At 39.7% G+C, this 144,179-nt stretch overlaps 3 protein-coding genes across 3 annotated transcripts; 2 read left to right on the top strand and 1 right to left on the bottom strand.

The window, feature by feature from the left end:
• The first annotated feature begins 15,299 nt into the window (after window positions 1–15,299).
• Window positions 15,300–32,182, top strand: LOC128744187 (probable cytochrome P450 303a1). The gene is made up of 3 exons (XM_053841013.1): window positions 15,300–16,363; window positions 16,451–16,568; window positions 31,868–32,182. The coding sequence occupies exons 1-3, from the start codon at window positions 15,300–15,302 to the stop codon at window positions 32,180–32,182; spliced, it is 1,497 nt and encodes a 498-aa protein (XP_053696988.1).
• Window positions 32,183–51,682: 19,500 nt separating this feature from the next.
• On the bottom strand, window positions 51,683–75,545 carry LOC128742244 (small subunit processome component 20 homolog). The gene is made up of 10 exons (XM_053838540.1): window positions 75,451–75,545; window positions 75,094–75,377; window positions 73,930–75,035; window positions 67,527–68,860; window positions 57,214–58,345; window positions 56,099–57,035; window positions 53,823–55,409; window positions 53,164–53,329; window positions 52,210–53,103; window positions 51,683–52,149 (listed from the first exon to the last, which is right to left on the bottom strand). The coding sequence occupies exons 1-10, from the start codon at window positions 75,493–75,495 to the stop codon at window positions 51,721–51,723; spliced, it is 7,914 nt and encodes a 2,637-aa protein (XP_053694515.1). The 5' UTR covers window positions 75,496–75,545; the 3' UTR covers window positions 51,683–51,720.
• A 3,112-nt stretch (window positions 75,546–78,657) lies between these two features.
• On the top strand, window positions 78,658–111,124 carry LOC128741320 (ubiquitin carboxyl-terminal hydrolase 38). Its single transcript, XM_053837052.1, has 8 exons — window positions 78,658–78,906; window positions 92,193–92,316; window positions 92,372–92,701; window positions 92,764–92,963; window positions 93,028–93,183; window positions 93,252–93,410; window positions 93,471–93,652; window positions 109,656–111,124. The coding sequence occupies exons 3-8, from the start codon at window positions 92,380–92,382 to the stop codon at window positions 110,980–110,982; spliced, it is 2,346 nt and encodes a 781-aa protein (XP_053693027.1). The 5' UTR covers window positions 78,658–78,906; window positions 92,193–92,316; window positions 92,372–92,379; the 3' UTR covers window positions 110,983–111,124.
• The last annotated feature ends 33,055 nt before the right edge of the window (window positions 111,125–144,179 follow it).

Raw genomic sequence — 144,179 nt, 5'->3', positions numbered from 1 at the left:
AGAAATTTGTGTTTCATTTGTATGGGAGCCCCCCTCTTAGTGGGGGGAGGGGTCTCTAACCATCACTAAAACCTTTCCTGGCCCTAAAAACCTCTACATGCAAATTTTCACGCCGATTGGTTCAGTAGTTTTTGATTCTATAAGGAACACAAAACAGACAGACAGACAGACAGACAGACAGACAGACAGACAGACAGACAGACAGACAGACAGACAGACAGACAGACAGAAATCCTTCTTTATAGGTATAGATAATGTGGACTACCGCTAACTTCATGCGCTGTTGTTTTTTTCCATCATTAGGGAATTGGTGAAACTTTCCATAATTGAGCGCTGGATCGTACTTTCATTTAACCGCAACCCAATAAACTGACTGGGGGCAGATATTCGGCAACTTCTCGGTAGTAAACATAATCACGAAGTAGTAAACATTAGCACGAAAATATTCTAAATGAAAATAACTGCTGCTTTAGCGACCTATTTCGGCGTGATAGCCGGTAACTCTGCGGGCGGCACAGGCTGTACTTATTCCAACACCAGCAGCTGCTCCCGGCACTCTCAGCAATTTCGAACTAGATAGAAATTAAATTTAAGCGCCTGTCGAGTGTTTGATAAAAGGAATCCGTTTATACGATTTACACTATTCCGCAAACACCGACATGCGACACCGAACAGCTGTTTTTGGTAAACGTAAACATACTTTTGACACTTGTAACTCAGAAAGTGCTGGCTGCTTGCTGAATATGATTTCCCAGGAATACAATGGGCACACTAGGGCCTCTACTTGTCTAGAGGTATGAGGTCTGTTGAAACCACCCCTCTTCTTCACCCGGTGTTAGCGTTTAAAATTAAACCTTGTCCAATTTGCTGTCCTGAAAGTAAACAATTTTGTTGAAATGTAAGACCACCCCTTCCCTTCTTCAACTGATATCACATTTACACATTAAATCTAGTCCAATTTGATGTCCTGAAGGTGAAACTTCATAGCAAAGTGAGCGGTTACCCTTTCCTTTTGCCAGATTGTATCCATATGCTGCAAGAGTTTGTTCGGAACTATTGTCTTGCTCGGAAACAAGGCTAATGGGATATATGTGCATTTGACGTGACGCAGCAATTCTCAAAGCGAGGAAAATCTGCAACTCTCTTATCCGAGAATAGTTTTGAACGTTTCATCTGCTGCCTTGCGTCAGTTAGTTGCCTGCAATTCCTTACATAGTTTCAGTGGCCAAGCATTTAAGATTAATTTCGTTCAAAAATGATGGACAAGATATAACAGGAGAGATCAGTAGTGTTGTCAATGTTTATTTGACCGTCAACTCAGTATAAGGTAGAAATCATGAAAATGAGTAAAAACATGTCACAAAATTATCTAGATCTAGGAAAATAAATAAACCTAGATAGAGGTGAACTCTACGGGGGACTGCCTCCCCGCAGTGGCCGACGCTTCCGACGACAGGTCGCCGGCAACACTCGCGGCCAGTGTACATCTCTCCCTGAATCATCTAATGTTACTATTGATAGTTTCTGGTGGTCTTGTTATTGACTAATGTTTTATGAAAGAGTCTAAAATTTCTCGAGTTCGATTAGTTTTTGAGGTACGCAAAAATTTCTGTTTTATTTGTATGAGAGTCTTTACCCCCTACCACAGGGCTTAGGGGTCTCAAACCATCATTAAAAAAATTCTTGCCTCCAAAACCCCCCACATGCAAAATTTGGTTCCATTTAGGATTGGGCAAAATTCCCAAAAGTATCGATAATTGAATATCAATATCAAATCCGCCGCTTTATCGATACCGTCGATATATCGCTCGTGAAGCATCGATATTAGATTTATCGATACTATTTAAGGCGGCATTCTGGGATTAGGAAATGCTACTCAAAAAAAGGGATTCATAAAAATTAATCAATAAAAAACATGTTGAGCAAAGAGAGGGCCCCCAAAACACGCACGCAACACATCACTCGCTCCAGTACAACTCTATTTCGGACACGTCGCTTTGTACGGAAAACCGCACCACAGCTGTTCACACCCGACTGAATCGTATGCTGCCCCGGAATCCACAAAAATATGATGGGTTGTACTCCCGACACATCTAGATGACATGCCGAAGAGTAAAAATTTGATCCGTATTAGCACGGGCCTTCAAAAGCCAACCTGGTACTACCCTACGAACACTCCAGCCACCGGGGATAGACGACGTAACAAAATCTGTTGGTGACTTTGACCAGCGTTATGCTGCGGTAATTGCAGCAATCTATCCGATCCCCCTTTCTGTAGATGGGACAAACCACACCCTCAATCCACTCATCCGGCAGCTTTCTCCCAAACCCCTGAAACCATCCAGTGATGTGTCGTTGCTGGCGGTTCTTGGCCATTCCTGCAGAGTTCCGGCGGGAGTTGCTCCTTTCCGGTTCTAGCTCTGCTCGATCTTTGTCCCACCTCTGCCACTTTCACCGCTATTATGGCGCGTAAAAAACTGGAAAATCTTTATGCCTTCAACGCCCAATACTACTCTATGTGCTCTCTGGTCAGTTTTGAATTGCTGAAAATCGCATATCGTACGCACTTACTGTTCAATAAGCGTTAAACACGTAAGTGACATTGTTCAAGGTTTTGCATAAGAGTCAATTCCAAGGGGTCGGGCACTCAGCACATTGCACAGCACGGTTGCCAGATCGATAAGATTATAACGAATTTAACAAATCTTGCAGTTCGGCACTTGTACCGAAATCGACACAGTTCGGCTCGTTTCAAGTCGTCTAACATAAAAACGGCTGTGTCGAGGTCATTTCTAATATAGTAAATTTGAGAATTAAGCTTAGAAGCTACCCGAAAAGAAAACAGTGCGAGAAAAATCCTAAAAATTTTGTTTTTTTGAGCATTTCCTGACCTAGTTTTAGTCTATATTTTTTCAGCTGCATATCCCGCTTTATCAGAACAGTATCGGGATGAAATTATCGATTTAGCATAATATCGACGTCGTAAGTATCGATGAAATATATCGAAATATCGGCCTTCGAGTATCGATATCGCGGGTATCGATACGGTGTCGCCCAATCCTAGTTCCATTTGCTTGACTAGTTCTGAAGTTATGAAAAAATTTGTATTTCATTTGTATAGGAGCCCCCTCCTCCTAAAGTGGCGAGGGGTCCTAATTCACCATAGAAAAAATCCTTGCCTCGAAAAACCATCACATGCCGAATTTGGTTCCATTTGTTTGATTAGTTCTCGAGTTATGAAGAAATTTGTATTTTTTGTATGGAAGCCCCCCCTCTTAATGGGGGCAGGGATCTCTAACCATCATAAGAACCTTCCTTGACCCCAAAAACCTCTACATGCAAATTTTCACACCGATTGGATCGGCAGTTTTCTAATCTATAAGGAACATCTCAACAAACAGACAGAAATCCATTTTTATATATAAGATACCTATAAAAATGGATTCTGTTTGTCTGTCTGTCTGTCTGTCTGTCTGTCTGTCTGTCTGTCTGTCTGTCTGTCTGTCTGTCTGTCTGTCTGTCTGTCTGTCTGTCTGTCTGTCTGTCTGTCTGTCTGTCTGTCTGTCTGTCTGTCTGTCTGTCTGTCTGTCTGTCTGTCTGTCTGTCTGTCTGTCTGTCTGTCTGTCTGTCTGTCTGTCTGTCTGTCTGTCTGTCTGTCTGTCTGTCTGTCTGTCTGTCTGTCTGTCTGTCTGTCTGTCTGTCTGTCTGTCTGTCTGTCTGTCTGTCTGTCTGTCTGTCTGTCTGTCTGTCTGTCTGTCTGTCTGTCTGTCTGTCTGTCTGTCTGTCTGTCTGTCTGTCTGTCTGTCTGTCTGTCTGTCTGTCTGTCTGTCTGTCTGTCTGTCTGTCTGTCTGTCTGTCTGTCTGTCTGTCTGTCTGTCTGTCTGTCTGTCTGTCTGTCTGTCTGTCTGTCTGTCTGTCTGTCTGTCTGTCTGTCTGTCTGTCTGTCTGTCTGTCTGTCTGTCTGTCTGTCTGTCTGTCTGTCTGTCTGTCTGTCTGTCTGTCTGTCTGTCTGTCTGTCTGTCTGTCTGTCTGTCTGTCTGTCTGTCTGTCTGTCTGTCTGTCTGTCTGTCTGTCTGTCTGTCTGTCTGTCTGTCTGTCTGTCTGTCTGTCTGTCTGTCTGTCTGTCTGTCTGTCTGTCTGTCTGTCTGTCTGTCTGTCTGTCTGTCTGTCTGTCTGTCTGTCTGTCTGTCTGTCTGTCTGTCTGTCTGTCTGTCTGTCTGTCTGTCTGTCTGTCTGTCTGTCTGTCTGTCTGTCTGTCTGTCTGTCTGTCTGTCTGTCTGTCTGTCTGTCTGTCTGTCTGTCTGTCTGTCTGTCTGTCTGTCTGTCTGTCTGTCTGTCTGTCTGTCTGTCTGTCTGTCTGTCTGTCTGTCTGTCTGTCTGTCTGTCTGTCTGTCTGTCTGTCTGTCTGTCTGTCTGTCTGTCTGTCTGTCTGTCTGTCTGTCTGTCTGTCTGTCTGTCTGTCTGTCTGTCTGTCTGTCTGTCTGTCTGTCTGTCTGTCTGTCTGTCTGTCTGTCTGTCTGTCTGTCTGTCTGTCTGTCTGTCTGTCTGTCTGTCTGTCTGTCTGTCTGTCTGTCTGTCTGTCTGTCTGTCTGTCTGTCTGTCTGTCTGTCTGTCTGTCTGTCTGTCTGTCTGTCTGTCTGTCTGTCTGTCTGTCTGTCTGTCTGTCTGTCTGTCTGTCTGTCTGTCTGTCTGTCTGTCTGTCTGTCTGTCTGTCTGTCTGTCTGTCTGTCTGTCTGTCTGTCTGTCTGTCTGTCTGTCTGTCTGTCTGTCTGTCTGTCTGTCTGTCTGTCTGTCTGTCTGTCTGTCTGTCTGTCTGTCTGTCTGTCTGTCTGTCTGTCTGTCTGTCTGTCTGTCTGTCTGTCTGTCTGTCTGTCTGTCTGTCTGTCTGTCTGTCTGTCTGTCTGTCTGTCTGTCTGTCTGTCTGTCTGTCTGTCTGTCTGTCTGTCTGTCTGTCTGTCTGTCTGTCTGTCTGTCTGTCTGTCTGTCTGTCTGTCTGTCTGTCTGTCTGTCTGTCTGTCTGTCTGTCTGTCTGTCTGTCTGTCTGTCTGTCTGTCTGTCTGTCTGTCTGTCTGTCTGTCTGTCTGTCTGTCTGTCTGTCTGTCTGTCTGTCTGTCTGTCTGTCTGTCTGTCTGTCTGTCTGTCTGTCTGTCTGTCTGTCTGTCTGTCTGTCTGTCTGTCTGTCTGTCTGTCTGTCTGTCTGTCTGTCTGTCTGTCTGTCTGTCTGTCTGTCTGTCTGTCTGTCTGTCTGTCTGTCTGTCTGTCTGTCTGTCTGTCTGTCTGTCTGTCTGTCTGTCTGTCTGTCTGTCTGTCTGTCTGTCCGATCGGCGTGAAAATTTGCATGTAGAAGTTTTTGGGGCCAAGGAAGGTTCTTATGATGGTTAGAGACCCCCCCCCACTAAGAGGGGGAGCCCCCATACAAATGAAACAAATTTCTGCATAACTCGAGAACTAATCAAGCAAATGGAACAAAATTTGACAAGTGGGTGTTTTTGAAGACAAGAATTTTTTCTATTGTGAATTGAGACCCCTCCCATCTTTAGAAGGGGAATTACGACCCCTCTCTCCTTTAACAGGGGGGGGAGGGCTTCCACACAAATGAAATACAAATTTCCTCATAACTCGAGAACCAATCAAGCAAATGGAACCAAATTTGACATGCGAAGGTTTTTGGATGCAAGAATTTTTTCTATGATGAATTAGGACCCCTCCCCACTTTAGGAGAGGGGCTTCTATACAAATGAACTACAAATTTCCTCGTAACTCCAGAACTAATCAAGGAAACGGAACCAAATTTAGCATGTGGGTGTTTTTGAAGGCAATTTTTTTTATATGGTGAATTGAGACCCCTGCCCTCTTTAGAAGGGGAATTATGACCACTCTCCCCTTTAAGAGGGAGGGCTTCCATACAAATGAAACACAAATTTCTGCACTCGATGACTAATCATGCAAATGGAACAAAATTTTACATGTGGGTGTTTTTGGAGACATGAATTTATTCCTCACTTTAGGAGGGGGGGCTCCCATACAAATTAAATACAAATTTCACCAGAACTAATCAAGCAAATGGAACCAAATTTAGCATGTGGGTGTTTTTGTAGGCAATTTTTTTTTCTATGGTGAATTAGGACACCTCCCCACTTTAGGAGGGGGGGCGCCTATACAAATGAAATACAAATTCCCTCATAGCTTGAGAACTAATCAAGCAAGGGGCCGTGCAATAATTACGTAAGGGCTTTATCCTCATTTTTGAACCCCCCCTCCCCCCTATATAAGATTTTGGAAGATTCTGGCCAATCCCCCTTCCCCCCCCGTAAAAAATCTTAGTAAGATTTTTTGAAACATCGAAATGCAAGTTTTATTTAATAAGTTAGACATTGAAAGAATATTGAAACAGTCAACAAAGTTCAAACAAGTTCATAAAAACCAAATTTCAAACAAATTAATAAAAAAGTACAAGGGTCCATGCCTAGTGGCACGGGCGCAGGCTTGAAGTAGGACTACGAATGTAGTGCAATTCGTCTCCCAATGCTAAAGCCGGCGATATTTGTATGAATTTCATGTATAGATACTCAAGTTGCGCATTAAAGAATTGTGTTCTTACATGTGATACATAGATCATTACACGGGAGCTCCTAACCACACTTTTTTGACAGCACTTGGTGGTTTGTTTACATGGTATTTAAATTTTGAATTGAGTTTTCTATCTTTGTCCGGCGGATAATGATAGAAATTTGTAGTTTTTAATTTAAGAGAAAGTGCCTTACATGCATTTTACAGAAACTGATGCAGTAATCCTTCACGAAATTTCAAATCGAAACTGCTGGATGTGACAAAAAACATGTAAACAAACCACCAAGTGGTGTCATTTGACGGCAAAATGACGTCATCGCAAAATGATCTATATTGGTGCAGATTTGGGGAATTATTTCGAACAGTTTCGGGTAGATGCAGATTATTTTTTGCAAAAATCTGGCATCCCAGGTTCCGCTAGGCAGCTTTAAACACATGTGTATGTGATACGATTTGTTTCGACCAGGGATACCAGACTTGCAGATTTGTCTGCAAATTCCAGATTTTTGGAAAAGTCTTGCAGATCATTATAAATTTGCAGATATTTGCAGTTTTCATGACTTTTTTTGTTTTGGTGCAGATTTTTGTTCGAAGCTCTTTAAACTTTCACAGACTTCCTAAAAAAGTGTGCAGATTTTCGCAGATTATTTTCAAACCAGAAAATTCGAATAGCCGGAAAACTGATCGATTTTTTCGGTTTTCAAACAGTTTCAGACACTTTTTTTAGAAAATATGGCATCTCTGGTTTCGACCATGGACACCTAGGGGTTTCCAGTAAGGCGTATAAGTGCGTAGTAATCAAAGATTACTTTTGTAATCATTTACGAATTAATTAGGTAATCAATGGTAATCAGTAGAGTAATCAATGATAATCTTAAGTAATCATTGGTAATCATGATTAATTTATAGTAATCACAAGAGATTGATTACTGGTAATCAGAGGTAATCAGTAAAGTAACTTTTTTCGAAGGTGCGTAGTAATCATTGCTGTTGGAAACCCCTTGATGGACACGCTGCTGTTTTGTTAAAGAAGGTTGGGAACACGATTACGATTCTGCCTGGACTGGCACTGGACCGCTGGCATCTGTATTTTGTTTCGTGATGCCGTAATTTACAGCAATTCGCCATTACGCTATGAAGGTCGTCTGTGGTGTGCTGGAAATGGCAAGGTCGCAGAAGTTTTACTATTTTCGCAGCTAAATAATAAACAAGCAAAGTAAAGAATGCAAGTTTCAATTTAATCATTCGTAAGCAAAATACTGCACCAGTCTGGCAGCTTTGTTTTAAATACATCGATGTTTTGAATCCAACACGGTCGGCGTAATTTCCACTCCACATCAAACAATAATCGGCTGCTGCCGAGTTTTACCACCTTTGCCGCGTCCGGACAGGGAGATAAAATCGTAACTCTCATTATTATTTGTAACCCAAACAACGCGAAAATGATGCCGTTCGCAAAATCAATTCAATTGCTTCATATACTTATTCAGTAGTTCTTAAAAGAACTGATTGTTTTCTACCAGCTGTTAATAATACAAATCGAAGAAATTTACTGCTTGGCAGCAGCTTTTTTCGGTTTTCGATGCCTTTGCTATGATCTTCATTGACTTAGTAATCTTGCTTCTCGCTAGCAAGTTTGGTAGGCGAACGAACCGGAAGCGCCAGTTCTTTGTTTAGACCAGCTTTCTCTTGTTGAAAACTAACTTCACAGCCTTTTTCACGAATGTGTCCAAGCTTGAAACGTCACAATTGTAGCTGGCAGCCATATACTTCTAGACGGCTTGCAACGAGGATCCGTTGACTCTTCGGTTTATTGGCGTCTCGCTTAGTGAATTTGGATGTCTTCGTTGCCTTATTCCGGGGAGGAACAGCTGAAGCTCAACAATTTTCGAGCGGATTCTATAGAGCGTAAATTAAATACAATCAAACTTTGATCCCTTTGATTCAAAGGGAATTTAATCCATAGCTCTTCTCCTATATATTTCTGTCATCCGTGTTAGGGAAGTATTGGCGTGGGAAGGCAAAAATTTTTAGCAAAAATAAAATTAAAGCAACGTCATGAGTTAGAAGACCACATGGTGAGTCACCACATATTTAACGTTTTATAGATCAAATCAGAAGAAATTCTTCATGATTTAAAGAATGAGCGACATTTGGAAATCTAATTAAAGAAATTTAGTATACAGAAAATTTTCATCTCTTCGTTAACAAATTCGTTCGTCCTAAAAAGGACGGGTTGTGGTAATTTATGAGGTTGAAAATCCGGCCAGCAGAATGGCTTGAATGTTTGAAACAACACCTCCCAGGGCAATGGTGACAATGGTTACCGGACAGAGCATTTTCCATTAATTCAAGCTCTTCCGTTCCCGCAACCAAATATTCTAATATAGCAGATAATAGATCGATGCTCCGGTACCAACGCGTTCTGCGCACTCTACACCAAACAATGATCGGCTGCTGCTGCTGCCGCTGCGCTGCGTTTTGCCAGTTTGCCGAGTCCAGTGAGGGAGATATAATCGCAACTCTCTGCTGTCTGCTCTGTACCGTACCGATGTCAATGCGAAAATGATGCCGTTCGCCGGCTTACTTCTGATTATATACCAGAGCAAACGGCACCAAGTTATAACAAAGGCGGATCAACGTAGAGCAGAGAATCATAGACACGAAAGAAAGGCGGTACAACGTACAACGAAACCGTACATTGTTTGAACAAAACCGGTGTCCGGTGCTTCCTTAATGAAGAGCTACCAGTTTCTGCAGAGCAACCTAATATGAAGCATCGACATCGTCTTCATGCCGCCGAAAATCAGCGGAAAGGCCGCAAAGCGCGATAGGAAAAAGAAGACAGAAATATTCTTCGGAAGGTTTGTCTTAATACAGTTTAAACATGTAATTTCTGACGGGCTCGTACATCGAACGCTCATACTAAACTGCCAACATCACTTTAAAATGTGAGAAAAATCAATTTTACTGCTTCGTATACTTTTATTCAGTAGTTCTTAAAAGAACTGACTGTTTTCTACCAGATATTAGTAATGCAAATCAACGAAATTTACATCTAGGCAGCAGTTTTTTTTGGGCACCTTCTCCGCTGGAACGATTTCCTTTGACTCTGGGGCTTTCGGTGCCTTTGCTACGGTTTTCATTGGCTTAGTAGATTTTTGTTCGGGGGCACCATCGCATATTTACTAGTACAGCTTTAATCGGAGCCGCCTTTGCAGCAGTTAGCAAAGATAAATTGTTTTCGTTCGTTTTATCAACCTTGAACGAATCGGAATCGCCTGTTCTTTTTGTTTGGACCAGCTTTTCGACAGTTAATTTCAAAACCTTTTTCACGAATGTGTCCAACCTTGGAACGTCACAATTGTGGCTAGCGGCGATTTACTTCTAACGGCTTGCAGCGAGGATCCATTGATTTTACTGGGTATTGATAGCAGCAAAAACCATATCGTTCGCGGACGAGTCGGTGGCTTCTTCGGTTTGTTGGCGTCTTGCTTGGTGAATTTGAATGTCTTCGATGCCTTATTCCGAGCAAGCAGCAACCGCCAACCGCTGAAGCTCAATAATTTTCGAGCGGATTCTATAGAGCGTAAATTAAATACAATCAAACGTCTGCTTAACCCATAGCTCATTTCGTATATATTTCTGTCATCTGTGCTAGGGAAGCATTGGCGTGGGAAAGCAAAAACATGAAAATAATGAAATAATGAATATCCGTCTAAAATTTTCTCAATTATTAAACGTTTGTTTGTAAAACATGGAATCTATTGTATTGTTATGGATTTTTTGAAAAATTTCCAATCGATTGATACCAATATCTCTAGAATCTGTTGACGGATGACTGAGTTATAAGCGTGCAAACCATAACCACTTTTCGTTACATGTTCCCTTTTCGTTTTTCTAAAGTGCACCCCAATATAGAAATCAAAGAAGTAGTCCTACTTCAAAACAAACAAAATCTATTATCTGTTGTAAATCCCTTCATAGCCCATTCACGAACCGAACGTATTTTAGCATTGAGGTTGGCAATAGATGTTGGTATATGCTCAGAAACTCACTAGCGTTCACAAAATTCCACGGTTTGCCTTTAAGCAAAATACTGAACCCACTCTGGTCACACGCGGCAGGCAAGATCTTTGGAAACATTTTTATTGTATAGTAGCTTATCAAGCGCTTGTTTCATTGATAGAGCTATACATTAGCTACTTTTAAACAAAAATGTTTCTAGTGATATCATGAGGGATTTTACGGCTGCCTTGCGGGATTGGGATAGGCAATTGCAACCAAATATGTTAGAATAATAGCATAAAACGATAACATCAGATGGCTCTGGAACAAGTAGGCCGCCTGCTGTCTCCCTGAGTGGGCAAGGCCAAAATACTCAGCTGGTAGCTACGCATTGCCTTGTAGCATGAAGGATTTTGACACTTCACAACTTAACTTATCAATTAAAAAAAATTGTAACAAGTAACATGAGTTACTATTAAAAAATTTGAATTTATCATAATTTTTTCGTGTATGAAAATCTTACGTAAGAAATGATTAAGCCCCCCTCCCCCCCAAATAAGGTTTTGTAAGATTTTGCGTAACCCCCCCTCCCGCATTATACCTTACGTAATTAGTGCACGGCCCCCAAATGGAACCAAATTTGGCATGTGGGACTTTTAGGGGGCAGACATTTTTTCTATGGTGAATTCTGGTGGTGAATTTAAGGCGACTTAAATGCTTATTGGCTTGACTTTCAAAAGCATTGGTGATGCTTATTGGTTACCTGAGATGCTTTCATAGTTACACGAGGTAACACGAGACAAATTGTTTGCAAGCTGGAACGAGCTGGAATTGCTCTATAAAAATATTATAACAAGTTTTGATATAAGATCAAAACTTGTTATATTTCTGATAGTCTCGTTATTTTGTCTGATCAAAAATATAACTAATTCTGCTATTTCATTCTAATTGAGATATTTTTTTGTTATTTGTTTGCTATAATCATCAAAATTTACTCGGGAAGTTTTTGAGGTGCTAAATTCGATAGTTTAATCAATTACAATTCTTTTATATTTTTTAGATTAACACAGTTACTTCATTGAATGTCCAAAGTTACTAATATGATGCTAAGCGTATCCGGTCAAATTTATTCTTTACTTTTGTTCTAATTCAACTTGTCAAGCGACTAAAACTTCTTTTATACAATTTGAAATTTCCTGATATTTGCTGATTAACCTAATTCAAAAGCAATTTCCGTAAAAATTCCCGATTTTCCGGTTTTTTGTTAAACTTTTTTCGTTTGTAGCATAAACAAAGGATTGTAACCGTTAAACAAAGCGAGTACTTTCAGATCTGGGAGAAAAGAATATACTCATTAATAATGGTGAAAAAAAAAGGATACCGGCATAGCAACATATGAGTTTTATTACTTCGTAAATCCATCACACCAACCGCAATTCTTCGGCGCGCCAATCGAACGATTGCCGTAAAGAACATGCCCGTGCATGTGCTTAAGATCATGTGTACTGCATTAAAAGTGGGGAAAACCTTATATTAAACGTAACGGACTATCGACTTGGTTTAGTCTATATTAGAAAATTGTTGATACGTGTGCATAACGCTGCCTAACCTACCGGTGCGCGAGAAGTAAGTTACGCAAAACTGCAGTGAAGAAAAAAGCATGGTGATTGAACAAGTGAAAGCTAGTACTGCCGTTTCCAAATCATCAGAGAATCATCAAGAATAAAATTCGTAGCTGGTGTTTACTATTAATGTGCATTGAGAGTAAAATCTTAACTAGGTCTGTTTTTTTGGTATCTAGAAACGTATTATTACAGGTGCATTTCAATTAATATACATTTTACGCCTCCCAACACATTTGCTTCAAGAACAATTTGTTTATCGTAATGTCAAATGCAAGAACTAATCATTGACATTTAATATATGGAAAATCATAGGCAAAAATTTATTAAAAGAAGTGATTTGGGAACGCGTTTCGTATCTATTTGTTACGAAAAGCTGTTATTACTTTTCAAAATATACTTGGGTAAGAACTAATCACACAATCTTTCTTTTTGTTTGCAATTCATATTCAATATATTATTGAGTGTATCTGAGTATTTGACATTCGCAACTTATTTCAAACCTTACTATTAATCACGTTGTATTGCAGTTTAAATCAATTTTTTTTCTGTTGGAACCTTGACCCACTGCGCCCATTATTTAGTTTTATTGGATCTAATGTGGCATGCAACAAATTTAATTAGATGTAAACAATGATTGTTGCTGCTAGCATGTTTTTGGGTGTTAACAAATCCTCTAAGAATGACAATCTTGGACGGTTAGAATGTTTACTAAGATGATTGCTTTTGGTTTAAAGTAATATAGTTTGTATTGAATCAAACCGTCAAACTATACAGTGCATATAGCCCGGAATGACGCCCACAATTAGAGTAAGGAGAGAAAATTGAAGGTACTAAATATGTTCGAGACTATCATTTTTCTGCTGAACAAAAAACTGATACACTGAATTTAAAAATAAGGCCGGTGGAAAAATCAGTTTGTAACTATTTTAACTGAAGAGCAGGATTTGATTCAGTTTTCTGGTTTGAAAAACTTTTTTACTTTATGCGAAAACTAAAATAAAAATGTAAATACTTTCAAATTCAAAATAGTTACGCTAATATGTGTGAATGGACGAACAATAAGTTGTAACTTTGTCTTTCTAAGAGAGTAGGAAATTTTGAATCACTGAACCACTTTTATTTAACGCTAAGGTGAAATTAGTCGTCATTGATTCTGCTGATTCCAAAAGCAGTTTTTTTGTTTGAAACAAAAATTCTGTTCATGAAAATATATTCGCTGTGTTCAGATTGGCTAGAAGAATGCAGTGAATACATTTTTATAAACAGAACCCAGCTTTTGGGCCCAAAAACTGCTTCCGAAATTGGGCTCTCCGACGAAAAGTTAATGACTGCTAATTTCCCGTTAACACGCGCATATTTATATATATTCATACATACATATGAAACAATACATACATACATAAACAAAGCCAGATGCACAGCCATAAATTCATACATACATACAGTAAAATTTATTTAAAATATACAACAATAGAACAATGTCATCAATACATACATACATACATACATGCATACATACTTACATTCATACATGCATACGTACATGCATTCATACATAAATATAAATACACTCCACTTTGACCAAATGATTTTTTGTACTAAACTTCTTATACACGTGAAGGAATATTGCGCATATGCACGATGCACCCTTTCTTTATTTAACCGTTTATTGCTGCATTCAAGCTCGATTCATGCTACAGGCAATAGTAGTGAAGGCACCTGGCGCGCAATTTCAGTTGCAAAACTTGTTTTTGAGAAACATACTCTTTCATGCCACTCCATTGCATGGTATTGCATAATGGTTTGTGGGTTAAACTCAAACGGGTCACTGATGAGGATAATGTGCGGTATGTCTAACAATTGTCACAAGAGAAAGATCTGTTCTATAGTACAAACCACGAAGCCAAAGCTTAGGGTTTGTTACCTACCGTTCAATGTATGCAGTTTACTAGTATGCAGATAGTAAGCAAAAATAGTACAGAATGCACCCCATAAGCGTGGTGGTAGGAGTAGGATATTTATTGGAATTGTGTGGTATATTCAAATTGTACTTAGATGATGGTTCTAAGAATACTGCCGATATTTGTAAGTGGTGAATATTGTATAATTGTCCTAGAGGTATCAAAACAGCAGCATAAAGTCCGGACTTGAATCTCATTGAACATTTTTGGGATCACTTCAAAACTAAAATATAAAATGATTCGATTTCTAATAAAAATGGCTTACAAAGAACCCTTGTAAAAAATGGCCTGCAATTTCTACCTATAGGAAAATTTGAGAAATTGGTTGTGTTCCAAATAGTTGTAAACAGGTCATCAATAATGTAGGTGTTTGGAAGTTAGATTTACGGACTTCAATACGCAAGTTTCAATCACTCCAGCCAACGGTGTGATTAAACGTTACATTAATAAATTATTATTATTATTATTATTATTCAGTAACTTAGGGATTAGTGTTTGAAAATCAGGCTGTTTTAGCAAATTAACGGGCTGGATTCAAATCCCAACCCCACAGAAGTCACGAATGACCCAAGTCAAATCCATTTTTCTTCATTGCAATCAATTTTTTCCCAATATATAGCGGGTGTTGTTTGTACTAAAATCATTGGCGGAACTAGCGATCATTTCTAGAGGGGATAAAGCCCTCGGAAAATTTTCGACCGTTTTATTCTATCGACATATTAAAATTAGATGTAATTAATTAAAAATTACTCTCAAGTTTTTATGACCCATAGTTTTCTAACTATAGTAAGAAATATTTTTTAAGTTTTAAAAAATAAGTTGATTTTTCTTGAAGGGTTAAATGTTCTCCTAGGAGGCTTAGCCTCCGCTGGCTTCCGCCATAAGCAACAAATAATTAAAATAGCAGCTAATGTGAGGCATATAGCCCATATCGCTTATGGAGTAAGTTACGGTTGCGTCCCTATCGAGAATGACATTAGTTGGGGCCCGTTTGTATACGCTTGAGCGGGGAGCAAAAAGTGGAGAAGAAAATCCAGGTGTTTGGATATTGTTGATATTATTCTTATTGCCAACAGTGTTGATCATAATATATACGTTTTATTTTACAGATTCGGCGTACCATAATCCAAAATCGATGTTTTGGTATTATTCCGCAGTCTTCATAGCACTATTTTTGATATTTTTGGCCCTTGACTGCTGTAAACCAAAAAATTTCCCGCCCGGTCCGAAATGGTATCCAATCATTGGTTGTGCATTAGAAATAATGAATGGCCGCCATAAAACTGGCATGTTATGCAGAGCAATCAATGTGATAGCCTCAAGGTATAAAAACAATGGAGCAATCGGCTTCAAAGTTGGTAAAGATAAGATTGTTATGGCCATTTCTGGAGAGTCATTGCGCGAGATGATGAATAACGAGGATTTAGACGGACGACCAACAGGGCTTTTCTATGAAACCCGAACATGGGGTTTGCGGCGGGGTGTTCTGTTAACTGATGAAGATTTTTGGCAAGAGCAACGTCGTTTCATCGTAAGGCATTTGAAAGAGTTTGGCTTTGCCCGGAAAGGAATGGCAGAAATAATTGGCAATGAAGCAGCAAACATGTGTCAGGACTTGCGTACCATAATAAATGCCGGAAATGGCAGTGCCATGGTAGCAATGCAAAGTGTTTTCTCAGTGTATATTTTGAATACGCTTTGGTTAATGATGGCTGGAATTAGATATTCAAAAGATAACAAAGATCTCAAATATTTGCAATCTCTCTTACACGATTTATTTGCTAATATTGACATGATGGGAGCGCTTTTCAGCCATTTTCCTTTTATGAGGTTTTTGGCTCCTAGATTATCTGGGTATAATCAGTTTGTTGATATTCATAATCAAATGCACAAGTTTATCGGTAAAGAAGTGGAAAACCACAAAAAGACTTTTAACATCAATGATGAGCCGAGAGATTTGATGGATGTGTATTTGAAAATTCTCCAATCAAACTCAAGAATACCGGAGAGCTTTTCACAAGAACAACTCTTGGCTGTTTGTCTGGATATGTTCATCGCAGGCTCTGAAACTACTACAAAGACTCTCGGATTCGCGTTTCTTTATCTCATCAGACAGCCTGAAACTCAAAAAAAAGTACAAGCTGAAATAGACGAAATAGTAGGTCGAGATCGCCTACCTACGCTGGAGGACAGAGCCAAGTAAGACAAAACCTCAATATTTGTAAAGTCATTATTAAAACTGCAAAAAAATATATTCTATATCAATAATTCTTACTTTATTTTTAGTATGCCGTATAGTGAAGCGGTTGTCCTAGAATCTCTGCGTATGTTCATGTCCAATACTTTTGGTATTCCTCATCGAGCACTGCGAGACACACAATTATGTGGTTACGACATTCCAAAAGTAAGTCTATATTAACTTGTTGTATGTCAAATTAATACAATTGTGCTATTGTGGTTAACGGTAATTTTAACTATTGACTGAAGGGACGGTAAAGGAAAGTAATGAAACAAAGGTATTGATAGTATTCAAACAGAAATGGATAAGGTGTGAAGGGCAAAGTTATGGGTATAAAAGTTCTTAAGAACTAGACCCTTCTTTATGGACAGACTACGCAGCCGGTTATTAGTTTATAGAAAAATTATGGGACTAGTGCAAAGATCCTATTGAATCCCCAGGTAACAATTTTGGCATTATTTTATTCGTAAAGTGGATTTCAGAACCTTTGGTAAAATTTTACCGAACTATTAAGTGTGAACTAAAATAATATTCATTAATATATATTTTTAAAACTAATTTTTCATATTTTTTTACGATTACGTAGCCCTTATATATATAACGCGCAAACGTATTTCAGCGATCATAAGATGATGGTCGGATGCGATATCAGTGCTGCGTTTGTTGCGTACATGAAGGCTCTTTCGCCATTTTCGGCTGATGCAGATGTGGTCGGGCTTGGTAAACGGCTTTTTTCGCCAAGTGGCAGTCACACCGGACGCACGCGTTTTCGAATCGCTGCTGCGCGCGCTCTTCATAATTTTAAATTATATTTATTTTACCGCTTAAACCGTCGCGTAAGCGTTTTTACCAATAACATAGTTTTAATCGCGCGTTTTTATCATCAATCATGCCGTGCGGAGTTAAATCGTGTGGTATCAGTGACGACCGCTTCCTATGGAAGTGCGAATATTGTAACAAACAATATCATGCAGCATGCATCGGAGTGCAGCGGCAGCGTGAGCATTTTATCACGGCTTTCATGGTGCCTATGTGCGCCGATTGCCAGGAAATACTACGGAAGGAGGCCGACGTGAGGAAGCTGCTTCATCAACAGGAGCAGCTCATAGAGGCCATTACCTCACAGACCGACGCTAACCATCGTGTTGCTGCTGACTTAAAGAAATTCTGCCTGGTATCGGAACTTTTCGATAGCATCGAACAACTGCTCAGCGACGTTAAAGTAACATTGGCAGCAATAAACACAAATAACAACAAAATGTGCAACGCGGTCAGTCAGCACATTCAGTCGTGTGACTCACAAGCGCACACGACCATAACTGGCATCAACGAAGCAAACTCAATGATGTCACAAAAAATAAAAGAATATTTGGACGAACGGTTATCAAGCCTGACAACCGACATGGCTCTATCGATGGAAAGAGCCGACACATCATTACCTCAATATAATTGCGAGTCAACCCTTCGCGAAATTCTGGACGAGGTAAAATTGGTCTCAACAGCTGTGTCTGCTGTTGAAACGAATGCAACAGCTGTTTCGCCGCCACAGAAGACATTACAGGAAGAATTAGCAGAAGCTTCATCAGCAAATAATGAAAATCTACAACCTAAGACTGACCATTCATCTCCAGGATGGCGATTTTTGGGCAATAAATGGCGCTGGATGCAGAACTGGTCGATGTATGACGCCAAACAACGGACTCGTAGGCTTCAGGAAAGAGCTGCGGAAAAAGCCAGACGTAGCAGAAAACGCAGTAAACAACAGCGCATCAAAACTAAGAACAATATAAATAGCAATCATAGAATCGGTAACCAAACCCGTACGAATGCTTCGGACAAACAGCTACTGGCCACAGCGAAAGTACAATTTGCTGGTCCACCATCAAATACGGACCACCCAATTGCAGGACTTTCAGTGCCAAAGTTTATTGACTTCCAAAAGGGTGAAATTCTAAACCCCTACCACACGGGCCACCAGACAAAACACAATAGAATTGAATCACCACCAGCGGGAAATAGCACTGCGTCAACACCGTCAACGTCATCATCGCACTCAACATCTACCTGGACACCCGACCCGATGCGTCCACCTATCGTCAGCTTAACGCAGCAATCAGCTGGCGGAGACGGACGTTTCCTGAAAGCGCGACTGCGAGATCCGAAAATTATGTATCTCATTCGTCTTTACCTGGCATACATGCACGACAAGGAACCGACGTTTTGCTACGAAGGTATGACGAACACCAGCATAAAAGTGAATTTGGCTTCAGAAGGACTACCGGTCTCTGCGCAGGACCTGCAGAAAATCTTTTTCGAGGTACATGAGGAATTTGGTGTACCGAAACAGGCAGCATCTGACGACTTGGAAGGTTATCGACGGCATCTCAACAATCAGAGAATCCAGTACCTGCAACGTGCGAGGGAAAGCGCCGGTAAATTTAGCCATCCGGTCCGAAGCACCAACCAGAATTTTCGGAAGTAACGACTCCTTTCGATGAGAAAGAGGTAACTAATTTAAGTATTTCTTCAACCGACCCTCTTCCGTCAATTTCTTCACTAAAACAGAATGTGACTGAAATATTGATTTATTGTCAAAATTTCAATCGCCTGAAAAGTCCAGCCAAAATGAAGGAAATTTATAAAAATTTACATAGCTCATCCTTTTCTGTTATTCTGGCAACTGAGACAAGCTGGAATGAAAGCGTAAAAAGTGAAGAAATTTTTGGAAGTGCCTTTAACGTATTCAGAGACGACAGAAATTTTCTTGAGTCTCAAAAGAAGTCGGGTGGCGGAGTCCTCATAGCTTTGTCGTCTAATTTCAATTCCGAAATTATAACGACAACAAAATTTAAAGAATTCGAGCATGTCTGGGTAAAATCACATTTAGCAGGAGAAACACATGTATTCGCCTCGGTGTATTTTCCTCCAGACCAAGCTCATAAAACAACTTACGAAGCATTTTTCCAAATTGCCGAACACATTCTATCACAACTGCCTCCCGAGGTTAAAGTTCACATTTATGGAGACTTCAATCAACGCCATGCTGACTTCATTCCAGACTCTGAAAATGAATGCATCTTACTCCCAATCGTTGGGGAGAATGAAACACTGCAGTTTATTTTCGACAAAACTGCCAATTTGGGGCTGAACCAAATTAACCATATTAAAAACCAACAAAATTGCTATCTAGATTTTTTGCTTACGAACATTTATGAAGACTTCTGTGTGACTGAATCATTAAATCCACTATGGAAAAATGAGGCGTTTCACACAGCAATTGAATATTCTTTATTTATACACAAATACCATAGACCCAACGATTGCGAGTTCGAAGAAGTTTTTGAATACGAAAAGGCAAACTATGAAAACATTAGACGTAGATTAAACTGTGTTAATTGGCAACTTATTCTCAAGAATGAAGAAAATGTCGAAGTTGCTGTAGACACATTCTATAAAATTTTATTAGAAGTAATGATACAGAACATACCGTTAAAGAAAAGAAGACGTCACAAAAATACAAAAAGTCCAGTCTGGTATAACAGTAAGATTAAGAACTTGAAAAATCGCAAACAAAAGGCCCATAAAAATTATAAAAAACATGCCAGTACTGAAAATTTAGCAAGATATTTGGACGTATGCAACCAGCTAAATTTTGCAATCAGCAATGCGTTTGAAGAGTACAATTCAAAAATTGAACTTGAAATAAAGTCCAGTCCTAAAAACTTCTTTAATTACGTGAAAACTAAACTAAAATTTGACAATTTTCCATCCATAATGCATCTTGATGAAAATGTTGGGGATAGCTCGGAAAATATTTGTAAGCTTTTTGCAAAATTTTTTCAAGAAATCTATACAACATTTTCTGAAGAAGATCGCGATCGCGACTATTTTGCATTTTTTCCGGATTCTTCAATGGATATTGGCGTTAACCAACTTCAGGCTCAGGATATTTTGCAGGCTTTGAAAAATGTGGATGCCTCAAAAGGTCCTGGGCCTGACGGAATCCCTCCAGTATTCATAAAAAATCTTGCAATAGAGTTCACTGCTCCTCTGTTTTGGCTTTTTAACTTATCACTAAAATCCGGAATCTTTCCAAAAATATGGAAAAGCTCATTTCTGGTGCCCATCTTTAAATCGGGCCGGAAATCTGACGTACGTAATTATCGTGGTATTGCCATTATCTCTTGCATTCCAAAACTTTTTGAAGCTATTATCAATGAAAAACTATTCCTTCAAATTAAAAACAGAATTACAGAAATGCAACACGGTTTCTTCAAAGGACGTTCGACTACGACAAATTTACTGGAATTCATAGACCACTCACTGAATGCAATGGATAATGGAAACCATGTAGAAGCACTCTATACGGACTTTAGCAAGGCATTTGATCGCATTGACATACCAATGCTGCTTTTCAAATTGCAAAAAATTGGAATTGAGCCAGGGCTCCTGAAATGGCTTGAATCGTATTTAACTAATCGCCAACAAATAATTAAATTTAACGGAAAGACCTCGAATCCAATTCAAGTCACTTCTGGTGTTCCTCAAGGCTCTCATTTGGGACCTCTTCTTTTTATCTTGTATGTAAACGACATTTCCTTCATTCTCAAGGAACTTAAAGTGCTAATATATGCCGACGATATGAAGCTCTTTTTGGAAATAAGAAATGAAGAAGACATCAATGTATTCCAGAACGAAATACACATATTCTACATATGGTGTAAAAAAAGCTTATTAGAACTTAATGTAAAAAAGTGCAACCTTATATCATTTAGCAGAAAAAGAATTACACCGGAAATATCAATCATATTAGGAAATCAAATAGTAGAAAAATGTGAAAAAGTTAGGGATTTAGGAATTATCTTAGACTCCAAACTAACTTTCATCGACCATTATAACACAATAATACACAGAGCAAACAACATGCTAGGTTTTATTAAACGCTTTAGCTATAATTTTTCAGATCCATACACCATCAAAACACTATATATTGCTTATGTGAGGTCAATACTGGAATACTGCAGTATTGTATGGTCTCCTTTTTCAATCACGCACGAAGAAAGAATAGAATCAGTACAAAAACAATTTCTCTTATATGCTCTTCGTAAATTAGGTTGGACAGCATTTCCTCTTCCATCATACGAAGCACGCTGCATGCTTATAAATATACAATCATTAAAAGAGCGTCGTATTTATGCAATGGTCTCATTTGTAAACGATATCGTTTCGCACCGTATTGACTCAGCAACACTTTTATCAAAACTGAACTTTTATACACCTACCCGGCAACTTCGTAATCGAAATTTATTTGCCATAAGCCATTATCGTACTAATTATGCAAAATTCGGTCCACTAAATCGTATGATGGCAGCGTACAATCAATACTGCGAAACCATTGACTTTACAATGTCTCGGCATAGACTTAAACATCACTTTAATTCAATACGTAATCATAACGCGTAGATAACGAAACAAAGGAATAAGAACACTTTTTAATCACCATCTAATTATAAGACTTCTATATAAGAAACTGTATATGCATTATACTAGTCTACATCGGTTGACGAAATAAATGCGGAATATAGACCCCATAGTGGTGGTTAGCCTCTTATCCAGCAACTCCGATCCCGACCTCCTCGTGGTACCAGCCGGAATACGAGCAACCTTAGCGGAGATCGGGTAACCAACCCCGGTGGAAACTAAGGTCGTATACTAACCGGGAAGGAGGTATAGTGCGTCTCGGCACTATGAGATAGCAGCCCCATCGCGAGACTCGGTAGTGTTGCCCCAGTACGGCTACACACCTAAACTAAACTTAACTAACAACATTCAAGCATATTCGGAGCGGAATATTCGGCATCGACCTAGGCGACGAAATAAGGACGACGAATGGAGACTCGGGACTTGGAACTGCAGATCGCTAAATTTCGCAGGTTGCGAGCGGGTGCTGATTGAACAGCTGGAACCCCGCAAACTCGGCATCGTAGCTCTGCAGGAAATCTGTCGCAAAGGAGAGAAGGTATGGAAGATCCGTGGCGGAAAGGCCCAGTTTTACCAGAGCGGTGGCGCTACCAACGAACTGGGAACGGGCTTTGTAGTGCTGGGCGAAATGCAGGATCGCGTGATAGATTGGAAGGCGGTCAACGAGAGAATGTGTGTATTGAGGATAAAGGGCCGTTTCTTCAATTATAGCATCATTAACGTGCACTGCCCGCACGAAGGTAGACCCGACGATGAGAAAGAAGCGTTCTACGCGAGGCTGGAGGCAACGTACGACAGCTGCTCGTCACGGGACATCAAGATCGTCATCGGGGATATGAACGCCCAGGTCGGTAGGGAAGAAATGTATAGACCGGTGGTAGGACCCCATAGCCTGCACACCGACACAAACGATAACGGCCAACGATGTATAAACTTCGCAGCTTCCCGAGGCCTGGTGATCCGAAGTACCTTTTTCCCGCGCAAGTATATCCACAAAGCCACCTGGAGATCACCTGACCAACGTACAATGAACCAAATTGACCACGTTCTCATAGAGGGCCGGTTCATCACAAACGTACGCTCCCGTCGGGGTGCGGATATTGATTCTGACCATTACCTAGTAGCAGTACATGTGCGCTCAAAGCTGTCCACCGTATACCGGACACGTCAAAGCCGCCCTCCTCGGCTGAACATCAGGCAGCTAGATAACCCACAAGCTGCCGAGAACTACGCGCGAGTACTGAATGAGGCACTGCCTTCTTCCGAGGAGTTAGGTGCTTCAAACCTCGAAGACGGTTGGGGCAGAATACGCTCGGCCATCGGAGAGGCCGCTACCGCGGCACTAGGTATTGAGCCTCGGAGTACACAAAATGATTGGTTTGATGGGGAATGCCAACAAGCGGTGGAGGAGAAAAAAAACGCTTGGAAAAATTATCTAAGTATTGCCACTAGAGAGAACCTGGCCAAGTACCGACGAGCTAGGAACCAGTTGACCACGATCCTGAGGAGAAAAAAGCGCCAAAAGGAGGACAGAGATCGTGAAGAATTAGAACAACTATTCCGAGCTAATGACACGCGCAAGTTTTATGGAAGGTGAACCAAACTCGGAAGGGCTACACACCGAAACCTGACATGTGTAGGGACGAGGGAGGGAATCTAATTACAAACGAGCGCGAGGTAGTCGACAGGTGGAAGCAGTTCTTCGATGAACACCTCAATGGCGAAGTCGCAGAAGGAGGCGGAACGGAAATTAACCTAGGAGCGCCCATGGAAGATAGTGATGTCCTAGCACCTGATCTCCAAGAAGTCAAACGAGAAATCAGGTTGCTGAAGACCAATAAAGCCGCTGAGAAGGACCGCCTACCGGCAGAGCTTTATAAACATGGCGGGGAAACGCTAGCAAAGGCTCTACACTGGGTTATTTCGAGCATTTGGGAGGAGGAAAAGCTACCGGAGGAATGGATGGAAGGAGTGGTTTGTCCCATCTACAAAAAGGGTGATCGGCTAGACTGCTGCAACTATCGTGGTATTACGCTGGTAAACGCCGCCTACAAGGTACTCTCCCAGATCCTGTTACGCCGGCTGTCACCGATAGCACAAGGTTTCGTAGGGAATTATCAGGCGGGTTTCATGGGGGCTCGCGCAATTACGGACCAAATGTTTACTATCCGACAGATCTTGCAGAAATGTCGGGAGTACAACGTGCCCACGCATCACATCTTTATCGATTTCAAAGCAGCATACGATACAGTCGATCGAGACAAGCTATGGCAGATAATGCACGAATACGGTTTTCCGGACAAACTGACGCGACTGATCAGAGCTACATTGGATCGAGTGATGTGTTTCGTACGCATCTCTGGGACACTCTCGAGTCCCTTCGAGACGCGACCAGGGTTGAGACAAGGTGACGGTCTATCCTGCATGCTGTTCAACATCGCTCTTGAGGGGGTAATCCGACGAGCGGGCATTGAAACGAGAGGCACGATTTTTACCAAGAGTAGCCAACTTCTAGGCTTTGCAGATGACTTCGATATCATAGCCAGGAACTTTGCGACGGCGGAGGCAATCTACGCCAGACTGAAAGCGGAGTCTAGGAGAATTGGGCTAAAAATAAATGCGTCGAAGACCAAATACATGAAAGGAAGAGGCTCAAAGGAAACAAATGCGCGCCTCCCACGGACGGTAACCGTTGACGGCGACGAACTAGAAGTGGTAGAAGAGTTCGTGTATTTGGGATCGCTGGTGACCGCGGACAACAACACTAGTAAGGAGATCCAGCGGCGCATCCAAGCGGGAAATCGGGCCTACTTTGCCCTTCGTAAAACGCTACGATCAGGAAGCATACGCCGCCGCACGAAGCTAACAATGTACAAAACCATTATTAGACCGGTAGTTCTTTATGGACTTGAAGCCGTGACGCTGCTTACGGAGGACATACGCGCCCTTGCCGTGTTTGAGCGGAAAGTGCTGCGGACGATATTTGGCGGAGTACAAACTGAAAGCGGAGAGTGGCGGAGGCGTATGAATCACGAGCTACAGGCACTGCTTGGGGAGACTCCCATCGTACATCTAGCGAAAGTTAGCAGGCTACGGTGGGCCGGACACGTCGTAAGGATGCCGGACGACAGTGCGACGAAAACGGTCCTCTTCAACAACCCCACCGGCACCAGGAACAGGGGGGCCCAACATGCACGATGGCTCGACCAGGTCGAAAGCGATTTGCGACTTCTGAGACGACTAGGAAATTGGCGACGAGTGGCCCAAGACCGAGTTGAATGGAGACGAGTGCTTGAAACAGCACGAGCCACCCCGGCTCTATGCTGCTGAAGAAGAAGAAGAAGAAGTGGTCGATTTGGTTTTCTGTTCGGCCGTCGCGGAAAACCCACGTGACTTTATGTACTGGTCTATGGGGAAGAGCGATCCACCAATGACCATGTTGTTATTACCATAGAATTCTGTAAACAGCTCCCCGTTTTCGCTCATCTCTCCTAGGCCATGGCGTCCCATGACGCGTTAAAAGTCCGCGTTGTTAAAGCCAATCTTCACGTTGAAGTCGCCCGAGTGGATTTGGACCCGTGTGCTGAATCTGGCAACGATTATTCGCTCATTTATCGGTTCCCACTTCATCAGGGCCGCATGTGGCCCTGGGCTCAGTAGGAATCCAACTCCTCTTTCTCGAGTAGCATTTTTACCTCGTATGCCAGAGTAGCAGAGTTGCGTTCGCCAGTACCCGTCTAGCGGACCTTGCTCAGCCCAAGGATTTCAAGCTTCAGGCGGACAGCTTCCCTGCAAGTTGAGCCAGCCTGCCCTGCTGGGCAAGGGTCAGTATATTCCATGTTCCGATTCGTGTCCGTGTTTTCATGCTAAAGGTCGTTGCCAATAATCCAGAGAGATTTCTTCTTTCATTTTCATCTTTTTCAACTTTCAATTTTTTGTGTTCTGGTACAGTAGACTGTTAACCTAAGGTCCATCTTAATGTGGGCGGGAGCCACTGTGCCCCCTTTCCTGTTAGCGTACGACAACCGAGCTTGCGTACCCCAGCCGGCACAACGTAGACGTGGGAACTGGGAATAGGAGTTAGTAAACAGAAGTTATGGAATGCAAATGTTCACCCGTTGCCAGCCGCCCAAATATACTACATTAATAAAATCACTACTAAAAGAGTTATTGAAAAAGTTCACGATTTCGAGCATTTAAACCAGTGTGCGTAGGGAGTGTACGTTAGTGATGTTCGAGAAAAACCAGCCATCGATGAGAAGTCGATTTGGTTTAATGTTCGTTGGCCAGAAGATCTCTAAGTGGCTTAGCGGGGAAAGAAAATGCTTCTGATCACCAGGCTTCGACTTTTGGATGACAAGAACGACACGACCGTACTGTTAGATTGATATATTGCTACTGTACGCTATGTACGCTGTACGGAATGCATCTATAATATGAATTCGTTTCGAAATTAACTGTAATATAATTGATTAGAAAATTAAGTACGCTGTGGGGTTATTAATCTAGTAGCAGACGTATTAGCGCTAGAGGTAAATTCGATTACTAATTGTTTATAACCGATTATACAAAATTTCCAGGCCGAGCTAATCGCACTTTCGACTTACGTTATATTAACGATAATATAATTGATTAGAAAATTAAGTACGCTGTGGGGTTATTAATCTAGTAGCAGACGTAACAGCGCTAAAGGGGCCATTCAGATACCACGTGGACACAAAAATGCCAATTTCCAACACCCCCCTCCCCCTCCGTGGACAAGCGTGGACATCGACTCAACCCCCACCCCCCTCGATTGTTTGTCCACGTGGACATTTTTTTTTCTTATGTGAATTTCTGTGCTCAATTCTGTTTTCAATAGCGTTATTTTGTAATATAAAAAAATTAAGAAAAAAGCTTACGTAAAAGCATGCTAAACTAGGCATGTTATCTAGATCTAGTTATTCTATCCATGCTGATCTTGTCCACTGCAAATAAATGATGGACTCCAGGAAAGCCTGTTCCAGCTTGATCTTCGCTTGAAAATTCATCTGCTTCAACGCCTGTTCAACCAGAGTACCTTAACTTGGTCGCTGACTTTAACACATCACAAGACCTCTCCGTTGTGGTTCGTGAAATTTTAGGACGACGAGTTAGTTTTCCAATACGTTGCCAAAGGACTTTCTTTTTCGTGGCGAGCTGCATTTGATTTTAAGGCAAAATACAATAGGGGAGTGTCGTCGTGGTTGGGCCACGTTTTGGAATTCGCCCATAACTTTCGTTTCAAAAGGAATTTTGGAAATCTAAATACATCGTTGCAAAGGTCTAAGAATAAGGTATATCTCCGGAAAGTTTTGAACTGTTTGCTTGAAAAATAAAAAAGTTATAGGCATTTACGTGAAGACAAAATATGTTGTCGTAGTCGGGCCATGTTGTACAGGTTGGGCCACCGCAGAAAATCTAAGACATACGTATTGAAATTCTATATGGAGACATAAAAAGAATGAATTCCGTGAACAACGGCTCATATAGGTACAAATACCCTATTTTTAGTTGCATTTTTGCGAAATTTTGGCGATCTTGTAAAATCAATATTGCTACAATCGCCTTTCCCGAAATGTACAACTACAATGAAAAAAAAACAACAAAGATCTAGGTTTTTATCGTATTAATTTTGCTTTATTTCATCACATTTTACGTGACTGACATTCTCTAGCGATTATTGCACTGTTGCGCTTAAAATTGGTGGCCTAACCATGACTACTCAAGTGGCCCGACCTTTACAAATAGCACTTTTCTAATATTTCACCTTAGCCTTCTCAAACACCTTACTGGAGGGGATTTTTCTGTAGTCTTCGTGTGCAGCACAACACACTTAATAAATTTTCAAAATTTGTCTCGATAATTGCATTTCATGAATCATTTCTTGAAGAAAAGTTCACTGCGTCTGGAAAACTTTTTTTGTAAGATTTAGTCACCGAATTCAGTACGGGTGTTTTGAATACACGATTAAAACTCACAATATTGTGAAAAGTTAGTTATCACAGTAAGAAGTTTTACAGTGGTTGTATCATAGATATCATGAGTTACTAAAACTGTAAAATCGTGATGGCCCGACCATAACAGTGGCCCGACGATAACGACAATACCCTACACGTCGTGACCTAATTTTAATTAAATGAAAGGCACAAATGAAATTCTATTCTTCTATTTATTGTAAAAAATGTCGCTTGTCCACGTGGACATTTTCTATACCCCTCCCCCCCATCCGTGGACAAGCGTGGACATTCACGTACCCCGCCCCCCCCCCCTCTAAGCTGTCCACGTGGCATATGGATGGCCCCAAAGGTAAATTCGATTACTAATTGTTTATAACCGATTATACAAAATTTCCAGGCCGAGCTAATCGCACTTTCGTCTTACGTTATCGTAGAATTTATTTGGCTAAACCTTTGGCAATAGGATCGTAGCAACTGGCCCTGCAATTGACCTGTACTCTAACAGCTGGCTGCAAAGTCTATCGTATAAAAACAGAAGGTCAAGTTTTGTAGCACCAAGGATTTGCTTTGCTTTTACTTGGAGTCCCTTTATTTATTATTATTTATTTTATTGTAGCAAACAATCTCATATTGCAAGAAATAAACCCCCCTTTATTTCTTTTGAATGTGACTATTCTCTTTGTCAGCCCCTTCCTGTTGTCCCCCACGTCCCCACTTGTAACTCAGTCTTGTTTTCGGTAATCCCTATAAAGCGAGACAAAGCGTATTTTACATTGTTTAACCTCGCCGTTGTCAATGGCCTCCTTATTCCCCCCGTCAGAAATTCCCTCTTGTCATCCAGCGACTACATCTGCAATCGGTCTAAATGCTAGAGAAACGCAACTCCATTTACTTATTTGGACCTCCCTCTTGTTAGGGACCATTCTCCTTTTGTCAACCCGCTTACACTGATTCTTTTATGTTAAGGAACATGTGTGCCAAGTTTGGTGAAGAACCGCCCAGGCGTTCCGGAGCTATGACGGTACATGCAACTCCTTTTACATATTTGGGAATTATCAAGTGGGCTTCAAGGGAGCTTGCGCCACTACGGACCAAATTTTCACCATCCGACAGATCTTATAGAAATTTCGGGAGTACAACGTGCTCACGCATCACATCTTCAACATCAAAGCAGCATACGATGGAGTTGATCGAGATCAATTATAGCAGATAATGCATGAATGCGGGTTTCCGGACAAACTGACGCGACTGATCAGGCCTACATTGGAACGAGTGATGTGTTTTGTGCTCATCTTGGGAGCACTCTCGAGTTCTTTCGAAATGCGTCGAGGGTTTAAACAAGGTAACGGCTTATCCTGCATGCTGTCGCTCATGAGGGGGTTATCCCATGAGCGGGTTTCGCAACGAATGGCACTATTTTCACGAAAGCTAGCTAACTTTTGCTAAAATCGAAGTCTAGGAGAATTGCGCATAAATGCGTCAAAGATTAAATACATGAAAAGAAGAGGCTCAAAGGAGACCAACGCGCGTTTTCCACAGTCGGTAACTGATGACGGCGAAGAACTAGAAATAGTAAATGATTTCGTGTATTTGGGATTGCTGGGATCGCGGATAATAAGGAGATCCAGCGGCATATTCAAGTAGGAATCCGGGTCTACTTATCCTTCGCAAACGTATACGCCGCCGTATAAAGCTGACAATATACAAATTCCTTACAAAACGGTAGTTCGTTATGGATTTGAAGCTGTGCCGCTGCTCACGAAGGACATACGCGCCGTTGCCGTGTTCGAGCGGAAGGTACTGCGGAGATGTCTGAGAAATTGGCGACGAGTGGCTTAAGGTCGAGCTCGGCTTAATGACTACTGACGACTGTCGTTTTATCTATCACAAAAACCATATTCATTGCAGATCATGTCGATACACGGGTAGAATCTATAAATTTAAGTCAAAAAAAGGTTTTCTCGTAGACGGCATTAAAGGTTAACGCCACATAGTGAGCATATCCTGTCAAATACCACACATAAGGCCTTATTCTGCGAGGCAAGTGAGGTGCCACGCAAATTTTAATTTACTGTCACTCGCGTTTCGTTCGGCATTATTCGAGACGAATCGAATGACATTGGAGTTTTTAAACCCTTTCGCGGCATGTGACTCGTTTTGCAGAACACCGAAGTAAAACGCAACGAAATTTGGGTTCTCACATCACTCGACTCGTAGAAAAGATCCCATAGTTTTGTAAACCTCGTATTTCAAAATATTTTTGTAAAATAAAGCACCATCTAAAGTAAGTATTTTGTGATATAAACATTACAAATGTCAAAATATAAGATTAGTTATCTATTTATCCAACTACCTCTGCAGAAGATCCTCTTCTTTAAGTCGCTATTTATAATGTTGTTGTTGTTGTTGTTGAGTTTATTATAGAGTGGTTTAACTGACGGGACATTCACCACTCGATATACTATTTATAATGTTATCATTAAGTACGTTAAATTAGCTTTCAAAAATTATAAAAAACAATATAAAATCCTTAATATTTTTTGAAACGGTGGTTCTACAATTGATGAAGGGACAAGTAACAAGTAGTCGTTTTGACTCCGTAGCTAGCGTAGCTACCATTACCCACCCACCCCCTCCTCATCTTTCCGCTCTTTCTCCTACTTCACCAAAAAAATTTCATTTCTTTCCGAAACCGCTCTTCATCAATTGTAGAACCACCGTTTCAAAAAATATTAATATATATATATATATATATATATATATATATATATATATATATATATATATATATATATATATATATATATATATGACCGCATTTCAAGGCTAAAGTACTAGTAGTAGTAGGGGAAAGCCACCATCAGTTCAAGGACTTGCCAATGTATGTGGGTAGAATTACAGTAGATCCAAATTTGATTATCAAATGAATTTCACACTAATGCTGTTACAGAAGGGCCAAAAGGGATTGGGCGGACCCACAAGAAGCGGCACTTGTGCGCAGTCCGGGGTTATAAGAGTCGCCTTCCAGCATTAGGATCCTTCCATGTAATAATCAATTTCGCTGTACCAACTTTAACCCACGTGATGATTTGTTTGTTTTGAATTGAGCCATATTTGCTTCAGACCTTAAGGATTCAGGTTGGCAATCCACTCCATCATCCAGCCTTCCACATTTATGATATCAATAATAATACTGTTAATAATATGATATTAAAATGAAATGTGGTACATATGGTAAAAATAGAACAATCTCACCAGCAGTCCTTCGTATGGAATAGAGTAGCGTCCTTTGAGGTTCGATAAGTGCTTCTAATACTTAATTTAATTTTTCATTCTGGTATCCATGTGCAGTATTAAGACTCGTTTTGGCCAAAGTTTTTACTATATAGCAGGAGATGCTTCATATGCTAAAACAAAAAAAATAATTAAAATAACTTATTAAGCTTACCTATTAGCTAGGCCGTGTGGCTCCGTCGTCTGCCCGAAATCGCGGTTTTGAGACCAGGCAGCCGGGAACCACCCAGCAGCGCACCTCCTAGCTTAGCTACTCAATAGAGCATTACCAGGTATGGCCACGTGGAGGCGCTAGGTAGGAGCTTGGGATGGCTAGAGCTATATTGGACGCTCCTCATTTGCCGTGGCCGCATTTCAAGGCTAAAGACTAAAAACATGAAATTAGTCTAAATTAAAATCTATTAGGTTTTCGCTGAGAAACGGAAATGTGATTTTCGGGATCAAATTGACCCTGAAGTACAGACAACACGAAATTCATGCCAAAAGTGAACATGCGAGATTTTGTTTTTCTTCTAAATAACTTCTGGAATAATAGTCTACGGTTAAAACCTTGTCGCAGTACATTAAAAGTAGATTAATTCATTAAAAAAAAGGTTTGGCTTCGCTAAATAGCCTGAGGTCAAGTTGGTCCCAAGATACAGTCTGAGGTTTAAAAGATAGAAATTGAAAATCTAAATACATGAATTCTAAACTTCTTATGCTTTTTTTTAGGATACCATGTTAGTTGGAATGTTCCGTGGTATGATGCTAAGTGACGAATGGAAAACTCCACATTCCTTCATTCCGGAAAGATTTCTTTGCGATGGCAAAATAGTTATACCACCACAATTTCATCCATTTGGAGTTGGCCGTCATCGATGCATGGGTGAAATGATGGGCAAAGCTAACCTTTTCCTTTTTATTACCACGCTCTTCCAATCATTCGATTTCATTGTACCCGAAGGGCAACCCATTCCTACAGATGATCCACTTGATGGAGCAACACCAAGCGTGCGGCAATATACAGCCTTGGTTGTTCCTAGATAAGTTCAGATTTGTATTGCGTTGATAATTTAGATACATACAATAAATATACTGAGCTTTTGGTTGATTAAGTAAAGGTCTATTTAAACAAAAAAACTAAATGAAACATGGACGTATATGGACTGAAAAACTGACATGATACCCCGCTTACGAAAAAGTCAGGTGCCTGGCAGAAATCGAACAGAACCAGTCTTCATTTTTCGCTCGATTCTTTTTATGTCAAATGTGACACTTTGAGGCAGGAGAAAATTGATTCATCAGTTTTGCAGTTTCAGGCAAAAGGTAAGAGAATAATATGGAACATGACAAAGCAGGTTTAATTTAATTGTTAACCTGTTTATTGCACGCTTCTTGCTGCTACAATCCGCTGCTGCTATCCTCCAAAAAGGAGGGAAAGCTGAATCAGTACAAAACCGGTTTTTATTCGAAACCTCTGGCAGAAATCGAACAGAAATCCGGCAGAAAAACCGTTAAGCGAAATTTCTGCCCAAATCGAATGTGTCATTTCTGCTAGTTTCCACGGGTGACGGCGGCCAGAAATCCGGCAGAATGTCTGGCAGAAAAAGTTTTTCGCTGCCAGATTTTTGTTCGATTTCTGCCGGACGCGCCTAAGCGGGACATAGAAGAAAACAATTGTGAAAATGGTCATAACTATACCGCTATTACAGCCCGGACTCGATTATCCGGGTGATCATTTTTATTTTCAGCCCGGATAATCGAATCACCCGGATAATCGAATCATTATATATGGAACAAAATTTTTTTTTGTATGTCGAGTTTTTTGACTTTTAGGTATCATAAATGTATTATTTATTATTGATCTATCTTCCCAAAAGTCAGAAAATTCCTTTCTTACGATTTTTTCCACTGATGTTTTTTTTGGTACAAAATTATTTTTTGTGTGTTATGATTTTCAATATTTAGGAATTATAAATGATTTCTTTTATTATTGATCAATCTCTCCTAAAGTCATAAGATACCTTTTTTGCATTTTTTTTATTAATGATTACGTTGATGATGATGTTGATGATCATTATGATGATGATGATTTTTAACTAAAAAAAATGATTTCCTTATCGCAGGATTTATTTTTGTTTTGTTCGCCGGTAAAAGGGATATAAGAAAGGAATTTTGTAGCTTTAGGGAGGTGAATCAATACTTGTCAAGTAAGAATCATCATGTAGCATGAAAACTATAACATTAAGGTTAAAAATAAATCATCTAAAAAAATAGTTTTTGTTTCACCCGGATAATCGAGTCTAAAAACCCGGATAATCGAATCCCCGGATAATCGAATCCCCGGTTAATCGAATCCCCGGATAATCGAGTCCGGCCTGTATAATGTTTATAATCACCTCTTTATAATCAGATCAAAGGTTACAGAACATTCCAAAAGCAGAATTTTTCAACGACGCTACAATATATTATGGTTCAACCATTATCATTATGTTATTCATATGCTACGCTTCAGAAATATGTATGGAAAACCACTCGTTTTCGAATGGTAAACATTCTTAACGACCTATTGTTTTTATGGTTACTTCAAGAGTAACCATAGCTAATATAAGGTACCCCGGGGCAAGAGGGAATACGGGGTAAGTGATGGGAACGGAGTAAGTGGGAAGAGAGTTATGACTCTTCATCCTCATTTTATCCAACCGAACCTTTCTAGAAATGAAACTCAAACGCATGTATTAAAATTATAGATTATTTATAACAGGCATTCCAAACACCAAAATCGGACTTTAAAATTGCGCGTTATTTTCAATTTGCGTTGTAAGTTTGACGCACCTTTCTATGAATGATATTTTGGCCACAGGATTTTCGTAAAAGTACATGTTTTTCTGCCAGGAGGTAAACATAATGAGTGTATTAACAAAATAAACCCGAAAACTAGTTGTTTAATTTGACAAACGGCATTAATAAAATGGGTCGGAGTAAGATTGGCACTTGAAACCGGGGCAAGTGGGACCTATTAAAAATAAAGTGTTTCAGCACAAAGCTTTCTGTCCTAATACATTTCTTAGATGTACTACCGAACATTCTCAGTTCAATTACCTAATACTTATATCAGTAAAGCTTTAAAATAAAACAGAAAAGGACTAAACTAAGGGCACCCAAAAAAGAAGATCTTTAGCACAGCTTATGAGGGAACAAACAGTTTGGTCACATTTTGGTTACACCTAAACGATGTTAATTGTATCTGGAAAGGCAAATTTGATATAATTAAGCAAATTTGCAACTGGAATTGAAACAATAAAGCGTTGTGGTTATTATAGCGTAACTATCTCTTATGAGTAGCTCTACCGAATTGGACATGGTAGAACAAACAGATCATAATCGTATTTTCGAACCATTAAACAAATTATGTCTCACTAGAATTGGACACAGCGACATAATCAACTACACCTCATTACAATAATGTATTACAGCGTAATTGCTCACGATCTGTGTGTAATATAAAATATGAAGTCACTCGTTGTGATCTGATTTTGTTACGCTATTTTTGAATGAACTATTCGTACAAATATTGTCTTTGAGTGCTTTTTGCAATGCTTTGACATTGCTGTATATTAACTTACACCATTTTCTGTTATTTTATGCTTTTTAATCAAATTTGAATCGCCATGTTTTCGAAAATTCTCCTCCAGATTCATTTTATGTAAATTGAGAGGCCCTTTTCGTAATTAAACCTTCGCCTTAAATTAAAGTGATATCACTGAAGAGTTTCGGTGTTGAAAGAATTTTGAAATAATTATAGGTATAGATAACACAGTGGAATAGACACTAACTATGCATTTTTAGGTCCCACTTGCCCCGGGGTACCTTACTTGATATTATACCAGGCAACAGTTCAGATACGGTATCCAACCATTTCATAAATGGTTTTAGATTGGAAGATAGAAGATGATATTTATAGTTAAAGTACGGTTCCAATTAATGCGGATAGGCACCACAGACTAACAGACGTAACACTTCGAACCAATTTTCCAACAAAAGATCGTTTCAATGACACTCCTAAAACTTGAAAAAAAAAACACTTCTGTCTTACCTGACATACTGCGTGTTATTGCAATAAAAAGTTATCCTACGGTTTTATTCATTTATAACACATATGCAGCTAATATCGATAACAAACGATTTTTTGTAAGTTGTGCTTTTGTTATTGCGTTTAACTCGTAAAAAGTTGCACAAATAACAATTCAGTTTCACAATAAAATTTTTGCGTACTACTGGCACGTAAAATATAACGTTTAAGTACCTTATTTTTAGTGATCAAAATGAACGATATTTTTGATACAAGGACGATATTTTTCGAAACCTTTCGAACTCACACGATTCCGCGAACACAACGCATATTCGCAGTGAGTCAGGTAACATAGTAGCATTACCTGGTGTAGTCTTCGCGCTACGCAGAGTAGGTCGCTATAAATTTAGCAATGCTATAAAATTACTTGTGCTATAAAATTGTCTGACAACAGCGCCAGCGCAGGCGAGCGGCGTTCTCGCGCAGTGACTGTTGTTTGAATCTTGGCTTAAGTGAAAATTTGAAATGATCGTTTTTATTGTCGATGGAATGAGGCTTCAGTGTCACGTCTGTTAGTCTGTGCTAGCACCCTATGTTATGCATATGTTGCGAAGTAGCTTGCATTTTCGGGGTTTTATGCTGTAAGGTTTTTACATTTATACTGAAAACTCGAAGCAATATTCCGCGATGTGGCCATGTTGCGAAACATGCTTTTTGTGTAAAATGAATGTTTTTTTATTGAACGATGGAATTAATGCGAGTGTCTCGTCTGTTTGTCTGTGGTATATGAATACATAAGAACATCACTACAACTTTAAAAATCCCAATTCATTTTTAAAGTTAGTTTTTAACACAGACAAAAAGACAACTCTGCAAAATATTCTACAAAAAATATCGTTGTGCATCTTTTGCGTGCCACACTGGTGCCATCTAGGATCGTCATTCTAAATTATTATCCTACAACATATCTTACAACAGGAGTACGGCTTTTCCTTCTTTCGTTAAAATTTAGTAAATCTATTTATATAAGAGGCTTATGTCTGTACCGAAAACCAGATCTCTAACAGGGCGCCATAAAAGGCTTATCGGTAATCAAAAACAGGCCCCTGAGAGGACATCATGTTTTCGTAGCAATGAGTTCTATTCACAGTCACCTCACTGGTCGACTGCTGGACTGCTCGATTGCTCAATTGGTTGACTAGAATGCTCGACTGGACTGGTCGATTAGACTGCTCAATTTGATTGCTCGACTGGACTGCTTAACTGAACTGCAGGACTGAACTGTTCGATTCGACTGCTCGACTCAACTGCTTGATTGGATAGATCGCCTTGGCTCGATTTAACTGCTCGAGTGGACTACTCGACTTAACTAGTCGATACAACTGCTTGACACATTTGCTTGACTTACTACTCGACTCGACTGCTCGACTGAACTGCACGATTGAACTGCTCGACTGGACTATTCGCTTCGACTGCTCGACTGGACTGCTTGACTGAACAGCATGATTCATCTGCTCGACTCAACTGTTCGATTCGGCGCTCGACTCAACTGCTTGATTCCACTGCTCGACTGGACTACTCCACTTAACTACTCGACTCGACTGCTCGAATGAACTGCTCAAATGAACTGCTTGACTCAACTACCCGAATCGACTGCTCCACTCAACTGATCAACCCGATTGCTCAATTCAACTGCTCGACTAGACTACTCGATTTGATTGCTCGACTCAACTGACAGCTTGATTCAATAGCTCGACTAGACTGCTCGACTTAACTGCGCGACTTAGTCATTCAACCCGACTGCTCGATTTAACTGCTTGACTTAACTGTTTGATTCGACAGCTCGATTTAACTGAACTGCTAACTCGACTGGACTACTCGACTTAACTGCTCGATTAAACTGCTCAATTGAACTGCTCGATTAAACTGCTCGGTTCAAATCAGACTCGGTGTTAAATCAGACCGAACCTAGTCGCAAAATTTTAAAAAATGAGTTAATGATAGCAAACGATCAAGAATTTTCTAAGCAACATTTTACTCTAATCAGAATACATAAATGTTGCAAACAGTCAGAAGTTTTTATTCAGTTAAATAAAATCCAATACGACCATAAAAACTATTTGTTTCAGTTTCCGGCTATGACTCTTTTATACAACATCTTAGTGCAAAATTATGCAATATAAGAACTCAAAGAACTAATACAAAGATTAAACATCTTCGCAAACACTGGCCAATGGAATGTATCCACAGTTTTCTGAATTCTGAACAGACATTTATATTTTCCGGATCGTAAGATTCGGGCTCAACTAGTATACAATAAGAGGCTGCAATAGTCTGGTCACCAAGTCTTGTATTCATAATACGGTGGCCCCCGCTAACGGGACCATTTTTTCTGGATCCCGGTGATTTGAATAAGTTTGCATTGAAAAGTAATTATACACAGTTTACAGGTAGGTTTTCTGTATAAAAGTGAGAAAAAAATCCTCAAATAATCCACCAATTAGTGAAATGAACCTTTGTTATACCACTTTATTTGTCATTTGAGATAAAAATCAGCACGTCTTCGGAACGTAGTTCAACTGTTTATTAACCCTATGTGAGTTGGTTTATATCACCAGCGCCGTATGGTACCGCAAAGCACTAGCAATAACATAAGCATTAAAAAAACTGGACTCATTTTAGTGACTTTTCATGCCACGTTATCAGTTGATTTGCATGCAGCAGCCAATCAAGTCAAACAACTACGCTCGATACTTTGTTCGTACTGCCTGCTTCACCCCATAGCGAAGAAGTTGGACATGGTGAAGCACTTCGTATCTGCTGAATAGAGCCAATTTTGACGTTTACAACACCCACTCTCACGAGAAAGGCGAGAGCATTGAACGAAAACCACTTGATGCTGGACGGCAACGACTGGCAGAGGACCGAGTACTTTACATCCCTCACCAAGAAGGTAAGCGATGACATCAAGTATATCTTCCGTGCCAAGCTCCCGAAGAAGATCCTTCTGTGGCTGACGATCAGCGAGAAGAGGATGTTCAAGCCCTGTTCAGTCATTCGGGGTTTACGGTGAACGAGGAGATATGAATATACAGTATGAAGTACCTACCAGAAGTTGCCGGCTTCATCAAGAAGTATTGCACAAAGGATGTGGTCTTTCGATCGGATCAGGCCTTGTCCCATCATGCCAAGAAATCGCCAGAGGATAATAATATGCTGACATCTATCTTTTGATCGACACTAGCAAAGCTTCCGGTGAACCGTCTGGCAGGGCGTCGAAGTATTTTTATAGAAGGCTTAATAAACGTAGGATTTCAGGAAAATTTGTTTCATTGAATGATCTTTTGAGTTTTTTTTCATCGTCATCCGAAACTAGTCTATTTTCCCAATACATACGATAAGTGCAACGATGTTCTGGATAAGGCGTATACGAAAAAAATGATAAACCTGGAAGGAACACTGATTTAGGAAACGAGGGGCGCCAAATTGAGCTTTCGCTAAGGGCGCCACAATCTTACGCTACGGCTCTGCTTGATGGGTATTTAACGATTAATAGATTCGAGTGCACTTACAAAATAAGCAAGGTAACAAACTCTATACTCTTATCGCAGTACACAACCTTCACCCTCAGCCTTTTCATGTTATTCCCGAAAAAAAGCTAGAGCATCGCGACAGTAAACAAACCCTGCTATTGCCCACCAAAATCTGTATGAAACCTGGCGAAACTAATCAGAGAACAGTGGACGACCCCGTCGGAAAGTGTACTTGACAGGCACAAAATCTGAGGAAGGAGCCCTTTCAAACTAGGACAGGACGTGCCAAGTGTCAACCGCGGCGTTGACCCAAAATTGACACAATTTCTGATTAGCTGAAAGCGACGAGCAACCGTTGACTGGAAAATATAACGCGGTATCGCTTTCAGTGTTGCTGAAACTCATTACTGGGAATACGACAATAAGTTGTTGTTTGGCAAACGAAGTTATTCTTAAAATAATATGTGCAGGCAACAGCGGTGCAGAGTGTAACAAAGAATATTGAATCGGGATGGCGGTAATAAGAAGAAGAGTAAGAAGCCTGATGGCACGTCCTGTCCTAGCTTTCAAAGACCAAAGAGACGATACTAACGATTGGAGAGATAAATTTAAAGTCAGAATGCATAATTCTTCACTGAACTTACTTACTTAATTGGCCTAACGTCTTATTACAAGGCCTGCGCAGTATAATTTCTCCATCTGTTTCGGTCCATGGCAACTCCAGTTCCGCGGGCACCCAGTGCTCGCCAGATCTCGCTCCACCTGGTCTTGCCACCTCGCTCGCTATGCCCCTCTTCGTCTTGTTCCTACTGGATTTGATGCGAAAACCATTTTTGCAGGATAGTTATCCGGCATTCTAGCAACATGTCCTGCCCAATGTATCCGTCCAGCTTTAACCACTTTCTGAATACTTGGTTCGCCGTAGAGACGCGCGAGCTCGTGGTTCATTCTTCGCCTCCATACACCGTTCTCTTGCACTCCGCCAAAGATGGTTCTTAGCACCCGCCGTTCGAAAACTCCGAGTGCTCGTAGGTCCTCTTCTAGCAATGTCCACGTTTCGTGCCCGTAGAGGACAACCGGTCTAATTAGCGTTTTGTACAGTGCGCACTTTGTACGGGGGCTCAGATTGTTCGACCGCAAGTGTTTGTGGAGTCCGTAGTAGGCCCGACTTCCGCTGATAATACGTCTTTTAATCTCACGGCTGGTATTGTTGTCCTCTGTTGCCAGCGAGCCAAGGTATACGAACTCGTCGACTACCTCGAACTCATCCCCGTCGATTACCACGGTGCTGCCCAAGCGAGCCCTGTCGCGCTCGGTCCCGCCCGCCAGCATATACTTCGTTTTAGACGTATTTATCTGCAATCCAATCTTCTCTGCTTCGCGTTTCAGTCTGGTGTACTGATCTTCCACCGCCTCAAATGTTCTGCCGACAGCATCCACGTCGTCGCAAAGCAGATAAATTGACTGGATTTATTGAAAATCGTGCCCCGCATTTCGATCGCCGCTCGCCTTATAACACCTTCAAGCGCAATGTTGAATAGCAGGCAGGAAAGACCATCTCCTTGTCGAAGTCCCCTGCGAGATTCGAATGGGTCCGACAATCCACCCGAGATTCTCACACAGCACTGGATCCCATCCATCGTAGCCATGATAAGTCTAGTAAGCTTACCCGGAAAGCCGTTTTCGTCCAAAATTTTCCATAGCTCTTGTCGGTTTACGCTATCATATGCGGCTTTGAAATCGATGAACAGGTGGTGCGTGGGGATTCGGAATTCGCGGCACTTCTGGAGGATCTGCCGCAGGGTGAAGATTTGGTCTGTTGTAGACCGACCCTCCATGAAGCCGGCCTGGTAACTTCCCACAAATCTATTGGCTATTGGCGATAGTCGATGAAAGAGGACTTGGGACAGCACTTTGTAGGCGGCATTCAGGATATTGATGGCTCGGTAGTTCTCACAATCCAGCTTATCACCTTTCTTGTAGATAGGGCAGATAACCCCGTCTTTCCACTCCTCCGGTAGTCGTTCCGTATCCCAAATCTTGACAATCAATTGATGCAGACAGCCGGCCAACTTGTCCGGGCCCATTTTAATAAGTTCCGCTCCAATGCCATCCTTTCCCGCTGCTTTGTTGTTCTTCAGCCGCTGGATGGCTTCTTTAACTTCCCTTATCGATGGGGGTGGCACATCTTCGTCGCTTGCTGCACCAATGTGGTCACTTCCTCCGCTATCATGGTCTTCCGCCTGCACGCCATTCAGGTGTTCATCGTAGTGTTGCTTCCACCTTTCGATCACCGCACGGTCATCAGTCAAGATACCTCCATCTTTATCTCTGCACATTTCGGCCCGCGGCACGAAGCCTTTGCGAGATCCGTTGAGTTTCTGATAGAACTTCCGTGTGTCGTGAAAGCGGTACAGCTGTTCGAGTTCTTCGCACTCCTTCTCCTCTTGGTGGCGCTTCTTTTCCTTGAAGAGTCGGGTTTGCTGCCTCCGCTTCTGTTTGTATCGCTCCACATTCTGACGGGTGGCTCTACGCAGCATTTGTACCCGCGCTGCGTTTTTCTCATCCAATATCTGCTGGCATTCCTCGTCAAACCATTCGTTACGTCGATTCGGTGCCACACTGCCTAGGACGTGCTCCGCTACGCTGTTAATGGCTGTTTTCACGGCATTCCAACAGTCTTCAAGAGGGGCTTCATCCAGCTCTCCCTCTTCCGGCAGCGCGGTTTCGAGAGATAACGCGTAGTTTTCGGCGACCTCTGGTTGCTTCAGTCGCGCTAGATTATACCGTGGCGGGCGGCGGTATCGTATGTTGTTCACAATAGATAGTTTTTGACGTATCCTTACCATCACTAGGTAGTGATCCGAATCAATGTTAGCGCCCGGATAGGTTCTGACGTCGATAATGTCTGAAAAGTGCCGACCATCTATCAGAACGTGGTCGATTTGTGATTCTGTCTGGTTGGGTGATCTTCAGGTGTACCGATGGTACAGGTTATGCTGGAAGAAGATACTACGTATGGCCATGTTCTTGGAGGCGGCGAAGTCGACAAGTCTTAGGCCGTTTTCGTTCGTTTGCGGGTGAGCGCTGAACCGTCCAACCACCGGTTTGAATTCCTCCTCCTGACCAACCTGAGCATTACAGTCCCCGATAATAATTTTGACATCATGTCTTGGGCAGCGGTCGTATTCACGCTCCAACTGCGCGTAGAATTCGTCTTTGTCATCATCGGTACTTCCGAGGTGAGGGCTGTGCACGTTAATTATGCTTATATTGAAGAATCGGCCCTTGATTCTTAATCTGCACATTCGGGGGTTGATCGGCCACCACCTGATCACCCGCTTCTGCATCTCGCCCATCACTATAAAAGCTGTGCCCAGCTCGTGTGTATTGCCGCAGCTCTGGTAGATGGTATGACCATCTCTATACGTACGTACCATCGTTCCTTTCCAGCATACCTCCTGCAGCGCTACGATGTCGAACTTGCGGCTCTTCACTTCTTTAGAAAGCACGTGGGTACTTCCGAGGAAATTTAGAGACCGACAGTTCCATGTTCCTAATTTCCAATCGTTAGTCCGTTTTCGTCGCCTGGGTCTTTGCCGATTGTTCCGATTAGAGTTATTATTATTACTTACGGAGTCCATTGCTTTGATTTTTTTAGTGGTTCAGGCTAGCAAAGCCCGCAGGCAACCCCACAGTATCGCCGGAGGGCCAACGTAGCTCGAAGGAGCCCTCCTCCCCTGTCAGCATACGACCTTGGTTTCTACCGGGGTTGGTTACCCGATCTCCACCCGAGGTTGCTCGTATCCTGGCTGGTACCACGAGGAGGTTGGGGTAGGAGTTGCTAGGTAAGAGGCTGTGAGCTACTGTGGGGTCTATTTTATGCCCAGTGCACAAGGCACCGATGGTACGCATTACCAAGCCATTTACCAGCCAATTCTTCACTGAAATAAAATATTATTATTAAATGTACGAGTGCATAGGTAGAAGTAAAATTAAAAACTTGATTTAACTTGGTTAGTTTAACTTTTGTTATACTATCTTTATTTGTTATTTGTGATAAAATACGACACGTCTTAAGAACTTAATTCAACATTCAACTATTAGTTAACGCTGTGTATTGGATCACTTTCTGGCAACACGGCACTGAGCTACTCGTGCTAGATAATAGAATAGATATCAACCTCATTTTGTAAGTTAGTTGAATAAATGTACTTCTATAGCACACACACGCTTTCATATATATTGTAGTAACAAACTACCTTTAACGGTGGACGAACAAAGAATGATTATATTTCATCAACTGAATATTCACCTGTCTAACTCCTGCAAACCTGTGCCTACTTGATAATCGAAACTTATATTGATGAATCTATATATGCAATAGGATACTATTATATTGATCCCAAACGCTATCTTATCGGCCCCGGACACAACATTTTTGGTGACGAGGACTGTGGCAATCATTTACCACGCGCGCGTAATCGATTTTACTAAGTAATATACGCGTTATTCGTACGGATTTGTTATAATCCATTGTCTCGGCCCGCACCTAAGCTAACCTCACTTCGAAGATGGGAGACTCTAGCGGGGATTTCAAAAGAAAACCAGGTTCTCCAGCAACAGCAGATGGCCCAGACGAGATGTATGCAAGAGCAGATAGCAGCGCCTTAATTACACCAACAACAACTGCAGGATCTTGTGAAAGCGATGTCATCCAAGCCAATCATGGCACCGTCACGGCTTACGAACAATGGCACCGATAATAAGGAATTTCTTCTCGAGTCGTTGGCGAACACTATGAACGAGTTTCATTATGATCTTGATACTGACGATTGTTTGTTCGATGTGTGGTTCTCTCGCTACGAGGACACTTTTTCGCAAGACGCAGACAAACTAGACGATTCCTCAAAGGTTCGTTTGCTTCTCCGTAAGCTTGACACAAAAGCACACAGCTGGTACGTGAACTTCATTTTGCCTCGTCAACCTAAAGAAGTTTCCTTTGAGGACACAGTGAAGAAGCTAAAGGAAATTTTCTCTCATCGTACATCTCTGTTCAATAAACGCTGCAAATGTTTGCAGTATACGAAGCCTGTGTCAGATGACTTCATAACATACGCTGGCATTGTGAATCGTTTTTGCGAGGATTTTAAACTCAGCTGCCTTAAGGAAAACGAATTCAAGGCTCTTGTGCTTGTTTGTGGCCTCCGTTCTCCAAGAGACTCCGAGTTACGGACTAGACCGCTGTCTAAACTAGAAACTGAGGAGCTGCCTTACTCACGGTAGATTCGCATGCGACTGAATATCAGCGGATGTTAAATCTCAAACTAGACACCGCGCTGATCGAGAATATACCTCAGACGTCAAAAGCATCCATTCATGCTGTGAATAATAAACTTCATACTGGATTTAGTCAGAAGTTTAGTCAGATGAGCCCGGAAAAACAATGCAAGGATAAACCGAAGGGAACGAAAAGTTCAAAATGGCCTTGCTGGCTGTGTAGTGGCGTTCACTTTACCAAAGAATGCCCGTTCTCAAACCATTTCTGTAAAGATTGTAAGGTGAGAGGTCATAAAGAAGGGTACTGCATTTTTGTGTCGAAATCGAAACATTCCTGCCAGTAAACAGCAGCGGTCTAACATAAAAGAAATTACAACCAACCAGAAAGTTTATTACTGTTCTCATCAACGAAACACCAGTTAAATTACAAGTAGACACTGCATCGGATATCACTGTGATAGGTAGGGAAAACTGGAAGGCACTTGGTTCTCCCACAGCCGACCGACGAATCATAAAGCTAGCAGTGCATCCGGTGGCAAAGTTAAACTTGAAGCTGAGTTTGAGTCCGTTGTTACACTCCAAAATGCTACCCGTTCTGCTTTGTGGTAACACAGCATCAGGTGATCTGAATCTTCTCGGATTAGATTTAATCGAAGCATTTGATCTTTGGTCCATACCGTAGTCTTCAGTGTGCAATAAACTATCAAGCAACAGCGGCGATGATCGTGTTAGCAATCTCGAGTGTATTTTTCCAGAAGTTTTTCAAGATTCGCTTGGGTTATGCACAAAAACAAAGGTGAAATTATTCCTGAAACCGAACCAACCGCCTGTTTATGTGCCTCGACGCCCGGTAGGGCAAACTGCTTATGAACCTTTGGAGAAGGAGTTAAAACGATTGGGGAGTATGGGAATCATCACTTACGTAGAACATTCCGATTGGGTAGTACCGATCGTTGCAATACGAAAAGCAAACAACACAATTCGTATATGCGGCGACTACTCTAGCGGTTTAAATAATGCACTTCAACCAAATAGCTACCCGTTACCGGTACCCGATGATATATTTGCTTCTCTTGCTGGTATGCGTCATTTCATCATCATCGATCTTTCTAAAGCAAACTTGCAAATTGAAATGGATGAGCAGTCTAAAAACCTCTTAACAATAAATACGCACAGAGGACTGTTTTGTTTTAACCGGCTGGCCCCAGGTGTCAAGCCAGCACCGGGAGCGTTCCAGAAAATCATGGACTCAATGGTAGCTGGACTGAAGGGAGTACGAACATATCTTGATGATATCCTAATGGGTGGTGCTACGGAAGGGGATCATATCAAAAACCTACATGCTGTTCTCGAACGCATTAGAGATTATGGATTTCACCTTCAGCTTTCCAAATGTCGCTTTTTCATGAATGAAATTAAATATGTTGGACATGTCATCGACAGCTCTAGAATTCGGTCGGATCCAGACAAGTTTCAAGCAATTTCGGATATGCCGCCTCCCACAAACCTCCAAGAGTTACGTTCGTTTTTAGGAGCAATAAATTATTACGCCAAGTTTGTATCGGGCATGCTCATGCATCAGTTGCGTTACCCGTTGGGTTGCCTTCTTAAGTCGAATGCAACATGAAATTGGACTCCTGAGTGTCAGAGTTCATTCGAAAAGTTCAAACCGACTCTAACATCGGATCTCCTGTTGACACATTTTGACCCCTGGCACGGAATACCGGTCCATTTAGCAAATCGTCTGCAGAGATGGGCTACAATTCTGCTAACATATGATTTTCGTATAGAATATGTAGCGACTGAGAAGTTTGGATACGCGGATGTCCTTTCTCGTTTGACATGCAAACAAAAACATCACGACGAGAATTATGTCATTCCTCCACTGCAACTGGAAGAAGACATGGAAGGAGTTTTTCATTCAACGGTTAGCAATATTCCAGTGACACACGATATGATACGAAAAGCTACAGCGCAATCGAAATCAATGCAAGCAACTTTGAAATATCATCGTCATCGCTGGCCTGATGCTCAGGTGAAAGTTTTGGATCCAGAAGCGAAACATTTCTTTTGTTGGCGTTTCGCTCTCGGATGCTTTTTATTTAACGATCGCATCGTTGTCCCGGAAAGGTTCCGTTCCTGCATCCTTAAGCAATTGCACAAAGCGCACCCAGGTATCGTGCGTATGAAGTCTATAGCGAGGAGTTACGTGTTCTTGCCTGGAATTGATCGTGACATCGAAGATATCGTCCGTTCGTGTGAGAAGTGTGTATCTGTAGCAAAGCTTCCCACGAAAGCACCACTGCAATCGTGGTCAACGCCTAGTGGAATTTGGGAAAGAGTACACGTCGACAACGCAGGGAAATATTTTTTTTTGGTTGTTGGCTGTTGCCCGAAATATTCATCACGTCTTCGATTTCCACAAAAACAACCATTAGTTTTTTGCATCAATGCATCGCTCGGTTTGGCTCCATCAAATCTTTAGTGTCTGACAACGGACCCCAATTCACGAGTGCAGAATTTGGAAATTTTCTTAAACAAAACGGAGTTTCATATGTAACATCTGCACCATATTATCCTGCGTCAAACGGTTAAGCGGAAAGGTTCGTTGACACACTAAAACGAGCTGTGAAGAAAATTAGTGAGGGGGAGAACTTAGAGGAAAGTTTGCAGGTGTTCCTCCAAACTTCCGAACGACACCTAATCCACAAGCTCCAGATGGGAAAACGCCTGCAGAAGTGATGTTGAGTCGACGTCTGAGAACCACGTTCGATTTTTTACGCTATTCTGAGGAAACGATTGTTAGCACTCCCACTAACGAGAAATAAAATGCTTATTTCAATAAAAAGCACGGCACCGTGCAACGCAGTTTGTGGTAGGGGATTTAGTCAACGCACACGTGTATCGTCGGCAGGATTTCTGTTGGCCTCCGGACGAATTATTGAACGTGAAGGCTAGGTGAACTATATCATCCAAATCGAAGGTTACTATCGACCAACATAAGCACACGTTAACCAATTGCGGCGTCGTTGCGCTGCAGCTCCGACAGTGGCATGAAACTAGCTTCCTTTAGATGTCTTAATGGATGATTTTCATATTCGACTGCAACCGGTCGACTCTGAAAATGTTACAAATGCGAATGCGCCGAACACATCTGATGAGCGGGCGCTTCCTCGGAGATCGGAACGTGAACGCAGAGAACCGGATCGTTATAATCCCGTACTCTGGGCTTAAAGGGGGAGATATTGGATCCCTTTCTGGCAGCACGGCACTGAGCTACTCGTGCTACATAATAGAATAGATATAAGCCCCAAGGGGTCGGACACTCAGCACATAGTGCCCCGGCACTGCAGAGATATCAAACGGCACACCTCTAAAGCCTTATATAAAAATAACATTTATAGGGCTTTACACACCTCCTGTTCAATTTTACATATGAAATGGGAGCACTGCCAGTTGTCAAAATCATCTCGCACGGTTGCCAGATCTATCAGATTTTAACGAATTTAACAAATCTTGCAGTTCGGCACTTTCGGTACAGCATCGGCACAGCTCGGTTCGTTTCAAGTCGCCTAACATAAAAACGGCTGTGCCGAGTGACCGATCCCTTGTATAGCCCCATTTTGTAAGTTAGTTGAATAAATGTACTTCTATAGCACACACGCGCTTTCATATATATTGATCCCGAACGCTATCCTATAGGCCCCGGACACAACACTGTGATAGTTGCTTTATATCAGTTCTATTCATACGAGGGGACTGGAAAAAAACAAAAGTACCGAAATTCATTCTGTTGGGTATTGTTGCGCAATTAAGTCGTGCTTTTTAGAAGACCTTGCTGCTCTAATAAAATGGCTTATGGTGGTACCAAGCGTCACGACAACTACGAACAATAATACCTTTCACATGAAAATCGGTTCAGTCGTTCAAAAGTTATGATTTAAAAAAAAAGTTTGGCAATACGACAAATTTTAGGGCCATCCTATCTCCGAAAGAGGCACCCCGAACGCCAAACGAATAAAATACGAGTCTAATACTTTTTGAAAATGAATAATTGTAAAAAAACGACACAAAATCGGAGCACTTTTCAATTTTGATAGATTCTATTCCCATGAAATTGCTGAGTAAGTATAAATAAGTTCATTTGAATAAGTACAAAAACAGTAAGTTGTAAGAGGAAATATTAAACATTGTTATACAACATTGTTCATATAGGTCTTCGGTAATATTAACCTATGCATAATTTCTTGTAATGATATTCTATTGCAAATTGCACCAAAAACGCGAAATACAAGGAATTTGCAGATAAAATGCGAGTAAAATCCCATCGAGCTGTCATTTATTCATGTCAAATCTTTGCGAGCCGTCAAATTGCTGATTGCCAAACAGTAGATGTGTGGTATAATTTATATATAATAATATAATTTATACATCAGCTGAATAGCTTAATTTTTCGATATTTTTATTTATGAAGTTACGCGTAACATTATCACTCAAAGCCCCCTCCACCAAAAAATTTCATAACAAATTGTAACACAAATACAACATACCCTCACCCCCTGCTGCGTTATGTAATATTTGAACGGCACCTTTAGGTCACTTTGCAGTTGCACTATTATCACAGACAAACAGACATAACACTCGTTTTTCATTCTTCGTACCGATTAAACCGTCATTTCAAATATGTTCTTAGCTGGGAATGTCTCCGTATTGGTCAAACTGGCGCTTTTTGACGAAAGAAGGGGAATTCCCCATAAAAAATACTTGCTACTTCGAGGGGTACCCATGTCGCTATTTGATATTTGGGAATGTCGATCATAGATGGTGCTACTTTTTTACCTGACTCATAGCGAATATGCGTTGTGTTCGCCGGAGCTCAAAATCGGGAAAAGTTGAAATGAGCGACGTTCCCTCGGCCAATTCGCACCCCTGAAAATAGTTTACAAAAACGTTATTTTTCAAGTGAAGGCCCAAACACAATGCATACGGATTTTACTACGTTGCGGAAATTTGACAGAAAACCCATGAAAAAACTGTCAAATTGCCGCAACGTAGTAAAATCCGTATGCATTGTGTTTGGGGCTTGACGGTAGTATGCAATGCTTTCTTTGTCAAACTAGAGTGTTATTCGTGCAACTTTTTACAGGTTTTAAGCAATAATAAGAACATAACTTACAAAAAACTTATTCGATATTCGTATTAACAGAATAAAATGCATATACGCTTTAAACGAATAAAACGGTATAGTATACATTTTATTTCAATAACACGTATATTTGTTGTGAGTCAGGTAAGACAGTAGTGTTCAACTAAATGTGAGGTACGATAATTTTTGTTGATTTTTATTCCAAGGGTTTGATGTTTGAAGAAGAAAAACGACTGAGTATTGATGTACTCTAGGATGTACTGCAACGGTTCCATTTAGATAGCAACACTGATTGCTTTGGCTGTTCCCCTGCATGCAGTTGCTGTGCATTTAGTAGTTTCACTGCAACTTGCAATAATGTTTTGGCGCTTGATTCGTTCTGGCAGCACCCCGACCACATAAAAATCGCATTAAGCGAAGACTCAAACCGCATACGCCAGATTGCAGTCACGGCAAACATCAGTAACGTAGTTGCATTTAGTTTCGTAGTTACGTTAGCGTTAGAGCTACATTTAGGCGTTTTGGACCCGGTTATTTCCGTTATAGTAAAGCGATATTATCAAATCAAAATTATTCAAAACTATCTGAACCGGCAAACTTTGTAATGCCACAAATTAAACTTTGCAGTATTTACATAAATTGCAAATCTCAGGCAACTTTTGTCACTATCTGGAGTTTTGCAAGTTTCTGAGGGGTTCAACCTTTGATGATTCATTTTGTCAGTTATGTAATTATGAACCCATGGGTAGTTCATTTTTGACGTAGGACTACGTCTTACGGCAAGGTTCGGGATAGGGTTTCATCCCAAAACATCAAAAAATGCGAGCGTCACGAAATAATGAAAGATTTTGAGCGCTAATAGCTTAGTGGTTCGATTCATTCTAAATATTTTTACGGCAATCGATCTGAAAATCTTTTACGCATCCACACCAATAATGAAACCTATTGATTTTAAAATACGTACAATTGAAAATAATGAAGCATTGTCCAACTTCGTGATTTGTTGAAAAAGACGCCATCATAGTTTTAACGATCTAAACCTATACCAATTTGATGTCTCTCGGGTACTTTTTCATTTCGACGTATCCGACAATGAGATTCTCTTCGTGTCTCCTCTTTTCCGCTGTTTACGGCGATACTAATGCATTTTGACGCATCAGCTTTGCATGAATCGGTTGCCGAAGTCACTATAGCTAGCGAAGTCACTATGTTTTGAAAATTTTCATTTCAATGCATTAGTATCGCCGTATCCGCAGCTTTTTTAGATACGTCGAAATGAAAAAGTATCCGAGATCTGTGCTTGGGAAGTACGCCAAAACAAGTGACAAAGTTTCCTCATCGGAACAAGATTTCTTAACAGAACGCTTAAACCTAGACCATTTTGATGTCTTTGTTTAGTAAGTACGACAGAAAGAGTGACAAAGCGCCTCGAGCCAACAAATTTCGCACAAACGCATCTGTGTTAGGAAAGTGTGCCAGAAAAATTACAAAAGTTTCTTGTCCCAACAGATCGCAAATTGTTTACGGCGTGACGATTAAACATAGGCGAATTTGATATCTGTGTTGGAAAAGTACGCTGCAGCTGTTGTAGTGTTTGGTTATAATATGATTTTATATGGATACACATGTTTGCCGTTGCAGTAGTGGACGTGTAGTGAAAAATGTGCTGTTAAATTGAATTTAATTGGTAAAATCCCTTGATAGAGTCAGTAGGATCGTTACACTGGCCCCGTAATTTTCCTGTACTCTAAACAGCCGGCTGCGAAGTCTGTCGATAAAGAAGGGTAATGTCTAATGACGGTTTAAGCCCACGAATTTTGGTAAAATCCCTTCTACGTGGGGGAACCATTGATAATAATAACAATCTTTAATTCTTGTAAGGTAGCAGGAAAGCAATAGTTTGTGTTCTTGATTTTGTTGTGTTTGTTTATTAGACACTTTACACCTTTCGGTACATTCGTGTCTGCTTGATTTTGTTCAATTGTTGCCAAACGGACCTAAAAATACCTCTGAAATATATTGAGGATTTAACATATACAATTTTACTAGTTTGATAAATGTTACATACATACATACAAATGTTACATACAGGCTTACGTAGTCCTGCGTCACCTATGCGGTCGTTTCTTGAACACAACCCGTCTGATTTTTCCTCACACTAAAGCAGAAAACAACTTTCCCCATTGCTACGCCAGATAAATAAAGCAGATAGCATTAAAATGTTCGCAATGATTGTATAACATTTCGCCGAAAATAAATTTTCGGTTGACCATAACGCGAAATGTAATGTTTTGCGGGTGTAATACCCTCCTTACTCACTATCGCTCGTTCGGACCCAACTGAAGGAAAGTAATAGAAGTCAGTAGACCTAGGAAAACAAATAAACCTAGACAGAGGTGATTTCTGCTGGGGGGAGGCTGCCACGCTGCAGTGGCCGTCGCTTCCGACTGAAAGTCGTGCAGGTTTGGTTTCTGGATGAAATATTTCAAACAATAAATAAAAACTGTTCAGCTCTTTATTTCAACGGTGAATTAAATTGAGTTGGTGAGTTAAATTAATTTTGAAACAAATCTTCAAGTCGTCGGATTTTATGTGGTTTTTTCGTAGCTCGATTGATCACTTGTTGTGTATCAAGTTTACGTTTCTTTGCTAACTTCTTTCTGTCTTTCATAGCTTGTTTCCTTTTTGTTGCCTGTACAGGATTGTTAATCTTTTCTACAGCTTTAGATAGATGTCGAGCTCGACGCTTTCCTTCTATTTTTGCTTTTATATTAAGACAAATCACATCGTAGTTTTCTAGGCCGATTTTCGTCCTAATTTTGCGCATTAGCGCTGTGATTTTTGTTTTTAACTCTTCGTTAAGATGATCTTTATCATTTAACTCCCGTAGCATTGGCGACATCATCGAGGGGGCCACTAAACGCATGGTGTTGGAGTTCGTCAAATCAATTACTGAATCAAATAGATTAAACATGTTGTTTCGCTGTAAAAAAACAATAAAAAATGGAATTAAATGTAAATAAATTCATGCTTCAAAACTTACTAGTACAATAGATTTTGGAGTTTTGGATACTTCGCTTTGTATGACATATCGAACCCTTCGCATTATCCAATTCAAATTGATATCTTTGCTCTTTTCATCATTGCTAGATTCAAACGGCATGTCTGCCAGAATATAACAGAGTATCACAAAATTTTTAACAATGAGACTTGCTGTTTCTTCATCTGTTTGTCCAGGGTTAAGTTGACTGCACATATCCAAAACAAGAGAACGGATTGCTTTCGTCGGATTATTGTAAATAAATCGATGTTTAAATGAACACTGCTCGCCTTTCAAAATCGCTTGGACTTTTGTTGTATCTATGCTGGCAAGAAAAGCGCCTATTAACTGTAGTGAAGCATATCGAATCCACTGGTGGCCATAACTGAGCAACGATTGGAGACTATACGCTAGTTCGTCCATCGTATTGGCATAATTTTCATCATAAATAACTTGTGGGCACACTTCAAATAACTTACTAAAAACATTTAAGATTTGGTACAATGAGTGATCTTTCAAATCTTGAAACTCCTCGCCATAATCTTGAATTTCAATTTGCTTTAATAGGACAAATTTACCAGCACTTTCTGATTTCAAAGCTACCATAGAATTAAGTAACGCTGGTAGTACTGTTTTAGCTCGTAGCATGAAAGCTTCTTTTTCGACATTTATCATGCGTATAAGGAACTGCGCTGCGAGCTCTCGTTCACTAAGTTTTGTTTCGCTTAGCATAACTAGTACTAAATTTGCTATATTGTCACGTTGCTTTTTAGTTAATATTGACAGTAAAGTTTCTAGGCTCGTTGCCACTAAAATTTTACAATCGGCAGATTTTTCATTGATTAGACGAATGCCGAGTGCGTAAAACAAATAGTTTCCTTTTTTGCTAAGCAGTTCCTGGGAAAAGTAAATAGAATTAGTATTCGTATTCATTGACTAATAATTGAAATGACAAACCATTGGAAATGATTTAAACATTGCTTGAAGCATGAGAACTGCAGATTCGCGACCGGAAAGCATTTCATATTCCAACTGGCTAACGTAGAAATTAACTGTGTGTTCCACGTTGGATCCTAGCGGGTAGCCTATCAAATAGTCGAGCACCACACGTCGACACTCTTCCCTGAAAATGAAATAAATAAATGAAAGTAAATATTAAATTGCAGGAAGCTTTTGTACGTTTTGTAGGATATTTTGAACAAACGTGAAATTACGTTAGAGCAATATAAGATAGAATAGTGTCAATCGGTATCCTCGTTTTGTTTGATATATGCTGTATCATAGAATAAGTATGTGTTCTTAATCTAGTACCTAAACATAGATTATGATTGTGTATCATGAAATAAATTGGGTAAATCAGGTACAAATGTTATTTGACTGTTCTTCTCAGTACAGTATGTATTTCAACAAAGAAAATATTTCTTACGAGGTTTAGAATAATTTCGCTGAACTTGAAATTTTAAAAGCAGTTTATTTAGCTTAAATTTCTTCCGATTTGTTTAAATTTCATGCAGCGTGTCTGGTCTAATTACTTCAAAGTATGTAAAATACTTAACAAACAAAATAACCTATTTTTTAGACTTAAATGCAAATTAGAAAAAAGTAATGATATTTACCTGAATTTATCGTTGTCATTCATAATGCTAAGATCCGCAATCTTCTTTATAATCGAAACCATTTCTTCGCACGCTAATTTCCTTCCTACGATAGAGCGTAATAATATCAGAGCCATATGTTGTCGGTCTGGATGCATGAGATCTTGCTCAACATAAAGTAATAGCAGTTTTAATTGTGCAGTGCTTATTGTAAAATACTTCACAAATTTCATTAATGTAACAATTGCTTTAAAACAATTTTTTATCAAATGGAAATTTTCATCTGTGCGTGCTATCCCTGAAGCAGCATATTTTTGTAAAAGTTTAAGCAGATTATCCACGACTATCGCTACAGAGTTCACAACGCAAGGAATTTCAGTTTTAATCGACCAAATTGAAGCGATGCATTTTACTGAAAGCGTGATAATTTTAATGTGGTTACTATTCATAGAATCAACGAGAAAAGGTATTAGTGGCACCAGAAACTCGTCATATTCTGTCAATGAAATTTGACTCCTTCTTAGAAGTGTGTCCAATATCTCCAAACCCATTTCAACGAGAATGTGAGTATTTGCATTTGTTGCGCTTGCAGATACATTTTGAAACGTTGCGCTTTTTCGTCTTGGTTCTACAGGAATCAAATGAATATCTTGGATTTCACGTTTCCTATTTTCCATTTGCCTTTCTGAAAGTGTAATCTTTCGTTTATCACATACAAGATATGGAATGTTTTCACTAGTTATTCCATAGACCAACGTCAGTAACGACTCGACAGTTATGTTGGAATTACAGCAAATACCATCAGCTATTTTGCTTAACACTTCTTGTGCCTTTACGATGGTTTTTCTCGAGTTTGTTTTGCTAATAACTTGCTTAAACGGGATAATCAAGTCCAACGTAGATTTTTCGCTCATCTTATTAGCCATTATGTATAAGATTAAAAAGCTCTTCTTACTGGACTTTCGTTCCGAAGTTTTACCGGAAAAAACATTTACATCTTTTCCATCAGACGACAGTCCGAAAATATCATTTATGCACATATTTAATACAAGTTGCATAATGTCGTCAATGATTGGCGCACTCAACCGGTCTTTTACGGCATCCAGTAGAGTATAGACTACGGATGTTAGTACTTGAACTTGAAATCCACGTTTCAGAATCGCAGATAGATCATCTAGAATAGCTTTCAGATATTCGGGTCCAACAGCAACTAGCATACTCTTTAATGTTTCACGTGCAGTACTACGTACTTGTTTAAGGTTCGATTTCAAAAAATTAATTACTCTAATGAATAATTTTGGTAGCTCTTGTTCCAGTACGCAATCTGGCAATTTTTGAAAAAGTTTGACAATGGCGATTGCAAGGGGAATTTTGAGCATATCCCTTTTTTCTCGTGCGTACCGTTCTTTCCGTTCGTTTAATTTAATAGTATCTGACATTTCTTTGTAGTGTATAGCGGAAAATAGATCCGGTATCAGTCCTTTCAAAATATCATCTATTATGGATACTTCTTTATCCTCCTTTAAAAGTGGTGCATTTGAGAACTGATTTTCTTCGTCGTAATTTTCTTTATCTTCACCGTTTTCATCATTATCTAATTTTTTTGCGCTGAAAGAAAAAGAAATATCAATTATTATTTTCTCAAAACCATTACTGTTAGTGAACATTCAGCACACTATTTTTTCATATCAAAATATAAATTATGTCCATAATGATAATACTTGTGCTTTCTATTTTAATATGTCCGTCACAGTCAACTCGAAATATTATTATTCTTTAGACTAAAAAATTTGAAAAAATCATAATTTTTCTATTAAAGATTTTAATTCTGCCGTCTTTTTCGCTTATTTCGATGCTAATTTGACCAAGGGAAGTGGCCGAAAAACGATTATACATATAAGCATTCCAGTGCGGCGTGGAACAACCTGGACGAAATTAAAGGCCGCTCCTGTAAAAACACGATTTTCAAACTATATGTACCTTTTTCAGAAACTACACAATGTATTGGAATAGACTTTTTTTGTTTTGTTAGTAGTAGCTTGGTAAAAACTTTTATAACTCCTGAGTTTTGTGAACGAAGCACAGCCAGAGAAAAAAGAAAAACTAGACAAAATTTTCAAGCATCTTTTCTCCTTTTTTTGGGGGGAGATTCAGCTGACACCAGATTGAGGAGTTTTACTATCTGGTCTAAAATGAACAAGCTGGGAAAATTTTATTTAAATCCGTAATGTTTGAGCTTCTTCGTCGCGAGGAATGACCCATATTTAATCATAAATATTCATTTTGGCTAAACTTACCTTTCTTCAACAATAGTATTATTAAGAAATAATTGCGTGGATTTACAATTTACTTTCGCTGTAAACACGTCATAACGGAAGTTATCCAGCAGTCCTACAACTATTTTTATAAGTTGTTTTTGATAGTCAATGCTATGTTTCATCCTGTTGAGATATTGCTTAAGCAGCATTTTATAGCTTGGCCAAGGTAGCATTCGACCTATCAAAGCTACACATTTTCCAGCTGCTTCAGTGAGTTTTGCTTTCTTCTTGTACGATTCATTACATAAATAGGTCGACACTATAGGAAGTGCGAAATCAACTAAAGTACGGGTAGACGGAGTTTTGTCTAAACTCTTCATAATTTTGTGGAATCGTTTCAAAGCACGACGGTGACGGTGGGATTGTAAATGAGTTATATTATCAAAAAAATCTATTTCACGGTCTATTTCATTTGTAAAAGGATGCAAATCGGCAAAAACGTAATGATAATCGGCGCACTGACGGCTTAATTCGCCTAGTAATTGAATGCTTTCGTATCTAACAGTTTCATTTTTATCTTTTACTCCCCTAATCAAAGCCGGTAGAATCACACGCTCAATTAAATATTGCACGCTATCCCTTTTAGCCGAATGTTGTGTTTTAATGCAATGGATAGCAATTGTTCGTAAAAACTGGTTTGCATTATCGCGAATTGCCAAATCATGATCTATTTTAAGGTAATAGAAGCATTGATGCACGATCCAAATAACTGCTTCCACATTAATCACAGTTTCCTCCTTTGCTAGTTCATTCATTTTACGGAAAGCATTCAACCGACGACTAAAATCTGGTTGGTCCAACCAACGTTTATCCATTGCATTTAAATCATGGAGTATGAATGTGTACCGAACGAGTTCTGCATCATCGCATTTACGAACTAGCAAATCAATTATTTGAAGTACAACTTTACGAGCATCTAAAATATAAATTACGAAAGGTAATTTAACTCATTAGTTCAATGTATTATTGACAAAACAAAACAAGAAATTTGACTTCAAGCGAAAAATCCAATCAATTAAATGGATATTTATGCAGTATTAAATATCCAATTAGTTGATTTCATTTTGACATGACGTTACACTTAAGAAACTTACCTAAATCATTAACCCGCTCCAACAACAATCCAATTTGTCGCTTATATTTCTCTACGTGCGAGACAAATTGCAGCAACTTATTTAGAACTTGAATCAGCTCCCGTATTAATTCGGAATCAACTTTCTGTAGGGAACATTTTCTGGTTATCATAGGAAACAACATGTCTGCTAATGTATCGCATAAAATGCTTTCTTTGGCATATTCAGAAACATAAGATAGTATGTTTAGGAGGTCTTTCGAAATAGATCTGTTTTCTTTCATAACTTTTTGAATATAATTCAAAATTTCAATAAAATAAGCGGATAGCAGTAAACAGCCTACATTTTGCTTTTCATTTACATCGTACTTATCAGAAATAAGCATGTTTTGCATCGGTAAGACGTAACCATTTCCGTTGTCTGTTGATTCCATGGATAACATGCTAATGATCAATCTGCAGATTTCTTGACAAACGGCATCACTGGCCTTTCCGTTTGTCAATAGATTTATTATTTTTTCAAGAGGCGTGCAGCTTATATCAAGTGGTGAAGTTTGTCCATGTTTTACAAGTAGAGGAAAATATCGTAAATTTGTGCTCCAAGCCGAAAACAGTTTTAGAAGGGGTGTTGGAGAATGGATCGAATCACTGTCCAGTTTATTTAGATTCGGCCACACATAAATCAAGAAAACAGCTTCGATTTCTTCTGCGGACCATTCATAGTTATTGTAATGACTAAAAAAATTTACCAAATTCAGCGTTGCTTGCGATTTGAGATGCTTTACTAGCGAGTGATCCATCTGTAGAAAAATTGCATCCATGCAAAATTTCACGTGCAGTAAATATTGTATAAAGTTTTCGTTCTTTAAAGCAGCCACTTCCTCAAAAATATTTTCAAGCAAAGATATCAATGCTTGTAGACGATGGATAGTTAGATCTTCGGGACGTTGATCTTCAGATTTGATAAATATATACGTTTCCATAGGATGGGTCTTTAAAAGTTTTTCGAAACAATCGAATGACATGTTGATAAATAACTTAATCTCTTCTTCTTTAAAATTTCCTAAGAACCTTACAATCAACATTTTCAGTTCCGCCGGAGTCGTCCTATCAATCATTTTAGTATGTAATATTTTCATAACCAAAGGTATAACCTGTAATAAAAAATCGTTATTTAAAAAAATTGAAGATAATATAAATATAATATATAATAGTCAATGCATGTTCATATGTATACGCCGTCATAACTCCGGAACGCCTTGACGATTCTATATCAAACTAGGCGTACCGTCAAACGGGGTAACTTGCAACAGCGGGGTAACATGCAACAACGCTATATCGATCCAATTTACTGTACTTTTTGATCTATTACTGCAATTTTTAATCTATATCAGTCACTGAATCTTGTTGTTAACACTTCAAAGAAGCCATAGACTCTGTTATGTTGGTTTTCAGCTGTTTTGGTAATTTTTAAAAAATCCCACAAGATGGTGTCAAATTCATCGTCTTATTTTCGTCAGTAAAACGTTTGTGTCGCCCACAGGCACAGGCAAATAAAAGAAGCCTAATATACATTTTTTATAGTAAAATGAACAATAAGGAAAGAAAATAATTGATTTATGATGACTAGTTTTGTTTATTTTACTTGTTACCACGTTATTCGTAAAACAAGTACTTAAACGGGGTAACTTGCAACAGCTGGTAGATGTAAAAAGCAGTCTTCCGTTACCTTCAAGAGGCACGTTATCATATAATTTTGCATCAAACAATACTAAAGCACACCTGAAGAGTGTAAGATACTTTCGGTAAATCGGAAATATGCCAGTTTTTCTCTAGATATACTGAAAATGGCCATAGAAGAGGCCAAAACGAAAATAACCTCACTGAGAAAATCGACCAGCAATATGACAGTGTCTAATTACGATCACTCGTAACGCAATGAACATACATATATTACGTAACCGAGATATCGATGATTTTTAACTCTCCCGCTCCACTTCATGACGCGATTTTGCGTAATGAATATACGACGTGTAATGCGTTGTTACACAACTCCCACTGCCCTAAGTGGGTTACGTAATATGTGAATGGTCCTTAAAAAGGCAGCTCTATCGGATCCAGACAAGGAATATCAACTGCATGAATAATATAAAAAGTTATTTCTGTAATTTCCCGTAACGGGCTCATAATTTTTTTTTCACCCACGTGACATAGTGCATTTATGCGTATATTCATGGCAAAAGCATTAAAAATCGCAAGTCAAATTATCATTTGCATATTCAAGTCAAAAAAAACTCATACAAATCTTTTAATTCGTTCAATTTCCAAAAAATATTGCTTGTTGCAAGTTACCCCGTTTAAGGGGTTACTAGTAACAAATTAGTTAAAAAATTCTACAATAGCCAACATTGATCGCATATTTTTTCTCAATATGTGAAATTGTGCTATGGTAGACCTAATAACTTTGCATAAATTAAATGTCCTCAAATTTACTACAGATAAGTTTTCACTTGCACTCATAGTTGAGAACTGTTGCAAGTTACCCCGTTTGACGGTATATGTTTCTTTCATTTTATTTCATTTGTTCATTGTCCAGTAGGCTAAGATATAAATCTTTTAAGAAATAGTCTTGTTTTGACAAAACGCAATCGACATACGGGGACAGACCAAAGCGGAGTCCAAATAAGGAAAAAAGCTTTGTTTCTCTTGCATACGGGCCGATAACAAACTTATTCAATACAAGCGACTAGGTGACTACAGGGTTTATGTAATATATGTTAATAATTTGAAAAAAACATGACCAGTGCTACATTTAAGCTAGAAAAACAACAACAATTGAATAGTAAATAAACAAGATTAGATGTGATGCAAAAGATATTGAATTCAAAATGAATTGAATAACCAAGGGGCGCAAGGTTTTCATATAAAAACTGCACCCAAAGCTAATCATGTTATGGAATGATTCAAAGAAAGTACCGGGGGACCATCCATATACCACGTGGACAGCTTAGAGGGGGGTGGGGGATCTGAAAATGTCCACGCTTGTCCACGGAAGGGGGGGAGGGGGTATGGAAAATGTCCACGTGGACAAGTTTTTTTTTTCCTACAAAAAATAGAAATTAGAAAGAGCAATGTTGAATTGATTCTACATATGTATTAGCATTAGCTCAAATAAAGATTTATCTTCTGAGGCATATGTTGACCTAAACACATGAACCGATCATTACGAGGGCACATATCTGGTATAAATCTTATCGAAAAGATTAAGCCTGCGTTAGTACACATAGCTGTTGATTGTCGAACCTGACATTTGATGTAATGCCGTAATAAAGATATTATTATTGTTTTACAATCCTTGCCCTCTTTTGAAAATGATAAAGGTAACAAAAGAATCCACGAATATTTACCAGTCACGGGACTTATTTATCATTTAGGTCGCGCTTGCACCAAATGTGGATTGTAATTTGTCTCAAAATCAAATGCAAGGGGATCCATGGGCAACGTATTTCCAAAAGGTTTCGCCGCAGAAAATTTTATAAATCACATCGCATCGGAAAGGTCTTGTGTTGTATTGAAGTAGACGGCCAAACTGAGGTGCTTTGGTTAGACAAAGATACTCTGGACAGAGATGAATCGTCAAGCGAAAGTCAAGCTGAAACGGACTTTATTGCAGTCGATAATAATTTACAGTAGACAAGATCACAAGAATTAAGGTTCGAACACCTTGCATACGGAATATAATACGCTGCGGAAAATTGACGGAAAATCCATGGAAAAACTCAAATTTCCGCAACGACTGAAAATCCGTATGCATTGTGTCGGGGCCTTTAGACTGGAGCTTCCATTCACGTAAGCTTTTTCTATAAATACTGCATAAATCAAGTTGAAAATAAAATTTAGCAGAATGCATTTCAGTTTATTCTCATGGGTTTATTCTCAGGCCCCTCCACATCCTTCCTGCTGCATTCTGCATTTACTAATAATGAAAGCCTCTTGCCAGGGCAAGTTATAAGAGTGGTACTTGCTTGAGGTGCGAATGAAGCCTCTTGTTCAAGGGCAAATTATAGCTTGTTCCCCATTCTGGTTCTAGGAAGGAGATTGGTAATGCATAGGTAGTAAGGAACACATACATACACACATACACACCCTCACTCTGTGCTGAACTCTGCTTTACCGACCATGAAGCCTTTAGCCGGGACTGGTTATAAGAATGATACTTGCTCGAGGTGCGAATGAAGCCTCTTGTCCAAGGACAAATTATAACTAGTCTCCGCACTTCCTGGCTCTAGCGCTAAGTTGGTTGAAAAGTAGTAAAAAGCGTATAGTGTAATAGTGTACGGTGTGAGTGGATGTGATCATTAATTATCAAAGTTCTCCATCAAATTTTTATTAGTGAAATTATTGTATGGAAAAGAAGTGAAGTTTCATTAGATAGATTATCATCCCTGCTATCGTTTGAGCTAAGTATAAAATTAAATATATGTTATATATGTGCCATAAGATTAAAAATAAATAGTAAATTTGTGCTTTATTCTATATTCTTTATGTCGTGCTGGGTCGCGTTCGCGTACCTAAGCCAAAGCGACCAAAATGTATGAGTGTGTAGAGTGTGAGCAGAAAATTGCGAGAGGAACTGAGTATGTGAACTGCGCGGGAGAATGCGGAAGAAATTGGCATGTCTCCTGTGCAGGTTTAACTAAAACCGGCATTCATGCCATGAGTGAGAACAGCGTACTGCTGTATGTATGTTTTAACTGCCGAAAATGTTTGCGGGAAAGCAAACAGAGCAAAGTATCCCATGCGAGCGATAATGATACGAATGAGAGTGTGACTGGTATACGTATAAGTGATGCGTGCATATCACAGATGAAAGATGCGTGGAAGCAGATTGTATGTGATGAAATTACAGTGATGACCAAAAAATTTATGACAGCAATCGAAAATAAAGTATCGGATATTGTACAACGAGAAATTTCAAGCATAACAGATAAACTTTATTCTGATTCAAATAATACGCCACTTGTGCAAAGTAGTTGGTCGCAAGTTGTTCGTTCTGGAACAGGGGATAAAATAATTAGGGATCAAACGCCAAATATGAATAAACGCGTTTATGAAGAAAATGGGGGACTTATTAGGAGTGGAAAACGTAGAAGAATAGCGAATAATTCCCAGGAAGCAAACCAGTTTATGTCTGGTATAGCTTCTGATGAGCAAAACGTTAATAATAACAACAAAATAGCTGAAACGATTTGTTTTAGACCGATAGCTGGTCAAGCGGTTGATATTACGAAAAATGATATTCGGCATTCATTAAACGCGGTTACATCTGGAGTAAAATCGGTTCGCTATTCTGAATCTACAGGGGAAGCATTTGTTAAATGCGTCACAAAGAAAAAGTCTGTTGAATTAAAAACGAATGCGCAAAAAGTGCTAGGTGATAAATATAAAATAGAAATTAAAGAGCCAAGTAAACCGAGAATTCGTATTGTGGGATATGAAAAAGAGAAGGACGATATTGATGGTAGTAAATTTATTAATAGTCTCATCAAACAAAACGACTTACATGACAAAGCAGACATTAAAATAATAAAGACGTTCAATAATGATAAATGGAAGAACAGTACTACGGTATCAATATTGGAGGTAGATGCTGTTACGTTTGAGTCTATTATGAATAAAAAGAAAGTAAATGTGGGATGGGATAGATGTAAAGTGTTCGAAGAAATTAGTGTACTGCGTTGTTACAAGTGCTGGAATTATGGCCACAAAATAGCAGAATGTAAAGAGAATGTTTGCTGTCCCAGATGCGCCGAAAATCATGACTTAAAAGAATGTAAAGGCAATTTAGAAAAATGTATCAATTGCGACAAATTTAACAAAAAAATGAATTTAGACTCCGATAACCAGTTGGACATTTGCCATCCCGCATGGAGCTACGAGTGTGAAATGTTCAAAAGGAGACAAAGTAAAGCAAAACGATTTATTGATTACACAAAATAGCAAAAAAAGTTTTTGATTACGTATCTCAATTCTGCCGGATTGACTTCAAACTTTGATGAAATCTGTGTTGCTGTAAATGAGAGTAAGCCATCTATTTTGGTGTTAACTGAGACTCATTTGACTGATGAAGTATATGCCGCAACATTCTCAATAGAAGGGTACTCCATGTTTAATTGTTTGTCACACTCCAGACATACGGGTGGCGTAACAATATTCGTGAAGCATAAATTAAGCATAATAGTAGTATCGAATGTAACAGACAACGAAAACTGGTTTCTAGGTTTGAAAGTAAAGATTGGTAACAAATATGTCCTTGTTGGAGGTGTATACCACTCTCCCAATGCCAGTGATGTTGCCTTTCTAAGAAAACTCGAAGATGAATGGTTAATGGAAGCACTTGATGATACTATTGATAGCATAATATGTGGTGATTTTAACATCGATTACAATGCGAATAACGATAGTAAAGAATTAAGACGAGTGATGGAGGTATATGGACTTAGACAAATTGTGAATGAAGATACACGTGTTACACCGCAAAGCAGCACAAGAATAGATTTAGTTTTCGTTAATCATGTAAATTGTGAAGCTTTTATTGAGGCAAACTTGCGAGTTACTGACCATGAAACGATATGTATTACTATCGACAATACATTAGCATTAGACGATGAATTCTTGAAAGTAAAATGCTGGAGAAGATACAACCAAGGTGACCTATGTAGTCTGCTAAGGCAGTGTCGACTTGACGTACAAACTTCTTCCTGTTGCTTGCAAAGGCGAGACAGGCTAGATAGTGAAAACTTTGTTGGTATAGATCAGTCCTTGAGTTGCAGTATACATGAAAACTTTGAAAACTGTGTCATGAACTATGATCTAATGCTTAAAAACAATGTAGCTAAATTAATAGATGATAAGATCCTAAATACAAATCGGTGTAATGGATGGTACACTAGTGAATTAGCACAGATGAAGCGAGAGTGTGTTCAATTGAATAGAGAACATAGAAGACAAAAGACACAAGATAATTGGAATAAGTATATTTTAGCCAGGAATAACTACTCTAAAGCAATTCGAGGTGCGAAAAATAAATCTATTCAAGAGGAATTAGAGAGAAATAAGCACGATGGCAAAAGAATGTGGAAAACTATAAAAAGACTCACAAATCCTAAAACTGTATCTACTAGTACAATAATATTCGAAGGGATAGAGGAATCGGATGAGCAAACGGTGGCCAAAAAATTTAATGATTATTTCATTGAGAGTATATGCCAGATACAAAATAGTATTCCAAACTCAAATATTAGCGCAACTACATCACAGACAACGTATAACCGGTGCATGTCTAGATTTGAATTTATCTCAATGACACAGTTATGTAACATTGTTAAAGAGCTGAAGCAAACGGCAGGAATTGACAATGTGTCCACTAGAGTATTTAAGGATGCATTTCTGGAAACAAAAGACATGTTATTGAAAATTATAAACACAAGTTTAGCAGAGGGTTTGGTCCCAAGATCATGGAAAGAATCAACCATAATTCCAATTCCGAAAATTAGTAACACAAAGAATGCAACAGAGTACAGGCCTATTAATATGCTAGAGCTCCAAGAAAAAACTCTTGAAATCGTTGTCAAAGGACAATTAATGGCTTTTATAAATTCACAAGATATTATTATACCAGAGCAGTCAGGATTTAGAAAAAATCATTCCACAGAGACAGCCATAAACTTGATACTACATAATTGGAAGTCGAATATTGAAAAGGGTAAATATACTGTGGCAGTTTTTCTGGATTTCAAAAGGGCATTTGAAACAGTTGTTAGATCGCAACTGCTTGATGTTTTGTATAATATAGGAATTCGTGAAACTGTATGGAATTGGTTCAATAGTTATCTCTCTAATAGATGTCAAAGGACTAAATACGGCAACACTGTTTCCAATTCGCGTGAGAATGACTTAGGAGTACCACAGGGAAGTGTCTTAGGACCGCTACTCTTTATTCTTTACATCAATGACTTGAAACGCTGCTTGGGCGGAAGTGGAAAGTTAAAACTATTTGCTGATGATGCCACAATCTATTGGACTAGTGACTGCTTGGAAACAGCGATCCAAGAAGCTGAAATGGACCTGAAACAAATTGCTGAGTATTTGAAACTGAAAAAACTGAGTTTAAACTTATCGAAAACTAAATGGATGATAATAGGAAATAGGAAATATGCTGATAATGTGGAACTCAGAGTAGATGGAGACGTAATTGAGAGAGTGAAGGTTACCAAGTATCTCGGATTGCAGGTAGACGAAAAGCTTAATTTTTCAGAACACGTAGATTACGTAATTAAAAAGATAGCTATAAAATATGGAGTATTGTGTAGAATAAACAGATATTTAACGTTTTGGTCCAAGCTTACATATGTAAAATCAGTTATATTACCCCATTTTGATTATTGCGCAACGGTGCTATTGTTGGCGTCAGATGCGCAGGTGCAAAGGCTTCAACGGTTGCAAAATAAGATTATGAGAATATTACTTAGATGTGAACGACTGACACCAACATCTCTTATGTTGGATATGCTCCAATGGATGTCAGTGAAACAAAGAATAATTTACAATAGCGTAATATTCATACAAAAAATGAAACTGGGGATATTACCTGAGTATCTTACAGATGAAGTTCAGTTTGGCAGAGATGTACATAGACACAATACTAGAGGAGCTTCTGATTTCAGATTGCCTCGATTTTTGAAACATACGACTCAGAGATCGCTTTTTTATAAAGGTCTTCAAATATACAACAGTTTACCGTTGGACGTGAAGTCTGCAAGAAATATGACGCAGTTTAAACGAATGGCAATTGTGGCAGTTAAAAGTCAGTTTTAAATTAAAGACAACACTTGCATATGAATATGTGATGCTGAATTCGACTTGATTCGTGTAGTCTGAAGTCTACTAAGGTAGAATTGCTTAGACACGAGAGTTGTTGCTATGTTGCTTGCAAAGGCAAGACATGCAAAATATTATCGGCAGTCTTTAGCCAATTAGAAAAGTCAAAAGAAGTAATAATACTATAATGGACATACGCGGGAGAGTGATGCAACAAGTCACACTGATTAGATAAATAAAAATGTGGAAAATGTGAAGAAATCAGTTTCAAATATCCAAGAGATAAACCGTCCCTCCCACTCCAAAGATGCGTATGGGGTGGAGGCAAGGACCAAGGAAGGTCGGGGCCATCATAGAGGAAGGTACTGAATAAAAAAAAAAAAAAAAAAAAAAAAAAAAAAAAAAAAAGAGGGAAAACGGGGTGAAAACACACCGACACTTTAAGCACGGATAATAAGCAGTTCGCTCACTCTATAGCGATACTGCAATAACAACGAAGTGCGGAACAACACCCGGATAACATCACAATAGATCAAAATGCTGGTCGTAGTGATAATATCCACACACAAAAAAAAAATGCATTTCAGTTTTGTTAAATTTGACATAAGCAAAAAAATGTCCACGTGGACAAACAGGAGAGGGGGGTGGGAGTTGAGCCAATGTCCACGCTTGTCCACGCTTGGAGGGGGACGGGGGGTTGAAAATTGGTATTTTTCTGTCCACGTGGTATCTGGATGGCCCCCGGCCTGTGGAGCATTTTGGCGAATTTTCTGATCATTAGACGTTATAGTGAATCAGTAATGGCGTATAGAGCGAATTTCATTTTTCGCAGTTTACCATACCAGCAGGTTTGTGGAACTTTTGAAAAGTTTCTTGAAATCAAAAGCTCTATCGTTAGGCGAATTTAATTTTTGATTAATCCCCCTAAAAGTGAAATAAAAACAATATTTTTATTCTTTTTCAATATAACACATTGATGTTTTCTGCGACGTTTTGAAGCATAGTATTGCAAGAAATTTTGCTGAGAACAGTAACATTCTATCTCTTTAGCGAAGATAGAAAAATCCTATTTCTTAATTATTCGTTAAAATCAGCTTTTCTATTTTAGCTTTTTTTGTTGTTCTTGTTGTTGTTGGCTGACTTTTTCATGTTTTACAAAGTTGTACAAATAGTAAAAATACACAACTTTGCTGAATATTGTATACTTCTATGTTTGCTTGTTTAGGAACTGTACTGCCGCTACTCGCATAACGGTCCCATTTTCTATGGAGTTTCCTCCAATAAAAATACCCCGATTTTGACCCCGAATTACTCGACGTCCGGCAGACGGCGCTAAATTAAACAATGTTGTTCAGAAACTAGATAACAGCAGCTACTAAATCCAGAAGATTTCATTAGTATCCCCCAATAAATGACAAATTAGAAATTAATTTTGCGTTTTACGCTACATCTTACCTCACTTCGGTGATTGTCCTGTATTATGCATCTATGTTCATTTTCTTCGTCCATGCTCCGCTTGAAGAAAGTGATTATTTCCTGCTTAAAGCTTTTACTGCAGTTTAAACGATAGAGATTTTCCTTATATGGCATGAAAGCGGGGTTATCATAAGTAAATATACAACTTAGAGCTAACCGTTGTACTTCAGAACTACGATGGCATAAAAGCTCTAGGAATATCTCATATAATTGCCGTGCTTTAAAAATCGTTCTTGGATCTCTCACATTGGAAAATATGTTTAGATAAGCGATTAATATTTTTTGTGTAGCTTTGGGTGTATCCTCGTTTTTTTCGCCCGCACTAGATTTTTTAGGCCGATATTCCTCTTCCAGAAAACGAAGGAATGATTCTACAATATCCCGATTTTTGGCTTCGAAAATTCTGCTATATCTTGACAAACAATCTAACAACTGGACTCGATAGTTAAGATAATCAATCTTTTCGTACTGGTCGTTGATTGATTGATTTTCATAATTGCTGTGTTGTTTCTGACAAATATCTGAGAACACATTATTATTCGCAACTTCCAAAGTACAGTTTAGTTGCTGTTTGTAAACGCTCCAAAAGTCTTTAACACTAAAGCCTTCAGCATATGTTAGGAGAACTTCACTGGCTGGCTTCCAAAGTAGATTAAAATTTATTGAAAGCAACGATATAACAGTGCGCATAGCATCCACTTGAAACTCTGGGTTCTTAATAGTCTGGAACAAATTTGAATCATATTCTAGTTTTTTCAACAACATCACTTGCTTTCTGTAGTTGTGAATGTCTGGTTCAATACTTTCAATACTATGTAGTAGGCTGAATAATGTCTCGCTATCAGCATCTAAGGCGAATGTTGTAAGTTTGCTGAATAACGTGAAAGTGTGCGTAACTAGCAGTCTGGTGCAATGATGTATTGAAGCCAAAAATTCACATAAATGAGCATGCACATCTTTGAAGAGCACATCGTCTAGTACTTCTGACTTTTTAAGGCTTATATGAACCAAACACAAATTGACTATGTTAATTAAAGACTCTTTTCGGCTGCTTGTAATAACCGGCAGCAAACGCTTAACAGTTTCCAAAAACAACTGAATGTCCGGGTAGTTTAAGTGAACAAGGGTTTCAATCAAAGTACTCAATGCTGAAATATAACAGCTTTCCGGATTAGCGTTAATTATAACCAATGTCGAATACACCTCCTTCTCCAACGCATACAAAATCTTGTTATCTATATCAAAATCCTTTAAATGAGGAAGCAATGTTATGCAGGCGTAAAAGTTTTCTTGATTTTCAGCTCGTTGGCCTCCTGAAATATACAAAAAGGCATCATTAATTTAAATTATTCTACGATTGCCACAGATATCTTCTTTATAGGTTCATTAGGGTTGTTTGTCAGTAAAATAAGCTCTCACAAAATTAAAACAAGTAGCTCCCAAATCACCAAACCTTTATTTTACACAAATGTTATATTTTTGGCATACCTCTCACAGCGTCGCAAAGTCTCCACACTTGTGATATAAAATGAAGAAGTTTTACTCAAGATACACGCACACATATCTTTCTACCAACTTATACTCGTGATCGTGTAAACAATAAACAATCATGTAATGATAAGCAAATATAATTTAGTTCGATTTATACAAACAAGCGAGACAATCATTTCATCGTTCGAAAGAACGTCTATCGAACTATAGGCCCAAGTTCCTACAACTATTAACCCTGACGTGACCGCCGCGATAATAATTTACTTAAAACAAAAAGCCTAGGTGCTACAGTTATCGAAACTTGACCTTCTGTTTTCATACGACATAGCTGTTAGAATACAGGACAATTGCAGGGCTAGTTTTTACGATCCTATTCATTCCAATAGACTGGGGGACTTGGGGACTTCAAATGGCAGACTGGAATAAACTTCAATTTGCAATTTTCTGACGGTTCGTCACTTCGCGAGCGCGAAAAATTCAATGTGTGAACTGAATGGCGCATAACAGCGATGGCGGTCAGCTCGTTAAAGAGAGCACAAACGCCAAAGAACCAACGGACTCTCGTAGAAACCGCCCACGCAACTGTTCATTCAACAGACGTGAATGAACCTTAGCTAGAAGCAATCAAAAGAAGATCAAAAGCGATAATCAGAACACCAAAGATATTTTTTTTCGATGGGAGGAGCGTCGAGGCTTACACTCGATCCTAAGAGAATTAAATCAACTACTATTATCAAAAATAATATCTCACCTACCAAAACCATCAGCGCACCCAACCAGAAGACTATTGGTTACCACGGTCAGCCAACGAATATCAAACGAATTCACATAAGTGCATGATTTAAAATCCTCGAATAGATACCTTATATCGACACCGGAGCTGACATATCGGTCGTTCCCCCAACTTCAAGAGCACGTCTTAGCCCTATAGAGCATCGCATCAATTTTTCGCCGCAAACGGTACAAAGCGCATAACAGTCGACTTCGGGCTGCGACGAACATTTTTATGAGTATTCCTCATCGCTGCCCGATGTCAAATCGTTTATAATCGGAGCGGATTGTCTCAAGCATTTGGATTTACTTGTGGATCGGCGACAATACGACAAATTTTTGGAAGAATTCTTTTACTTCTACTAGTTAATAAGATCTTCACAGATTTTACCAGTATTTTGGTTACAACTTGTAACCTTCATCAGTGTGGCCATGGACTGCCATGGGCCAGAAGAATTCCTTCAAAAAAATTTCTCGATTATTTGTAAATTCCAATGAGATACTCGAATTGTAACTCTTATATAAAACTTTGATTCACAGACGATTTTGATGAGGTTTTTGGCTATTCTGAGCGGCGAGCTACGTGAAAAGCCACATTTCACTGCGCAGCCACTCGCATTTAATTTAATGTTCTGCGATTCAAGTCACATACCGCAAAAGATTCGACTCGACTAATGCCGAACGAAACGCGAGTGGCACAATTTGAAATTTGCAAATCACGGAACTAATTATCGGTGACCCAGACTACTGGTTGTGTGCCGTACTTCTTTATCGATTTCGAAGTACCTATACTTGACTACTCAATGAATATGTTATTACTGTTTTTTGAAAAATTCCCTGATTTTGTTCGAAATTCCCCAATAATTCCTATAAGGTTATTCATAAATAAGGTTTTTAAGGTCATTTCAAATTCCCTAACAATTACAGGTTTTTTTTTCAGGTAGTTGCCACCCTGGAAAACAGCATACCAAGCCTGCCTGAAATTGTTCTAATAGCCGGCTGTGAAGTCTGTCGATAAACAAAGGTAAAGTCTCATAAAGACGTTTAAGCTCAAGGCTTTTTTGCTAGTGAACACAATACCCAGCGATTACACGGACATAGACGACTGACATTTTTGAAACCCCACAATTTTTTATCTGATTTTGATTCTGCAGACCTTTTTGGTTATTTCGATACTAATGTTGTAATGACCCGACCACAGGAAGTGGATGGATAACGATCATGTCATGAGACACATTCCGCGGTGATGTTACAACGTTTTGACATTTCTTTGCACAGTATTTGTGTTTCAACTGAGAAAATCGTTGAGAAACCCCCAAATATTATTATATATTTGGAAAGAGCATAAAATTTCCTGTGAACAAGAATTTCAAGTGAACAAACTAATAGCATTTGCGTTACCTAGATTCTTTTGGAAAGCAAATACGTAGCGTGACGTTACAACGCGCCAGAAATTCGTCTTTTGGTTCTTCTGTTAAAAAAACATAAAAATTCTGCTCTCTTTCAAATTTTATCTAAAGACTTTCTTCTATGATTTGATAACCCAAGCAACAATGTGAGGTCTATTGTACTCTTATGGCGGTCTTCATGACCAATTTTGGTCTTAAATTCCATCATAAGAGTGTAATAAACCCCAAATTGTTACTTGGGAAGCGATAAATACTGAACAACTTGCCATATTCAGAAATTCGATAATTAGTGAAGTTAATTTTTAAACAGCTTTTACTTTTCGTGACGTTACAACGCTCTGCTTTACACAGAGAGAGTCGTAGCTCCGTTGTAACGTCAGAATCTGTTCGTTAATTATCGCTGTTGCTGCTTTTGTGCATAAGGGATAATCCAAAAACGTGTTGTTAATTTGTCTTTCACTATTTTGCCGACGTAATTGCGGGGTTGTTCACAAATTACGTCGCACAATGGGAGGGATTCTAAGAAAGTGAAACATGAGTAATAGCTTCGAAACCCTAAGACATAGCGTAATAGTTGTTTCAGAAAAGTTTCTTCATTTAAAAAGCACTTTCTAGTGGTGAAAAAATATTCGGACATTAGGGTGTCCTCAAGCAGATACAAGATATATTTTCTCTATTTTAAGTGCTCTAAAATTATAAAACTGTCTTCCAAACTTCTACCAACAAAAGAAAAAAAAAGTTTGTTGCAATTCGTTTAGTATTCGAGAAAAAGATACCTAAATTTGAAAATCGTGTTTTTACAAGAGCAACGTTTTATTCCGTCTAGGTTGTTCCACGCCGCACTGGATTCCGGGTCAATCCCGACGTGCCGAGCTTTGTTTCGTTCACGACGTTCAATCATTACCCCTAAAGCTTATAGTTGTACTAGGCTATAACGAACGGAATACGCTGCAGTTCCAAGATGTCTTCTACCTGAAGCGCTTGTATAGGCGCTTTATTATACAGTATCAGTACGCTATTATACGCCTGCCCACTTTGATAAATAGGAGAATATTGAAACGTTTCCGGACAAACTGACGCGACTGATCAGAGCTACATTGGATCGAGTGATGTGTTTCGTACGCATCTCTGGGACACTCTCGAGTCCCTTCAAGACGCGGCGAGAGTTGAGACAAGGTGACGGTTTATCCTTCATGCTGTTCAACATCGCTCTTGAGGGGTGATCCGACGAACGGGCATCGAAACGAGGCACAATTTTTACCAATGGTAGCCAACTTCTAGACTTTGCAGATGACTTAGATATCATAACCAGCGACGGCGGAGGCAATTTACGCCAGACTGAAAGCGGAGTCTAGGAGAATTGAGCTAAAAATAAATACGTCGAAGACCAAATACATGAAAAAAAGAGGCTCAAAGGAAACAAACGCGCACCTCCCACGGACGGTAACCGTTGACGGCGACGAACTAGAAGTGGTAGAGGAGTTCGTGTATTTGGGATCGCTGGTGATCGAGGACAACACTAGTAAGAAGATCCAGCGGCGCATCCAAGCGGGAAATCGGGCCTACTTTGCCCTTCGTAAAACGCTACGATCAGGAAGCGTACGCCGCCGTACGAAGCTATCTATGTACAAAACTCTTATTAGACCGGTAGTTCTTTATGGACTTGATGCCGTGACGCTGCTCACGGAGGACATACGCGCCCTTGCCGTGTTCGAGCGGAAAGTGCTGCGGACGATATTTGGCGGAGTACAAACTGAAAGCGGAGAATGGCGGAGGCGTATGAATCACGAGCTACAGGTACTACTTGGGGAGACTCCTATCGTACATCTAGCGAAAGTTATAGCAGGCTACGGTGGGCCGGACACGTCGTAAGGATGCCGGACTCTATGCTCTATGCTGCTGAAGAAGAAGAAGATGTTGAAATCTTCGACCCCCTGCAAAATAATGTTGATTGAACAACTTCGACTCAACGTACCAGCTAGGAAAACCCTATAAGCGGATTTTGGGCTTTCAATACACCGTACGTTATTTAGCCGGTACAATTCTATTGATGGGTATTAAGGTGTATTTAATGTTGCATCTGACTACTCTGTTAATAACGTGACTAGAAGTACTTTTAAATCTAGAATTACAGTCAACTTTCGTTCGTTGGGCTATATTTAAGTGGGCTACGTTTTAATCGGGTTCCCGTTAATTGGGCTATAGCCCACCTAGAACGAAGTCAAACGTCATTTCTGACAGCGTATTTTTTCTTCCGAGGGGCTCTTGAATATAGTTCATTCAAGTGTGGAAAATAATTTATATAGAAAATATTAAAATTAATTGAATGGAATACAATTGCATCATATCGTTTTCCGATCCCTTATGAACTTGACTTTCCTATTTTTAGCATCACGGTGAAACAGTTAAAAATGCCAATATATATTAACATTGTTGCATGAAATTCTACTATTTACTTGCTAAATAATCTACAACTAAATTTCGAACGACGAAACGAAAAGATTAGGTTCCACTTTGATTCTATAAGTCAAAAAACAATCGATATATCCCTCGGTTTTGACATCTCAGCCCAATTAACGAAAGTCTTTTACTAAATGGGCTAAGAGCTTAGTGCAATTAACGAAAGTTGACTGTAGTATATACTAGAATTGTCCGTAGGATACCTTCGAAGACCAGTATTAATAAATTAGATTAAACTTAATAATACTCACCAAGAATTACTTGTAAAATTTTCCTAATTGCTTCATCACATTTCAGTTTAATCGGAATTCTTTTCCAATTATTTAGATCCATTCCACTTTTACAGGGACGAGATTTTTGTAGCACAATTTTCATTAATAATTTCAAACCGCGAAAATCGACGCCTTTTTCCAAATATTTTAAATAATCCGGCAACACCAGTATTTCAAACATCGAACTATCGACCACGTTCAGGACAAATTCTTCAAATACATTCCTGGAGCGAGTACCAAGCGTCATAACATTTTTTGTCAAACGACTAACTTCCAGCTGGGTCATGCATAGATTACTCGACATCAATAAAGTTGCGATTTTGGAAATAGTCGACAGAATTGCTTCTGATTCTGTTCCATCAATTGTTTTGATCAGTTTTCCAATTAAACATGGGATATTTTGTAAGTAGTTTCCATGCTGATATTCAGCTATTAAACCAATCAATTGAAGAATACAATGAAAAGCCATTTCATTTGAAATTGGATTATTTACTAAATGGATGTCTAAAGCTGTATATATTACTCTCCAAAACGGTTCCATGTTATCAGGTTCAACGCATTGTAGCATATCTGTTACTGTTTGAATTAGAATATTATGTAGATACTGAGGATCAAAATCGTTTTCCCTATTTGGTTTCTCGTTAATCACTTCTAGTAGTAAAAGCCTCCAGTACTGTTCGGCGCAGCTGTGAAGTTGTCCGTTGATTCCACGCATAATTTCAAATAGAAATCTGCCGCAACTAGATGACAAGCTTGAGTTTTTACCAGCAGCTGTTGAAATCATGTATATAAGTTCTTTTTTGTTTGCAATATCACGTGCGAGAAATCCGAAGCATTCAGCCGCAAAATTTGTTATATACAAAGGCTTTGATTCTTCTAACATTTGCACCAATCTTTTAAAAATCTGATCCAGCTTTTTTCGTAAAAAGCCACGTAGGGTTTTTAGCAAAACCGCTAAACACAGAAACGTGTGTTCCAAAATTTCAGAATCTCTAGTATCAAGAAGAACTATTAGCTTGTCAAAAAATTGAAAAAAATAGGGGCAAAATTCAGCTCTTAAATCCTTAGCCAAGGCCACTAAAATCCTGAAAAACAGTGAATTAGTAATTCCGTTAAATATATATGTATGAACACATTGCATACTCTAGCAGAGCTTGGATAGAAAGACAGCTTGCCTTCTGTAAACACATTAACAAATGTTCAAGAACGAAAGTCTTTTTATGTAACAGTTGAGGCAAAGAAACAATCGAGCGAATCGGCATTATAAACTGCTGAAAATCCTCAGTCAAGTTGAGCACACGCCATTTTTGAACCGCCTCATGGAAATGCGACTGGTCGTTTTCTAATTCTTCATTCTCATGACCAATAGAGTATAAGGCGGACCGACGTATATCTATCTCGGCAATTCGTTCTCTTAACGATTTAAACTGTAAAACAATACATAACCTTATATAAGCAAAAAGGAAAGAGCAAAGCCTTTGTAAGTTGTTGATAACATACCTGAAACATGCTTTTCGACTTGCACTTCGGCATACTATTTTTCATAATACAAAATTAAATCAGACAGGTTACAAATGACAACTATGAAAAGCAAAAAGTGCGTTTGAATTTAACAGCAAACTTCTATCAAAATTTCATCTAATATATTCAATATTACTTCAATATAATAATTATATTAATTATTAATATTACTGGATGAAATAAAACACATGCACATGTGAAACGAAATGTAAACAACAGCAATAAACGATCTTAATAAAATAACGATCTGATAAATTTTACCAAAGATGCAGAGTTGCCAGGTTTTTCCGAAAAATACTTATTTGTCGACCAACATTTGAAAAGGGCGGATAAGCCAACTGTCAAACAGAACGAGCACAGTAGATTCTTCACACATTCTAAAGAATTCTGGCTTTAGTTTTCAGAAGGTCGCATAATCAACCCTTTTACATGCATTATACGACCTTTTGAAAACTAAAGCCAGAATTAAATTCGATAAGTTTTCTTTCTATTTGATTTCCAGGTTTCGCATTCTAGTAAGACGCTCCAAAAACTTTAGTTTTTTTGCTTGATTAGTTCTCGAGTAATGAGGAAATTTGTATATTATTTTTATGCCCCCCCACCTAAAGAGAGGAGGGGTCTCAATTCACCATAGAAAAAATTTTTGCCTTCTGAAACCCCAACATGCCAAATTTGCTCTTACGCCCTCCTTAATATTGCTCTCTCACCCCTCTATAAAATTGCTGGTCATTTTATCTATCCAACGACATATAAATTGTTCAGTTTCGTTCAGTAGTTTACTGCCCATAAAAGCATAACTGTCCCATATGGAATTTTATCGATTTTGAGAAAAGCACGAAAGTAGCTAATTTATACAGGGGCTTGCGATGGGTGCCATGTTTTTGTTGCCAACATTTCAGCACCATCTCGACAAGGTTGGCAGCAAATTTACCTGTCAGACGGGCGCTTTTCCTGCAATAGCGCCCTTCGTTAAGTTGACTGTCAAACACCGTTCGTTAAGATAGGGATAGCACCCCGCTGAATTTATATCCTAATTTATTTAGCTTCCCGAGAAAATATTTCGTTTTTCAGCTTCATATAGTGGTGCGCAAAGGTAAATCATGTATTATTGACAGTGTAAGCACGTGTAAGGGTACCGCCAGAGTGCAAGCGACACGCGACGCGACGCGACATTTCTTGCTGTAGTTATACGCGCAGCCCTTTTTCGCCCGAAGCAGGACTGTGCATTTGGCAACATGAGAGCGAAGTCGTGTCGCGTCGCTGTCGCGTTTACTCTGTACGGGGCCTAAGTTTTCTATGTTTATGTTCTTATTCTTTGCTTAGATAACATTTGTTTTGTTCTATTACGTACAGACTTACAAACAACACAGTTACCGTGTACCCCCGTTGGTATGGCCTTCTTTAATCTGAACATTTTTAATCTGTACCCCGGTGGTATGAATGCGTTCACATTAAAAACCGATCAAGCGTCACACACAATTGACGTTAAAGTTGACCGGTCAATTGGGTTGTTTAGTGCATGAGAAATGTCTCATTTAGACACATTTATGCACGAAGAACACCTCCAGGAACAGATAACAAAATTTATTTTTGCATTTAAATTGTCTACAGCTTCGATATTATAAAAAACATTATTTTAAATTTTTATTAAAAGACACTTGCGTTTATATAATGACGTTCGTGAGTCACGTTGAAAAACATGCATAAGACACGTAAGATGATTTCAACAGGGACAATATTTCATCACTGTGACATCAAGAAATGTCAAAAGCTTTCGCAAACGCGGCGGACTATAGTTGATGTTGAATGTAAGGTTGTCGCAAACTATCAGGCAATCAAGCAGTGAATGTCGCGAATGGTTTTTCGATGGCATGTAGTCTTAAATATTAACCTGACATAATAAACATTAAAAATTTTTTTTTTGACGTTTATACAATAAAAAAAACCAAATGGTTTATGTTTTCTTATTTTTTATGCCAATCTGCGTCATATGCCATTAAAACCCATATACCATTAAACAACCCAATTAAAAAAAAGCAAAAAATCTTAATGCGTTTCCTCTTGCTCAGGAGCTTTGGCAATATAGCTCATACGCAACTTACCTCTCTCCAGTAATCAAAATAGACCATTTTAGTTGAAACTGCCGAGCCAATTTCGTCTTCTACGAACCGAACGTTCAGAATTCGTACATGTTTGAAATGTTTTCAAAACGTTTGTTTTCGTCAAATCAAAACAACAAGTTCATAGGGTGCGCGTCTTGCGCGTATGTGAAAATGAATAGTTAAAAATGAAGAGTTACCAAATATTCAGATTAAAAATGAACTCGCCCAATCTGAACGAGCTGTTTTTTATATTAGCGGGGGTTGAGTGTACAATGTCTTACGTTAACCGAAAATGATAAAATTTAAATGCTGATTACGTTTGTAAAAAATTTGTCCATGTTTGAACGGACAAACACGAAGCAAGCTACCCTAGCATTCAGCTGATGAGCGAGAGAGAAATATTGTTGCTTTTCTCATCACTCTTGTGCTGACAGTTTCTTACGAGATTTCGTGTGAGTGTAAAAGAGATACGTGGTGTCACATTTGACATAAAGACAATCGAGCGAAAAATGAAGACTGGTTCTGTTCGATTTCTGCCAAGCATCCGACTTTTCCGACTTTTCCGTAAGCGGGTCTATACCAATGAGGTTTAAAAAGGTGTGGTAGATGAAGAAGTGGTAGATGGTATTCGTAGTGAAAAATCAGAAATCGACGTCAAACTACAAAAACAAACCGCGTCGGACAATGGGGTTTGTTTTTCGAGTTTGACGTCACGCTTCATCGTGATTGGTTGATTTACGATTCCACTCACACCATGATGAAATTTCTTCATTGCACTAACTTAACCAACATTAACCAACATTGTGACACCTGTACACCTGTATAGAATTGAAGATAGAATTAACAAAAGGGCGAATGTCGCAAGCGTAAACAAACCGAGTGAGGGTTGATTTCCCTATGCTGGTCCAGCAAAAAGTAACTCTCACCCGGTTTGTTTACATTTGCGACATTCGCCCTTTTGTTAATTCTATCTAGAATTCTTAAACCCCCTCGTTACGTGATACCTTTCTAAAAATCATCTGGCATCCGTGATCAAACATGTCATGTTTATCGTATTCGTTATATTTAGTGCAAGTGGTGAAGTGGTAAATGCTGAAACCTGAAAATTTTACTCGAATTGTAAACTTCGGATTTTTTTTCTCGCGCAGTTGCTGTTCTTTGTAATTTGGATTTATTGAAGGAACTAGTGCCAAAATCATGTTTATGCTTCGAACAGGATGTTTCAGTCTATTATAGAAATTATTGATGGTGATATTCATCAGGAAATTGTCTCGGGAACACATAAAAATTCGCCAAGGCTACCTGGTCGCAAACGAATGCAAATTGCATTCAGGTAAGTATTCGTCTCCTTAAATGGTTTTTATCTGAGAGTTTTTGTATTTTATTTTGGGTGATCTATCGGTTGGTATTTATGTTGATTCAGTGTTCCGATACGTATGAATCTTAATATAAGTTAAACGCGAAGTATTCCTATACAGTTTGTAAATTTGAATAGTATATTCTTGATACAATTGATCAACGCACGGTAAAAATTAAATAAATTTTATAGAGGAATTTATCTGTAGACTTGACGGCATCCAGAATGGGTTTTCAAACGTACTTAACAACATGAGAGTAGTAGCGTGGGTCCCAATGTTTCACGTCAGGCGTTATATGTATGTGGCAGTTGAAATATTGAAAATTTGTATCTCGATTTTCCAAAATAACAAAATTAAACGATAGGATCATGCTATTTCCTATGAAAACATGTTAACGAAGTGAGACACTGGAAAATCTAAACATGATAAAGCGTTAAGATTCAAACGCGAATCGTCGATTTCTGGAATTTCAAATGCGGTTTTTATGCTCAAAACAACAGATATGTTCACAAAAATTTATCATTGTGTTCTGACAGACGCAAAGAACACAATAAAAAATTTCGTAAACATATCTTTTGTTTTGAGCATGAAAACTGCTTTTGATATTCCAGAAATCAGATTTTCAGATCAGATCAGAGATTCGTGTTTGAACCTTTGGGGCAAATAGATCCTCTAGTATAGCGGTTTCCAACATTTTTTCTGTATACCATTGTGCTGCACGATAATTTTTTGGCTAACCCCCATTTTAGAAACGCGGTTCTGGTATAATAAACATATTGATAAATTTCAGGCGAATACAATTATGATCGAATCCCGATCCCGACTGGGTTCGATTGTTACAATCTGTATACTAGCAAGTGATTAAGACCTGCTAATGGAACATAGAAACATAGTCCTCACACTAAATTTTTTTTACCGAACTCTGAGCAGCCGAACGTTCGGTAACATTCGATGGTGCCAATCGACGTTTACGGATCATTAGTAATGTTTGGCATCATAAAAAATTTTTACCGAACGTTCTGCTGCTCAGAGTTCGGTAAAATTTACGATAATTTACCGAACTCGGTACTTTTTTTTAAGTGTGTAGATGTTGCTTTATCTGCCTATCTCCTAAGTCCTAACGGATGTCAACTAAAATATTGGTATTTCTTATGCTGTCAAAAATGACAAATATAGTTGAGGAAGATAAGATGTAAAAGATATATTGAAATAAAGATACATTGTCCATTGTTGAAAAAAATTAGTGAACATTTAAAAACGGTCCGTAATCCCGGGTCAGAAAACAAAAACGTTATGTTTAAGCTTGTATTTTGGGCTCGCAGATGCAGTAGAACTATTAATGGTATGGTATCGAAAGTTTCCGGGAATGTCTTCGAAAGAGGGCAATAAGATATCAGAACCGGCTTAAAGCAGTCTAAGCGGATCACTGATTATTTTACCATATCAGCAAAGGGTTAACCAATAGCGTTTTTGTTTTTTAACCTGGGCTAGTTCCAAACCGAACATTGAATAAAAAAACATTAAGAGAATATATCTACTACAAATACTAAATCTCATAACTCCATCAACTAACGGGATTTGGATTTCAGCGTCGAAATCTGTCTCTGTGTATGTCGGGGCTCTTGTATTTTTCTAGCACTTTATTCTGACTCTTTTCAATGTTTTGCAGATGTACTGGTGAGAACAGTTCAACTTTTTTGCGGCATCTCATTGGCTCAATGAGATTAGTGTTAAAGGCACAAGAAAGAAAATGAAGTCCTTTTCCGTTCACAGTTTTGGCTGGCTTTCCACTGTCATTTTTGGGACTAGTTGAGGATCTTAGGATATGGTAAACCGTCGAAGCCGCAATATTTTCTCTTTTAAAATGCTGTGCCGTATACTTTTTGCTTAGATTTCTGTGCAGTGCGTAAAACTACAACGAATCGAGCGAGAAGTCAATCATGCCTACTTACACGCGAAAGAGTATGATAATCATAGCATTCAACGCTAACGCCGCACACGCTGGCGTAAAAAAAACAGCCGCCGGTGCTGTATGCAAACATTCTGCTACCCGCACACTCGCGCACCCACATCCTCACATCGTCTTCCTGCATAGCTTATTCTCGAGTCAAAAAATTCATGGGGAACCAGCTGCCCGTGAGGTTGGTGGCGCACTTTTTTTTGTTTAGATTATAGTCACTTTAACCAGCTTTGGGTCCTTCGAGACTTCTGCGGGGTTGGGATTTGAACCCAGGTCCTCGGCGTGAGAGGCGTGAATGCTAACCACTACGCCGGGACTGACCCCCCTGTGGTGGCGCACTGGGATACAAATTAGGCATTCCTTCTTTTTCTTCATCATCTTCGCCCTCGATTCTACTCACGGGCGGGAGCACGAGCCGTCGTGAGTAATCTGTATCAGCAGATCGGGCTACAACGACAAGCGACGACTATAGCTCTTAGCTAAACACACAGTCGTAAAAACTCGTTACGGTGCATTTCTTCATGTACTGTGCGGGAGTTTTAAAGTGATGCTTATGCCGGCGTGAGAAAATTAGACCACACGAGTGTAGGCTTCGCAACACTGACTACAACGAGCTCGCAAAATGCTTCTGGTATCGACGGCAAAATTTTGAGCAAAACTGGACGAGCAAACTCGACAAAACAAAAATACCTGGCAGAAAGAGGGGAGAGAGCTAACAACGTACACTCTCTCATCTCTCTCTGAGCTCGTTTGTGCTTGAGCATAGGGGCCTCAAAAAAATTCAAAAATTTTAGTTACCACCCGTTATGATTTTGTACATCTTTTTGTGAGCATTTAACAGCATAACTCATGGAAACATGTAGTTAACAAATGTATACACCAGAATTTCTTTTTACGTCCATTCATCCAAAAAATTTGAATTAACATCTTTTTTTTTCGTCCAAAATTTGAATTAATGTCCTCTCATTTTACGTCCGAAATTTGAATGAACGTCCTCTCGTTTTAAGTCCAAAATTTGTTGGTCAAGACCTTTCTGTTGGGGCATGGAATTTCATAGGTTTGTCACCAGGCGGCGCTAAAATGTGCTGTACATTGTACACCTTGCCATTGCGGCCGTATACAGGTTGTTGCATTCGAAAATATCGTTCCTAAATGAGATAACATTCTTTGACTAGATTTTTTTTCTAGCAGTTATCATGTTTTCTTAGATGTTTTTCACATAAAACAAAGTATGATATCATTTCTGCTGTTGGCAGCTTAGAAAGTAGGGCTGATGTAGTGTTTTGATTCGCTTGGACAATAATGTTTAGGAAGTTATTCGCACAGTAATGACAAATAGTGAGAAAATTTGCAACTTCCGTTCATCAGTCTAGCGTTTTTGATCTACTATAATATTTTCTCAACAAATCCTTACAAAAAAACAGATTATGTAGATATAACACATTCAGAAAACTGACCCATATACTAGGCCTGAAGCCACGAAATTGTGAACTTTTTCACACCTGCGGAATGATTATCAACTGCTGAATAACTTTGCTGGATGCAGAAACCAATTTCCTTTAAGAAGAAACGAGAGAAAATTCCAGTAGGGACCAATTGCGGTACGCGCTTGCATCATTTCTGCGATTTCGGTTAATGCTGATCTATTTTTCTGAACAGTTTTAAGCATTGATGTATTTAACAATTATGTCATTTTGTTCATAATAAGTTTATTGAAGAATACGCATTGGTTTGACATTGACCTGTTACTTTAAAACAAAATGGCATTCAAAAATCTGCAAGTGTTGTACAAAATACAACAGCACGAGTAACGGAAGGTTAAGCGTTGCTACTAATAACCCCCCCCCCCATCACCTTTCGACTCTTTCCCCTCCATTTTCAAAAAAACTTTTCAGTACTTTTCCCTACCGTCCCTTCATCAATTGTAGAACCAATGTTTCAAAAAATAAGCATAAGTTTGGGGGATCGCTCTACGGTGATTGCTGGTAATTTCCAATTCGCACCAGGTAAATGGTGTTCTGCACACTAGTACCATTTTGTGAAATCTACCGAATAAATGATAAAGCAGTTTATTTGTGGTTTACTGCCCATAAGGAAAAACTGGCTAATATGCCATTTTTTCCAAAATTGAGAGCATAATAATATACATATACAATATACATGATGATATACACCCCAAACAACGTCTGATTGTAAAAAAAATGCATTTTCGGAGGCACACGACATGAAACAAATTTGGCTAATATGTATTCAAAATAAATGAGAAGTTGACTAATATCCGTGATGATTTCAAACCTTTCAAACCGCATGCGCAGCAGCCGACGTATTCTTATTTCGCGTTTTCCATCACACATTCAAACTGATCATGTCGTGTGGTGGTTTCAGGCGTAACGCTAGCAATCGCTAAGTTTTTGGATCGAATCTTGTTCTTTTTTATTGTCATGACAGTCTACACGGCAAGATTTACAGCTCCCATTAACGACGGCATGATGAAGTTAGAAGAGTTTCTTAAATCACCGAAGGTTCCCGATGAGTACAGTTTCTGTTGTAGGGGAATGTGGGGCAAGATGGTCACCCTAGTTTTTGGGCGTCACATTTTAGTCACAGGGAATGAATAACTATAATGTATGAAGCTAAGCAACAACATCTTGAAAAAATATGAAAATACTATAAAAATATGTGTTGGAACTATGTTTGCTAGATTCTTGAATTTTCTTATAATATCAGTGTGACCTAATTTAAGGTTTTCTGATGTAAATGATTTTTTTTATTCCATCATTTTATTTTTTACTATATTTATACATAACTAGCTGACCCGACAAACTTCGTATTGTCACAAATTAAACTGTACATAAATCGTGAATCTCGGATGACCTTTGTCACAATCTCGAGTTTTGCAAGTTTCTGAGGAGTTCATGGGTGTTTTAATATTCAAATTTTCCTCACAGTAAAGTGGAAAGTAACTCCTCCTCCTTTATGCTTAGCATGATAAAATAAAGCGGATAATATTTAAATATTCGCCATCATTACAAACCATTTCGCCGAATACCATTTTGCGGAACATCAATTCTCGGTTAACCTTACTTACTTTACTTACTTTTTCGGCGACAATCCGCTTATCGAATCAATGCCGAATTCAGGAGCCGTCTCCACATTACTCGGTCTTGGGCTGCCACTCTCCAGTCGCCCGTAACACCCGCTGTTCTAGCATCCTCGTCAACAGCGCTCATCCAACGGGTACGGGGTCTGTCTCGAAGTCGTCGGCCTCTGTAGGGTTCTCTGCTGAATATTGTTTTCGCTGGTCTCTCATCCGGCATCCTTGCTACGTGGCCAGCCCACTGCAGCCTGCCGTATTTTAGGCGCTTCACAATATCCGCATCTTTGTACACTTGGTATATTTCATGATTCATGCGCCTGCGCCACACTCCTTCGTCTAATATGCCGTCAAGAATTGATCGCAGGATCTTACGCTCGAAAACGCCTAGAGCTCGTCGGTCGCTCTCTTTCAACGTCCACGCTTCGTGGCCGTAGAGTACCACCGGGAGAATTAGCGTCTTATAGAGCGCGAGTTTTGTACGGAGTTGTAGGCTACGGGACCTCAGCTGGCTACGTAATCCGTAGAAGGCCCTGTTGGCAGCCGCTATTCGCCTTTTTACTTCACGGCTCACATCGTTGTCACATGTCACTAACGTACCAAGGTAAACAAATTCGTCGACCACTTCAAAAGTATCTCCATCTATCACCACCGCAGTTCCAACACCCGAAGGGCTACCACGCTCTCTACCAGCCACCATATACTTTGTTTTGGTAGAATTTATGATAAGCCCTATCCTCGCAGCTTCCTCTTTAAGATGCGTGTACGCTTCTTCCACAGCTCTACGGTTAACACCGATGATATCGACGTCGTCCGCAAACCCTAGGAGCATATGAGATTTCGTGATGATGGTACCGCTTCTCTGCACGCCGGCCCTTCGAATAGCACCTTCCAATGCAATGTTGAACAGCAAGTTCGATAGTCCGTCACCTTGCTTCAAACCATCTAACGTCACAAACGAGTCCGAAGTCTCACCCGCTATCCTGACGCTTCATTTTGAACCATCAAGGGTAGCACGTATCAGCTTTGTTGGAAAACCATGTTCAAGCATAATCTGCCACAGCTCGTTTCGTTTAACTGAATCGTACACCGCCTTGAAGTCTATAAACAGATGATGCGTCTGCAAGTTGAATTCCCGGAATTTATCGAGGATCTGTCGCAAGGTGAACATTTGGTCCGTCGTGGAGCGTCCCTCTCGAAAACCGCACTGGTATTCGCCAACAAAGGTTTCCTGTAACGGCCTCAGTCTGAGAAACAGGATGCGGGAGAGAATTTTGTATGCAGAATTGAGGAGAGTAATTCCTCGATAATTGCTGCATTCGAGTCGATGGCCCTTTTTGTAAACCATAAACCATAAACCTTTTTGTAAACCATTCTCGGTTAACCATAACGCGGAATATAGAGTTTCGCGAATACCATTTCGCGAAAAACCTTACGGTAGCATTTCACGGAACACCTTTTCTTGGAAACTATCATTTCGCAGGGGTGACCCAACTGAAGGAAAGTAATACTCGCGACCTGCGGCCGTTTCACCCTGACTCATCTAATGTTATCTATTGATAGTTTTTGGTGGTCTTGTTATTGACTAATGTTTTATGCAAGAGTCTAAAAGTTTTCGAGTTCGATTAGTTTTTGAGTTACGCAAAAAAATCTGTTTTATTTGTATGAGAGTCCTTATCCCCTACCACAGGGGTAAGGGGTCTCAAACCATCATAAAAAAATTCCTGCCTCCAAAACCCCCACATGCCAAATTTGGTTCCATTCGCATGATAAGTTCTCTAGTTATGAGGATATTTGAATTTCATTTGTATGGAAGCCCCCCCCCCCCCTCTTAAAGGGGAGAGGGGTCATAATTCCCCTCCTAAAGAGGGAAGGAGTCTCAATTCACCATAAAAAAAATTGCCCACAAAAATACCCTCATGCTAAATTTGGTTCCATTTGCCTGATTAGTTTTGGAGTTATGAGGAAATTACTATTTCATCTGTATGGGAGCCCCCTCCTAAAAAGGTTAGGGGTCATAATTCATCAGAGAAAAAATTCTTGCCTCCGCAAACACCCATATGCCAAATACGGTTCCATTTGATTGATTAGTTCTCGAGTTATGCGGAAATTTGTATTTCATTTGTATAAGAGTCCACCCTCCCAAAGTTCCAAAGTAATTCACCATAGAAAAAATTCTTACCTCCAAAAACCTTCACATGCCAAATTTGGTTCAATTTGCTTGATTAGTTCTGGCTTAGTTGATCTCTAAGGAAGGCTGCCCCCCCGCAGTGGCCGGCGTTTTCGACGGCAGGTCGCCGGCAACACTCCCGGCCTGTGTCCGTCGCGCCCTAAATCATCTAATGTTACTATTGGTAGTTTCTGGTGGTCTTGTTATTGACTAATGCTTTATGAAAAAGTCTAAAATTTATCGAGTTCGATTAGTTTTTGAGTTACGCATCAATTTCTGTTTTATTTGTATGAGTATTATTCCCCTATCACAGGGGTGAGGGGTCTCAAACCATCATAAAAAATATCCTGCCTCCAAAACTCCCCACATGCCAAATTTGGTTCCATTTGCTCGATTAGTTCTCTAGTTATGAGGATATTTGTATTTCATTTGTATGGGAGTCCCCCATCCTAAAAAGGGAAGGGGTCCTAATTCATCATAGAATAGATTCTTCACTTACTGTAACTCGCAATTGGACAAGAAATAAATTTTACGCATCAATAGATGCTTTTTCCAATCAAAATCCATATCAATTTTAAAACATAGGAAGAAAAGGTTGCTAGTAATTTTATACGATTTGTTTTCGTTAGTGACACTTTTAAAGACAGAAGTCTTATGCGATGTATCATGTTTTAATAAATAAATATGAGACCGCTCATGCCACTTTCATATGACAAGCACTGGAAATCATATCGATCATATTTCATATTCTCAAGCATGTTTATGGCGCTACTTTTGCACTATTTTTTTTGATTTCATCTCGCATCCTTAACCTGCTACGAACAACATCGTAAAAACGATGCGATCAAGCTAATGACAATTTTTTAATAAAAGTACATTCAAAAGAAGCTCAAATTTTGATTTTCATGTAAAAATAATTATTTGGGGGAGGCCAACTAAGAAAAAGTTTAATTTCTCTATTTCGTTTTTCATAGCTAATGTTCTACTCAGTGAGGCCATAGACCGCACACCTCCCGCTTTAAAAATCTGGTGGCAAAAAAAATTGTTTCACTTGAGTAAAAATTTTTTGTACAAAATCAATTGTCTGAGAGCTTTACAACTTAAAGGATTCGTGTACGGAGTGTTTACGCTTCTAGTACAAACCAAAAATGTAAGTTCAAAAAATGTAATTTTCGTAAATCGGTGAAAAAAATTTCTTCCGATTTTTCTTTCAATTTGGCAGGTTTTAGCATGGAAAATATTGCTGATTGCAAGGAAAATTGTACCCTCCGCAGTGCGATATCGCTCATAAAATTTTACTATTTTACATTAAATCATTTCGGTATCTTCGGTGCACTTTTTCGTTACATTCCAAGCAATAAGTGCGCCGAAGAAACCGGAACGATTTAAGCTAAAACAGCACTTTTATGAGCGATTGCGCACTTATCGATTGGACAATTTTCCTTGCAATTAGCAATAATAACGCTTATATAAAAAGTAAGAATAGATTTGATTTTCACGATTTAACTTCAAGTGAAAATGCATAATACACCTAATTTTTTTCGTGATTTTACTGGTTTTTTCAATTGCAAAACATCGGAAGGATAAAAACTTTATAAAATATTAGTATAATGACCTTATTTAACTCTGTAAAATTTTGAGGTCAATCATTTTCTTCTAGATCTCCTTTTTCTTCAAAAGTGAAAAAGAAAATGACAAGAATTTATTCTATGGTAAATTGAGTCCCCTCCCCTCTTTATAAGGGAAATTATAACTTCTCTCCCTTTTAAGAGGGGGGGGGGGCTTCCATACAAATTTCCTCACAACTCGAGAACTAATCAAGCAAATGGAACCAAATTTGGCATGTAAAGGTTTTCGAGGGCAAGAAAATTTTCTATGGTGAATTAGGACCGCTCCCCACTTTAAGAGGGGGGCTCCTGTACAAATAAAATACAAATTTCCTCATAACTCGAGAACTGATCAAGCAAATAGAACAAAATTTGGCATGTGGGTGTTTTCGGTGACAAGAATTTATTCTATGGTAAATTGAGACCCCTCCCCTCTTTATAAGGGGAATTATAACTCCTCTCCCCTTTAAGAGGGGGGGCTTCCATAGAAATTTCGTCATAACTCGAGAACTAATCAAGCAAATGGAACCAAATTTGGCAGGTGAAGGTTTTCGAGGGCAAGAAAATTTTCTATGGTGAATCAGGACCTCTCCCCACTTTAGGAGGGGGGCTCCTGTACAAATGAAATACAATTTTCCTCATAATTCGAGAACTAATCAAGCAAATGGAACCAAATTTGGCATGTGCGTGTTTTTGGAGACAAAAATTTTTTCTATGATGAATTGGGACCCCTTCCCACTTTAGGAGGGGGGCTCCTATACAAACGAAATACAAATTTCCTCATAACTCGAGAACTAAACAAGCAAATGGAACCAAATTTGACATGTAAGTGGTTTTGGAGGCAAGTTTTTTTCTATGGTGAATTTAGACCCCTCTCCTCTTTAGAAAAAGAGTTATGACCCATCTCTCCTTTAAGAGGGTGAGCTTCCATACAAATGAAATGCAAATTTCCTCTTATCTCGAGAACTAATCAAGCAAATGGAACCAAATTTTAGTGATGGGCAAAATGGATCACTAGACTGCACGGATCAGAGCCGGTTCATTTAGTCAAGGATCCGGATCTTCGGAACGGTTCATCGGATCTTTAGTTGCACTGAACATCTTTAGTTACTCTGTGGTTTTCCCTATTCTTCAGGCAAAATTTTAGAAAAAGAGTCAATATTACTCCATAAAGAGAAAGACATAACTCTGAAGAAGATTCTACGGAGAATATGGCCACGCATGCTTTACGTGCACGCGTTTCTCGTACAAGCTAGAACTTTTAAACGGGGTTTCTCTCATTTTGTTAAAATGCATTATGGCTACGGAGACATTTCCATTCAAACCAAAATTTGAATTTATGATTAAATCGCGCGAAGAATAGAGCCATTAGGCCGTATGAATAAAACAGTTTGCTTTGCTTTTCTCGTTTAAATCGTATGAGATCATTTGCTCTAACTCTTTCATTCATACGGCCTACTGTCTTTGATCTCGTTTTATCCTGCCTTGTCAGCAGTCTGTCTTCATGACAGCAACCTGAAATAGAGTGAAGAGAACGAAGAACTACTAGATAAGACATAAAATGAAATTCTAGTTAGAACTGTCATCAGCGAAATAAAACCTAATGAAGTTCGCTGCAGACTAAAAGTCGACGGGCAAGATCCGTGTCTTAAAAGAAAAGATTCACGGATTAGTCAGTCTTTTTACGGATCCGGATCTTTTACATGGATCAGGAGCGGATTGCCCATCACTAATCGGATCTTTAGTTGCACTGAACATCTTTAGTTACTCTGTGGTTTTCCCTATTCTTCAGGCAAAATTTTAGAAAAAGAGTCAATATTACTCCATAAAGAGAAAGACATAACTCTGAAGAAGATTCTACGGAGAATATGGCCACGCATGCTTTACGTGCACGCGTTTCTCGTACAAGCTAGAACTTTTAAACGGGGTTTCTCTCATTTTGTTAAAATGCATTATGGCTACGGAGACATTTCCATTCAAACCAAAATTTGAATTTATGATTAAATCGCGCGAAGAATAGAGCCATTAGGCCGTATGAATAAAACAGTTTGCTTTGCTTTTCTCGTTTAAATCGTATGAGAGCATTTGCTCTAACTCTTTCATTCATACGGCCTACTGTCTTTGATCTCGTTTTATCCTGCCTTGTCAGCAGTCTGTCTTCATGACAGCAACCTGAAATAGAGTGAAGAGAACGAAGAACTACTAGATAAGACATAAAATGAAATTCTAGTTAGAACTGTCATCAGCGAAATAAAACCTAATGAAGTTCGCTGCAGACTAAAAGTCGACGGGCAAGATCCGTGTCTTAAAAGAAAAGATTCACGGATTAGTCAGTCTTTTTACGGATCCGGATCTTTTACATGGATCAGGAGCGGATTGCCCATCACTACCAAATTTGGCTTGTGGGAGTTTTAGATGGCAGAAATTTTTTCTATGGTGAATTACGACCCCTTCACCTTTTAAGAGGGGGGCTCCCATACAAATGAAACACAAATTTCCTTATAATTTGAGTACTAATCAAGCCAATGGAACCATATTTAGCATGTAGGAGATTTTTGAGTCTTGAATTTATATTATGATAGAGACCTCTCACCCCTGTGGTAGGGGGATATGGACTCTCATACAAATAAAACAGAAATTTTTGCGAAACTCAAAAACTAATCGAACTCGAGAAATTCGAGACACTTCTATAAAACATTAATCAATAAATAACAAGACCACAAAAACTATACACACTCGAGTCTTTTTTTACACGGTTTGTTTTTTTCGATTACTCAAGAACGCAATTTAGGGACCATTTACAAAATACGTGACGAATGCCTCTCCCAAACGTATTGAGAAATAAATGAATGGTCCCTAAATAGCCCCGTTCTCAATATTCGAAAAAACAAACCGTGTAAAAAAGTACTTGAATGTAGTAACACTAGATCATTCAGGACGAGGCGGCCGCGGGTGTTGCCGGCGACCCGTCGTCGGAAGCGCCGCCCACTGTGGGGAGGCAACTCCCCGTAGAAATCACTACTGTCTAGGTTTATTTATTTTCCTGGGTCTACCTGGGTTTCCTGGAACGAGCGAGTAAGGAGAGGATCGCGAAATGGTACTTTCAACAAAAAAGTTTTCCGTGAAATGGTATATTCCGCTTAAGGTTTTTCGCAAAATGATATTCGGCGTAATGTTGTACAATCATAGCGAATATTACTATCCGCTTTCTGGTTATGCAATGAGGGGACAGGGGAGTTGTTTTCTATTTTACTGTGAGGATAAATTGCAAATTTGTATATTAAACTACCCATTCCAGGTAACTAATAAGCCTTAACGTAAGCAGCAAATCAGCGTTTCTGGCATTTTATACTGCACGTTATTGTATGTTAGCTTTTTGACTGCATAGGTGTTGTAAATTGGCATCCAAAATTGTATTCAAATTCTTCGTGTCGGTAATTAGCTGTAAATTAGCATTGTCAGCACTATAAGAAGGTTATCAGTATATTTTGCCAAAATAGCATTTAAGTCGCATTTAAAGCGACTTAAATGCTTTTTGGTCAACATTTGAATAGCATTGGTGATGCTTATTGGTTACCTGGGATCAGAGGTGGCATAAACCGCAGCGCTGACCAAAAGACACACATTCTTAAACAACACAACACTCGCCATGCGGTGTGTGTTCGCCCACAAATTCCCTTCAGTGTCTCTTTTGCTAAACACGCTCTTTCGTGTTTTACGCGCACCAACAAAAGGCAGTCGCAAACGCAGAGTGATAAATTTGCTGCGTGCTTTACCACACCAAGAGCCGCACTCTGCGCGGCTGGATTGTACACCCTGCGCTGGGTCATTTGAAGTGGTGTGATTGAAAAAAACATTTTTACTGTTGTGGTGCCTGATCCGTACTAACTTAACATAGACCATATTAGTTGTTCAGTGCAGCGTGTATTTTCACTTTTAAAAGGGCAGAAAATTTGTAAATACAAAACAATTTTTTTGCGCAATTCCGCACGGAGTGTGACAAAGGGCAGCACCAAGTGCTGTTTGTCACTCACTGGGCGATTTTCACCGAGTGCTGTCGTTCGCTCCCACTCTGCTTTCGCTCGTACGCTGTGTGCATATTAGCTGTAGAGGTGTGTTGCCGAATCGCTCTGTGCGACAAGGCATAATATTGGAACATTGGGCGCATAGTGTGAGCGAATGACAGCCCTGCCTGGGATGCTTTCATAGTTACGTAACTGCCAAAATGAATCATCTAAGGTTGAACCCCTCAGAAACTTGCAAAACTCGAGATTGTGACAAAGATCATCCGAGATTCATGATTTACGTACAACGCAGGCTAATTTATGGCAATACGAAGTTTGTCGGGTCAGCTAGTATATTATAATCTGAAGCATATTTGAGCGATTTATATATTCGTGCTGCAGTTTTAATAACAAATGTACTTTTAGATACGGAATTTAATAGACGTTTTGAACGAATTGCTCACTAAACGAAACTTCGGAGTAGAGGTGAACAACACTACATCAATTTTAAATTTCGAGGATTGAATTTTAGGAAAAGGCCAGAACAAGGGTAAAACATATAAATAATCAATTGCAATTTTTTAACTTTTTTATGTTATTTCCAGCGTTCGCAATGGCAGTCAAACAGCATGTCACCGATCTTATTAAGAACCAACCGAAACCTGACATCGCAAACATGATTGCAATTATAGAAATGTTGCAAGCAAATCCAGAAGCTCTTCCGAACGAAGATGGATTGATTAAAATTTGTGAGCAGCTTGTTTATCATCTAGCTCAAACACCACCAGGACGAGAGGTTGCAGAAATTAAGACAATGAAATCTGAAATAGGCAAGGTTTGTCACTTTTTTCGTGAAATTATGGAACGTATGCCTCAACAACATAACCAGATTCGCCAAACTTGTCTGACGGTGCTATATAATCAAATAACATCAGGTAGTTTAATGTATTCATACGGTTTTGTCACATTTCTATATTGCTTCTTTATTCAACCATAGGAGAAGAAACATCCAATTACGCATCGGCAGTGTTAGTACTGGTAGACAAATCAATGATTAACACTGGTGTAACGTTAATCCTGCAGCAATCAAACAGAGACATTAAAAAAATTTTCAAAACACTCTCTCACTGGCTTGAGACGTATGATTTTGCTCCTGATTTAGCAATATGGGTTTTAGAAATTCTTGTCAGATTACGGGTACTTAATATTTCACTTTCATATTACTCAACAGAGAAAATAACAGTTATCTATTCAATTACAGGAACAGCAAAAACAAGCGCTTGTTCGTGAATTATCTCTGGATATTATTGAATCATATTTCGGAAAGTTAATGTTTCCGTTTTATCGTCCAAAATTAGGCCCTGTTGTAATGTGCATATTGCAGTCAAATGATAACACTCCAGATATTTTCCAGAAGGTATCATGATTATTTAAACTTTACATTTAGAATAAGAACAAAAGTAAATAGGTAGTTAATAATTTCAGATTACACCAAAGGCCCCTAAAGTATTAAGGGAGCTTAGTAAGGATGGGACAATTACTGCAAAGCATCCAAACCTATTTCAATTTTTAGTGGATATTCTTTCCGCTCTTATGTTACAGTACCCAATGACAGGCAACGACGGATATAAATACGAGGAACTTGTATGTACAAATGATATGAACTGTAATAGGATGCATTGAATATTTTGTTTCATTTAATAGGATGCTTGCTTGCAAAGATATCCCAAATCGAAAAATTTTCGACAAACGCTCAATGTTCCACTGTGGTATGATACTTCACATGGTATTATGACAGCGTCAACAAATGCAAGAGTTGGTTTGGTGAATCTCGGTAACACTTGTTATATGAATAGTGTACTACAGGCACTGGTTATGACGAAGCAGTAAGTGAAGATTATAGGTCCTATTTTCATCCTTATATCATTGAACCCTTCAACTTCACAACCATGTCATGCCATTTTTAAGCATGTTCTAATAGGTAATTTATCGAGGGACTTTAACGAAGGTACAGAAAAACGTTTAAATGAAGAACTATTTATTATGTCTAAACTCAACTGAGTGTAATGTTGGAATGAACTGTTAGGAAAAAATAACTCTCAATTTCTATGCGGTACGATTAGATCTAATGTTAGGCGATTGCTACTAACCACCCCTTCTCCATCGACCAATCCAATTTGAGAACAGATATCTATTAAACGTTTTTGATCTAAAGGCTTTGTTACATGCTCAATCGTCCATTTGCAATATGGCCACGAAGAAAATGGTACCTTATGTGAATATGTTTTGAAGGTTTGGATTCAAAATTACTTGCCATGCCGATACATCCTAAGTTATCCTCATAAATGATGAATGACTCTTCTTTTTGCGTTAGTTTTAGATCTTCAAGAATATCAGCGATCCAAATCTCTTCTGATACTGCTGCACTTAATGCCATATATTCTGCTTCACTGAACAATGAATTACCGTTGTCTGCTTTTTACTCGATCAAGAAACCAAGTTTCCAAATACCTTAAGGATATAACCGTTTACTGACTCGCGATCTATGGTTTCCGATGCCCAGTCAGCGTCCGCATATCCGGTTAGCGGTTCTGCTTCATTTTGCCGCTTAAATTTCAAATATCTAGTTTTTGTTCCTTTTAAATATCGTACGACCCTTTTGAATAACTGTCAGTGTAACGTGAGAGGATTTTATTTAAATCTTGCTATGAAACCAGTCATAAAACTGGTCTGGTACATAGCATGATATACATTATGGTCCCTGGGTAATTCAGTATAGCGTTCACTGATGGAATCTCCGTAAATGGTTTGTAACAACGCTTCCTCCATAGGGGGTTTTATTGGATTGATTATTTGGAATTGTTTAAATAACTTTTCAATGCTCCTTTCTTGTGACAATTTCACGACTTCATTGTTGCCATAGTTCAGTTTTATACCCAAGAAGTGACTTGCTTTTGCACAATCTGCTATCGCATAAATGGACACTGGTAGCTGATTCTTTGGTTTGATGATGGATGACTCCTTTCTTCCAGCAATCAACAAGTCGTCTACATATAAAACGATAAAAGTTTCATCCTCTGGCCGAATTCATGTGTATAAACAATAATCATGCCTTGAACGTTCGAATCCCAGCTCAAGCAGCATTTTGTTGAAATTTTCGTTCCAGCACCGGGGAGACTGCTTTAAACTGAAACATTACCAACCTACAACCGGTGTTTGGCGCTCTGCACTGACGCCTCCTGGAATTTCCATGAAAATTTCCCCTTATAATTCTCCATGCGGGAAAGCCGGGTTTTAACGTCCATGTAATAAAACCAGAAAGCTTGTTGAATGCCGATAATGCCAGCATAATCCTTATTGTGGTCAATTCCGCTACTGGTGCCAAAATTTCGTAACCCAGCTTTGACATTTCCAGAAAACTTCAAATACGATATTTCAAAATGGAAAACTAGTTAGACCATTACAAATATTTTATAAAGTTTTTGTCCTTCCGGTGTTCGGCCACTAAAGGGGGGGCCGAAAAAAAAAACAAAGCGAATTTTTTAATCGAACAAAAAAAACATGGATTTTAAGAATTTTTATTTAAGGTTTAATCGTGAAAACCGAATCTATTCTTGCTTATAATATATACGTTATTATTTTTTATGCAAAAATATACGAAAAAAGACAAAAACGAAAAACGGAAAATTTTTTTGGACGATTTTCGGAAATTCCATTGTTCGAATTTCCATTTCTGTTTCGTGCTAGAAGCGTTAATTCAACTCGGAGACTCATTTTTCGAGTTTTTCAGACTGTAGAGCCCACAGACAATTGATTCCATAAAAAGAAATTTGACTCATATCCTACAAATTATTTTTTGCCCCCCGATTTTTAAAGCCAATTTCCAAGGGGGGGAGGTGACAAAAACTTTAAATATGATTTGCAATGGCCTTATCAGTTAAAATTCCTTGTCTTTTACCCATATTATAAATAAATTATTTATTTAGGTTTAACGACTGCATAGTAAATTAATTTACAGGCTTTTTATTTGCGATCAAAGTGTTAATTTTCATGTTTATTCAAATAACATGCTTCGGGGCAAAGTGTGTCACAACACTATGGGCCAGAAATTAAAACTCCGGGACAAAAATATTTGCGGTTAAGTGGCATGTCTCAGCTCAATGTAGTCAATGTGGCAATGTGGAAAAATGATGCATCGTTTGAAGGGGTCGTCCAATATTAAGGTGTTACCTTAACAACAATTTAAGTAATAAGCTTTTGAGTATTTTTTTCACCTTTTTGGTTTCAAAATATTAAGGGGAAGATAAGCCAATTTCAAGTATTTTTTCTGAATATATTAAACTTCGACCTTTTACCCATTTTCAGGTCTATTGGTCGTTTATAAACGACTTCTCAAATCACATTTCTTCTTGTACCCTCAAAATAATCCACACGTCCTTTCCACGTGAAAAATCACGTAAATTTCTCTACAGGGAGTTACGTGACTTTCAGCTGATTGTTATTGGAAAAAATAACATAACATCTATCTGATTTTCACGTTAACGCATTAGTATGCGTGCGAACTACCTGAAAATCACGTAAATAGTACAGGAAAAGCGGATGGAAAACATTCACATAACTTTTCCTATGATTTCGACGTGAAATTTATTTTGAGTGTAACATGTTTATTTCACCTTAATAAGATTTTAGGTTGAAAACCGTCTGATGAAAAATCTGAGTATCTTAGCCATCTGCAAGTATCTGCAATTAGTTTGCATACCAATTTGTAGGGAATTGTTGAAGCTATCTGCCCAAATGTTTATTCCAGAGAATACCTGGGAATACAATAGGATTTCGAATTTGGCATGGTTTGATTTTGGCACGGTTCGATTTTGGCATGCCTCGATTTTGGCAACAAAAGTATCCGTTTTTGGCAACACAAAATACTTCACTTCCAAAGATATGCTTAAACATCCCTCAGTTTCCGTATACATGCCTTAAATGATGAAAAAATGATGCCTTCAGTGTGTTCAGGAAAGAAAGTTTGCGGTTATAGAATGTTTCGAACAATATTTTTATTGCCGTAGGACTACGTCTTATCGCAGGTCGCCAAAACTTACTTGCACCGGACGGATAGGTCTTGGCGGATTTTTGAAACATAAAATGGTTACAATCGTTGATTAATAAAATTTGTCAACTTTTAACGCATTTACATTCTATTTTTTCATATCAAAAAGGGGTCTCGATTTTGGCACGGCTTCGATTTTGGCAACATAGGTGACACGCATTTGTTGCCAAATTCGAAATCCAACTGTAGCATTCACTGTGGGTCAGAAATTAAAATTTCGCGACAAAAATAAAAAAAACTTCTAACCGATGGGTGTTTTTTCATTACAAAAACATTGAGAACATTGATATTGAAGCATTTGACAAGCTGTGCGACAAAACATATGCGATATATTTAAAATGTTATCGGTGCACAGTGGTCCGGTTTCAAAAAAGTGCGGACATTAGCAATTGGGTAAAAAATGCGTAATTTTCCAAGGGTGGTGTCTTCGCAGAAGTTAAATAACAAAATATAGCGCATCTTTCTGCACTATTAGGGTGACCGTAAATTCACCTATTAGGGTGATAAAAACTTTTGTTTTCTTAAATATAATTTAAAAAAAATTCTCCAAAAGTTGCAGAACATACCTACTACAATAAGCATTTTCATCCGAAGGTTTGCCTTTCTACTTTATAAATATACTAGCTGACCCGACAAACTTTGTATTGACACAAATTAAACTGTGAAGCAAAGCCTAGGTACTACATTCCGTTATCGAAACTTGACCTTCTGTTTTTATACGACAGACTTCACAGCCAGCTGTTAGAGTGCAGGACAATTGCAGGGCCAGTTGCTACTATCCTATTGACTCTAACAGCCAGTCAGGATTCGAACTTACGACGACTGGATTATTAGGCCAGCGTCATAACTCGAGGCCAACTGGGAGGCAAATTAAACTGTCTTGTACATAAATCTCGGATGACCTTTGTCACAATCTCGAGTTTTGCAAGTTTCTGAGGAGTTCATGGGTGTTTTAATATACCAATTTTCCTCAGAGTAAAGTAGAAAACAACTCCCCCATTGATTAGCCTGATAAAATAAAGCGGATAGCATTTAAATATTCGCCATCATTTCAAAACATTTCGCCGAATACCCTTTTGCGGAACACCAATTCTCGGTTTACCATAACGCGGAAAATAGAGTTTCACAGAATACCATTTCGTGAAAAACCTTACGCGGGATGTACCATTTCACGGAAAATCTTTTCGTAGAAAGTATCATTTCGCAGGGGTGACCCAACTGAAGGAAAGTAATAGAGGTCAGTAGATCTAGGAAAATAAATTAACCTAGATAGAGGTGTTCTCTACGGGGGACTGAAACCACCCACCCTCCCGCAGAGGCCGGCGCTTTCGACGACAGGCCGTCAGCGCCACTCGCGGCCTGTGGCCGTCTCGCACTGATACTATTGATTGATTATAACTATTGATAGTTGTTGGTGGTCTTGTTATTGACTAATGTTTTATGAAAGAGTCTAAAATTTCTCGAGTTAGATTAGTTTTTGAGTTACGCAAAAATTTCAGTTTTATTTGTATGAGAGTCCTTATCCCACATACCACAGGAGTGAGGAGTCTCAAACCATCATAAAAATATTCCTGCCTCAAAAACCCCCCACAGGCCAAATTGGGTTCCATTTAGTTCTCTAGTAGGACATGAGGATATTTGTATTTCATTTGTATAGGAGCCCCTCACTATTGAAGGGGGAGGGCTCATAATTCCCCTCCTAAAGAGAGGAGGGGTATCAATTCACAATAGAAAAAAAAAATTTGCCTACTAAAACACCCACATGCTAAATTTGGTTCCATTTGCTTGATTAGTTCTGGAGTTATGAGGAAATTTGTATTTCATTTGTATGGGAGCCCTCCTTTCTAAAAAGGTAAGGGGTCCTAATTCATCATAAAAAATCGTGCCTCCTAAAACACCCACATGCCAAATATGGTTCCATTTGATTAATTAGTTCTCGAGTTATGAGGAAATTTGTATTTCATTTGTATGGAAGCCCCCCCTCCTCTTAAAGGGGAGAGGGGTCATAATTCCCCTCCTAAAGAGGGGAGGGGTATCAATTCACAATAGAAAAAAAATTTGCCTGCTAAAACACCCACATGCTAAATTTGGTTCCGTTTGCTTGATTAGTTCTGGAGTTATGAGGAAATTTGTATTTTATTTATATGGAAGCCCCCCCTATTAAAGGGGAGATGGGTCATAATTCCCCTTCTAAAGACGGTAGAGGTCTCAATTCACCACAGCAAAAATTGTTGCATCCAAAAACACCCACATGTCAAATTTTGTTCCATTTGCTTGATTAGTTCTCAAGTTATGCAGTAATTTTTGTTGAATTTGTATGGGAGGTGGGGTCCCTAACCATAAGAAGAATTCCCTGGCCCCAAAAACCCCTATATGCAAATTTCGGTTCAGTAGTTTTTGATTCTATAAGGAACATACGGACAGACAGACAGACAGAAATCCATTTTTATAGGTATAGATAGTATAAAGGTAGGGGAATGTCGTCGTGGTTGGGCCATCTTTTGGTCCACAAATCTCATTTCAAAAGAAACTTTGGAAATTTAACAAAGGTCTAAATACGAACTATTAATAACACCTTTATTAAATTTTCAAAGTTTCTTTTGAAGTGAGATTTGTGGACCAAAAGATGGCCCAACCACGACGACATTCCCCTACAGAGTAAGGAGGGGTAAAAGTGCGATGCGGGTAAAAGTGCGATTCAATGATTTATCGGTGCAGATTCCGAGTAAATTTTCTACATTGGCATGGATGGGTGACTACTTTGACAGCTTGAATCTAACGTAAACTTTGGTTGCTTACGAAGCATAGTTGCTGAGTTATGTGCAAATGTTATTTTAGGGCGGTTTTGATGTAATTTTTCTTTATACGGCAAATACGATATCAACAGGAGGATATTACTTGTTGAAAATTTGTAGCAGAGTTTTACATCACTCACATATCTGTTTTAAAAATACGGTGAAAATAATTTACAAAATATATTCCGCTTTTCCGTAATTTAATCTAACCCCGTCAAGCGCCTAACGGGGTAAAAGTTCGATTCACGGACGGGGCAAAAGTGCGATTCATGGACGAGGCAAAAATGTATAGCTAATTATATACAGCTTTAGGCACTATATCACAGATACTAGAAATGAAAGATCTGCAGAAAACTGTGTGCTCTACAGATGTTGGCCGAAAAAAAAAACAATATGTTTTCGCTGATGAAACAAAAAACAAACGTTTGGAAAAGTTTCGATCTAACGGAGGCTGCAATACACCAGCGCAAAATAGAAAAGGTGCAAATTGAGAATATTCCTTACCGAAACATAACGCAGATTGAAGATAATATGGGTTTGTTAGCTACTGCTGGGCTAATTTCATGGATTCTAGCTTTGAACTTTTGCCCCGCGGTATTCGCACTTTTGCCCCGGTAGTGGGGTAAAAGTGCAAGTTTGTGTGTATGTGTGTGTATGTATGTATGTATGTGTGTATGTGTGTGTGACGCTTTGGATTGAGCCAACTTTTCTCAGAGATGGTTGCACCGATATTAATGATCATAGTGTCAAATGAAAGGTCTAGGTGTCCCATTGTTCGCTATTGAATTTCATACTAATCGGACTTTTAGTTCAAAAGTTATGTATAAAACTACGAAATATATGAGACTCCATTTTCTCCGGGCTTAACCGATTTGAACAAAATTGGAGCCTTTCAAACTCTTAACTTTTAAATTTCATGACAGTTGGGCTTTTGGTTTGATAGTTACATAAAGAAATGTAAAAAAATAGTATTTAAAACATATTTTTGTAACATATTAGCAGTAACTCAATGAAAAACATTCTACAATTTATTATTACTTGAAAACTACTGTTGAGATCTATCAAAGGAAACCGTGTGCTTGAAAATCGGACGATTCATTCAAAAGTTATTCAAACTTTAACACCTAAGCACCGTATATTAAACCGTTAAAACGTGGATAATCAAAATATATCAAATGTCGATTGTATTCCATGTGTGTGTATGAATGCATGTATACGTATATGTATGTATTTAAAACGGTACTTTGTTTATTTTGTTTATTTTCTGTGGAGTAGGGAAAAGCCCTCGGGAGTGATACTCTATGACGTTGTATCTTCTCCCGTGGGCACAAAACCTCTCATCTTTTAATTGTACAACAGATAACATGACATCACAGAACAGAAGTGGAAGTCCGAACGATTCGGCGATCAAAACTGGTAACAGAGTCTTTTTTGTTTTTCTTTTTCTTTGGGAAGGTTTTCGCATAAAAGCGACTAACAGCAATATAAGCAGAACGCTCGCTGCCAATCGCATAGCAGCTTTCACATGCTTTCGTGTGCATTCGTATGCGTCCGTGTGTTTTCGTGGAAAAAAGTGACTCGCTACCGCCAGGTTCGCTAGCATCTGTAGAAAGTAGCATGTACGTGTTTGGATTTCTACTTTCATTTCTGTTCTGTGATGACATCCTACAGTACAACATTGCTTATATACTATCCTATGCGCTAATTCACAAACAATACACCTAATTTATACACACTGATTAAATACTTATGAGGCAGATATAACAAGACGAAATTTCTTCTTTAACGTAGCACGAGAGACATGTATGTTTGTATGTATGTGTATGTGTATGTGTTTACAATTTGCAATTTTGAAATTTGCGCTGAAATTCAAGAAAAGCGAGAAACATTTCAATTGTCTGAAGTTTTTGAAGCGTCTTAGCGAAATATGAAACCTGAAATTAAAGAGAAGAAAAAGCTTTTTCCGAACAAATTCCACTATTAATATCTATTTGCGACAGATACGTATTTCGCCTACGACTTGCACTTGCACGTCTCGAGAACAGACACTAATGAAGCCTGCAAGTCGTCGGCGAAAATATTAATAGTGCAATTTATTCGGAAAAAAGTTTTTTCTTTTCTTTCAGATTTTAATTGTGATTTTCTTCACTTGCTGTTAATCGCAATTGGACAAGAAAAGCAAAAAGCGAAGAAAAGCAGTTAATTTAAGCATTTAGGTATAGTGTTGTATAGGATTAAAAATGCTAATGAGTTGATTTTCCCACAGAATCTATACAAATTTCAAACCAATTTTGCGCATCAAAAGATGATTTTCCAATCAATAGATGCTTGAGCTATTTTTAATATACAATTTGTATATGATAAATAGAAAGAAAAGGTTCTAGTAATTTTGTACGATTTATTTTCGTTAGTGACACTTTAAAAGACAGAAGTCTTATGTCATGTATCATGTTTTAATATAGAAATCGGAAATGACAAGCATCTACTTGCTACTAATGCTCTACTTAGTTACTTTTTCAAATTGAGATATATTGCAAAATTGAAGTCAAGCGAACTTATAATAAAATTTTGAGGTCAACCATTTTGTTTTAGATATCCTTTTCTTCAAAAGTGAAAAAGGAAATTTTCGCGCAATAATTTGTTTTGTGATTTTTCTGAATTCTTGTTTTTGAAACTTGCTAATTCTTGATCGCATAGTATTAATATCAAAATATTAATAAATCTGTTATGAACAAATTTTTCTTATTGTCAATTCAAAACAAGCTGCGTGTTTGGCTCTGAAGCCCAAAAGTTAGGCCCGTCTGTAGACCCGTTAGAGGGTTAATTTCTATTTCTCTACATATATATTCATTCAAGTCTGCAAAAATTATCTTTTGTGTTATCATATATGTTTCTATCAATCACGTAAATATTATGAAAATAAATAAGGTGTTCATAAAGTAAATTAAATGACGCTTACAAGTATTTACGCCCCCCAGGAAAGAAAATATAATTAGTACGCAGTACGTTGAGAATTTTACTGGTAAATAAGGATTTTGAAAAATAAGGAACGCATATTTAAATATATAAACAATTATCGATGTTACTAAGAAATTAAAAATAATATTGTGGCAGTAGAAAGGCTAGGTCACGCCGCTAGTTGGATTAATTCGGGTTTTTAACCTAAAATCAGTTATATCTTTTTAATTTAATACAGATAAAGCAAAACAGTCTTCAGAAAAAATATTTCTCATTTATGTGCAAAATGTTTTCTAGAACATCTGTTGAAATAAACATCTTAGAAGAAGAAATGTGATTTGAGGGGTCGTTTATAAACAAAGGTCTATTGCTGAAAATGGGTAAGAGGTAGAAGTTTGATATATTCAGAAAAAATACTTGAAATTGGCTTATCTTTAAAATATTGAAACCAAAAAGGTGAAAAAAAATTTACTCGAAAAGTTAATACTTAAATTGTTATTAAGGTAACACCTAAATATCGGACGACCCCTTCAAAAGATGCATCATTTTTCCATTAAAAAGTTTGCCGAAGACTACAAGCTGAGACATGCCGTTTAACCGCAAATATTTTTCTCCCGGTTTTCCGTAACGTAACTGCAAAACTTGTTCAAGTGAATCAAAACATTTTTCTTCTTCAGCAGCATAGAGCCGGGGTGGCTCGTGCTGTTTCAAGCACTCGTCTCCATTCAACTCGGTCTTGGGCCACCAATTTCCTAGTCGTCTCAGAAGTCGCAAATCGATTTCGACCTGGTCGAGCCATCGTGCATGTTGGGCCCCCCTGTTCCTGGTGCCGGTGGGGTTGTTGAAGAGGACTATTTTCGTCGCACTGTCGTCCGGCATCCTTACGATGTGTCCGGCCCACCGTAGCCTGCTAACTTTCGCTAGATGTACGATGGGAGTCTCCTCAAGCAGTGCCTGTAGCTCGTGATTCATACGCCTCCGCCACTCTCCGCTTTCAGTTTGTACTCCGCCAAATATCGTCCGCAGCACTTTCCGCTCAAACACGGCAAGGGCGCGTATGTCCTCCGTAAGCAGCGTCATGGCTTCAAGTCCATAAAGAACTACCGGTCTAATAATGGTTTTGTACATTGTTAGCTTCGTGCGGCGGCGTATGCTTCCTGATCGTAGCGTTTTACGAAGGGCAAAGTAGGCCCGATTTCCCGCTTGGATGCGCCGCTGGATCTCCTTACTAGTGTTGTTGTCCGCGATCACCAGCGATCCCAAATACACGAACTCCTCTACCACTTCTAGTTCGTCGCCGTCAACGTTACCGTCCGTGGGAGGCACGCGTTTGTATCCTTTGAGCCTCTTCCTTTCATGTATTTGGTCTTCGACGCATTTATTTTTAGCCCAATTCTCCTAGACTCCGCTTTCAGTCTGGCGTAGATTGCCTCCGCCGTCGCAAAGTTCCTAGCAATTATATCGAAATCATCTGCAAAGCCTAGAAGTACTCTTGGTAAAAATCGTGCCTCTCGTTTCGATGCCCGCTCGTCGGATCACCCCCTCAAAAGCGATGTTGAACAGCATGCAGGATAGACCGTCACCTTGTCTCAACTCTCGTCGCGTCTCGAAGGGACTCGAGAGTGTCCCAGAGATGCGTACGAAACACATCACTCGATCCAATGTAGCTCTGATCAGTCGCGTCAGTTTGTCCGGAAAACCGTATTCGTGCATTATCTGCCATAGCTTGTCTCGATCGACTGTATCGTATGCTGCTTTGAAATCAATAAAGATGTGATGCGTGGGCACGTTGTACTCCCGACATTTCTGCAAGATCTGTCGGATAGTAAAAATTTGGTCCGTAGTTGCGCGAGCCCCCATGAAACCCGCCTGATAATTCCCTATGAAATCTTGTGCTATCGGTGACAGCCGGCGTAACAGGATCTGGGAGAGTACCTTGTAGGCGGCGTTTACCAGCGTAATACCACGATAGTTGCAGCAGTCTAGCCGATCACCCCTTTTGTAGATGGGACAAACCACTCCTTCCATCCATTCCTCCGGTAGCTTTTCCTCCTCCCAAATCCTCGAAATAACCCAGTGTAGAGCCTTTGCTAGCATTTCTCCGCCATGTTTATAAAGCTCTGCCGGTAGGCGGTCCTTCCCAGCGGCTTTATTGATCTTCAGCAGCCTGATTTCTCGTTTGACTTCTTGGAGATCAGGTGCTAGGACATTACTATCTTCCATGGGCGCTCCTAGGTTAATTTCCGTTCCGCCTCCTTCTGCGACTTCGCCATCGAGGTGTTCATCGAAGAACTGCTTCCACCTGTCGACCACCTCGCGCTCGTTTGTAATTAGATTCCCTCCCTCGTCCCTACACATGTCAGGTTTCGGTGTGTAGCCCTTCCGAGTTTGGTTCACCTTCTCATAAAACTTGCGCGTGTCATTAGCTCGGAATAGTTGCTCTAATTCTTCACGATCTCTGTCCTCCTTTTGGCGCTTTTTTCTCCTCAGGATCGTGGTTAACTGGTTCCTAGCTCGTATTTGGCCAGGTTCTCTCTAGTGGCAATACTTAGATAATTTTTCCAAGCATTTTTCTTCTCCTCCACCGCTTGTTGGCATTCCCCATCAAACCAATCATTTTGTGTACTCCGAGGTTCAATACCTAGTGCCGCGGTAGCGGCCTCTCCGATGGCCGAGCGTATTCTGCCCCAACCGTCTTCGAGGTTTGAAGCACCTAACTCCTCGGAAGAAGGTAGTGCCTCATTCAGTACTCGCGCGTAGTTCTCGGCAGCTTGTGGGTTATCTAGCTGCCTGATGTTCAGCCGAAGAGGGCGGCTTTGACGTATCCGGTATACGGTGGACAGCTTTGAGCGCACATGTACTGCTACTAGGTAATGGTCAGAATCAAAATCCGCACCCCGACGGGAGTGTACGTTCGTGATGTTAGAGAAAAACCGGCCCTCTATGAGAACGTGATCAATTTGGTTCATTGTACGTTGATCAGGTGATCTCCAGGTGGCTTTGTGGATATCTTTGCGCGGGAAAAACGTGCTTCGGATCACCAGGCCTCGGGAAGCTGCGAAGTTTATACATCGTTGGCCGTTATCGTTTGTGTCGGTGTGCAGGCTATGGGGTCCTACCACCGGTCTATACATTTCTTCCCTACCGACCTGGGCGTTCATATCCCCGATGACGATCTTGATGTCCCGTGACGAGCAGCTGTCGTACGTTGCCTCCAGCCTCGCGTAGAACGCTTCTTTCTCATCGTCGGGTCTACCTTCGTGCGGGCAGTGCACGTTAATGATGCTATATTTGAAGAAACTGCCCTTTATCCTCAATACACACATTCTCTCGTTGATCGTCTTCCAATCTATCACGCGATCCTGCATTCCGTCCAGCACTACAACGCCCGTTCCCAGTTCGTTGGTAGCGCCACCGCTTTGGTAAAACTGGGCCTTTCCGCCACGAATCTTCCATACCTTCTCTCCTTTGCGACAGATTTCCTGCACAGCTACGATGCCGAGTTTGCGGGGTTCCAGTTGTTCAATCAGCACCCGCTCGCAACCTGCGAAATTTAGCGATCTGTAGTTCCAAGTCCCGAGTCTCCTTGTTCCGTCACCTAGGTCGATGCCGAATATTCCGCTCCGAATATGCTTGAATGTTGTTAGTTTAAATTTAATTTAGGTGTGTAGCCGTACTGGGGCAACACTACCGAGTCTCGCGATGGGGCTGTCATCTCATAGTGCCGAGACTCACTATACCTCCTTCCCGGTTAGTATACGACCTTAGTTTCCACCGGGGTTGGTTACCCGATCTCCGCTAAGGTTGCTCGTATTCCGGCTGGTACCACGAGGAGGTCGGGATCGGAGTTGCTGGATAAGAGGCTAACGACCACTATGGGGTCTATATTTCGCATTATCCAGCCGTTTACCAAAGGTTAGCCGTGAATCAGAACATGCAACTACAATTGTTTTTCACTATTTTAAATAACTTTACTGAATCCTGCTAAGTTAAACCAACGTATTTAAAAACGTAACACTTTTTGCCCCATTAATTGACACACTTTTCTGCGGTGTTTTTCCACTACCAGAAAAAGGGTCTTTTTCAAAGCTCTTGGAAATTGAAGTTAAAATGCTGGTATTTTTTTATCTAGCACAGTTTGAGCTTAAGTGACACTCTTTGCCCCGTCTTACCCTAAAAGTCATTTCAATGGATCCTGACAGCGTGATCTTCAATTGTAAATCGTCACTCATCAATGAAGCTTTGGTTTCATATGAAGTAGCACCGCTTTGCTTTAAAAAACCCGAATTAATCCACCTAGCGGTGTGGCCTGGCAACAATTGTTGTTTACTGCAACAATAATTATTTTTTATTTGTCAGGAACATCTATAATTAAGTTGACTATATTTTTAAATATCAGTTCCTTATTCTCCGAAATGCTTATTACACCCTTAAATGCGCAATGTTGCTTTAAAACAACATAGTGAAAAACATCCCCAAAGTAAATTATGTTTACCGCCTTTAGATAAGTAAGTTTTTTTTAAAATGAATTTTTTCAGCGTGCGCATTTAAGGGTTAACCGTAAAGGTCATAAGAACGTACTGCGTACAATATTTTTCCTCCTAGCGTGCGTAAATATTTGTAAGGGTCATTTAATTTACTTTATCAACATCTTATTTAGTTTTTTTTTATAGTTAAGTGATTCCTAGAAATACCTATATGAGAGAGTTAAAAAAACGAGATGAGATCAAAGAAACAGTACAAAAGTAGCGCCATAAACATACTTAATGGCAAAAATAATGGTTTTCCAGCGCTAGTCTGTTTTGATGGCACGAGCGATCCGATATGCGCAAAATTTGCTTGAAATTTATATGAATTTATATGGGAAAATCCATTTATTAACATTTTCATTAATTAAAATCTCGTGTTTTTAGTCTGTGACCTTGAATTGCGGTCAGGCATTAGAAATGAAAATTTTTGGTGAAGGTGGGGAAGAGCACCAAGGAAAGGGGGGGGGGGGGGATATTGGCAGCTACGCTTGACAAGTAGTCATTTTGACTCCTACCTTTTCTGCCGCCGGAAGCATATCTGTCCCATGCTACAAAACACGAAAATGAGAAAATCGCACTCAAAGTTGAAAGACTGATTTTTCCAAAATTATTTAGTTTTTATGTTATTATTCATCCCTCTTTGAGATAATGTTGAAAAACTTCACTAAATTTTGTATACAACTTGAAACCATTTTATATGAAAAGGTATATGCGGGACAAATATGTGTCCATTTTTCCAGTGGGACAAATTGACTTCAATTTTTTTCGAGTTTTTCTAGTATAAACACTATGTTTTCGATTCATATTATAAAAATATATATATAATTATAGCGTTAGACAACAAAATGTCGAAAATGACAAAATGTAACATGGGACAGTTATGCTTCCACCGGCAGTTTTGTCCAATGCCGGAAGGTGCATGAGTCGAACCAAGCTATAATCTGAGATCTGAGCTTGGTTCGACTCATGCACCTTCCAGCATTGGACAAAAGGTAGGAGTCAAAATGACTACTTGTCAAGCGTAGCTACCAATATTCCCCCCCCCCCTTTCCTTGCCGCTCTTCCCCACCTTCACCAAAAATTTTCATTTCTTTCCCCTACCGTCCCTTCATCAATTGTAGAACCATCGTTTTAAAAAATATTAATATATATGTATGACCGCATTTCAAGGTCAAGACTAAAAACTTGAGATTAGTCTGTTAATATTAAGGGGGGACCCCACTTTGCAAAGTCGGAAAAATCGAATTTAATTTTTTTGCATTTTTGATACCTTCAGAAAGGTCATGCCAAAAGGATTTTTTGATATCTAATCTAGTTGAAAACTTACGGCAAATATTGTGGAGTCACTTCAAGCGAAGTCCATTGCTGTACAAAACTTTGAACATGTTTTCCCCGAAACCATGTTTCTTTAGCTGGCGGTACGTGTACCTCAGAATCTAGTGAACCGATTTGGCTGAAATTTTTTTTCAGCATGTAAAAATGAATTATCTAAATTGTTACGTAGCCTTTTTTTGATATCTCAATTTTTCAATTTTTTATGAGCTCTTAATTGGCGATTTTTGATGAAAAGACATCTTTCTCTTGGGAAAATTGCCGCCATTTTGGTAATTTTTCGAATTTTCAAAAAACCCTACGTAACAATTTAGGTATTGACCTAAAGCTTCAAAATCATTCTTGAAATCGATATTCGATACGATATTCCGTTGGTTCCCGGCATGTACCGCCAACAAGGAACTATTTTCTTGAGGGCATTCACGCTCCCACCTGCCATCTGCATAATAATAACCAAAATAATTCTATCATCTGAAAAAAAATTACGAAAATCTATTATTTTTCGGTCTTCCAGAGTAGGGTCCCCCTTAATGTTTTTTTGAAACGATGGTTCTACAATTGATGGAGGGACGGTAGGAGTAATGTAAATTTTGGGAAAGGCGGAGAAAGAGTGGAAAGGAAGCGGGAGGGGGAGGGGGGGGGGTAATTGGTAGCTACTCCTCACAAGTTGTCTGGAACCTGGCTGGAACCTTCCAGCATTGGACAAAAGGTAGGAGTCAACGACAACTTGTTAAGCGTAGCTTCCAATTACCCCCCCCCCCCCTTCCCCGCTTCCATTCCACTTTTTCCCCTCCATTCACAAAAATTTCATTACTTTCCTCTACCGTCCCTCCATCAATTGTAGAACCATCGATTCAAAAAAATATTGACATTTTCAGTTTTATACACCGCTATTGTACTACAACATGTCATAATTAAACTAAATGTCCCCTCAGTCGTTAAGAAATATATCTTAAAACTCCCCACCATAATGTCTTCCGTCACTCCGCGGGACGCATGAACGAACTCAAATGCGGCTGCATGCGGCCCGCGGACCGCAGTTTGGCCATTTCTGTTCTAAAGTACCAAATGATCCAGTCGTTTATTTGTTAGGGCACAATATAAGGATTAAGACCTATTGATTCTGAATATGCGGGTGTAAACTGAAAGTTTTCTTTTCTTATTTTAGGTTCAGTAGAGAAGTTCTGTTATCAAAAATCGATGCCCCGTTATTTTCACAAATTCAGAAGCTTTTGGCTTTATTGCTCCACTCAGCACGACCGGAGTTGACTCCGCGAGCTTTACTTGCTGCGGCGCGCCCCCCAGATTTTGTTCCAGGTTATCAACAAGACTCGTCCGAATTCCTTGGTTATCTCTTGGAAAAGCTTCACGAGCAAGAGAAAAAGCTTATAAAAGATCAATTTATTGATAGTAATGTTGAAACCCACTGGACGTGCAACGACAAAAAATCGCATATCAAAGAATCACTCCCCAGTGTAATCGGAATTACTCAGAATGACCAGTCAACCGGTGAACAAGTAGCGAGCATCGTGCCATGCAATGAGTCGTTGCTTCCACCTACGCTTATACAAAAAACGTTCGGTGGTAAATTGTTTGTAACCTACCAGTGTAATGAATGCGGGTCTCAAAGTACGAACCTGGATGCGTTCCGATCATTTGAGCTTTCATTTCCGGAATCGAGTGACCTAGGAATAGAATATTCAGTTCAAAAACTACTTGATTTTTATTGTTCCTCAGAAAAGCTGATAGGAGATAATCAATATTTCTGTGATAAATGTAAAAAATTGTGTGACGGCGAGCGTTCCATTCGTATCTTGAAATCGCCGAGAAATTTGATTCTTACCCTGAAACACTTTCGATACGATCAACAGAGACACACCAGGGCAAAACTAATGAATAAAGTGCTGCATGATGAAATGATATCCCTGCGAATAGTTACGGATACTGGGCATTCCTCTGTCATGCAATACTCGTTATATGCAGCAGTAGTGCATGCGGGGACAAGTATGGATTCTGGACATTATTATACCTACGCACAAGATAAATCAGACTGTTGGTACAAATTCAACGATAACTTTGTCACAAAGTGCTCCGCTGATGAGTTGCATTCATTGTCCAGCCCGAATACACCATACATTTTGTTCTATCAAATGCTTTTGTCTTCGGTTACCGATGGAAACAACGCCCATTGCTTAGATCTAGATGAAGATATGGATGATCCAGCAGTCGTTAAATCGCCATCTAATCTTTTAAAATCGGCCGAGGATTGTCAGCTTCCCGAGCTTGAAGAACTCCCCCCGCATTTACGTGACATTATAGTCGGTGATAATCAATCATACAATGAGGAAATGCGTAATGAAAACAAAAAAGTAACCAAACATCGTACAGGCACCAATAAAATTGTTTTGCCAAAAAATTACGACTCAGACAACGACGATCCGCCACCGAACTCATGTGGGAGCAAAATAAATTATAATAACCGTTTTATCTACTAATCGATTGCTACAAACCATGAGGAGTGCTTGAGGCGTGTTGCAGTAACCGGATAACATATTTTTGAAAGTGTCTCGTTTGGTAGAGCAGCAAAATAACTACTTGTCGTTCAAATAAATTCATTAATCTTAAATAAATCTTTAAAACCGGAATGAAAATGTCTTGTAATGTGTATATCAGATTGATATCAAATATCTTTTTTAGTATTCTCTGTTAGAGGGTTATGACGTCTGAGCGTAAAAGTTCGGGTGCTGATTTGACTCAAACACATTTACTTTCCGATCCGTGCACTTTGAATTCACTGAAAATCGATTGGTAAAGTATTTTATTGAAATTACGCAACTGATTTTATTTCTTAAGTTCGTCGTACCGTTTTAAAATCCGTCCATCAAAATTTTTCATCGTCATAACTAAAAATCACAATAATGTTTACGAAGCTAGCGCGCATATATTGGTGTAGGACGGCATGACAAATGTTATTCCCTGGGCATGGCATAACCTTGAGGAATGCTTAACTGCAACCAGGTCCCAGGGCTGGTTTGTATCTTTACACAAATGAAAGATGCACACTAGTGATGCCAAATGTGGTGAAGCGTACCAAAAGTATTTTTGAATCAATTTGATAGAACGTTCAAAATAGTAGCAAGACGTTTGAAGATTCGATTTACGAATCTTAATTTGTATACATACTTTCTATTGATTCAGGGCTTTTGGGATGGTTAATCACAAAGATATTACCTTTGACTTGGCTTGCCCGAACCGCGAATTTTAATCTATCCAGGGTAATTGTCCAAGGGGTTTTCGTCTTTTTTTCCTTCCAGTTTGTTTTCGCTGGAAGACCGAGTAAATGTCGACAATCTAAAACGACCTGAACAAGAAAAGAATCTGGAATAACATGACAACAACAATAATATGGACCAATAACTGATTCAGGTGATGTGACGGGCTACAGAGAATCCAGGTAAAGCCAACAAAAAAAAGGCAAGAGAAAGGTAAGCAAACCAGTGATATTCAAAATTTATAAAGTTTTCTAATAGGTTTAAATATTATACTAAGTTTATTATTATTTCTATAGCGAAAAACATAACATAATTGCATACTAAATGAAAACTTGCCTAGATGCGGGTGTTAGATTTGTCGACAGTGACTCAAAAATTCATTAATACATTTGTCAATCAATTGAGTTTTCTTAAAGTTTTCAGAAGTATTAAGCGAACAAAGTTTTCTTATCAGATTCACGTCAATGCACTGCATATACTGCCGTTATGCACATATCAAGTATGTACACTGTTGATGGAGATATACGCATGATGTTAGTAAAATAATATTTTAGTGGGTGACATTATCTCTAAAGACTCAAAAAGACAAAGACAAAGTTTAAAAATTCTAAAATCCTATAAAGAATCTTTAAATCGATTTTGTTTCCCGACTTGTTTCTTAGCTAAGACGGGAGAAACACTCGACATGACGTATCTATTCATCTGACCTTATCACTCGTCTTCAGACTCATATTCAGCCACCATGAACAACCACATCGCACTTCAGTCAATTTGTTTTATTTTGAAAACCTATCTAAAGACAGTACTGGCCAACCAGTGTTCAACCGGCCAACATAGGCTAGTCCGTCTGGAGTACTGTTGCAAGATAGAAGCTAAAATTTAAAATTTATTATTCTTTTGGGGCGAGCCTTGAAAATCAAGCTGCCAGGCAACTCCAACTCAACACCCCACAAAAAAAAAGGACGGCATGACAAATGTTATTCTGCAAAATTTCTGCTGGTCATGCAAGTTTTCGACAATGCATTGCGTGAGTTATTTTCATTTTATGAATGACGGAAATTAAAACGATTAGTTGTCATTTTGTTTTTCGTCGCACAAAAAACCATAGGAAATTTGGCTGCTAGGAATTCTTTAATGAAAAAAAGTACTTCAATAGATCTCAGCTCACTTTGACTCAACAAACTAAAATATTAGGGAATAACTAATTTTGCATTGTGTGTCATAAAAATCACTGATATTTTTAATTATTTGTGTTGGATAGGACGGGAATAGACAATTACGACGAAGCAGCAACATGCCCTACCATTTTTGATCGCCGAATGGTTCGGACATGCACTTCTGTTCTGTGCTATAGGTTTATGGATTCAGTTTTTTTTGTAGTGGTCCGTGCATTTTCTGTGATATTGATGCTGTTCAGCGTAGCGATTACCTTCATAGAGATTGCTGACATTTATCTTACGCACACTTTGTTTATTTATTGTACATCATCTGACATAAAAGTCTTAATGAAGCGACTAAAATGGATTACTACTAGCTAATCTATTTTTAAACATATAAATGGGTTCGCCAAATTCGAAGAGATGTTCAACATTATTAAAAATTCTCACACAAAACGCTGTTGGTTCAAAATAACCAAAGTTCGTCCGGTGAAACTGGTTTACAAGCATCGAGGATGGTCGCAGCATACTTTGTGAAGCACGGAAGTTCATCATAGACAGCAGTTTTGGGGAGTCTATTTCACCGTTAACCCTCTAACGGGCAACATCGTAAAAACGATGCGATCAAGCTAATGACTATTTTATCATAAAAGTGCACTTAAAAGAACCTTAAATTCTGATTTTCATGCAAAAATAATTATCTGGAAAAGCGCTAGGTTACAAAAAGTCCAATTTCTCTTATTCGTTTTTCATGTCTAACGCTCTACCCAGATATTTTTTCAATTCGAATACATTACAAAATTGAAATATAGCATAAAATTTACTCATAGAAAAATTTTAAGATCAATCATTTTGTTCTAGATATCCTTTTTTTCCAAAAGTAAAAAAGGGAATATTCGCGCATTAATTATTTTCGAAATTTTTCGAAATTTTTGTTTTTGAAAGATGATAACTTTTGAATGCATAGTCAGAATGTTGTGATATTAATATCAAAATGTCAAGAAATCTATTCTGAACACATTTTGCGTATTGCCAATTCAAAACAAATTTCGTATGTAACTCTGGAGCACCAAAAGCGAAGGCCGTCTACAGACGGTCTTACCCGTTAGAGGGTTAAGCACTTTCGCCACGAGTAAGGCCTGTTGTAATTTGCGACGTCGTTCAAGTGTGTCCAAACCAATTAAACGGCAACGATCCGGGTAAGAGGGCAGGTTGGCAGGATCTCGCCAGGGTAAATCCCTCAAAGCTAAACGAACGAATCTTCTCTGCACACGCTCAATCCGCAAGTTCGAATCGAGCTGGTGCGGGGTCCAAACCGCACATACATTTTCCAGTATCGGACGTACAAGAAAGCAGTACAAGGCTTTCAGGCAATGAGGATCCTTGAAGTCCCGTCCTATTCTAGCGATGAACCCTAATTGTCTACTCGCTTTAGACACGATCGCCGTGCGGTGCCTGTCGAATGTCAGCTTTCTGTCAAGAATAACGCCAAGGTCATTAACGTGATCCACTCTCTTGAGCGCTTGCCCATTAATCGCATACTCGTAGAGAATCGGCGTTTGAGTTCGGTAAAAAGTAATTACTTCACATTTAGCAGTGCTTATAAGCATGGAATTCAGTTTACACCACGTCGTAAATTTATCTTTTAAAAGCTGCAGACGATAACAATCTTCTAAGCTACGAATCGTCAAGTAGATTTTGAAGTCATCGGCGTAAACAAGTCGACATCCATTGTCTATTGCATGAGCTGCGTCATTGAAAAATATAATAAAGAGAAGTAGGTCAAGAATGCTACCCTGCGGTACTCCAGATTCGTTTGTGAATGCAGATGATAAATCCGATCCAAGCTTGACTTGTAAAACTCTATTACACAGGAATGATTTCAGCCACGTGACAAACTGCTGAGTAGCACCCAAGCGCTAAATTTTGGTTAGCAGTGTAAGGTGATCAATACGGTCAAACGCTGCTTTCAAATCCGTATATATTACGTCAACTTGTGCTTTACGTTCGGTTTCCAATATACAGTTCGACACGAAATCCAAAAGGTTTGTAGTCACGGAACGACCAGGTACAAATCCATGCTGATCGGGATCTATGTAGTTCTTAGTGGTACTCATTATAACTGTGCTAACAACTATTTCAAATAATTTGGAAGCAGCCGATAAGTTAATTATGCCACGGTAATTCTTTACATTCCGACGGTCACCACTCTTGAAAATCGGGAACATATATGTATATTTCCAGATATTCGGGAATTTGCCCTGCATAAACGATTTGTTGAAAATGCAGCAGAGAGGAGCAGCTAGAGTTTCAATGTAACGACACAAAATAACAGCCGGAATCCCATCCGGGCCAGCCGAATACGAACATTTCAATTTTTTTGCAGCAGTAGTAATCATTTGTGGTGTAATTTCAAATATATCAAGATCAATAAGGTCAGCAGGAACGTTTTCAGCAGCACGCAAAGCACTATCATCTGAAGCAGTCTCAGCGGCGAATACCGAAGAAAAAAACCTTGCGAAAAAGTTCACACGCAGCAGATCCCGAACATGATTCCTCATCATCGAGGTACACATCAGTAGTAGTTGAGCGGCATTTTCGTTTTGAATTTACAAAATTCCAAAATTTTTTCGGATTCCTGCGCAAATCTGTTTGGATTCTCAAAACATATGATTTGTAAAGACTGGAATTCAACCTACGGTATTCATCGCTAGAACGCTTAAAATCATTTTTTGTCGCTGCAGATTTCCAACGACGAAACTTGCGCAAGCATGCGTTTCGCTTCCGTTTCAGTACTCTCAAAAGACGGTTACTCCACGCAGGGGAGTGCGGCTGTCTAACAACTGGCACATTGTCACTAAGCCATGAACGAATAATTTCACAAAAACGTTCGGCCATCCAGTCAACATTGTCGCTGCGCAGTACATCAAACCAGTCTATACTAGTGATATATGCAGAAAAGGCAACCAAATCGATCCTGCGGTAATTCAACTCACGCATCACAGAAATAGCATAAAAACGAGCAGCATCATGGTGTATATACCAGACGGAAGCGAAATAGTCAGCGGGGGATGGTGTAAGTCCACCGGCAGCAACGGAGCAACACACCTATCGACTGTGACATCACACTCGGAAGAGTGAAATATTAAATCCAACACACGGCCAAGATGATTACGGTGTAAATTAGCCTGGTTCAAATTCAGGAAATCCATGCCGTCGATGAGTGCGGCACTCGCAGTGGAGAGTGTCGTGGAATTATTATGCCTAATAGCACCATCGCTGTAGTCCCAAACAATACGGGGTTGGTTGTAATCACCGCAAACTAATGTAGTACAATGATCATCGCAGCACTCACAAAATCGATGATTGCTTTATCATTAGTCTTGTCCGGGGGAATATATATAGCACACATTAAAAGCTTCAAACCGTTGATAGTCGCTCGTACGCAAATCTGCTCCAGACATCTACCGTGGGCACTTTCGAAGATCGAGCTCGTGTGTTGTCGTGCGACGGCAATCAAAACACCACCAAAAGAACGTTTATTACTGTTCGATGAACTGCGATCGCAACGAAAAACGTTGAAGCCACTACCAAATAACTGCACTGAAAGGATGTTATCGTCGAGCCCGGTTTCAGTAAACATGATGACGTCGAAGTTACAGTCGTTGATCGCCAAGAAAGCATCATCAATTTTAGTTCTCAATCTGCGCACGTTCTGATGGTATATCCATATTTTAGATGAACTACGATCGGTATGCTGAAAAGATGAGCGGTACAGCAGAGGAAGCGCAAGATGACTATTGTAATACTCGCCTCTGGTGGGAGCCCGCAGACTCCCACCGTCAATGGATGATCGCAAAAATGCCACTTTGCCACGTATACGTACACGCGATTTGTATTCATCGGGATTTTTTTTTATAGCGACATCGTTTCCTGATGCCAACAAACCATTAATACCATTGCGTATCGGTAATCCTTATAGCAATAGAACAACCATCGATGAAAAATTTTGTAAACTGAGCGTCACGCAGTAGCTGGTTGCACAGAAAAAAATACTAATTATAAATATCGAACTACTAACTCCCAGAGTCTATACGTTAATATATAGAATAACCAACGTATTTTGGACCCCAGTACCAGTTCTACATAATTTGGACGCTTACAGCAAAATCAAATGGAAGTGTCCAAATTATGTACACTTGCTTTTTTATTATCTCATTTTTATTTGATTTGGCTCGTTTGCGGTAGCTTAGAGGAGCCGTAAGGCTTTTATAAAAATGGTACACGAGGAGCACTGCTTATATTTATGTTAGAAGGTATGATCGATACACCTGATTTACTGGGGTTAGTAGGTATTTACAGTTTTCTTAATATAGAGGGGGCTAGGAAAGGAGGATTAAGGATTTGTATTTGTATCAGTGGCGATAGTGCAGATCGCCGCGTTCTTTGGTGCCGGATAGCGTCGTACTGTCTTCGGGCCATGTCTGCTCTCTCCAGTACATGGTATTATTACAGTACAGTGGAGTGTGGGACGAGTAATCTGAGAATTAAATGCAGATTTTTTTTTAAATCTTTATGTCAGCATTTTTCAGGAATTCTTATATGAGGCTCATATACTGAAGATCTCGGCTAGCCAGAATATTTCGTACAGGGACGTTAGGCTGTCTTCCTCGGGCCCGAAGGGAATCAGTTAGCCTAGACCAGCGGTTCCCAACCTTTTTCGGTTCGCGAACCCCCTGGTGTATTTCCCTATACTATTCTGCAGCGAACTAAAGTTTTGGCGAACCCCCATTTGGGAAACGATGGCCTAGACCTAGCATCACAGAATTCGGCACACGACCAAACAACATGCTCGATGTCGTGAAAGCCATCGCCGCAAATACAGTGGCGACTCTCTACAATCCCAATACGAAAGAGATGCGTGTTTAACGTGTAGTGATTGGACATAAGTCTAGACATCACGCGAATTAAATCTCTACTTGCATTCAATCCCTTGGACCATGCTTTCGTCAATACCTTAGGAATGACAGAATGTAGCCATCGTCCCAACTCGTCTCTATTCCATGATGTTTGCCAACTAACGAGCGACCTCTGACGCTAGGTACTATAAAATTCGTTATAGGCAATTGGTCTATCATAAATAATGCCATCAATCGCACCAACCTTAGCTAAAGAATCAGCCTTCTCATTACCCGGTATAGAGCAATGAGAAGGGACCCAGGCTAAGGTAACCTTAAATTTTTTATCAGTTAAAGCACTCAAAAGCTCCCGTATTTTCCCCAGGAAATACGGGGAATGCTTTGCCATCTTCATCGAACGCAGATCCTGAATGGCACTGAGACAATCTGTAAAGATGAAGTAGTGGTCTGCGGGCATAGTTTCGATGATCCCAAGGGAGTATTGAATTGCAGCAAGTTCTGCGACATACACGGAAGCAGGAGCATCGAGTTTGTAAGAGGCAGTAAAGTTTTCGTTAAAGACACCGAAGCTAGTGGGCTCGTCGAGGCAGGATCCATCAGTATAATACATCTTATCGCAACCAACACTATTAAATTTATTGAAATTTTTTTTGGGAATCTCTTGCGATCGCAGTTGATCCGGGATACCGAAAGTATCTAGTATCTAGTGATGCGACATTTATGGGAGTGTACTGAGAAGGGTTGATATCTTGAGCCATGTAGTCAAGATATATAGTCATAAATCTAGACAGAAATTCAAGTTCGACCAGTCTTTCGAAATTATCAATTACTAATGGGTTCATAATCTCACATCGAATGAGTAGACGATAGGACAATTCCCAAAAGCGATTCTTCAACGGTAGAATCCCCGCCAGCACTTCAAGACTCATCGTATGGGTCGGTTGCATGCATCCTAAGGCTATACGCAGACAACGATATTGTATTCTTTCTAGCTTGATAATATGTGTTGTTAGGTTTTGCATATAAGATGAACCGATTCCAACGCACATTGTATAACAGTTGGAAACCCTACACTTTTCCTACCCCAGTTCTAAACTATAGCGATCGTGTGCAGAATTTGACTGACAGTTAGTTATACTCATTTGTTTACATAAAAAACTTATTATTACACTCAGTATGCAGTTAGGTTAGTAGTTGTAATAAATGCAGTTGCAGTTAGCAGTTTCCGTCCTGTTTTCCCGATAAAAGAAACTGCAAGTATTTTTTTAGGATTCAGACAAGTACAAACCGTGTTAGAAAGAACATCGTGTTTACCACAGTTGCTCCCGTCTGATCCAGTTAGCAATAAGCCCCGTTAAGTAAACGAACTAAAAAGTGTCATCTAAAATGAAGCGAATTAGACAATAAAACTAGTGAATAGTGATACTTACCCATAAACATCGTATTAATTGCGATCATTGAAGAATACTTACCCGATTATTCGCTCGCCCAGTGTAAATTCCCAGATACTTACCAATGCCCAATTCCGCTGATCCTGAAAAGAAGAAGCGCTGAAAATATAAGATGGTAAAGTGATCCCGAAGCCCCATATAGAATCCTGACCCAACATTCTGGTGCCGTGACCAGGATTTCTATGAAGACCCGTTCTGTCGTGAGTGAATAACAAAATTAAACACAACGTAGAAGATATTTGGCCAACCCGTCCCAACTCGAGGGTAACAGAGGACCTCGAGAAAAGCTATCTTTCCCAATGCACGAGGAGGAAACATAACCTCAACTGTGATAGCTGCTAAGCCCGTCCCGTCACTAGTGAAATCCCTGGTTCCGACACGAGGGTAACAAAGCACCTCGTTAGAAAAGCTGTCATTCCCAATGCACGAGGAGGTGATATAACCTCAAGCCGATATATTGTGATAGCTAAGCCCGTCCGGTCGTGAGTAAAATGCAACTAAGATTTTCGTGATTGCATACGAAAAAATAGTGACGCATAACCAGTCCCAATACGAGGGTAACAAGGACCTCGAGAAAAGCTATCTTGCCCGAACTGTGCACTTTACATGCCCGAGGAGGAAGTTAATCCCGAATCAACCCGATGAATTGTGATAGCTATTAAGCCTGTCCCGTCGCGAATGAAAAAAAAAAATCTACACACAACGTAAAAGTCGATTGCCCAATCTGTCTCAAGACGAATACCTCGTGTGTAAAAGCTAGTTTACCCGTTGTACCGTTGCACATGCTGAAGAAGGAGGAAGCTACGAAACCCGGCCCGTCGCGAGCGAAAAGAAATGCACAATGCATTAGTGATTTCTTCTTGAACCAATTTGGCTAAAAACCCGTCGCTAGCGTAAAAAGTGAAAATTTACCCACAAGTAATAAGAATTTACTTAATCCGTCCCAACACGAGGGTAACAGAGGACCTCGAGAAAAAAAATATATACCCAAGCCGCTTATCCCACGTGCTGAAGGAGGAAACATAACCTCAACCCGGCTAATTGTGATATCTGCATAACCCGTTTCGCTGCTCGTGCGAAGAGAAGAAATCTAACCTCACTTTTGGAAACCGCATGCTACTGGAGATCATTCTTGGCGATTTACTTCAACATTCTTTCCCGCTATTGAGTACCAGTTGTCCGCAGTGAAAGATTTGTCGCCCCGAATAGCACCTCGATCTTGTTCCTGTAATTTTTGATAAAAATACAAGGCCTTTTTGGAAGAGGTACCAGGTGAGTACCTTTCCAAAGTAAATAAAATCTGTTTTGCGATACTTCCTGGGTCTTTTTTTTGGTTCCAGAACATACTTAAACTGTTTCCGTTCTGATGTCATCTGCTAAAATGCCCGTCGAGAAGAAAATGAAGCTGAAGGAGTTAAACCGGAAAAACGTTATAGAAGCATTAAAGCGAATTGATGAATTTATAGTCAACTATGCTCCAGATGAGCATCAACAACAAGTGCCATTGAGACTCGAACGCTTAGAAAAGCTGAACGAAGCGTTTGAGATGATCCAGTCGGAATACGAAGAGCTTGACGATAGCGATCAGTTTTTTACGGCGAATATGGAATGCCGAGCTAAAGTGGAAAATCAATATTTCCGCATCAAAGCCAATCTGATGTTAAAGATGTCTCAGCCAGTCCCCGTTCCTGCTGCGCAAATGTCACCTTCAAAACCCCAGCGCACCTCGTTCGGAATTCACGACTCCGGATACAAGGATCCCTTCCAGTTCCGTATGAACACAAATGTCATGGCTGAAGCTACACCGAAGATGCTCCCACCCTATTCTGCTTGTGAAAGAGAAAAACTTCCAATGGTTGAATGTCCCGTCTTTAACGAATTAGACATAAAAGGATGTCAAAAAGCGCGTACCGATAAAAAGCTGTTTAGTAAATGCTTTCGCAGTGATCATTGCGCTCAAGACGATCCCGTTTCTGGTCGCTCACCACCTGGTGTTTTACAAGTTAATACGACTGTTAATAAACCTCTACCAGTTGAGTCGGTGTTTGGCTGGACAGCTACCAGCGATACACCTCCCAGATCGTACACCGTTTCGCAGAAGAAAATTCCCTGTGGCATGCAACTTGCAGATGCCGATGCTGAAGAAACTCAGCAGTCACTAGTAACTTGTCATGCGGCGACAGTTACATCAATCGATAAATTCATAAACGTCCAACCTCCATTCACACCTGTGATAGTCCAGGCCAACATCCCGTTACCGCATCTATGGTTCCCGTCGTTGAAGTGGAACGACGAAGAAACTCGTGAATACCAAGCAAAGTGGACAATATTCCACCATAAACTACCAGAACTTCGTGACTTTCGCATCGATCGTTTTACTTTCCGGCCCTAGTTTAGTCCCGTCGAATTGCATCGGTATGCAGATGCGTCAGCAGCAGCTTATGACGCACGCATTTATGTTTCCCCAAAATCGTTCGACAGTGTAGTTAAAAGCATTGTACTAGCATCGAAATTGAAAGTAGCCCTACGTAAGCGAATCACAACTCCCCAACTGGAACTCAGCGCAGTGCATGGTTCCTGTTTAAACAAGAAATTTGTCGCTGTCCTGGAGTGGCGGAAAGTGTCTCCCCAAACTAGGAAAACATTCATCGCAAATAGAGGTTCAGCCATTCTGCCAGCAACCCACAGTTCAATGTGGACCAACGTAGCTAGCGTCGACAATCCCGCGGATCGTGTTACCCGCGATTTTCCTGCCGATCAGTTCCAGTTGGTCGATAGCGGCAAATGGAAGCATGGTCCCCTCTGGTTATCTTTATCCAATTTAGAGTGGCCAGTACAACATCCTGTTTTAGACCCAAACTCAGTAGCAGAAAAGGAAATAAGACCCGTTGCAGAAACAACTCCCAACACGCTACTTGTAGGATTGTCATCGTACCAACGTCTACTACATGTCGTCGACATCTATTTGCGATTTGCTCGAAACGTAGGCGAGCCCAGCCAAATCAGCCGAGCTCGTCAACCTATTCGCGCTTCGGATGAAGTGGAAGCAGCAAGATTTGTTTTTGTAAAATTGATTCAAGCCGAATCTTTTCCCGAAGAGCTGGAAAATTTGTGCAGTGATAGCAGAGTGTTAAAATGATCCCGCCTTCATCTCTTCAGCACATACCTGGATTTAAATAGTGTAATTCGCCTCGGTGGCCGGTTGTGCCTGTCCGACAAATCCTGCAGTGTTATTCCCGAATTCTACCCGTTTACAAGGCGGCTAATTAACGTTCATCACCGTAAAGTGCTACATGGTGGCAATGTTATGAATTCAGCTAACATAAGAGACAAGTGTTGTCTATTTGATCCCGTAGTGAACGATGAGCCAGATGATGTGATCGATCCGCAGAGCATCCCGTAAAATCAGGCAATAAGAAGTGAAATTATAAATTAGTATGTAATCAATTTGAAATTTGTATATAGTTGAAAATGTATTTTTCAAGGTGGCCGGTATGTTAGGTTTTGCATATAAGATGAACCGATTCCAGCGCACATTGTATAACAGTTGGAAACCCTACACTTTTCCTACCCCAGTTCTAAACTATAGCGATCGTGTGCAGAATTTGACTGACAGTTAGTTATACTCATTTGTTTACATAAAAAACTTATTATTACACTCAGTATGCAGTTAGGTTAGTAGTTGTAATAAATGCAGTTGCAGTTAGCAGTTTCCGTCCTGTTTTCCCGATAAAAGAAACTGCAAGTAGTTTATTAGGATTCAGACAAGTACAAACCGTGTTAGAAAGAACATCGTGTTTACCACAGTTGCTCCCGTCTGATCCAGTTAGCAATAAGCCCCGTTAAGTAAACGAACTAAAAAGTGTCATCTAAAATGAAGCGAATTAGACAATAAAACTAGTGAATAGTGATACTTACCCATAAACATCGTATTAATTGCGATCATTGAAGAATACTTACCCGATTATTCGCTCGCCCAGTGTAAATTCCCAGATACTTACCAATGCCCAATTCCGCTGATCCTGAAAAGAAGCGCTGAAAATATAAGATGGTAAAGTGATCCCGAAGCCCCATATAGAATCCTGACCCAACATGTGTGTTAGTGGCGGATCGGAAGCAGAAACACCCATATTCAAGTACAGATAATATCGTTGTTTGGTATAGCCTTGTAAGGTCTCCTGGGTGAGCTCCCCACCAAGTTCCGGTAATTGTACGAAGAAAGTTTATCCTCTGTTGGCATTTTTGAATCATGTGGCATGCACAAGTGCATTTAGAATCGAACAAGATACCGAGATATTTGTAAACTAGTACCTGAACGATCGTTTTACCCATAAGTAGGAGCTGAAGTTGTGCTGGATCATGTTTCCTAGAAAAAACGACCAACTCTGATTTTTCCGGGGAGAATTCGATACTCAGCTTTAACGCCCAATCGGACAAATTGTCCAAAGTATCTTGCAAAGGTCCTTGCAAATCGTTAGCAGTGAATCCTGTAATGGAAACAACGCTATCATCTGCAAGTTGCTTTAACGTGCATGACTCTTCGAGGCAACTATCAAAATCGTTAACATAAAAGTTATACAGAAGAGGACTTAGACATGAGCCCTGGGGAAGACCCATGTAGCTAATTCGAGATGTTGTCAAATCATCATGTGTAAAACTCATGCGTTTTTCCGACAACAGATTGAGAAAAAAATTATTCATAACCGGTGAGAGTCCCTGGTAGTGAAGTTTCTCGGTCAAAACTTCTACAGAGACAGAGTCAAAGGCCCCTTTAATGTCCCAAAAGACGGATGCCATTTGCTCCTTCTGAGCGTAGGTGAGTTGAATCTCAGTAGACAGCAACGCTAATGTGATATGACGATATCACTATTCTTTTCTATTTCCTTTCGTAGCTTTCTTCTAGCAGTTAAGCGATTATTATTCAACGGTTTTTTGTCGTTCCAAGCACACCAAGTTAACAGATGTTTCATTCTGACCATCTGTCTTTTTAAGCGCACGTGCTACTTGAAGCAGGGGTCAACGACGCACGCGCTGTTGCCATTTAGAATAGGGGATGCAAAGCCATAAAATAAACCCATGCGCAAAAGCATAGAGGTTAGTTATAGTAGCAGTAGGGGAATAATGTATATTCACCCCAATAGAATGTTTAGGCAACTAGGGTGGAACCCTATTAGAAAACCGTTAGATTAGAAATGCTCCTAGGGGAGAACCCCTACAAAGAGGGCTACGAAAGAGACGCAAGGGGAAAATTCAATAAAAAGGCTGTTCAGCCTACTAGTGTCGTTCATTCTCTAACAGTTATCGTTTCCTATACCACGTAGGAAATATCACACGCCACACTAAGCAATCGTTTGTTTTTTTGCCCCTGCGGAACCCAAATTGGGTATTTGAAAGTAAGCCATTCTCTTCGACCCATTTATCTAGGCGAAGGAGGATCATTTTCTCCATTAACTTTCGGATACAGGAAAGCATCGCAATCGGCCTATACGAATTATGATCGAAGGCTGATTTCCCGGGTTTTTGAATGGTGATGACTTTCACCTGCCTCCAGTCCTGCGGAACAATATTCAGCTCGAGAAACTTATTGAATAGGTTCAACAAGCGTCTTTTGGCAGGGTCAGGCAGATTCTTCAGCAAGTTGAATTTGATTCTGTCGAACCCTGGAGCAGTATAGTTGCAAGAGAGGAGAGCTTTAGAAAATTCTACCATTGCACATGCACAGTGGTTTGATTGCTCTGGAATCGTGAACTTTTTTACTAACTCTTTTCATGGTGTTTTTTTCAATGTGGTGTCTTCGGAAGAATTTCTGTATATCAATATACGCAACGACTGGTAATTAGTATTAGCTCGGAACTCAAACACAGGTGGCGCTGCAAAATTTAACTTTCTAATTTGATGATATAGAGCTATAGTATGTTCTAGAAAGTTTTAGATAATCTTATGAAGCTTTTTGCTGAAAACATTATTCCTCTAAGTATTACAGTTTTTGAGATACTAGGCATCTTTTATGACGGACCCCCAAAGATCGGGGTTTTCACTTTAGCTTCAAAACTATGTGATTTAGGGAAAAATAATGTTCTGCATCTATTAAAATCACACACTTTTTCAGAATAAAGTGAACACGTATCTTCTATACAGAGCGAGTTAATGAACGATTTAGGTAAAAATTAGCCATATTTCGTACTGCTATACAATAAAAAGTTGGAAAAACTGGCGACCGAGATATAATTAAAGTGAAAGTACATTCAAAACTGATCTTAAAACATGATAAGTCATTTGTCTCTTTTAGTATCTTCATCATTTAATTTGCATTTCCAAAAAGTGCTATTCAGTCTTTTGGAGACATATATCATAATGTTTACTATAGCCCATCGCCCTGTTAGCAGCAAGGTACGATGCTAATGTAGCAAGCTTGTCATCGTATGTACTAATCTCGGCTGTGCGGTTCTGCTAGAGTTTAATAGGATCATTACACTCGCCCTGTAATTGTCCTGTACTCTAATAACCGGCTACGAAGTCTGTCGTTAAAGAAGGGTATTACCACAGAACAGAAGTGGCAGTAGAAATCCAAATACGTACATGCTACTTTCTACAGATACTAGCGAACCTGGCGGTAGCGAGTCACTTTTTTCCACGAAAACACACGAACGCATACGAATGCACACGAAAGCATGTGAAAGCTGCTATGCGATTGGCAGCGAGCGTTCTGCTTATATTGCTGTTATTCGTTTCTATACGAAAACCTTCCCAAACAAAAATAAAAACAAAAAAGACTCTGTCACCAGTTTTGATCGCCGAATCGTTCGGACTTTCATTTCTGTTCTGTGGTATTGCCTTAAACACGGTTATACCCAAAGCTTTGCTCTACTTGAATTGCAAGAGACTAGTAAGAAAATCAAACTGATGTTAGGTAATTAAAAGTCATTACTTTGAGCGTCTTAGCAGAATCTCGAATACGGAAATATTGTGATAGATTTTTGTTATGTAACAGAATTAAACGGAAAACAGTTGGTAAATGAGAGAAAAAAGAACATTCAACGGAAGTTTACACTCGAATTGGGACTTCTGGATGTAAACCACGTTCTGGAGGGGCAGGCTAACTTACATGTAGCAATCTATTTTTTTCCTAGCATCCTAATATTTTTAATAGGGAACTCCAACGATGGCAATACGGCCAGAAAATTCTTTTGAAATCCAGATAAAGTAGCTAAAATAACCGGAATTGACCTCTATAAAAAGATGTGCAGTAATACTCTCCGTTATGGCATCAGGAATGGAAATCAATGTAGAGAAGTTTGAGAAGTACTGTTTGGATACAGCAAGACTTCTGGTGGCATTGTACCCCTGATGCTATATGCCAATGCCGTCCATAAAGTGTTAATCCACGGATCAAAAGTCATCAAACATTTTCTGGTCCCTATTGGACAGCTTTCGGAGGAAGCACAAGAAAACTGAAATAAAGACCTTAAGAGGTATGAAAAATTGATTTAAAAATATACAATATTAAAAACTAGCTGAGTGCCCGATCTTACTCGGGGCACCTTTGTCTCACAGTCACTTGTACATCAGTTATTGTAACCGAAATGCTTATAATGCAAAAATATAACGCTTGCTCTTCTTTTGGACGTTCCTTCCCATGTGTCAGCTCCCCCTCTTTTGTCCACCCAGCCACTTACACATCTGTTTTCTTTACGGAAATCCCTATAAAACCCTGTACAGAAAGAGAAACAAAGACATTTATCCTATTTGCACCTTCTAGCAATGACCACCCCATCCATAGTTTTGTTATTGTACTTTTCAAAAAAAGTAGAAGGTGCAACATTGTTTCTTCCATAGATACATAAAACCTGTCATTCCTTTCATCTCACTTCAAGACAAACTTGTTTGTAAACAATGATTTTAGTTTCACCACCAGGAGCAAGTATGCACAAATTATTGGTCGAGCCCACTCTGGAATATGCCACATAAAGTTGACCATGGGAAAAACATACTTACTTACTTACTTAGGTGGCTTGCCGTCCTAAGACAAAGCCTTTCGAACAAAATTTCTCAATGTAACTCGGTTGAGGGCTACCGCTCTCCAATTCCTCGGACACCGAGTACTCTCCGCCAGATCTCGCTCCACCTGGTCTAACCATCTTGCTCGCTGCGCTCCTGGTCGTCTTGTTCCTACCGGATTTGAGGCGAACACCATCTTTGCAGGGTAGTTGTCCGGCATTCTTGCAACATGCCCTGCCCATCGCATCCGTCCAGCTTTAGCTACCTTCTGGATACTGGGTTCGCCATAGAGCTGAGCGAGTTCATGGTTCATCCTCCGCCTCCATACTCCGTTCTCCTGTACGCCGCCGAAGATCGTTCTTAGCACTCGTCGTTCGAAGACTCCGAGCACTCGCAGGTCCTCCTCGAGCATTGTCCATGTTTCATGCCCGTAGAGAACAACCGGCCTATTAAGCGTCGTGTACAGGGTGCACTTTGTACGGGGACTTAGTCTGCTCGACCGCAATTGCTTGTGGAGCCCATAATAAGCACGACTTCCGCTGATAATACACCTCCGAATCTCACGGCTGGTATCATTGTCCGCCGTTACCAGTGAGCCAAGGTAGACAAATTCATCGACTACCTCAAACTCATCGCCGTCGATCAATATACTACTGCCCAAGCTGTGTCGTTCGGCCTCAGTACCGCTGGCCAGCATGTAATTTGTTTTAGACGTATTTACCTTTAACCCAATCTTTTCTGCTTCGCGCTTTAGTCTGGTGTACTGTTCAGCCACCGCCATAGATGTTCTGCCGATAATATCCATGTCATCGGCAAAGCAGACGAATTGACTAGATTTGTTGAATATCGTGCCTCGCGTGTTGATATCCGCTCGGTTCATAACACCTTGTAGTGCTATGTTGAACAGCAGGCATGAAAGACCATCACCTTGACGAAGCCCTCTGTGTGATTCGAATGAACTTGACAATCTACCTTGAAATCCGAACATAGCACTGTGTACCATCCATCGTACATTTAATCAGTTTGATGAGCTTCCTGGGGAAGTTGTTCTCGTCCATGATTTTCCATAGCTCTTTCCGGTCGATGGTATCATATGCGGCTTTGAAGTCAACGAATAAATGATGAGTGGGAACTCTGTATTCACGGCCCTTTTGGAGGATTTGCCGCAGTGTAAATATTTGATCCGTTGTAGACCGACCTTCAACGAAGCCGGCTTGATAAGTTCCTACAAATCTATTCGCAATTGGTGATAGACGGCGGAAAATGATTTGGGACAGCACTTTATAAGCGGCATTGAGAACGGTGATCGCTCGATAGTTCTCACAGTCCAACTTGTCGCCCTTTTTGTAGATCGGGCAGATAACCCCATCTTTCCACTCCTCCGGTAGCTGTTCCGTATCCCAAATTCTAACAATTAGTCGGTGCAGACAAACGGCCAGCTTTTCTGGTCCCATTTTAATAAGCTCCGCTCCGATGCCATCTTTTCCAGCTGACTTGTTGTTCTTTAGCTGCATGATGGCCTCCTTAACTTCGCCTATCGTTGGGGCTGGCACCTCTTCCCCGTTTGCTGCACCGTCGAAATCGCTTTCCCCGCCACCATGGTGGACCACTCGCTGGACCAGCGCCTCTATGGTTCAAAGGTACAAGTACAAGCGAACCACATGCCCTGGCGGGTGTTGTGGGTTCGAATCCGGTTATAATCTCTTATAATTATTTCCGCTCTTCCCCTCCTTCACCAAAAAATTTTCATTTCTTTCTCCTACCGTCCCTTCATCAATTGTAGAACCATCGTTTCAAAAAATATTAATATATATGTATGACCGCATTTCACGGTCAAGACTAAAAAAACTTGAGATTAGTCTATATATTTGAATGTCTATAGCACTGACGAACTGACATGACACATAGAAGAAAATCCTTTAAAAACCATCGTCCTACACATTTTGCTTGCACACTAGCACCCTCTGTTATGCATGAAGCGGAGTAGCTTGCATTTGCACGGTTTTATGCTGCAGGGTTTTTACATTTGTATGGTTTTATACTGAAATCTCGAAGCAACACTCGCGCGCCGCGGTGTGGTCATGTTGCGAAACATGCTTTTTTGAGAAATGAGTGGTTTTTGATTGGACGATGGAATTTACGCGAGTGTCTCGTCTGTTTGTCTGTGTCTATAGTTTCTGCGCAAGCACACAGTAGAACACTCTAGAATTGCTTGAATTTCAGCTTGGAACACAGTTGGCCATCTACCCATAGAAATTGACATGTCTATTCCTGGGCCAGTTACTCCTGCTCCCACTTGGTTGTCCATTTTTGAACCATCTGTGTAAAAAACCGTCGAGCCTTGGCGAAGATCGGGACCACCATCTTCCCAGGAATCACGCCTAGGCTCAAATACACGAAATATTCGGTCAAAGTTGTATTTTTTCGCCATCCAGTCTTCATTATTGATTACCAGAGGATTAATACTAATGGTCTTTAGAATACTGAGATGACCTGTAAGATCACCATCAAAGAGGTTCATAGATCTTTTGATCCTCAGAGCACTTTTTTCAGCTTCTAATTATATGAACTGATGCAGTGGAAGCATATAAAGTAAACCATCCAATGCCTTCGACGGTGTACTTCTCATTGCACCTGTTATTGAGAGAGTGGCTAGCCTTTGAAGTCTTTCTAGCTTTTTCTGAGTAGCTTTCTCTTTTGTTTTTGGCCATCAGACCAACGAGGCATAGGTAATCCTGGGTTTCACAATAACCGAATAGATCCACTGGATTATCTTCGGTTTCAGTCCCCATTGCTTACCAAAAGTTCTTTTACATATCCATAGAGCATTTGTAGCTTTGTTTACAGCTTGCTCTAGATGTGTATTCCAATTGAGTTGTCTGTCAAGAAATACTCCAAGGTATTTGACAGTGTTTGAAAGTTTCAAGAGTGTTCCTTTCAAACTTATGTTACTCAATGTAACTTTGTTTTTCTCGTAAATGGTATGATAGTAGTTTTATTGGCATTAATGTTGAGGCCCTGCCTATCACACCATGATGAAATAAAATTCAAAGCAATATGCATTCGATCAGCGATGATAGAATCAAATTTCCCACGAACAATTACGACTATATCATCTGCGAAGCCAATTATTTCAAAGCCTAAGGCTGTCAACTGTTGAAGAAGATCATCAACTATTGAAGACCACAATAGAGGTGATATTACGCCTCCTTGTGGGCACCCTTTTATTGCTCTAACGCTAATGGATGTACTTCCAAGTTTTGCTGATATATCTCGTTTTGATAACATTTCGCCAATCCAGTGGATAACGGATACATCGAAACTACGTTTCATCATAGCCGCAATCATTGAACTATGGGATGAGTTATGAAATGCACCTTCTATATCTAGGAAGGCTGCTAGTGATATTTCTTTCGCTTCAAAAGACTTTTCTAGTGTCCTTACAACCGTATGTAATACTGTTACTGAAGATTTACCTTCTAGATATGCAAATTGATATTTGCTCAGAGGGTTTTTAACTAAATATGATGATTTTATATGCTCATCAAGTATTTTTTCCATTATTTTCAGCAGAACAGACGAAAGGCTTATCGGCCTAAAGGACTTTGGTGAAGTCTTGTCCTTTTTATTGGCCTTCGGGATAAAAGTGACCCTCACTTGTCGCCATGCTGCTGGAATATGGCCTAGTATCAGGCTGGACTGATAGAGGTTTGTCAGAGTAGGTGTTAAAAACGCCTTGCCCTTCTGTAGTAGTACAGGAAGGATTCCATCCCTACCCGGTGATTTGAAGGGTTCAAAGGAGTCAATCGTCCATTCCACTTTGCTTCTCGTAAAATTTTTTTTGGCCAAAGTGCATGCATCATTCCTATTTCTGTCTAGCCCAGTTATTTCATTCACTATTTCATGAATGTCTGTCCTGGTTTCAAGAGTTACAGTTCTCAATGCCGGTGTACTTTGGTCTTCGTATGAGTTAATGACTGAGCAGGGAAAATGTGCTTTCATCATTAGCTCTAATGTTTCTTTAGTAGATTTAGTAAAAGAGCCATCCTCTTTTTTCAAGGTACCTAACCTATTTGAATGATCTTTAGCGAGGATTTTCTGCAATCTTGCTGTTGCTGGAGTATTTTCAATGTTCTCACATGTATGCCTCCAGTGTATCCTCTTTGATCTCCGTATTTCCTTATTATAGGCAGTGAGGGTTTGCTTATATGCTTCCCACTGTTGTGTCCGTTTGGCCTGGTTGAACAGTTTCCGCGTTTTCTTCCGAAATTTATCTAAGGTTTTGTTCCACCAAGGTACATCTCTATAAGTAGAGCGTTCCTTTGTGGAACAGCTTTTATGATACGCTTGTAGGATCAGGCTTGAAAGTTGCGTTGAGTTGTTTTCTAGCTCTTCATACGTTTTTGAGCAACCTTTCAAGCTATTGACTCCTACTTTGCGATTCAAATCATATTGCTCCCAGTTTGTTTTCCTAGGATCTCTTATAATTTCCTTCAGTTGTTGATTAGCTTCGTAATCAAATATAATTTGCTTGTGATCGGACAGGGATTCTTCGTCCGAAACATGCCAGTTCTTTATTCTATCAGTCACCGTTGGACTGCATAATGTCAGATCAAGAACCTCTTGTCTTATTCTATTTACGAAAGTTGGTTTGCCCCCTTTATTACATATATCGATTTCATGCGATGATATAAAATCTAAAAGGTACTCACCTCTCTGGTTGGTATCTGTGCTGCTCCACACTGTATGATGCGCGTTTGCATCACATCCAATGATAAATGCCTTGTTATGTCTCTTACAATAAGAGCCAGATTTACAACCTCCGGTGGAGGTACTTCTCCCATGTCTCCTGGAAAGTACGCTGATGCAATACAAATTTCAGTTGTGCCATGGGTCGTTGGCACTTCCATCATGATTGCTACGGTATCTTTTGTAATTAATTCTGTAATAGGAAAGAAATTTGCCCTTTCGTTTACCAAAATTGCAGCTCTGGGCGAGAGCTGGCTCTCAGCGTAAATCAACTTACATGAATTTGTAGGGATTCCTTGTATCCTACTTTTATTAGTCCATGGTTCCTGGATCAGTGCTACATCCAGTTTGCTTTCTGTGAATCTTCTCCAAAGTACAGCAGTTGCCCCCTTTGCATGATGAAGATTCACTTGAACAAATTTTATATTTTTACTGAATTTTTTTGTTTGGGTTGCCGCGTTGGTGTGGTAGACTTTGCTTCCCTACGTTAGCTCCGCGGCTGCCAATATTTGGATTAGCATGGAGATTTATTTCTCTATACTCCGGTGCTGACCCTGATTTGCCAGTTCGATTTTTGTGGTACGAGCAGATTGCTCCGGGTTTAGCCCCGCATCTTGGACACCACTTGATCCTGGGATATCACTGATCATTTCAGTATCACCAGTTTCTTCGTGGGTCTCAATGACGCTAGGGTTACTCCTGAGCGCTGACACCCCACTTAATAGTTTGTTTTCTTCGCCTAGCTTCGTTTCCGTTAGATTTCTTTTGTGAAACTTTTTTCTGATTTGGAAGTCCCGAATTTGAAGTCGAGCACAAACTCACTGCTCTTGATTGAGTTCATAGAGTCTCCATCGACAGTAAAAATTAGTTACAAATGTTGATTTACGATGTTGCGTTGGAGTATTCTCCACGCATCAACCGCTAATCCATCATTCTGGCTCTCTAGAAGTGTTAGAATTCTCTCATTACTGTCTTCTGCACTCCGTGGGAAGAACCCAATCAGTATTTCTGGACGAGGAATATCTTTCTCGTCTACTGCTACAAGTTCTGCTCCCTCCCAAGGTTTAAGGGACGGAACGATAGTTTTTAGCCAGGTTGCTGTTTCCTGGTTTTTGCAAAAGATCACAAGATAGTCCGATTTGAACGCACAGTGCCCAAACTTAGGTTTTAGAGTATCTTTTCTTTGCTTTTCTACTCTAATCAAAATTTCATTTTGCGTAGCTGTTAATTGTTGTGTGGTTGGTTCTATGTGGATAGCTTCTTGGAAGAATACCTAACTTTACACCACTGACAACATCTCGGTATAATCGGTCGTATTTTTTGTGGACGAGGATTGCCACTAGTGTTTGACCCATTTAAGTCAGAATTCCTGGGACGTTTGGTTACGTCGGATTGTTCTTGTGGGGTTTGAGCCATTCGGAATGCCTCCTGCCGGCTGTACCCACTATCGATTAGTCTCTTGAGACGCTTTTGGCCTGCTCCACTTAACCTTTTCCTTCTATCGTTAAGTGGGCCGCAAGATTGCTCCATTGCATGTTTCTGGAGCTGTTTTGGCACTCTCGAGAATGGCGTTGATATTAATGTTACGTTGATGTCGTCGTCATCACCGTACTCATCTCTACCATCGTCCGTCTTTTCCGGAGTGTTTAAGATTGAAGATGAACAGGAACGAGTATCTTCGACAGAGTTGCTTTGTAGTTTCAGATCCTCATCATCCGTTATCTGCTCGACGCTCATCCGTGACTCGCTCATCGTGGAAATCCGGAAAATTGGCATTGTAGTTTGGTTTAGCTATAAGTCGCACAAAAATATATATGTAAATGTTTTATTGACTGTTGTGTTGTTTTTCTTCATTAATATCGCGAAAGCATGAAATGTCATTTTGTTAAAGATTTGTATTATTTAATGATAAAAAAAAGAAATATAATATATATATATATATATAAAATAAATAAATAAATAGAAATAAAAAAAAATAAAAAAAAAGAATTACAAATAATAATAATAATAATAATAATATCTGTAATAGTAATAATAATAATAATAAAATAAAAATAGTTCCAATAATAATGATAATTAAATCAGATCGAATAATAATTAAATTTTGTGGACCGGTGTTGTTTGCTATGTGAGTAAGCCTATACGAGTATACCATGGTACCGTAACTGAAACAATATCAATGAACGTTGTATCGTTTGCCTGTGTGCTCTGCTTTAGCAGCACAAGCAGCACGACAAACAAACGACACTGCCGTATGCAACACAGTTTAGCTCTAGAAACACACCGCGGTAAACAATGAAATTTGTATTAAAATTACAATTGCACTTCGGTTTTGCTGTGAGTCACGTATAATGTAAACAGATAACCTAATGATGAGATGACCACTAAATTTCAATCCTGTTGTCGTATCACTCGTATTTAGTATCAAAGACCGCACACTTTTGTGAAAGAAGAGAAGTGTTTCTGGAGTACACTTAGCTTTTCCCCCCTTCACTAGCTCGTGGGAATTGTATTATATTTATCTCCACTTTGCAATCACTTTATATGAATTTCATATGCCATTGGGCTGGCTAGACTGCCGAGTCGTAGCAACACCTTCGCGCACAACAAGCTTCAGCCAGTCTGCCGGTACCGCGCATTATGCGCCATTGTTGTTTTTCGCATTGTGCATCAAATCACTCACAAGAAAAACAGTTTTTCTTAAATATAATTGCACTTCCCGTCCTATTCACCTACAAATTGTAATCCTAGCCGCTTAAACTCGATAACTTCAATTTACTTTAAGTAACTAAACACTAGACAGCGAAAAATTCGGTTTATTACGGGAGCTATTAGATTCGTACTTGTAGTAAGTTGACAGGGTTGCCAGTTCCCACCCTATTAGTCCCACCCCCCTTTGTCAAGCCCCGTGATAATTCCCTGACGTCAAGGAACATGTGTGCCAAGTTTGAAAAAGAACGATCAAGGCATTTCGGAGTTATGGCCTCCCCCTGTTATGAACCCCCCTCCCTTTGTCAACCCCCAGTGCTGATTCTCTTATATTAAGGAAAATGTGTGCCAAGTTTGGTGAAGATCGGTCAATGCGTTCTGGAGTTATGGTGGAACATACAAACATACTCACGCTACTTTTTTTTATTTATATATATAGATTGTTTCAATAGATATAGATTGGACCACACCAGAAAATGTTCTAGAACGGTAGTAAACATGGATTTGCTGCATCGCCTTCTCGAATCATCAGATTCCTTAATTAGTAGCATAAGGGCATCGCGAGACAAGTCGACGAGTGAACTATGCGGCGATGCCAAATACATGCTCGATATTTAATTTTCTATTTATTAGTTGGCTTTTCTTACTAGTCTCTTGCGATGCAAGTAGAGCAAAGCTTTGGGTATAACCATCTTTAAGACATTACCCTTCTTTATCGGCAGGCTTCGCAGCCGGTTATTAGAGTACAGGACAATTACAGGGCTAGTGTAAGCCCAAGTGTCCATTATAGAGTTATTTTGGTAGAGTAAAAAGCGTAGAGCGTACAGACTCTACCAGCTGTGTGTACACTATAAGGCATCTCTACCACTTTACCGCTCTACCTAGAGAAGCCGTAGAGAAATTTTACGTAGAGCTCTACCACGCAATCTACGGGGTGTGTCCACTGAAGAAACTGTAGAGCGTAGAACTCAACCAAACACTATGTCAATATAGCGTTTGGTAGAGCTCTACGCTTTATCTAACCTGCTAGATAGAACTGTAGAGAACTCGGTAGAGAACAATTTCGCTTTTGAACCGATTTCGCAACATGACGCCATATTTTTCTGATGCGCTGCGAACAAATTGCGTATACCTACGTATACACAATGAAGTGTGCGTAAGATAAATGTCAGAAATATAGCACGTTCACATGCCAAACGGAAATTTAAGTGAATATTTCATTTTTAAGTGAAATTATATGAGGTAACTTTTTGCATTATGATAGGCGTTTCATTGGTAATAAGTGACAGGTAGGGTGGCTCTAATTTACACAATGATCGCAAAACTACGCAAAACATGACAGGACGTCATGCTTTCCTAGCAATGGGCTCTATACTCAGTCACCTCACTGGTTGATTCAATTGTTCGATTTGACTGCTCGATTCAGTAACTCGATTGAACTGCTCGACTAGACTACTCAACTCAAATGCTCAATTCAACTGTTCGACTGGACTGCTCGACTGAACCTCGATTCGACTATTCGAATCGGCTAATCGACTCAACTGCTTGACTTACTACTCGATCCGACTGCTCGACTCAACTGCTCGACTGGACAGCTTCTCTGAACAGCATGTTCAACTGCTTGACTCGACTGCTCGACTCAACTGCTTGACTCGACTGCTTAATTTGGCTACTCGACTGGATTGCTCAACGCTATATCGAATCGGCTCATTTGAATCGGTTCGCGGCAGAAAATGGAAAATTGAGCTTTTTTCGATTGAAAATAGGTAAAACACGAACCAGTTCTATATGTGTTAAAAATTGGTATCTTCAGTTTTTTTTTTGAATAGATAAACATAAAAGTATGATTCATAATATAGTTGAAGCCAAATTTCATTTGACAGGGATTTGTCGCGTACAAATGTTGCTGTTTCGTGTCTTGGATACGGAAACAACATTGTCAAATTGCCCAATAGAAAATTTTCCTGCCGACGAAATACCCCAAAACGATCAAATCGAGTGATTTATCCTACGTGATTTACGGACAAGCAGCAGGATTTTTTATTGGGTTGCCTTTTTAGTTTGACAATCAGATTCCCGCTTCGAATCGATCACTCACACATATGCGCATACAATGTAAATGCATAATTTTCAAATGTGTGATGTTTACCACGAGCACTGCAGCGACACTGGCATTCTATATATATTGATTCTACTACAAATAGTCGTGCTAGAAACCCGCGCGAAATAGACTTCAGTGTATCACGCTTTTTGTAAAAATGAGAAGGGTGATACTAATCATAACCAAATTAACGAAAAGCTTGTTAAAAATATTAGTTAATTATTAAAAATTAGTTTTACAATTATTGCGAAAATTTGAACCACACCAACCATCAATTACATCAAAAGAAATCTCAAGTAACAGGCTTTCAGGCTGATCAAACGGTTTTATAGCTGATTTTATTCAACCTGTGGCTGATCTATGGTTTAGGTTTAGAAATAAAAACCTTTTTTCAGCTCTTAAACATCTAAATCTGGTGATTTTATCAAGCTTCAGGCTAATTAATAGCTGCTTTCGAAGCTGCAATGAAGCTTAATAGAAACTTTTTTGCGCTTTTAAATAGCCAATTTGCGCAATGCTGTCAATTCTATTTTTAGAACGAGAAATAGTTTTGCAATCTGCTTTTCCAGTCGCTTAATCAACGCTTCATCAACCTTTATGCAGCCAAAAAAATCTATCTTTGAATTTAGAAAATTAAACGCGGCCTTTTTTTATTTTGCTGTAAACATGTTTCGAACGCGATATTTTTAATTTCGAATAACTTTAATTCGTATAAGTAAGCTAGCTAATTAAAAATGCATGTCTTTTTTCCGGGAATTGAACCCGCCATCTTTTGATCCATAAGCACTCACCGTATGATCCGCCCCATTTGCATCTGCAGAACAGACAGTGGGAATATCTTTACACCTGAAGCCTAGCCCGACAAGCATGAAGCAGTCGATAATGTCGATAACGGATAAGCTTTTGCTGTCAGCCGAATTGCGAAATTCTATGATCTGACAGTAAGTGTGCTGTGAGCCGAAAAAAAAACTTGGTAGAAGTTTGTAAAGCCACTTTAACACCTTTAAGCAGCCCTAAAGTAGTTTGAAAGCTGTGAGCCTAATGAAAGCTTCCACTCTACATTTTAACACCTTTAAGCAGCCGTAAAACGGTTTGATGTTTATGGCTGTTGAGAAGCAGATTGTCTAGCAGAAAAATCCGCTATTAAGCTTGTTTATCAGCTTTTGGGAGAGAACTGGTTTGAAAAACTTAAAGTAGCTTAAACATCGCTTATTTAAACACCATTGTGCTTACTTTCTGCAGCTTTAATCGCCTTAAACCAACCCGTAAACAGCCATTGCTCTTGCAATTCAGCTACCGTTGTTACTTGGGAAGGCCTTTGTAAATGAAAAATTTCTTTTCCGGATACTGAAAGACCTAATTTCATAGAAGAATATAATTTTCAATTAAAATTTCATTCTGCAATACTGTACTATGCAAAATAAAAAATTTTCTGACATTCATCTTATACACACTTCATATACGAGCGTAAACGTATGCGCGATTTGTTTGCGTCGATTGCATCAGCAAAATATGGCATCATATTGCGAAATAGTTTCAAAAACGAAATCGTTCTCTACCGAGTTTTCTACAGCTCTATCTAGCAGGTTAGATAAAGCGTAGAGTTGTAGAGTAGAGTAGAGTTTTTTTGTAGTAGAGAACTCTCCCATAGAGTTGCTGTCGAGCTCTACCAGTGAGCTCTACAGGGTGTATACACTACTCTACCTACCTCTACGTGAGATTTTTCTCTAGCTCTACCTGAAAAACTATAATGGACACTTGGCTTAAGAAGTTGTAGGTACCTAAAAGAGTCATAGCCGGAAACTGAAACAAATAGTTTTTATGGTCGTATTGGATTTTATTCAACTGAATAAAAACTTCTGGCTGTTTGCAACATTTATGTAGTCTGATCAGAGTAAAATGCTGCTTAGAAAATTCTTGATCGTTTGCTGTCATTAACTCATTTTTTAAAATTTTGCGACTTGGTTCGGTCTGATTTAACACCGACGACCGACCATATGATATCGCGACAAGCAATCGACTTGAGCTGGCGAGTCAAGCAATTGAGTCAAGCAGTTGAACCGAGCAGTCGAGCAGTTTAATCGAGCAATTAAGTCGAGTAGTCCAGTCGAGCAGTTGAAACGAGTAGTCTATTCGAGCACTTGACTCGAGCAGTCGAATGGAATGGTTTAGTCAAGCAGTCGGATCAAGCGGTTAAGTTGAACAGTAGAGTCGAGCAGTTTATTCGAGCAGTTGAGTTGAGTAGTCCAGTCGAACGGTTTATTCGAGCAGTTGAGTCGAGTAGTCCAATCGAGCAGTTGTATCGAGCATTTGAATCGAGCAGTTAAGTCGAGCTGTCGAATCAAATAGAAGTCAAGCAGTTGAGTCGAGCAGTCAAATCAAGCATTCCAGTCGAGCAGTTAAATCAAGCTGTTCATTCAAGCAGTTCAACCGAGCAGTTGAGTCAAGCAGCCAAGATGGCCAGTTGAACCGAGCAGTCGAGTCGAGCAGCCCAGTCAAGCAGTTTAATCGAGCAGTCAAGTCGAGTAGTCCCGTCGAGCAGTTGAATCGAGTAGTCTAGTCGAGCAGTTGAGTTGAGCAGTCTAGTCAAGCAGTTGGGTCAAGCGGTTCAGTCGAGCAGTTAAGTCGAACAGTTGAGTCGAGCAGTTCAGTTGAGTAGTCCAGTCAAGCAGTTGAATCGAGCAGTTAAGTCGAGCTGTCGAATCAAACAGTTAAGTCAAGTAGTTGAGTCAAGCAGTCGGGTTGAGTGGCTAAGTCGAGCAGTCTAGTCGAACTGTAGAATCAAGCTGTCAGTTGAGTCGAGCAATCAAATCGTGTAGTCAAGTCGAGCAGTTGAACCGAGCAATCAGGTTGAGCAGTTGAGTCGAGCAGCCGATTCGAATAGTCCAATCGAGTATTTGAGTCAGGTAGTTCATTCGAGCAGTTGAGTCGAGTAGTCCAGTCGAGCAGTGGAATCAAGCAGTTGAATCGAGCAGTTGAGTCGAGCACCGAATCGAACAGTTGAATCGAGCAGTCTAGTCGAGCAGATAAATCATGCTGTGCAGTCAAGCAGTTCAGTCGAGCAGTCGATTCAAACAGTCCAGTCGAGCAGTTCAGCAGCAGCAGTCCAGTAGAGCAGTCAACTCGAGTAGTTAGTCAAGCATATGTGACAAGCAGTCGAATCGAGTAGTCCACTCGAGCAGTTAAATCGAGCTGTTCAGTCAAGCAGTCAAGTTAATCTGTCCAATCAAGCAGTTGAGTCGAGAAGTCGAATCGAACAGTTCAGTCGAGCAGTTCAGTTGAGCAGTACAGTCGAGCAATCAAATCTATTTCTATATCGAGCAGTCTAATCGACCAGTCCAGTCGAGCAGTCTAGTCAACCAGTTGAGCAATCGAGCAGTCCAGCGGTCGACTGAGAATACAACCCATTGCTACGAAAGCATGATGTCCTGTCAGGGATCTGGTTTTAGTTACCGATAAGCCTCTTATGACGTCCTGTCAGAGACCTAGTTTTCGGTACAGACATAAGCCTCTTATATAAATAGATTGAGGGGTTTGCCCGAACTGTGTAATAAGATGTTTACACTAGATTGGTAGAGTCGCGAGTAGCGTGTATCGATGGACAGGGAGGGAGGTCAAGGTAAGCGGCTCGTGTAGTCAGTCAGTGTAAGCACCTCAGGACCGACAACATGGGATATCACAGAACCCACAACACCCGCCAGGGCATGTGGCTCGCTGGTATTTGTACGTTTGAACCATAGAGGCGCTGGACAAAAGGAGATTGCGCAACCCCCCTTATTAAGCTAGGGACATACTTACTTACTTCGGACCTCTTTAATCTCTTTAATCATTATCATAACTCTACTGTTTTACCTGACTCACTGCGAATATGCGTATTATTGGAATAAAACGTAACCATACGTTTTATTCGTTTATAACGCATATGCAGGCAATATCGATAACAAACGATTTTTTATAAGTTGTGCTTTTGTTATAGCATTTAATTTGTAAAAAGTTGCATAAATAACAATTCAGTTTCACAATACAATTATTGCGTACTACTCGCACTTGAAATATAACGTTTAAGTGCGTTATTTTTAGTGATCAAAATTAACGATGTTTTCGATACAAAGGCGATATTTTTCGAAACCTTTCGAACCAACACGATCCCGCGAACACAACGCATATTCGCAGTGAGTCAGGTAACACAGTAGCTTGCAATAAACTTGCACTAATGCACCTAACGTAATTCTCTTTACGGTAAATTGGAGTACCGCTAACCAGGCAGGTTACCGCCCAGCTAGCTTCGAGGTACGATGCTGGTCTAACAAAGCCAGTCGTCGTATGTTCGAATCTCGGCTAGGCGGTGCTTGCTAGTTAGAGTCAGTAGGATTGTTGCACTGGCCCCGTAATTTTCCTGTACTCTAACAGCCGGCTGCGAAGTCTGTCGATAAAGAAGGGTAATGTCTAAAGACGGTATAAACCCATGGCTTTGCTTTGCTAACCAGGCACGGCTTGTTGCAACGGACCAGCCAGAAAGCCTCTGCATCTATGCGATCGACGAAGCCGTTCGTGTATCGTCATGAGTCACGATGAAGCACCAGTCCAAGCCAGGTGGCCAACTGTAAGTGACATGGCATAATTGGGTTCTAAAGCCCTATCTCGTTTTTAGTCTGTATCGATGAAGTTAGGGCTAAAAACACATATTTCGATATTAAATTTTATATTTTTGGCTTATTTTCGTCAAAAAACGTTTTTTTATTTATTTAAATTTTAAACAAAAATTAATTTTCTAGGCAACCTTATACAGGGTTACCAACTCCAATAGTGTGCTGCGTGGCTGTGCCAAGACAACACGCATTAAAAAAAGAAATAGTTTGCCTGTAAATGTCACGAAACCCGTTTTGTTTACGTCTTGTGTTTATTTCATTTAAATTACAAGCGTCCATCATAAATCCTGTACAAAAACAAATAGTTTTTAAAACAATACGATGTAGGATTTCTGGATATAAACTCTAGCATTTTTTCTTTTGGCACCAGCTACAACACGCTTGCTTGTATCAATGTTGTCCATATTTTCATCAACCCGCCGTTAGTTGTGGAACTTTATATTAACTACTGGTATCAGTTGGTGAGGGTGATGAAAATTTCTCGTTATTTTTTTTCACAATAAGTGTCGAGGAGTAAGCAGTAGCAGCGGAGGATAATCAGCAGCAGAAGATAACCAGCAGCAGCGGAACAACTAGCAGCAGTGGATACAAACCAGCACCGGGAGCAACCAACTGCAGTGGAGACAAATCGGCTGCAGCGGCAGCGGAACACAATCGGTGACGTGAAGCTAAAAATAGATGGAGAGCAACGAAAGCGAGCCGCTCTGGTCCATTGATCGCTTTACTAGGCGTAAAACCAAGCGATTGCTAGCGAAAAGCAGCCAACTGGCAGTTTCGTGAAGAAATTACCGTCGGATCGCGACTAATAAGCAGCAAAGTTAACTTTTTCACGAGCAAAACTAACCGAGACTAGGTAAACTGTCAAAATGATCAGCTGTTTCACTGCTGTGAAAGTTAATGTCAACCCAGCGTTGCCAGTGGAAAAATAGTTATCCTTGTTGCCAGAAACATATTCTTTCATTAATGTCAAGATAGATCTGTAATGACATGGTAGAAATTATAGTTTATTTTTTGTTTTTTAATTTTTGATTGTACGGTGTATTTTGAAAAAGAAAAAGCTGTGCACTCGTAGTCACAACGTGGAGCTTTATCGTTCTTTCGAAAAAAAACATTAGTTTTATTTCAAATTTTAGGACCCAATTCTGGTCGTTTTGTTGTCGCGAACAGCATATTTCCTGCCAATTCCAGAACTTCAGCAGCCAGATATTCCATCACGGCAGCGAGACGGATGCTCCAGCTCCAACACGCTCAGCATACTTTCCTTTCCTCAGCAGCCGATGAACACGACCAACTGACGACGATGTGCACCGTAAGGCAATGTTTCAAATTCAAATTTTAAAATTATGCCACGGATGTGACTCGAAAACTGCCTGTCCGATCCGATGTGTCGCAAGTTAGCTGCTTGCCGATGTGTCACCAACGAGAGCCGCTGACGAGTGACGATGCGCAGTAAAAGGCATAGAATATGAATATGAATATATGGTACTACCACCTGCCTTAGCAGAACATCCGTTCATAGCAATGAGCCTATCATGTCAAAAAGAGTTGAACATATTCAACGATTGGTCATGCTTCCCAACTCTTGTATGAAGGGCCAAAAGGGAATTGGTCGATAAGCAACATCACTTACACATACCAGGGATTTAGAGAATCTCCTTCCAAGAGCTAAGTCGCCTGAGTCAATCGTTGAATAAACCGTATTAATGCAGAATGACTCCAGCAGGTGGGGAGAAGAGCCCGCTCATTATCCACGATGTGTTGTTAATCGGGCCAAGATTAACCCTAGAAAGTTGACTGTTTCACTCTCCCTAGGCCCACCGCTTCAAACAAGTGCTCTGATGGTCCCTCCCTCTTCCCGATTCTAGTTTATTTATGAAATGTGGTATATATGAATAAAAATAGAACAATCTCACCAGCAGTCCTTGGAATGGAATAGAGTTGCGTCCTTTTGGTTTCCATAAGTGCTTCTAATAATTAATTTAATTTTTTCTTCTGGTATCCAATATCCATGTGCAGTATTTACACTCGTATAGGCCAAAGTTTTCACTATATAGCAAGAGCTGCTTCATAAGCTAAAACGAAAAAACGATGCGCAGTAAAAGGCATAGCAGCCAAAACCATATCGTTCACTGGCCGATGAGTCGATGGATTCTTCGGTTGGTTGGCGTTGTTGCTGCTGTTGCTGTTGTTGCAGCTGTTGCTGCTTCCCCGGATTAGGCAACGAAGACATGCAAATTCACCAAGCTCAACAATTTTCGATCGGTTTCTATAGGGCGTAAATTAAATACAGTCATAAGGAAGCTTAACCCATAGCTCATATCGTATATATTTCTGTCATCCGTTCTAGAGATGGTCGGGTAGCGGAAAATTTGCCCGAAACCCGCACCCGTACCCGTACCCGCCGGGTTCGGGTATTGAAAAAAAATAATTTGCGGGTTCGGGTCGGGTACGGGTTCTTAATTTTTGTTTTTGAAACCGGGTACGGGTCGGGTCGGGTATCTCATTGACCACATTTAACACTAAAGATGGTCGGGTACCCGGGCCCGTCCCGTACCCGACGGGTTGCGGTCGGGTTCGGGTATCAAAAATAATAAACTTGCGGGTTCGGGTCGGGTACGGGTTTTAAATTTTTTTCTTAGTCGGGTACGGGTCGGGTTCGGGTATTCAAATTTTCATACCCGACCATC

Source organism: Sabethes cyaneus, chromosome 3 (genome assembly GCF_943734655.1).
Source record: "Sabethes cyaneus chromosome 3, idSabCyanKW18_F2, whole genome shotgun sequence".
In the NCBI taxonomy this organism is placed as follows: domain Eukaryota; kingdom Metazoa; phylum Arthropoda; class Insecta; order Diptera; family Culicidae; genus Sabethes; species Sabethes cyaneus.
Note: the sequence above shows the minus strand (reverse complement) of the source record. Positions and strands in the feature narration are given on the sequence as shown.

Coding starts and splice junctions, on each gene's coding strand:
- LOC128744187 (XM_053841013.1), top strand. CDS start 15,300: ATGTTTTGGTATTATTCCGCAGTCTTCATAGCACTATTTTTGATATTT. Junction 16,364..16,450: donor ACGCTGGAGGACAGAGCCAA/GTAAGACAAAAC, acceptor CTTTATTTTTAG/TATGCCGTATAGTGAAGCGG. Junction 16,569..31,867: donor GTGGTTACGACATTCCAAAA/GTAAGTCTATAT, acceptor GCTTTTTTTTAG/GATACCATGTTAGTTGGAAT.
- LOC128742244 (XM_053838540.1), bottom strand. CDS start 75,495: ATGAAAAATAGTATGCCGAAGTGCAAGTCGAAAAGCATGTTTCAG. Junction 75,378..75,450: donor AGTCGAAAAGCATGTTTCAG/GTATGTTATCAA, acceptor ATTGTTTTACAG/TTTAAATCGTTAAGAGAACG. Junction 53,330..53,822: donor AATGACAACGATAAATTCAG/GTAAATATCATT, acceptor TTTCATTTTCAG/GGAAGAGTGTCGACGTGTGG.
- LOC128741320 (XM_053837052.1), top strand. CDS start 92,380: ATGGCAGTCAAACAGCATGTCACCGATCTTATTAAGAACCAACCGAAA. Junction 92,964..93,027: donor AAATTCTTGTCAGATTACGG/GTACTTAATATT, acceptor ATTCAATTACAG/GAACAGCAAAAACAAGCGCT. Junction 93,184..93,251: donor CTCCAGATATTTTCCAGAAG/GTATCATGATTA, acceptor TAATAATTTCAG/ATTACACCAAAGGCCCCTAA.